The 144,179-nt window shown below is 33.2% G+C and overlaps 1 protein-coding gene across 1 annotated transcript; it reads right to left on the bottom strand.

The window, feature by feature from the left end:
* Positions 1-68,399: 68,399 nt before the first annotated feature.
* Positions 68,400-135,897, bottom strand: LOC145247274 (uncharacterized). Its single transcript, XM_080108879.1, has 2 exons — positions 134,896-135,897; positions 68,400-71,188 (listed from the first exon to the last, which is right to left on the bottom strand). The coding sequence occupies exons 1-2, from the start codon at positions 135,757-135,759 to the stop codon at positions 71,111-71,113; spliced, it is 942 nt and encodes a 313-aa protein (XP_079965005.1). The 5' UTR covers positions 135,760-135,897; the 3' UTR covers positions 68,400-71,110.
* Positions 135,898-144,179: the final 8,282 nt, after the last annotated feature.

Below are 144,179 nucleotides of genomic sequence, written 5' to 3'. Positions count from 1 at the left end.
TTTCATCCCTAATTTTTCTCCTAAAATTCATGAGATTTTTAAAGCCATATCACTGCGTCAGTTATAGACTGCCGTACTGATATACGCGCATAAGAGATAATTTGCAGGGGTACTATGTAGTCAGTAAAACAGCAAGATTTTTGTTCACATTACACTTGAACTTCTGCACGTTAATACAGCTGGGTAAGCAGAAACCCAGAAAGGAATTTTAATGTCTAGTAGTTCCGGGGAATAAACTATTAGAGTAAAAGGCTTTCCTACATCTAGGAATTTCTAATGTGTAGGGGTAGGACTTTGCTGCTTGTCGGGTTTGTCGGGGGTATTTACGTCGAGGGGGTACAAGTGCTTCTAGTTTGTTGGAGCACCATTAAAATACTTGTAAAACAGGCAGAGGAGTGCAACATTTTGTCAATGGGACAGAGGTTAAGATAAGATGACAGTTCAGGATGTATCAGGTTGGCGACTCTCCTTTGAATCCTGTCCAGGAGTGAGATGCTAGTAAAGATGCACCAGCCCAAATGTGACAACAACGCTCCATGCATAGGCGAATGGTGGCCTTGTAGAAGTACATGATACTTTCAGGTGTAAGTAACTTTCTAGCACGGTAGGGAGAGCTCGCCTCCTTAGAAGCAGCGTTGGTAAATGATTGGTTTGGTGATAATGATTCAGAAATAACGATTAAGTGCTAAAAGTTAGTTCCACCATAAAATGGTATCTGATTCTGATGAAAAACGGGAATCCATCTAACAATAACTTAAGCAAACAAAGGTCTACTCCAACGGCACTCCCAAATTAAAAATCAGTGGTGGGCTTAACTCTCCAATCAAATTCAGATGTCATTCGATCGTAAAGACTTTATAAGTGCATGTAGCATTTGCTTAACACGCCTTTGGTTCTCAAATACTTTCAGTATCTCCTCTAGTTTCAAATGATGGAGCAACTCTTATAAAGAATCCCAACAAGATTCTCTTTTGTTGGACTGAACATTACTCTGATCTATTTGACAACCCCTCGGATGTCATTGGAAATGTCATCAATAGATTTTTCCCAAACAGAAGCTTATCCATGAAATGTCTGAGTGTTCATTTGAGAACGAAATAAGAGATGCAATCAAGGAAGTAAATATTGGAAAGGCCTCAACGTTTGATGGTATTCCAGTTAAAGTTCTCTTACAAGGGACATATAAACATTTTCATGAAATTCTTTATCTTATTACTGATTTCTGGAAGGGTGTTCCGTCTATTAGGACTGTGTTGATGCAATTCTTATATCATTGTAAAAAGGAAAGAGGTCTAATATCGACTGTGGGAGTTATCATGGGATAAGTTTGTTGGAAGCAGTTGGCAAAGTATTTTTCAAATTTCTATTCAATAGATTGTTAATGTATATTTGTCCATCTATCATTCGAGAAAATCAAAGTGACTTTCGCCCAGGAAGAGGAACCATGAACATAATCTTCTCTGTCCGGTAATTGCAGGAAAAATGTACTGAACACCGTGTTCCGCTTTATCAGGTTTTTTGTTACTCTAATTAAGACATTTGATACGGTGAAAAGAAATGCCTTATGGAAAATTCTAGGAAGGTTGGGATGACTACCTCAGTTACTACGGCTACTCATGGAACTCTACACTCTCCTAAAACGGCTACTCAGCTAACTCTATACTCGCGTAAACTTCAATGAATGTATATCAGAACTCATCTCAGTTGACAATGGTACAAAGCAGGCTGATATACTAGCACCTACTCTTCCCTGTATATATTTTGCAACTAAGCTTTCCTATGCCTTTAAATATACCCATGTTTTCATGGTTGCTTATTTGCATTCGAGACCAACAGGTAAGGTCTTTAATTTAAATTTAAATAAAGTTTTCCGTGCGAAAGTCCGTGCATATTCCGTGTTCTTAACTGTTAAATCGTTTAACGGAATCAGTCTCTTTCAGAATTGCAAACACATAGAACAATGCGTATTACAGCGTTGTTTTCATAGATTTCGGTTTGAAATAGCAAACTAGCAAGCAAAAATGACACATTAAAAAAGTCTAAGTTCTTGTTTGTTTTGACAGGCTGTCATTATGTTTGACTTTTAAAAAACAAATTATAAAATATATGGTTTTAATTTTTGACGTTATGATAAATAACATAAGTCGATTATGTGGTCACACATGCGCCTGAAGTTTTTAAAATTTTCCCTTTACCGAGGAAGAGCATTTCCAAAATCCAAGCAGATCTGCGAGGAAAAAAAGTTTCTTTCCTAGAACATCCTATCTGTAAAACAAGGTACGACGAGTGTGTTTGTGAACTGACTGACACATTGCCGTCTTCAAGTATAATATTAATAAATATTGTTTGAGCTGCCCCCTTGGAAAAACAATTCCTCTTAAGTGATCTTTTCTCTATTGAAACTATTTTTCGATCGTCTCAGTAGAGGCGATCATTGTCCAAATGACAGTTTTCCAAAGTAGATCTTATTAGTGAAAACAGTAACCTCACAAGTGCCTATGACCAGAAGAAAGAAAATAAAAGAAGGAAAAGCAACTGATGGAAGAACTTGGATAATTAATTCGTTTTAAACATTCTTCTGTCGATCCTACAAATTGTTTTCTGTCCTAATGTAATGAGAGCCATCGTCAAATTGCTGATCTCTTTAAGACTTATGCTCGTGTGGTTTTCTAACTTCGATAAAGATAACCTATCTAATATTAAAAATGAAAAAGCGATAATCACTATTTGTCGCTTAAAAATACATGACTATTGATCATATTCATTGATTGTGAAGAACAAAGACCATGGAGTTTGATGTGCTTACAAAGGGCATTTTTGCCGTTATTCATAGCATGCATTTTTTTCTGATATTTCACGTGTTTTCCATACACCTCCACACCAAGCGCTTTCATATTTCTTTTCCGAGTGAATGGGGCAAATTTGACGTGCAAATTTAAAGAAACGATAATGTTCATGCGACTGAATCTAATATGAAAACATTATTACATTTAAAAACATTCAGAAGAGAAAACATCGTCAAATGAATGGAATAAAGATGGTCCATTCTTTACGGATTACAGAAATAAATAGCCATCAAAGCAACGCTAGATTTAACATCCTGGGGTTGCAAGCCGGGAGAAAGAAAAATCGTTGGAGCGAGTAATATGAGAGCTGTATTTATTAGGGTTTCGTTTCTTCTTCAAACACTGATGGTCTACGGAGTCAGAGGCTCGTGTACAGTTATTCCCAAGGGCGGTGGACATCACTATTTGAGCTGTTCAGTCTTCTGAGGAGGGAATATAGCAAAGAAAACAGGAAAGAGAAGTAAGAAAGACTATGCTAAAATTAAAACTTTTTTTTTCGACTCATAAGTTCACTATAAAAATTGCACGCCCCTTACAGATTCGTTGTCGTCTCGGTCGACTTAACAGAAATACATGCACCGGTTGTGTCACGTACTCCATATTGTTATCCTGGTTTAAAGATGAGTACAGATTATATATATATATATATATATATATATATATATATATATATATATATATATATATATATATATATATATATATAACCAAAACCTCTGGTTTTAATGAAGGAATACTAAAACTTACTACTATATTTTCAAATGATCTGAAATAACAGCAAGAAAAGACTTGATTACAAATATTTCTCATATGTTATATCTCCCCTCTTTTGCAAATAGAGTATGATTATGATTATCTTCGGTAGCAAATAATCTTTCTCCACTGTGAAATGTACTTTATGTATGAAAACCAAAGAAAGGAGATATAAAATATTAGAAATATTTGGAATTAAGTGTCCCCGTTGCTGTTTTTTTGGATCATTTGAAACCACAGCAACAAGTTTTATCCCCTCCTCCATGAAGGTCAGAAGTTTTGTCGAAATATTAGATTTTTTGTAATGCATATGCAAAACTGGGCAAACAAATGACTATGATTAAAATATTAATAAAGGTACAGTATATTCACATCCACAGAAATCGTTTCGAGGGTGCTGAAAACGACAGTTAACATTCCAGGGTACAAGTACTTTCCAAGATATAAAGAAATTATAGTTTTAAAAACTGGGGGATTACTTTTATGCATTAAGTTTACATAAAATGAACACCCATATTATAGCTATCTTTTGTTTTTTTTTTGGGGGGGTCTGTTTTTTTGTTGTTTTTTTTGTTGTTGTTTTTGCAGTGGATAGTTTTTATTGGGTAATTGTGGTATGGAAACCAATACAAACCCTACCTTTAAAAACTTGTTTTCAATAGGTTTCGGGTGTGCTGAAAACGAATATCACATTTAAATTTTCCGTAAAGAAGTATTTTTCGCGTATTAAGTAATATAGTTATTTATGTTAAAAGTGGTGGGCATTGTTGTACACGCAAGCTCACATATTTTTGCTTAAAAATAAGGCTACCATATACATCATCCCTAAAATATATATATTTATTTAAAAAATCCGGGTAACTTTGTAAAGAAATTTTGAGTAATCTTTGAGATTTTTAATTGAGAATTTTTTTTTAATAATTCCTGTGAATTGTAATTAATGAATTTTTGGGTAACCTTCACGAACTGAAAAAATCTGAGTGACATTTCAAAATATTGATTGGGAATATTCTGAAGTTATCATTGTAACTTGTAAGAATATTCTGAAGGTATCTATATAAAAGCAAATAAAAATTCTGAAGTTATCGATGTAAAAGCAAAAAAAAGACCTTCCATAGTGTATGAAAAAAACTGTTTTTTTTATGATTTGGAATAATTGTGAGGAAAGGACTGTTAATTTTGAACTTTCTTGGAACTTTGGACTTTGAACTTTTTGATTTTTTTTTTTTTTTACTTTTTGAACTTTTGTGTAACTAAAAAGAGAAATAGTTCGCGTGACGAGTTGGGGTGGAGAACCTTCATCTGTAGGGTGGTTATCAGACATTTTATATGCTATATTTCCTTGCAGGTGAACCAACAACGGAAAGAGAAACAGTCAATGAAAATCAGCTGGTACCAATGGCAGTGAGAGAGCGGTGGAATTATATGGCTTCCCTCCAATTCACAAACCGGATATCCCTAAGCGCCTCATAATATCTAGCATCGATACTGCACCACACAAAATTGCACGGGTCATGTCTAACATTTTGACTCCACTACTGGGCCTTATCAGCATCTCCCTACTAAAGAACCCCGGGGAATTACCCAACAAAATATAAAAAACACATTAATATACAAAACAAAACTATACACAGATTAGATATAACATAATTATATACTATTATCCCCCATTAAAAAAATGTTTAAATTTACTCAAAAATATACCTAAAAAAAATCAAACATTAACTTACTTTCATCCCGACACATCGTTTCCGAAAACGATCGTACAAATTATTGACCTTTTTGTATTCCTTCTTATGAAACAGATTTTTATTTTTTAATTTTTAATTTGAATTTGAATTTTTAAATTATCAATCATATTACTAAATATTAAAGTAGCTCTAGGATATTTGCCTATCAAGCTTATTATATATCTGCATTACAACGAGCACTGCTCTTTTCTTGTATTTTAATTAAATTAGTAATTTTACTATCATATTAAAATGCATTCTGCTCTTTAGACTAATGTTATAACCCCTTTATATATATATATATATAGAGAGAGAGAGAGATAGATAGATAGATGGATAGATAGATATAAATCCTCAACAGAAGAGGACCATATAAAAACGAGAAACAACCACAGAATTCGCGCATAAGCCTGACGAATCCTTGAGTGGATGAAACGCCGAATATTCAGTGTAGCTTAATCGACATATATATTTTTTAAATTATATATATATATATATATATATATATACATACATACTTTTACAATACGGAAATATTCGTATGAAAATATATTAAAATTAAAAAACTATAGATAGATAGATTCCTCTGAATTTTTTTTAATATTAAACCTAATTTTACTTCAGTGCACCTGTGTGTTTGTGTGATTATCTTCACTCGATTTCATATCTATAATATAAAAAATTCTTATTTGATGAATGTTTTATTGTCTTCTTTGTAATGAGGAGGTGCAGGAAACTAAATATTATGGTATCCGTTCCATGCACAGTAAGGAAGTGATACCGATTAATTAATACCACATTACTCTATAAGCATGCAGGCTTTCGTTAAGAGACGCACTTTTTTATATCAAAATTATTCGACGGAAATGACGTCAGACAAATTATAAGTCACGGATGTCCAACACTGTATATAATGCAACTTTTTTAAAGCAAATATAAAAGAGAATTGTTATTCAAACAATCTTTATTTGAAACTTTATAAAAAAATTATAACCTTCATAATAAAAATGTTTCTAAATTGTTTTTCCTAATCAAACATCAGGTGTTGGCAATTTTTTCACATCAAACATAAAAATAGAACTGTTATAAAAATTGTTCATATATTTATTTACTGTTTTTTTTTTCAATAATATTTTTATGAACTGTTATTTTTAAATAAAACAAAGATACAGTACATAAATATATAAAACAAACAGATCCTAAATATTTCTTAACAAAGTCTCGTTAGAAAAAAAACAGGTCATAAATATTTTCATAACAATTATATTTTTATGTTTCTGTAAAAATAATAGCTAACGCCCTTGATGTTTGATTAAAAACCATCTCATAAACATATATTTATTATGAAGGTTGTAATTTTATTATAAATGTCCAAATTAAACTGTTTAAATTAAACTTCCTTAAATTCTTACTTAATTTTCACCTAAAAATTTTCCTTTTAAAAGACAACCTCTTTATGTTTTCGGGTATGCCGAGACGAATATCGCATTTAAATTATTCGCAAGTAAGTAGATTTTTGGATAGTAAGCAATGTAATTCCTCATGTAAAAGTGGTGGCCATTGTTTTACGCGCAAGCGCGCGCCAAAAATCCGCGAAAGGCTTTGTAAACAAAGAGGTGGCTCTCTTAATGAAAGCCGGTAATACATAAAGCACTTGTCATAAGTCAACGGCTATTACTTTTTGTCTGTTTTTACTAGACTAAAAATGTTTATTATTTGAAATTTTTTCGAAGTATTAATAAATATTTGCAAATAATTTTAATGTCTTAAACTGACAATTACAGAATCTAATGCGATAAAAAGATTTAAAATACTTTAAATCTAAAGAAAAGTAAGTGCTATTGCCTTTGGTAACAGCTACTTATTTTATGATTATTGTTATGTTCTATTTATAAAAAAAAATTCATTGTTATCATGTATTGACAGTTAAGTAATTTCTTTTTTACAGCTAAGTTTCAACAACTGGGTAAGTTTATCTGTGTTTTACATACATACGAGAAATTTTTACGTCTTCAAACTGTCAATTACAGAATATATAAAAGATTTTTAATCGTAAACATATTTGTTTTTCTTTTGTTTGAAAACGATTCAAACTTGCACTATTAAATACAAATAAAATAATCATAAATAAAATTTGGACACGAAAACCATACACTTTTTTTTAAGTTCTAAATTTCTATTAATAGTTTTAATCACGCACAACTTTAGTAAACAAAATATTTTTTTAAATATGTAAATTGATCAAGTAGTGTTTTTATTTGTTTTGTTTTTCAGTTTGAAAACGATTTCAACTTGCAGTTGAAATAATAATAATAAAGTTTTTGGACGCTAAAAATGTACATGTTATTTATTATTATCGGTTATATATCGTGTTGTTTATATTAGAATTCTCTAAAAAATTCATATATAGAAATGTAAGAAAAAATAGTCTACGGAAAAGAACGATTTTTTAAATGTCGGTGTACAAAAAAACAAAATACATTCACAGTATTGTTTTTATATATTTATGGACTCGTATTGATAAGCAGAATCGTATTGGTAAGCAGAACCGTGTGTGTGTGTGTGTGTGTGTGTGTGTGTGTGTGTGTGTGTGTGTGTGTGTGTGTGTGTGTGTGTGTTGTCCCCTTTATAATTCATCCCTCATTTTAAGTATCATAATATTACGCTCATTAACATATATCTCTTCTAAGTGGTGGTGTAGTCCCAGACACCCTTGCTAAAAAAAATGACCAACTTAGCATAAACCACATATCTTATGTAAAACATTCTCATTGCTACAACATCTATACGCATATCGTTTAAAAACCCTCATTGAACTTACCCTATACTCTCATCGAGAGTTTAAACATACATACTGTCCGCATATACTAAACTCACTATGATAGACATGCACATATAGTGCGTGTTATATAATAATTCTTTCAGTTCTAAATAACAAGTTTCCTCAGTTAGTCATTTATTACTTTCAAACTATCCATTACATCATTTGATCTTACTGCGACTAGAAAATCTGTAACATTATGTTATTGCTGCACATTTAGTCACAGACTGATCAGATGTTTACCTTAAAAACTTATAAGAACACCATTCGTAACAGAAAATAGTGTTTTTGTAAGGTTTAAGGTAAACATCTGAAGAGTACGTGACTAAATATGCAGCAAAACCATATTTTTGTAGATTGTTAGCCGCAATACGAAACTGTATTGTAATGGATACCTTTTGTAAAGTAATAAATAACCTACTGAGAAAACTTGCTATTTAGAATTTGGAGAATTATTATACTACACTATATTTTTTTCTGGAACCCAATAGGCATTCATTGAGCTGGGATTTTTTTTTTAATTTTAAAATTTATATAAATAAAAGATGTTTTATAATTACAAATATCTTAATGTATGAGAAACGTTTCCATTACGATTGTTATATAAAAACCGAGTACGTTTCAAGTAAATGATTAACCTATATATATATATATATATATATATATATATATATATATATATATATATATATATATAGCATGTTTCTTTGTATTATGTAGTCTAGTCAATGTGCCTAATTTTTTCCTGCTTTTCAGCCTTCGTGCATCAATCACAAATTATAAAGCGTGGGAGTTTGTTTAATTGAACCGAGTAACTTTAACACGACGTATATTCCAGGTGAATGATTTAAATCAATCCTGTAAGTCTTAAAATGATTTTATAAGGTGATATTTTGTTATGGACCAATCCCCCAGAGCGGACGATTACAACGGTCATCGAGTCCGTGTACGTATTAATAAAGTGGTTCCCGTAACACATACAAGCCTGTTTCTAAGCCTTCAGAAATCAAGTGTGCCGCTAATTTATAATGGTTATTACTCAGGTGCAGTGAGACAAGCCTTAAGAGACGCATCTGGACGTAGATTATTGAGAAGCGACTAAAAATAGTGAATAATAATTCACAATTTATCATCAATTCCTAATTCTTAACTGTCTTCGTAAATAATCTAATTATACCAAATTTAATTACAAATTAGTATTACAAAATTGTCCCAATGGCTACATTAAGCTTTATCCTTGAGTGTGCTCCGGGCCTAGATATGTGATAACCCCTTTTGTAAAAAAACACTGAGAGAGACAAACCTATAAATATACTGGCGCATTAAGAAGAGAGATGAAGCTATAAAAAGACAGTTTTTTTTCTTTTTAGTATATCTTTTTTAGTCCGCAATAAGCAACGATATGGGACTGGGCATATCGAGTACAGAAGGTTATGCGTTTACATTGTTATTAAAGACGTATTGTTTCTAATTTCTGAATAGTTAATTGAATTTCATAACTAGATCAAACAAAGAAATCTTTCTAACGCCTTTTTACACACACATACGTACGTAAACACACACACACACACACACACACACATATATATATATATATATATATATATATATATATATATATATATATATATATATATATATATATATATACACGATGGTATTTATAAAAGACATTATTTTTAAACTAAAAAAAAAAATTATTGTCTTTTTCTCTCTTACTATCCTTCTCTGTCCTGCTCTAACCAAGTCTATCGACCTGCTCCATAAATCCCAAAACCTCAACATGACAAATCTAAAAAAGAAAAAACGAATGAACCTAGAACCCCATCTTCCAACGTAGACCCCTACTACCAGATCTCCTCCTCCAACATCAGGGGACTGCGTTCCAACCTACCAGAGGTTGAAACACAATTACAGGAGACGAAACTGGACATATTCTTTCTAAGTGAAACTGGAATAGGACCAACCACTTCCCTAGACGAATTCATAATTAAAGGATACTCTAACTTAACATCTAAATCTGACTCCCAAGATCGCCATGGGCATCGAATATGAGCCTACATCAAAGATGGCTTTCCATGTGGTAAGGATATCTCTAGAGAAGACCCTAATTTACTTTATATGTGCTTCCGGGTTTTTTTTATTTTTTTTTTTTATTACATTTTCACCCCAAACAAGGCACATTGCCACTTTGGTGTAGGGGGCTACTATCAGGGGAAACATCTACTGGGGTACTATGTAGGGATTAGGGCAGCGAGATGTTGGTTCACGTTGCACTTGAACTTATGCATGTCAGTACAGTTGGGGAAGCAGTGACCCGGAATGGAATTCCAAAGTCTAGCAGTTCTGGGGAAGAAACTACTGGAGTAGAAGGATCTTTTACATCTAGGGATCTCTACAGTGTGGGGGTGGGATTTTGCAGCTTGTCGGGTCTGTCGAGGGTGTTCACGTCGTGGGGGCACAAGTGCTTGCAGTTCTTCAGAGCATTCACCATTATAGTACTTGTAGAACAGGCAGAGGGATGCAACGTTTCGACGATGGGACAGAGGCTGAAGTTTTGATGCCGGTTTAGGGCCTATCAGATTTGCGACTCTCTTTTGAACCCTGTCAAGGAGCGAGAGACTAGTAGCCGATGCACCGGCCCAAATATGACAGCAATACTCCATACATGGGCGAATAGTGGCTTTATAAAGGTACAGGATACTTTCGGGTGTTAAAAGTTTTCTAGCACGGTAGAGAGAGCCCACCTTCCTTGCAGCGGCCCTGGCAATGCCCTCGATGTAACTGTTCCAACTCATGTTTCCAGTGAACATTAGGCCAAGGAGCTTGAGAGACGTACTCTCAGATAAAGAGTCGTTGGCCATTGCTATAGGTGGTAGAGAAGGTTTCTTGTAATTATTGAATGAAACCAGTTTTGTCTTGGTGGCATTGAACGTTACCATCCATTTTTGTCCCCATTCCACTACTGATTGGAGGTCATCCTCTAGTGTTTCTGCCATTACTTTAGATATATGTTCGCTTGTTTTCCTGTCGTGCCTGCTATAGAGTGTGGTGTCATCAGCATATATCCCCATCTCAGAGGCAATCTTGTCGGGGAGGTCATTTATGAATATCAGGAACAGCAGAGGTCCCAGGATAGATCCTTGGGGCACTCCTGCATTTATCATATTACTAGCTTACACCACTGCATTAATATTTGCCCTCTATCGCCCCCAGAAAAGTGGGGTTACTATCTTTAAGATCATATCTGAGAAAATTGACCACATCCTGTCTGCTCATCCTTCGTCTAACATTCATATTTGCGGTGACTTCAATGTCCATAATGTGGAATGGCTGAGCCACTCAAATAAAACCGATGACGAGGGGAGGTTCTGTCATGATTTTGCCACTGCCAATGATCTCACTCACATTGTTCACGAACCCAACCTTGTGTCCGATACTACCGGTCAGTATGCAAGCTTTCTAGACCTTTTTCTCTCAACTTCCCCTGAGTTATGCTCATGTTCCGTTCTATCTCCTCTGGAATCCTCCGACCACTCCGCTGTAGCAGTTAAGATAAAAATGAAATGTAATAAGTCTTCAAACATACCTCTCCACCATACTGTATATCGATACTCTATGGCTGACTGGGATAGCTTCTGTTCATTAATATCTGATCTACCTCTGCATTCCATGTTTAAAAATTAAAAACATTAGGAATAGACGGATTCATACCATCAAAAAATTCCAACAAAAACCTAACAGCCAGACATGGTTCTCCCCAGAATGTGCTGCTGCCATCGCGCACAGAAATCGCTTTTTCCATAGCTACCAACGTAATAGATGTACTGAGACTAAAGCTGATTTCAGGAATGCCAGCAACCACTGTAAAAGAGTAATAAAAAATGCAAGATAGCTGTATGCTCAGTCCGTTAAATCTAAAGTAGCTGAGCAGCGGCTTGGTTCCCACCAGTTTTGGCAAATAGCAAACAGGATCCTTAACAGAAGTGTGCGTTCTATCCCAACCATCATCAATGGACCTTGAGTCATCTCGTCAGCATCCGACAAGGCCAGACTATTTGCTAAGAACTTTGTTAATTCTATTCTATGCGACAAAGGTCATCAACTCCCCGTATTTCCCCCTATAACAAATAACACGCTATGCAACATACAAATATCTGTGCGTGAGGTCGCCAAGCTAATCAAGAACATTGATTCCAGTAAAGCAACTGACCCTGACGGCATTCCAGTTATAGTGCTGAAAAGATCCCACAGAACTTGCCCCCATACTTACAAAACTGCTTAAGCGCTGCCTTAAGGAGAAGTGCTTTCCGACTCCCTGGAAGACCTCATCAGTTTGCCCTGCATTTAAGAATTCAGGTGATAAGTCATATCCCTCTCAGTACAGACCAATAAGTCTCCTGAGTGTCATGAGTAAGTTGTTGGAATTCATATTAAATAAAGAAGTAGTAAACTGCCTCAACAGAAACAACCTTCTTAGGACATGCGATATGGTTTCCGCTCTGCAAGATCTACCGTAGATGTGCTAGCGGTGATATCTCATAGGATTAGTGAATCTCTTGACAAAGGCTTCCTTTCCAGGGCAATTGCTCTTGACATATCGAAGACCTTCGATAAGGTATGGCATAAGGGCCTACTTCACAAGATTTCTAGCTACGGTATAACTGAAAATGTTTTCTCAATTATAAAATCATTTCTCTCTGATAGGCTCATAAGAGTAGTGGTAGATGGACAAAAATCAGAAGTCAACAGTATTAATGCTGGAGTCCCTCAGGGGTCAATCCTGGGCCCAACTCTCTTCTTGGTCTACATCAATGATCTCGCAAATACTTAAATCATTCGTTGACATCTATGCTGATGACACGACCATCTACGGCAACACATCAAAGGCTGTAAATGACAAAGTTCTCTCTAATTCTCTCTCCTCTGATCTTGAGCGCGTTGTACAGTGGGGGAAGAGGTGGCTCGTCACTTTTAATGCACCCAAAACCAACCTTCTATCTTTACATCATCAACGCTCTGATCCCAATCTGGCATCAATTGAAATGGATGGCTCTCGTCTTGGGGAGGCTCCATGTTTTAACAAACTTCTGGGTTTGACCTTTACTCCTGATCTGAAATGGAACACGTACATCAGGTCTGTTGCCAAGGATGCTGGGAAAATGGTGGGATCCTTCTACCGCTCCAGAAGATATCTCACTACTGATGCAATTCTCTATTTGTATAAAAGACAAGTACGTCCAAGGATGGAGTACTGCTGCCACATCTGGGCAGGAGCTGCTAAAAACAGCCTATCCTGCCTTGACAGCGTACAAAATAGACTTCGTGGTTTAGTGGGGATTACCTTTTCCCTTCACTGCAACCTCTTTCCCACAGAAGAGACGTTACGAGCCTGTCTTTGTTTTATCGTTATTTCCATGGCCGGTGCTTGTCTGTGCTCCAATCTCTCGTCCCCCCTCGGCAATCTTTCACGAGAAACACCCGTCTGGCTGAAACTACTGTCAATAATTTTCCCCACTCTTTATCTGTGCCTAAATCCAAACGTAGATTCCATGAGCAAAGCTTCCTTCTTAGAACTGCGTGCCAGTGGAACTCTCTGTCGCTTTTTTTTACACAGTGATCACCATTTATCAAGGCCCGGAAGCCACTCAGGGATAAGGGTTATTGCAAGTACATTACGTTAGTGTGGAGATTCGATGAAGTGTTTACTTAAAGGGGCGGTTCATTAGGAATTTGTTAACGTTGGACTTGAAGACATCCAAGTTATAGTCCGATGGGAAGCAGGCAGACGGAACAGAGTTCCACAGGCGTGCAGTTCTAAGAAAGAAGCTTTGTTCATGAAATCCGCGTTTTGATTTAGGCACAGATATAGAGTGGGGGAAATTTTTCACTGTGGATTCAGCTAGACGGGTGTTTTTCGTGAAAGATTGGCGAGGGGGGACCAGAGATTGGAGTTCAGACGAGCACCTGCCTTGGAAATAACGATAAAACAAGGATGGGCTCGCAACGTCTCTTCTGTGGGAGAGAGGTTGCAGGGTAGAGAAAAGGGAATTCCCCACTAAGCCACGAAGTCTAAAGATCAAACACAGAAGCTTGTCAAAACACGGGGCCTCACCCAGACGAGAGCCATCCATCACAATTGACTGAGGATCAGAGCGTTGATGATGTAAGGATAGGAGTTTAGTTTTGGTGCATTAAAGATAACCAGCCACATCTTCCCCAACTGAACCACGCGCTCGAGATCAGAGGAGAGAGAATCAGAGAACTTTGTCATTTACAACCATTGATGTGTTGCCGTAGATGGTCGTGTCATCAGCATAGATGTCAACGAATGATTTAAGTATGTGTTAAGGGAGGTCATTGATGTAGATCAGAAAGAGAGTTGGGCCCAGGATTGACCCCTGAGGCACTCCAGCATTTATATTGCAGGCCTCCGATTTTTGTCCATCTACCACTACTCTTATGAACCTATCGGAGAGAAATGATTTAATGATTGAGAAACAATTTCCAGTTATACCGTAGCTAGAAATCTTGTGAAGTAGGCCCTTATGCCATACCTTGTCGAAGGCCTTTGATATGTCAAGAGCAATTGCCCTAGAAAAGAAGCCTTTGTCAAGAGATTCACTAATCCTGTGGGATGTAACCGTCAGCACATGTGCGGTAGATCTTGCAGAGCGGAAACCATATTGTGTGTCACTAAGAAGGTTATTCCTGCTGAGGTGGTTGACTATTTCTCTATTTAATATGGATTCCAGCAACTTACTCATAACACACAGGATACTTATTGGTCTGTACTGAGAAGGAGATGACTTATCACCTGAATTCTTAAATACAGGGTAAACTGATGAGGTCTTCCAGGGAGTCGGAAAGAGCGCTTCTCCTTAAGGCAGCGCTTAAATAGTTTCGTAAGTATGGGAGCGAGTTCTGGTTGAAGCTTTTTAACACTATAATTGGGATGCCATCAGGGCCGGTTGCTTTACTGGAATCTAGGTTCTTTATTAGCTTGGCGACCTCATGCACGGATATTTGTATGTTACCTAGCTTGTTCTGTGTTATAGGAGGAAATATGGGGAGTTGATGGCCTTCGTCGCATAGGGTAGAATTAGCTGCAAAGTTCTTTGCAAATAGTTTGGCCTTGTCTGACGCTTACGAGATGGCCTCTGGTCCATTGATAATGGTTGGGATAGAACGCACACTTCTGTTCAGGATCCTATTTGTTATTTGCCAAAACTGGTGGGATCGAAGCCGTTGATCAGCTACCTTGGATTTAACAGACTGGGCATATAGCTCTCTTGCATTTTTTATTACTCTTTTACAGTGGTTGCTGGCAGACCTGAAAGCAGCTTTAATCTCAGTGCATCTATTACGTTGGTAGCTATGGAAAAAGTGACTTCTGTGCGCGATAGCAGCAGCACATTCTCGGGAGAACCATGGCTGGCTGTTAGGTTTTTGTTGGAATTTTTTTAGATGGTATGAATTGGTCTATGCCTACAATTAACCATTCGGTCAAATCTGATACTATAGAGGATAATTCCTTTTTAAACATGGAGTGCAGAGGTAAATCAGATATGAATGTACGGAAGCTATCCCAGCAAGCCATAGAGTATCGGTATACAGTACGGTGGAGGGGTACGTCTGGTGGCTTCTTACATTTCGTTTTTATCTTAACTGATACGACGGAGTGGTCGGAGGATCCTAGAAGAGAATGACCGGAACATGAACATAGCTCAGGGGAAGTTGAGAGAAAATGGTCTAGGAGGCTTGCATATTGACCGGGTGTATCGGGCACACGGGTGGGTTCGCGAACAATCTGAGTGAGGTCATAAGCAATGGCAAAATCATGACAAAACCTCCCCTCATCATCTGTCTTATTTGAATGGGTCAGCCATTCCACGTTATGGACGTTGAAGTCACCACAGATGTGGATGTTAGCCGAGGGATGTGAAGACAGTATGTGGTCTATTTTCTCAGATATGCTCTTAAAGATAGTAACTCCGCTGTTGTGGGGCCTATAGAGGGAAAATATAAATGCAGTGGTGTTAGCAAGTGCAACCCTGAAGCACATATAGGGTTAATTAGGATCTTCTCTAGAGATATCCCTGCCACACGGGAAGCCATCCTTAATGTAGGCACATATTTCGATTCCCATGGCGATCTTGGGTATCAGATTTAGCTGTTAAATTAGAGTATCCATTAATTAGGAACTCATTTAGGGAAGTGGCCGGCCCTATTCCAGTTTCACTTAGAAATAATATGTCCAGTTTCGTCTCCTGTAATTGAGCTTCAACCTCTGGAAAGTTGGAACGTAGACCCCTGATGTTGGAGAAGGAGACCTGGTAGTAGGGGTCTACGTTGGAAGATGGGGTTCTAGGTTTAATCGAGTTTTTATTCTGGAGATATTTTATGTTGAGGTTTTGGGATTTGTGGAATAGGTCGGCATACTTGGTTAGAGCAGTACAGAGAGGGAAAGTAAGAGAGAAAAAGTCAGGAAAAATATTTTTTTAGCACACGAAAAGGTAAAGCCGTAACAATTACCCACTAGTATGGCATCGAGAGGCCCCACCAGAGACTACTGCATGGTCCAGATCCACTCACCAAATGGCAATACAGCAGTCCCAGTACTTTGCGCCTGCTGAAAGGACAGCCTCCTTAGTGGTTAATCCAAGGTTCGGGTCCCTGACTATCAAGCGGATAACGTCAGCCCAGACAAAACGTTTACCTCCAGCACCCTTACTAGTGACATGGCCACAAGGACAGACAGAGACAGAAAAATTTCCGACATCACAGACTACTGGTCACCAAGTACTACCGACCTTTAAGCAGCTTTTTCTTCACCCTTTGTCAGAAAAATCACTTATTGAATGAGGACTGAATGACAAAATAGGATAAGCGAGAGTTACTGGAGCTGCCGATAACACATCCACTGTATTATGTACTCTCCATATATATATATATATATATATATATATATATATATATATATATATATATATATATAAACTTGAGTCCCTTCAATATATATATAGGGCATAGTTGGAAATCCCCTGTCTAATCATTATCATCTCATTGATTATGCCATTGTACGTCGTTCTGATAGTCAAGATATAAATCTTACATGTTCTTACAGCATCGGGGAATGTTGGTCAGACCATAAATTGATCTGCTCCACAGGCAGGATGAAAACCAAGCGCCCTGTTCGAAACCAACGTAGTTCTTCCATCAAGAGAATTGATGTAGACAAGTTGAAAGTTAAGGAGATAATGTACTCATTTCAAAAGGCTACTGATGAAAAGCTGCCCTCCGTTGTATGTGGGAATGATATTGAGGCATCTTGGAGACAGTTTAAAACTGCAGTGTATGACTCTGCTAAAGAGTCATTAGGATATGTTCGAAGGAAAAACCAAGATTGGTTTGATGAAAATGATCCAACTATCGCCCCACTGCTCAATAACATGCATCAAACCCATCAAGTATGGATTACTGACAAAAATTCTTCAGTGAAACACAAGGCTTTCAGAATGGCCAAAAGGTTGGCACAATCTCGGCTCCGGAAAATGAAACAAAACTGGTTGGAGCAGAAAGTTGAGGCCTTACAAGATGCGGCGGATAGGTGTGATTTTAAATCATTCTACCAAAACCTCAAGGGGGTGTTTGGCCCCATTTTAAGGGGGCATCTCCAATATTTTCGTCGAATGGCATTATCCTCACTGATAAGAAAGAAATTACTAAGCGCTGGGCTGAACACTTTTCAAATGTTTTAAACAGAGAACCGACAGTGGAACGAGGAGTGATTGATGATATTCCTAAGAGGCCAAACATCGAGGCGCTTGCTGATACTCCATCCATGTCGGAGATTGAATGGGCCGTAAAGCGACTTTCAAATGGTAAGGCTCCAGGTGATGACGGCATACCTGCAGAAGTATACAAATGTGTAAACCAACTATTAATCAGGAAACTAAGTGCCCTGTTTTCATTAATATGGGAACTTGGTACCGTGCCACAACAGTTCAAAGACGCGTCAATTATTCACCTGTTTAAGCACAAAGGAAATAAGTGTGAGTGTGATAACCATAGAGGAATTTCTCTTTTTTCTGTTGCTGGTAAGATTCTAGCACGTGTAATCCTAAACAAACTCTGGTTCAATCTGTAAAACTGTGCTCCCAGAAACCCAGTGTGGTTTTAGGGCAGGAAGAGGTACTGTGGACATGGTCTTCAGCCTTCGGCAACTACAGGAGAAAGCGAGAGAGCAGAATAAGGACTTGTTTGTCACATTTGTTGACCTCACAAAGGCATTTGATACCGTCTCTAGGGATGCCCTGTGGACTGTTTTGAGGAGGCTTGGTATTCCGGACAAGATGATGAATGTGATTGTCTCCTTTCCCTGCGGAATGGTGGCGACAGTACGATCTGGCTGTGAACAAAGTGAACCATTTGAAGTGTCAAATGGAACTAAGAAAGGATGTGTCCTTGCTCCGATCCTATTTGCTCTTTTCTTTTCGGTGATGCTTGAGACAGCTATCACGAACACTTAAGGAGGCATAGGTGTTGAGTATCGATCAAGTGGAGGATTATTTAACCAGCAACGGTTCAAGACCAAAACCAAGACTTCTGTGCAGACTGTTCTTGACCTCCTTTATGCTGATGACTGTGCTCTTGTCACCCATAGTCTTGATGACGTGCAGAACATCCTCAATAGCTTTTCTGGTGCATGTAAGGCTTTCGGTCTTACAATTAGCATAAAAAAGACTGAAATTATTCACCAGCCAAACCCAAACGCTACGTCCTCTTCACAACCAGTGGTATATGTTGGTAGTGAAGCTTTGAAAACAGTATCTTCTTTTACATACTTGGCTCTGTTGTGTCTGATGATGCTAAATTTGAAAAGGACATCCAATGTAGAATTAATAAAGCTAGTGAGTCATTTGGTAGGTTGCGACACAGACTCTGGAACAGCCACGATGTGTCTCTAAAAGTAAGGTCTACAAATCTGTTGTTCTGCCTACTCTTCTGTATGGTGCCGAAACATGGACCTTGTACCGCAAGCATATAAGTCAGCTTGCCTCTTTCCATATGAGATGCCTGCGTTTTATTTGCAATGTTGGATGGCAGGATTGTGTTCCGAATAGTGAATTACTGGAGAGATGTGAAATCAATGGTATTGAATCATTTTTGATCAGGATACAAATGCAGTGGTCGGGTTATCTTGTAAGAATGGATGACTCAAGAGTTCCTGAGCAACTTTTTTATGGGCAACTGAAAAATTCTTGCCGTCCAATAGGGCGTCCCCTGCTTCGTTACAAAGATAAACTAAAAGACAACCTGAAAAGTTGTGGAATTTCTCTGAGTTCCTGGGAGACTGCAGCAGGGGATCGCAGAGAATGGAGGAAGATGTGTTTCCTGAGGACCAAAGAATTTGAACATAACCGCCTTTGTCATAGGGATGCCCTTCGTGCAAATATGAAGGCAAACCACAAGAAAAATCCACCTAAAAGTGAATATGTATGCCATTGTGGTTTCAGAGCACGCATCAAAGCAGGGTTATCTGTTCACTTGAGAAGGCATCTTTGACCGACGAGCATATGAAAGTTCACCATCTATGCATGTGGTGTCACAGAGCTTAGTAGCTGCTGAAGATTGCATATTGAAACCTCATTTATCGTCTTCGATGAGAGAATCCACCTCATATATATATATATATATATGTATATATATATATATATATATATATATATATATATATATATATATATCATTCAAACAGTGTGTCAATATATGGTTAAGTTGCAGTTTTAGTCATTTAAAATTGCTGTAAAGCTTCACCGATCACTCATTTTATGACTAAATTTCAAACAATTATTACAGTTTATAGATCACCTTCTCAGCTATATTGTTCAGTAAAACAAAAGTTATGATGAATTTTCTGGTGTTCAAAATCGTAAAAATATGTAAGGAGGTCAGCGACGCTATATATGACTGCTTTCAATAGCAACCACGTCGCTTCAGAGACTACTGTTACTGCCAATTCACCGCTTTCGCGAAAAGATAAGTGACAAGTGAAACAGAAAGAATGAAAGGGAGATAATTGGTGAATTTTATTGAAAGCAGCCGAGTGCCGTACATTGTTATTATATATGTGTATGTTATGTTTATGGGAGCAAAAAAATTAGACTGAAATTAAACAATGAACAAGTGAATTTACTGGAAGCTTGAAAAAATCATGGATTACAATAGAAAATGCGAGCATGAAAAGTAATATGGTTAAACTTAAACATGGAAGATTGAAGGGCTAGCTGTTAAAACTGGAAAAGGAAAGAACAAGATACTCTAGAAAAAAAAAATTTAATAAAATTATAACTTAAAATATTGCAGTATTACTTTTTTAAAATTCAATTTATAACATTATATAATCAAATCTTAATGCTGCAATATTTTAAGTTATAAGTTTATTATATTTTTTACTAGAATATCCTGTATTTTACTTTTCCATTTTAACATAGTGTCCTTTACTTTTCCATGTTAAAACTTAACGATATTACTTTACATGTTCTGTCAATTTTCAGTCTACAGACTCGAAATTTGATATACAGGGTACTGAGATTTGGGAAAATATTTGTAATCCGTTTTCAGCCAGAAATTTGACTGTTGAGGGGTTAAAGTTAAACGATTTGACCTTTGAAAACTCTACCAAACTACTCTGCCAATTTTCGGTATACACACTTGAAATTTTAGATATAGGCTCCTTGGACATGCATTTAATTTAATAACTTAATGTGAGCCTAAAACAATAAATGTTAATGGTCATAATAGAGGTCAAAATTAAAAATATTTGACCTCGCGGTCTCTACCAAATTACTCAGACAATTTCTGGTCTAAACATTTGAAATTTTACATACAGGATATTCAGAGATAGAGCAAGCTTTTTAATCCGTTTGGGTCGAAAAACTGACCTACCAATATATAAATGTATGTATGTTTGCATGTTTGCATGTTTGCCTAAAACTTTTGACAGAGGCGACGGATTTTCACAAGATTAGTATCGTTTTGAGGATCGACTTTTCAGAGGAAAAATACCGAAGAATTGGCTAAAAACATTAATTTATTCACCCTCAACTGGGTACTTTTCAACAGGGAAGGGTCGCTTTTTTCGCTGATATTTTCGAAAGTCATCCCTTCTTTTCGATTGTCTAACCTTAATTTAAATCTACGTCACTTCCGGTTTGGCGGTAGTCGTAACAGCAAAGACGTTAGGTTTTCCCCGTTTTTTTCTTCTTCGCGGTACGGGTTCGAGCCTGCCTTCCTACTACCACTTTTTTTTTAGCTCAACACACACCTCCAAACACCCGGGCGACGCAGGGCACCCATGCTAGTATATATATATATATATATATATATATATATATATATATATATATATATATATATATATATATATATATGTATAATTTTTGAAATCTAATCTTTATAATATATAAAATCGATAGAAAATTGACTCTGTAATAATATATACGAATTCTTGATGAATTAAAATATCATATGTAAGCGTATTTTACGACTGGAATACTTAGATAAATATTTTGCAGTTTTGACAAAAGCACTACAATAATATCAAGGCGTCTCCACTTACGCCTTACATCCACAGAATACCAACATCAATATATCACACATGAAAGAGTCCGCTGTGGAATTTCCACAGGTATATTATTATTATTATTATTATTATTATTATTATTATTATTATTATTATTATTATTATTATTGGCTGACATGGAGCTTTCACACAAGTCAACAAACGATCTGATTGGAGACATGTGGTGTTCTTTGGAAGCTGAGTGAAAACAAGTCTCCCCAGACATCCAGCTCTCTCTCTCTTTCTCCTTCGATAGCATTTGCAAATAAATTTGCATCATCGCAACAGCCTCTTTCCATTGATTTCTCGCTGGCAGTGGCCATTGGCTTATACTGGAATTTGAGTGGTACTAAGCCTCCCCAAGAACGCAGTTCTCTTCTCACTTGTCCAGCGGATGTCTAGTCAGTGCTCCCTCCTCGGTATTTCCATCCTCCTTGACCGTGCTCGGCTCTTTGGTATAACATTTCTAGTGGGGAGGACGGTGGTGTAACAATGGAGGGGATGCATGACGTGGGTGTAGAACATGTAGATCTACAGCTTCAGCGTTCTTCATTCCCTGTAACACTTATTCGTTATATTGTCTTGTGTTATTATTCGCATTCATGTTTGCACGTACTTTATAACCTTTCACGTGCATTGGAGTTGCACATACGTTATCACATTACACCTACATTTACGTTTGTACAGACCTTATCAATTTTCAGATTTGTGTTTGTACATTTGTATATTTCTTTGAAAAAGGATATATATTAATTCACTGTTCGTATTTTCTCCTTACATTTTTGTGACTAGTTTTATTAGCCCACCGACTTACTCGAATGACCTCAGAATTAACCCTCGTCCATTCGCCGTTCATTCCAAAAATTCTCAATAACTACTCATAATTTTTTTCTGAATATTTACCTGAAGTTGAAACTACACAACGGAGGAAATGTAACATTATCGGATCGTTTAAAAACAATCTCGTTACGATTCAGGCCAAAAGGGATCCAAATGGCCAAAAATAGCATTTTCCGCGACATAGAATCTTTTCCGACCTTGAAATTTTGTTGAAAATTACGCAAAAGCAAGATCACGTTGATATACATCTGGAAACGTAATATTTGACTCTGATACAATTCTGGTTGTGTCACCAGGTAGGTCAGAAAGGATCAAAATGGCAAAAAAAAGCACTGTTCGGGCATAGAATCTTTTCCGACCATAAGAATTTGCTGAAAATCACCCAAAAGCAACATCACATCGAAATACATCTGAATCTAGGAAAATTCTGGGGCTGAACACCAGGGTGTTTTTGCAATGAAAACACACTTTTAGGGGTTAATTTTTATTTTTCTCCTAAAATTCATACGTGTGCCTAAATAAGGTTTGTAAGTGGTAATTAATTAAGAAAATTAAAGCCTCGTTTGTTATTAACCGGTGTGATTTGTCTGTTTTAGCCTGTTTTACATCAGGCCAGTGGTTTAAATGGTCAAAATAGGTAACAGTTCTACGACTGATTTTGGCTAACAGTACAAGGGAAGTAACTCTTGTTGACTCAATTTTACAAATATTGATTATATATTCGTAGATTGAACTTTAATATATACGATAGGTTTACAATATAAGATTACAAACTAGTAAGCATACAACTCATTTTAAGTGCCATCTACACATGAAGATCCGATCTTTATCTAACTATACCCCCGTAGGGGGGGGGGGGCAAATAAATAAGAACATGTCAAATCGAATTCGTTTTATAGCCCGAATAAACTATGTATTTATTCCAATTCATGTTTATTACTTCTGAATATTAGGCTGAGGAGTTTAACTAATAAACCTTCAGCTACTGTTCATAGGCTGTCATGGAGATTTCGTCAGTGATAAGAACCTTCAAATGTTTTTAATTTGTACGTAGATTATTTAGAGTCTTATCAAAAAGGGTCTTTCTTGATCTGCCATAAAAAATAGAAAGATGAAAAGCCGTGTGAGGTGTGGTGCCGTTTCTTTTTCTGGCTGCAGTACTAGTGGTAGCTGCAACAAGGAGAGCTGGATGTTCCATATCCTTAGAAGAAAGAATTCGCTTAAGTTAATCAGCTATAAGGTTAAACACATGCCTCTTTCCAGTCCCACCACAAAACATGACAAATGCATCAGACGCGGGATAATATAGTTTTTGGCTTGTTTTACTATTGCATACAATTCTATTTGTGTATAGTTTCTACATTGCGCATAATTGTATAGAATTCGGAGCTTGATTTAATTATTACGTTTAAATTTGTTTGCTATGTTCAATGCACAAGTCTTTTGGATAGATTATGTGTAGTGTATAAAAAGTAAATATGGAATGCAGACACTTAATAAAAATAAGAGTAATTCACGTTAGCTTACTTTAGCTTGTATATTTACAAATGTCTTCATATTAATAATTTGCTGAGCTAGATTAGTTTATTATAATTTTGTTGTGTCTGCACAAATAATTAACAAGAACACGAAAGTAAAGGTATACTATAATATATTAGGAAGAAAGGTTATATACATATTTACATGTCTTCAGATATACTTCAGTTGGAGATATTCCGGCAGGTGGCGTGTTGTATATCTTACTGGAAGCAGCATAAGCGTCTTGCCTATTTGACGGTCGTTGCCAGACTCCCCCGGTATTGGTGATTGATACTTTTATATATCTCACTCCACCGTCTATGTTAATTAGTGGGCGTCTCTACAACAAATTTGAAGCAAGATACGTAAGATTCTTTGCCGATAATATTGTATAACAATAACAAAAACAAACATTTGCTAATCATGCCCAATGTTTGATTCACTAGACTGAATTATATTGATGCCCAACTTTTAAACGACACGAGGGTACGTACACAACACACGCACACACACATACATATACACACACATACATATATATATATATGTGTGTGTGTGTGTGTGTGTGTGTGTGTGTGTGTGTGTGTGTGTGTGTGTGTGTGTGTGTGTGTGTGTGTATGAAGCTAGTAAATGATACAAAGCTAACTTATGAAGATAGAAAAAAAACTCAGCACTTTGGAGTAATATCTACAAATTTTACATGGATTTTTGTCTGGTTTTGTAATACCAGATACGCTGTTCTGTCTGAAAGATACAACATTATCTTTCTGGTGCTCAATGTTTTATCTCGATATAAATATCAACTCTGACAAAAAGGAGACTTTATCAGCTCTTGGAACTGTTCTGTCGATCTTCCTATTTCAGAATTTTTACAATGATTTTACTCTCAACTCACATTAACTTTCAGGAATTTACCAGGGTTTTACAAGGACTCATTTTTCAATTCTTTTAACATTTGGATATTTAAACAGTGACCAGAATTCCATTCTAATGATTTTAATTGAACTTTTATGAAATGTTTAAAATTTAAAGGGGTTTACTGATGAATGGATAATCGATGTAATGATGGACATGAATATTGAATATAAGAGGGTTGCAAAAAAACAATTAAATGAACAAAGTTATATTAATTATAGGTGGTTTGTGACAAGCATCTCTTTATATTTGATTGGAGACAATCCTGTTTAAGTTTCCAGAGAAGCATTCAGTGATATCTTCCACGTGTGTGAATTTTTGGGGAAATTTTATGATTCATATTTATTGTCAGTTGTTTTGGAGACAGCCATATGCTATCATGAAGGAAAGCAGTCTCGTAATAACGTGTGCCATATGTGTGGATTTCTTGGAACATTTATAACCAGTATTTGTAGATATTTTACCTGGATATTTGCATGAAAAGCACTTCCATATTAACGTTTCCTATGAGATAATGTAGTTCTTGAAAAAATGTCGCAAGCATTTGTTGACGTTTGACTTGAAATGCACAACATGTCTATGGAACTTCTGCATGGCGCTAGATACATGGAATGAGAAAGGAAAGTCATTTTCAGTTGTGATAGAAGAAGAACCAGTGACTGATGCTAAAATCCAGCTCGATTGCCGGAACAAGTTTTTGGACAGGGCTTTATTCTAAGGATTTTACACTTCTAGGAAAGTATTACCGTGGGACTGCTTCACTGCTGATTATAAACAATATCGTCTTCAAATACAATATTGCCTTACAAATTATTGTCTTAAACCGACTTGAATAATCAAACGCATTGATTAAGCTAAGGACTTTCATAATGTCTTTTATATTTGGGCTGATAATAATTCCATGTGTCCACATTCTTGAGGGAGTATTGACCTTGATAAGTTGTGAACCAATAATAAAAGGAATGTTTGTTAACAACCGGAGAACACTAGAATTTAATCGGCAATCTTAAAAGAGCATTTCCAGTCAGGTTAACAATTTTAAAATTGATGTTGATTAAAGTAATGTCTGTTTGCAGAAATGCAGCAATTTATATGTTTTCTTGAGATAAGAAGCTACACACGTGAACTGAACCAAGTCTTTTTCTTTTTTATAGGCATGTTATAAACTTGAAAAAATGCGTCGAGATATTTTCATAGATTCGGTTTGAAACATAAGATCGTTGGCATTATATAGATCCGAAAACAGAACGCATGGTATTTACTTAAGATATCGTTGTACTTAATGCATTTCTCATAAAATATCTTGCAAAATCAACATCCACATTTTATAACCCTCAATAAATGTATAGCAAATAATGTACTCTTTCTTACCATGCGTGGCATTGATAATATGTGTGCGCATGCGCATGTGAATAACTACGCAGATACAATTCGTCGCTGTTTTAGTGAATCGCCAACCAATGCGTGCCTACCATAAAGAACTATCCTACTTGAAATCTTCATAGAGACCTAAATTTTAGAAGATAATAATTATGACTTCCTCAAACGTTTTTATTTTTACAGAGCGTCATGACGTCAACGACCTCGGTTAAGATGCCAACATAAATTATAAAACATTTCCTTGGTATTTTTTCTCAAGTCCTCAAACTTCAAACTTCGATGACGGTTGTTTGGGCATTTCTGATAGCTGAGATAGCGATGAATAGGGTTAAGAAGGTTGGGAAAGTGGTGGGGAGGTTTATGGTAGAGAGATAAGTTCATTCGATTTGGACTAAAATATAAGATACGAACGCGAGGAGTAAAGTCGTTAAGGAAAGTGGCTGACGAGATATAGGCAAATAAAGCAGGTCTTTTTGGGGCAATCATCGTGAAAGGTTAGGTATATTTGCACTAGTTTAATGATTAAGAGTCCTCGGGGGTTGCTCTTCAACAATGAAAAAAAAATGGGAAAAAAACAAACAAGCTACGAAAACAAAAAAAAAAATGTAATAAGAAGGTAATGCAAAAACTAAAAGAAGTTATGCAGCTTTAGTTAGAATAAAATGTGAAAAAAAGGAAAGGTGACGACGATGCCTAGCAGGTGCGCGTCTGACAGGCACACCTGCCAACAACTTTCCCTATCCCTGGCTAGGCTGCCTCTACCACGAACCCTTTCGATCGCGCCTGCATTACCTAGTTACCTACCTACCAACTTACGTACCTACTCACCCACCCACCTACCTACCTACCTACCTACAAAACAACTTCTTTAATAACTAAATGATTTTCTTTACTTACTTCTGTAACCGCTGGGATTTGCTACTGAAGCAACTAAAATATTCCACTCGCTTAGCCACGCGCGGAGGATCATGCCAACTTATTCAATTGGCGTGGCCTAAGAACACACACACACACACACACACACATATATATATATATATATTATATACATATCTAGAAAGAGAGATATATAAAAGGATATATATATATGTAGTTAGATAGATAGATAGATAGATAGATATAAATATACCTATATATATATGCATAAATATAAACATATATATGAGCAAATATTTATATAAGCAAAATTGAGCCTGGTCAGTACTAAAATGGGTAACCATTTGAGAATTCCAGATGCTTCCTGTGCTCTCTGCCTATCTCAGCATTGTTTCAAGTCAGTCTTGGACATAAACAGTGCTGATTTAGGAGAGGTGGGGTAGAGATTCCGCAATCCCTTCCTCACAATTACACGTGCAGCAATCCTTACAGGGATCCCTATTGTCTCTTGAGACTGAACAAAGGCATCGACATATATATATATATATATATATATATATATATATATATATATATATATATGACTTCGACGGTAATTCTTGGCCTGAAGACGTAATCCCCCAACGTGGGTGATTACAGAAACATGTATGCACATATGTTGCCATTAATGTTTGTATAAATCAAATTAATATACCTGCTCTGTTCACTCATTGAGCACTATTTTGGTAGACACATATTGTTCCATTGGATGTACTTCTAGGAAACTAAACTCTACTGGCTATATATATATATATATGTGTGTGTGTGTGTGTGTGTGTGTGTGTGTGCGCGCGCGTGTGTGTGTGTGTTTAGTCATCTACATAAAGTACTGTTTCACTATACCACAGTTGATTAGAGCGGCTAGACCAGCACGTTTCCCTAGCCAAGGGTTGAACTTATAACCATCGAGTTGATAGTCGGCAATTTTAACCTCCGGCACATGTGATCGGTGGTCCTAAACAACTATCTCAAATGCCTATTTCAAATTCCCATTTAAATAGACACTAGCTCACTGCTTTTATAGTGCTTGAGCTGCTCGTTTGTTTCCGAACAGCGAGCCTCACACTATAACCAGATAAGCAGCAGGTGAGATACATTTACGACAGTGCTCTACCTATATATATATATATATATACTATTTCATGTAGCATATATATTTTAAAGAGAGATAAGTTATGATAGATTTTGAGTATTTACTTCAGCAGTGATCATTATCTGAGTAAATCTATGTAATGATTTCTGAAAATATATTGATTACAATTAAGCTACACATGGGACCCTGGGTAAAATTTATCTACCAAACAGATTTGCACCATCTTCTGTCCCCTTTACAGACAAAAAAAACGACGTATAACAATACTAAACCTTTTATCTATAACCCTTATTCTAATTTTTTTTATTTAGAATGCATTGCATTATTTATATTCTAAAATATGTCTAAAATCCAAGGTTATATAAAAACAAAGAGTTGTAAGTAGAAAATTAAATTCAATGAATCTCGTTTCAGCCTAATGACTAAAAGTTAGACTTCATCCACATCTGAAATATATAAAGTTCAAATAGCCGGGCGTGCTCATATCATTTCCTCGATTAAGCATAAAGAAAATGAAGTTAATCGAATATTTATTAATTGATTTCATTTAAAATTTTACAAATATGTGCGGAATCATTCATGTTTAAAAAAAAGACTTGACTGAATTGTTAAATGTGGGTATGGACTGCTTCATACCTTCCAAAAAATTCCAGCAAAATCCCAACAGCCAGCCGTGTTAAACCCCAGAATGCATTGCTGCCATTGCGCACAGCAATCACTATTTCCATTGATTTCAACGTAACTTATGTTGTGAAACAACAGCCAGCTTTATGACTGCCAGCAACCATTATAAAAGTGTCATAAAAAATTCAAGAGATTCGTATGCTTAGTACGTCAAATTTAAAGTAGCAGAACAGCGGTTTTACTCCCACCGGTGTTGGCGAATAATAAAAAGGGACCTAAACAGAAGGGTGTCCTCTATCCCTACCATCATCAATGGACTTTAGGTTATCTTGTCAGCATCTGACAAACCAAAATATTTTACCAATAACTTTACAAAAAATTCTACCCTTTGCGATCAGGTCGCCTACCCCATATTCCTTACTGTGGAAACGTACAAAGCGACATACGAATTTTTGTACGTGGCATTGCCAAACTTATCAAAAAGCTTGATTCTAGTAAAGCAACTGGCCTCCAAGGCATTCCAGGCATAGTGCTCAAAAAGCTTCAAACGGAACTAGCTACCATATTTCCAAAGCTGTTTAAACGTTGCATTAAAGGGACATGCTTTCCAACACATTAGAAAACTTCTAATCGATTATCTGCCGTTCATTACAGACCAATCAGTCTCCTGTGTGTCATCAGTAAGTTGCTGGAAACTGTGATAAACAGAGAAGTGGTCAATCACCGCGGCAAAAATAACCTGCTCCGTGACATGCAGTATGGTTTCCGTTCTGCTAGATCTACAACTGATGTACTAACTGTTATATCACACAGGATTAGTTTATCGCTCGACAGATGTTTTGTCTCTAGAGCAATAGCTCTTGACATATCAAAGGCTTTTGATAGAGTATCTCATAAAGGTCTACTTCACAAGATCGCCAGCTATGTCCTCTCAGTTATAAAATCTTTTCTCTCTGATAGGCTTATAAGAGTAGTCGTTGATGGGCAGAAATCAGAAACTCACGGTATTAACTTTGGTGTTCCAAAGATTTTATCAATATCACATGGAACAAATGACTCGATTTGTCTAAGGAAAACATTTTCTCAGCATCACAAATGACTGGATTTGTCCAATGAAAACATTTTCCCAACATTAAATGGCACAAATGACTCAATTGTCCAATGAAAATATTTTTTCAACATCACATGGCACAAATGAAACGATTTGTTGACTGGTTGAAAATCCGAATGTATCTTTTTTTATAAAGGTTTGCAGCAGACTATGTATTATAGTATCAGTGAAATGTGTTATGGAATTCATGATACGAATAGCGAGGCTAACGCGGTGCTGGGTTAAACGCAACGTCGTTGTTCCAAAGAGTGCACAGGTGTTAACAAAGGTTATCGATCACATAGATCAATCCCAGGTCTTCAGTTAACAGAGCGTCTATTAGTGTTGCAAGATAGGTCAGTGAATGTATTTTAGGTGCGGGCGGTAAACGGGAGTTACAGCCACAACACATATACCCTGATATAAAATAGAAACGCATATGAGGATTTTAGAAAGTTGGATAAAGAGTTGAGTCTGGGCAGTTCCTCAAAACAGTTAGAAGGCTGTTAGTGAGATTAAAAAAAACTGGTCATTAAGGAATTATGAAGAAGAGAAAGAAAAAAGATATCAGAAATGGGTTGCGTGCGAAAAACTTTTTCGGGGCATGTGACAACTCCATGAATAAAGACTGTCTACACAAGTAAGAAACGCGTTGTGTGTGTTATTTTTTTAGCATGCATTTTGGTTCCACGTCAAAGAGATGAGATGAAGACAAAGAGAACAGAAAGAGAAAGAAAGACTGGACTTTCATGATATGCATGTATGTTACACACATCCACACATGCCACAGAATAGCATACGTAAGGAGACAGATGGTCACGGCCATGTCACAATTATACAGACACCATAGACACGAGAATATATACACGTCATCATCATCCATTTTTCCCGCACAGACAGATACATAATAAATGCACCGTAGGGAATTAAGAGGAATGAGTATGTAGTACAATATTTAGCACAAATTTAACTTTATTCAACTGTCATTTAGATATAAGGACTAATGCTAAATCAACACACTATAACTTGTGTTCAATTAAACGCGCTAAAAATCTAGTATATATATATATATATATATATATATATATATATACATATATATATATGTGTGTATATATACACTGTATGGCTATATATATATATATATAATATATGTATTTATATATATATATATATATATATATATATATATATATATATATATAGCCATGTACGTAGACACCGTTGCTATGTATTACAGCTCTTGTAAAGCTAGGCTAGCAATATTTATTCAGTTGATAATTTCAGCTCTAAATATTACATTAACAGAAGAACGCTGATGAATGACATAACAAGTGTCTATTTATAAAGGCACTGAACTTCGTTTGATCTATATATCTATAAAGGTGAAATTGTTACTTGTTTTTTAGGTGGCTAATCTGAGCATCACAGTCTAAAGAGTGCAGCAACTAACATTTCAGATAGATAATGATGCTTTAAAAAACTTACATTGAGGATTGAAATTACTTCCAATTTATCGTTTACATCTGTATACTGTATATGCGTGTGTGTCTTTGTGTGTAAATTTAAGCCATGTCATTCGTTTTCACCCAAGAAAAATTATAAAAATTAAATTCACAAAAAGAACGGACGAATAAATAAGGGCAAAAATAAAGGCCAGGTCTGGACAAAAGCACAGTAATTACTCATGCACTACTTGTTAGGAAACTTTTCACACTGACTGTGGAATGCTACAACACCGTAGGATAAAGCACCTAATCATCTCAACTATGAGGGATTGCGTACTGATGATGAATCACTTGCAATCACTGCCTTAGTTTGCTTCCAACAATTTGTTCTAGTTCTATTGTTATTATAGAGACCATTTGTTATGGAAAAACTATTTCAGGCTTTAAAAATCTATTATATATCATGTCATCTCAGCAGTGTTCATCAAACCTCACGTAACTTTTTGAAAAAATCAAGAAACAAATCGTTCTTAATATTGGATCTAGTTTGGGCTTCAGATTAACATTTTCTGATACCATGTTCATGTTAATAGCAATGTATTCTTTGCCTGCGTTATTCGTCTTAGCCAAAGAAAAAATGCTTTTATTTTCAAAGCTATTTTAGTTCTATAAGCTTATATATGTCTATATTGTTGGGTGCCCAGCCGGAGTCATTTTATAACTGTATTTTATATACTAGATAATGAATCTGCTATAGCTACAACCTTGTTTCTCTACGGTGTTATTCATTACCAGTACTAAATAAATATACGAATAAAAAAGTCGAATGATAAGTTAAATGTTTACCTTTAACATTTCGGTTTAGGACTGGGTAGTGACGTTTGTGAGATAGGGATAGGGTTGGCGGATCGTTTACGGGCGCGTGTTAGTCAGTTATTGTTTTGTCGCTGTGTCCGATGCTTTCAAAACTCTGAGAAGCCACCAACTCGCAAACAATGACAAAAAGCAGGTCATAAAATTTCGGCCGTCTTGACTCTCGTGACTAGGCTTCATTTTCCACCAATCAAATCCGAGTTGCAAAAACTCAGACGCCATTTATATTTACGATCAGTTTTTCTTTCTGGTTCCTTCTTTTTTCTACTTGAATCATTGTTGGATTTTTGTTTTGTTTTTTTGTAGAATACGTTTTCCTCTTTTCTTATTACTTCTTAACTTCTACTTCTTTCACTATCAATATTACTCTTTCTGCTTCTTTTATAACTAAAGCTAAAATAATATTACTAATTCAAGATATAATTAGTCTTGATTTACAATGGTTCAAATATTGATAAACTATTTCACTTAATTTATTTTAGTTCTTCAGGGCATTTTATTTTTTTATTTTTTATTTATTTATTTTTTTTATTATTTATTTATTTTTCATTTTTTAAGACTCTTACTTGGTACAAGGAACGACAAACACGAAATTTATTAAGGTGTTCCGAGATATTTTTGGCAAATCCCAAACACATATATTAAAGTAACGAATTTGTAACACTAAACAAATTACTGGGACATTTATTGAATCAATTATGTGTTTTAATTTTTTTTTTTTTTTTTTTTTTTTTTGCATACGAACTGTTTCCTTCAGAAATTGAACGTCTGAAATGAATGAAACTATTACTTACCCGAAAATATGTTTTTTTTTCTAAATTTCGTTTCAGAAAACTTCAGTAAATTTCTTTATTGTCTTCCATTGCCGCAAATAGATGTTTTTAAAAATGAAAACAAAAAATAATTAAATAAAAATGTACTGAAAACCTTAAATGCAGAAGTTTCCAATTAATATTTTTTTTAATTCAATATTCCAGAGAATAAATATTTTAATATTATTTTTGCGTAATTAAAATATATTGAGAATAAGGAACAAGCATTATTTACCTCTCCATTTAGATTTGAAACAAGGTCAAATGCGGTTTGGTAGAAATGCTTTTGTGAAACAAACAAGATTCGAAACCGAGGACACTTGGGCCTTCAATTCGTACCATTAACTACAGCCACCATCACTCCCCTAGCACAAGCGCGTATTAACTCAGATGCTACTTCATATTCTTATTATTATTATTAGTCTCCTTCTTTCTTTGTTTTCTTCTTTTTCGTCTGCTTCTTCCCATTCTCCTTCTTCTTTCTTTATATTTCCTTTTTATATTCTATTCGGATTCTTCTTCTATTTCTTCTTCTTTTTTTCTTCTCCCTCTTTTTTTCTTTTTATTTATTTCTTTTGTTTTTCTTCTTATATTTTTCTTTTTCTTTATATTTAATCTGTTTTCTTTTTTCCCCTTCTTTTTCTTTTTTATCTTCTTATTTATTTCATTTAAACATTTCTTCTTTTCTCTTTTTTATAATTGTCTGGATTTTTTTTTTCACATATTCGCGCCATCACTATACGAAGTCAGGACAAAATTACAAGTGTTTACTTTTATTACCGATTGATCTCATCAACAGAAAAAAAATTAAGTAATTTTCTTCTGGTAATTTCTCGATAATCATTAAAACGAGGCGTCTTTTGTTTCAATTACGGATTCTTTCTTTGCTTATCGGTCAGTCTGCGAATATGTGTTTTTACTCGGAGGTGCTGGACAGTAACGCGGGTTTTCAATGACTCATGGCCAACAAAGAAACTCGACAATAACTGATTTTTCCCTGCTCTGCAGCACCTTTTAAATGAAGGAGTCTGGTTAAATTGCAGTTTCCCATCCAACCAATCCTTGCTCATTACGCCATACTCTGATTCGCCTTGATTGGCTTCTTGGTTATGTCACTAGGTTATTTTTTCCGTCAATAACAAACATTTCCATCAACTATTTGTTACATTCCAGCCAACCTCTCAGTCAATACCATTAAGGTCACTTCTAGACTAAACATGGCTAGATACTCAAAACAACCATTCACAAATCATATTGTTAAAGGTCTCCAAATTGTTTTTCTTTCTTTTCATATATTTCATATCAGCGTTCAAGACGTTTCCTCTAGGGCTGCCTGTCGATATTCGTGATCGTCACATAAATCAAAAAAGCTCTCCTTAGCCCCAACTGAGAAAAATTTCAACCATCGCTATGATGGTTGAAATTTGGTTGGGTCACAATATCACGTTAGAAACAATTAAACGCAGTGAACTTTCATCTTGCTGTTCGTTAAATTTAACACGCATTCATTTTCATGATGTTATCTACCTACGGAAATTCTTCCTTAACCCAAGTTCGTTGATTTCCCTAAAAGGATAAAGAAGAAACAATGTTTAAAGAAATGGAACGTTTAATAGGTTAATTCGCCATTGATCGTCTGTTTTAAATCACTGATCCAAAAATTGGGACGCATTCTGCCATATGGATCGTTTGGTTCTCTTATTCCTTAATATATCATCGATGTTAAGACATTTTCTATTCATAGCTTTCTCCTCCAATGCTCCTTCCAGGTGCCTCAATAAGTTATCAATAAAACTATTTAGTTCACTTTTCCCTTGTTAACCAGAAGATGTTTTTATCTTTACGTGTGACTGCGTGTTTCCTTAACTTTAGCTTGTGTGCATGCGCTTTTAAAATATTTTTGAAAAATAAAAACTATTTCATTCGCTTGATTTTTTTACACTGCTTATTCTTTTTTCTAAGTCTACAGAAAACAAAGTGTTTCAAAACACAAAGTGTCTCAAAAAACAATGTGTCTCCTCAAAGAATTTTCCTTCGTTTGTTTTCTATCAACCAATTGTCGCTGTGTATCTTCGGATGTCCTTTCTATAGTATAATTCGTTTGTTTTTTCTTTTTTCTTTTTCTTCTATTGTTAAAAATTTCCGGTCACGGTAATCAAATAAAAGTATGTAATATATAGTTTCCTCTTAAGGAGAGTATAAAGTCTTACAAGCCACATTAAAATTAAGATATATAAACTTTTATAACATACCTTGCCGGCTATTTCGTCCCGTAAGCCTTCTTTATCATGATGTTGACCAACTGAGCAAACATGTCTTGGAAATAAGATAGAACCGTTTAAGGCAAGGAAAGTTTTATTTGTACAAAAATGTCTGAAAACTTATTGAAGGAACCTCTTATGACCAAGGACATAATTACGAACTGAATACATGGACTAATATCCCAATGCAATCAAAATACATGCATTGTCAGGGTCATCAAAGGGATATATGCAGGATCATTTTACATAAGTTTCATTATTTTCAAATATGAATTACTTTGTTGGTGATGATCTAAAATTGATGTTATTTTAATAGGCATTAAAAAAAACCTTCTCAAGCAAGAATTGCTATTATAAATAACACCCTGCCCAGGATCCCATCTTTCAAACTCCTCGACCTAACATTAACAGACAAAAGGAATTGGGTAAAAGACACTTGTATCCCCTCGACATACATACCTCAATTAATCTGAAAAGCTGCAAAATCCGACCACTTCAATGGTGAGGTTTCTAAATACTGAATCCTTTCTATTCAGTTTAAAAGTCGCTCCATTTCCTGGTTACCTGACACTACTAACCTGCAGAAGTTTAAATGTAATATAAACAAACATCTCATTGATAAACTCTTTACGCCCCCTTGTTATGAATAAAACTATTTCGTTCACTATCCCCTTGTTAACCAGAATATTATTTTTACGAATTAGGCACAATTCTCAAATAGCAGTCTCCTATGTCCAAATTGACAACATGCCTTGTTTTGAGTGAAAAACAGTTTAAAAAGCCTTCTACTATTACAGTACTTTTAGAAAAAATGCGTAAGTTATAACGGAGTTTTATTGTTTACGTTTCCATATTAAAATATTCTGTAAAATGTGTATCTCATTTGTTATGGTTCTTCTAACAGTAGTGAAATCTATTTCTTGGCCTTTCTAAAGATTTAGTGTCCATATTGTTCGTAAAACGACTTTTTTATCATTGGTTATGGCTTTCTTAAAATTAGCTATTGGAGATATCTTTGACATTTTCATTCTTAATGTTGCGTCACGGTTGCTTTTTGGTCCAACGAGAAATTTTAATATAACCTTGACTTTTTCCTCCTTTGTTAGTAAGCCGTATATGATAAAAAAAAAGATAATTGGCGTTTTGTCTAGAAGCAATGTGTAGTATATGTTCTGATATCAAACTTGACTTTTTCTATCCTCGATCACTTGTCTGGAGCGATTTGCATTTAAAAAAAAATGCAAATGTGTGTATGGATTTTTTATATTTGCATTTGTATTTTATATTAATCATGTAACGAAATTAACTGATGGTAATAATATAGAAATAAATATTTGATATAAAATATATATGAATGTAAAGGTCTCACGATGTTAAAATAGCGCTTAGTCCACTTATAAATTGCAGTTGTATTCAAATAGTCAGAAATTATTATTGTAAAGGGAAATAACTTAAAAATGCACAGAAAGAGTTACTTCCCTTGAAGATTTTTTATTTTCTAATAGAATTAATTTGAAAATGATTTGTTTTATTTTATAGGGATAGTGGCTGTCGATTTGGCTTATTATCTACGGACAATGAATCTACTTTGGTATGATATCTTTGCAATTTACGTTCTATGAATCTACTTTGTAATGAGGTACACAGTACAATATGGCCTAATTAGAGCATAAATATTACAGTGGTTCACTAGGTGTATCAGAATTTTTGTAGGAATTTTTGACACCCCTAATATGAAACTGCGAATAAAATATTAAAAAAAAACTCTTTTAAAAGTGGGTTGTGTATTTTCTTTATGGATTATACTTCCAAAATAAACTATTAAAGTTGTTTTAAAAGTAATAGAAATTTTTTTTTTTTCAAAAAAGCAGTAATGAATTGTACGAACTCAATATTTTTCGATTTTTAAACTTTAAAAAAATCTATCAACATTTTTCTATCGATTCTATTTTTATGATATTCTCAGGGTCAATATGAAATTTTATGCTCTTTCCAATAAACCGGATATAATATTTTAGACAAACATTTTTTTTTAATTCACGCCCCCCCCCCATTTTCAAGTGTCTATTAAAAAGTAAATAATTAATTTACTCACCAAAGTTTTATATATCACAAATTGAAGAGAAAGGGTCAATAAATAATATATTCAAATTTAAAACAAAAAAAGTAGTGTTTTTTTAGAAATTTACCTGTAAAGTTCGAAGTTTAAAACCTTTTTTTTAAAACCACGTTGTTTGTTTTTTCTTTTTTTTTTTTTTAATGAAACCTTGGTCCTTGCTCCTTTAATTGAAAAAATAATTAGGGCGTGAATGACATTTTTCGAGTAGTTATAAGCTTGGAAAGACAGGGGGTCGAATAATTCACGCCTCCCATTTTGTAATGTTTATTAAAAAGTAAAGAATTAATTTACTCACCAAAGTGTTATATATCAAAACTTGAAGATAAAAGATTAATAAATGTATTCAAATTTAAAACAAAAAAAGTAGTGTCTTTTAGAAATTTACCTGTAAAGTCCGAAGTTTTAAACCTTCTTTAAAAAAAAACACGTTGTTTTTTTTTGTTTTTTTTTTGTGTGTGTGTGTGTGTGTGTTTTTAATGAAACCCTGGTCCCTGCTCCTTTAATTGAAAAGGAAATTAGGGCTTGAATTACATTTTTCGAGGAGTTATAAGCTTTGAAAGACGGGGTGGAATTATTCAATATTTTTCACGAAATTTCTGACACACCTAGTACTTCACAGGTGGAAATACCTGGGAAGATAGTATGAAAACGGAACCGATACCTCCCCCCCCCCAAAAAAAAGAAAAAGAATATTATATATGAAATGAAAATAGGATAGATAATACTCTATAAAATGGGAGGAGGTTATTCCTGGCATCATGATAACAGAACACGTGTGTGTGTGTGTGTGTGTGTGTGTGTGTGTGTGTGTGTGTGTGTGTGTGTGTGTGTGTGTGTGTGTGTGTGTGTGTGTGTGTGCGTGCGTGCGTGCGTGTGTGTGTGTGTGTGTATGTGTGTGTGTGTGTGTGTGTGTGTGTGTGTGTGTGTGTGTGTGTGTGTGTGTGTGTGAACTATCGAATGCAGAATATATGATAAAATATATTAAATTAACAGTTTATATTAATTTTCTAATAGAAATCTGAAATCAATCTGTAATTGCCAGTCTGGTCTCAATAACCGTTTCAGCATTAATCATTATCTATGCAGATTGGTAACCAGCCCTTGAGTTGTATGGTTTCTATGATCGATAAATAATTTAGGAGTAATAAATTATAAATATTTCATAGAAAATATAAATGCTGACAGGTAACAACAAAAAATAAATTAATTAAAAGAATTCATTAATTTGATATTTATTCGAAAAAAAATCTAACTTTTAGTAATTCACGAATAAGTTAAATTATTCCTGGAATTACGTTTCGAAATTTTTTAGACGAGGTTCTGTTAATCATATTATTTGAATCCACCGGACTACTATTCTCGTCTTTATTGTTATTTTCACAACGTTTCAGTCGATGTAATCTCAGGCCTTCTTCATGTGTATCTAGCCGAACTCTGAAATGTTTCGGTCGTACTCGCGAATTTGGACAGAATTTCAAACGGAAACCGTGAAGTGAATAAATGTTTCCGTTCGAAATTCCGTCTACATTCTCGAGTTCGGCAGAAAGATTCCGAAGTTCAACAAGATATAGCTGAAAAAGGTCGGACGTTAAATCGACCAAAACTTCGTGAAAATGACACTCAAGTTAAGAACAGTAGTCAGAAGAATTCAAATAATACAAACATTCTAGGAATATGAACTTTTTTTTATGTCATATTTTATATAGTTCGACTATGAGAATAAAATCCAAGCCTCTTTTTGGTGGTGGGGGGGTAGATTTTCGCCACATGTATGACCTTGTGTCTAACGCTTCCCTCATTGAGGGTTCGCGTAAATAGAAACACTCAAAATCAGAACAATTGTCCAAATAAATAATCTACGGAAATATTAAAAATAAATATGTATGTACAAAGGTTCTTTAAATTAAGAAGTTAAAAATTTTATAACGCAATGAAAAATAGACGAAAGAGGGACAAACGAACTGAATTGTATTTAATTTTATATGAAACTTAGAAGAGGGTTTATTAAATGCATACCATAGATTGTATCTTAATTTCAAGATTTCGGAACAAAATGTGAAAAATTAGGAAATCGCGTCAATGGGGAATAACTCAATAAAATTATTGTAAGAGTTGTTTCCCTTGGATTGCTAGAAATGTGACATATGCTTGAATGATTGGTTGCATTGTATACTTTTCTTTTTGTTTGTTTGTTTTAGTAATGAATTAACTCTTAATAACGCGCATAGTTCGCTCGTGGATATTGCTTAATAAGTTTCTTTAAGGTGTACGATGAAAATGATAATTTAAATCATCATTTTAAATTTAAATTTTAATTTAGCCAGATTTTTTTAGTTATTAACAGGGCGACGCAACATCAATATGTAGTATCTGTTCTGATACTGCATTTCAATCTTTTGTTCCCAGTTAGTGGAGGAGTATTTTTATATTTTTGTTCCTTTCTTCACATTAAAAACCGGTCTTGGTGTCTGACAAGTAAATAGGAACATTTACATTGGACTAAAAACGGTCAAGTTGTAGTTTTTTAATCAGGCTTACGGTGTTATGTTCGACGTTCGCGTAATTATAGGAAATTACTGACAGTTGTAGAAAGACGAGTTAATATATTTAATATTTTACAGGAGAAACCATAGACTTGAACTAGACATGTATATATGGGCGTAAGGAGTCGCAAACGCGCATATTAATTATTTAGACGCAAAACGACATGATATACGCGTTTTCCTTTTATCATATGATAATGATTCGGCGAAGAGTCGAAAGTGCTACTGCTCTTTTTTGACACATGAAAAATTATTAGAAAAATTAAATATAAAAAAAGTATAACGATGCTGAATAATTGTTATGTTTAACAATGTTTAATCATCTCTCTCTCTCTCTCTCTCTCTCTCTCCCTCTCTCTCTCTCTCTTCATATATATATATATATGTGTGTGTGTGTGTGTGTACGGAAATATGTTTCTTAAATTATATTTCACCTTTTATATATATCAATCCAGTAATTTTTGAAGCTCGATGTAATTGAAGAGCATATAACAAATAAATTACAAAAGTCTATATTCCAAATTTTAAGATGCTGACCATCTTATTGTTTATTCTTTTAAGTAAGTCGATTAGCACAATTTTGTACAGCGCCAGTTCTACAGCGCAAAATCATACATTTAATTAAATAATTCATTTAATTTAAAAATTGATAAGTGCTTTGTAAATTTAAGGCGAATTAAATTCATTGGTTAATATAATAATTAAATGAATGACTTTTCGCTACGAAACAGATGCTATTCAGAATTGTTCATGTCAACTTACTTAAAGGAATACAAGGTAAGATGGTCCACATCTTGAAATTTGGAATATAGACTTTTGTCATATATATATATATATACTTCAGAATAATCTTATCCAACAATCAGCTGGTATGGAAACCTGTGCTTATAAGATTTACAAATATTACTGGCAGTAATATTCTATAAGTATTATCCCATCTTAATAAGGATTACTCGATATACAGGCTAGAGCAAATAAATATATTTGCATATATATATATATATATATATATATATATATATATATATATATATATACAGTGATGATCATATTTATTGGCACGGTAAAATAAAAGTTAAATTTTGTCTAATAAATTCTAAAAAAGGGATTAAATTAAAGAAAATAACAAAGTATATTATGTATTTTTAACTGGCCTTTCCGATGCAGCAATCGGATTTTAGAAAAAATAAATAACAAAGGAACAACAATTGCAAAAAACCCTTGTTCAAAATTATTGGCACGGCTTTGTTTTTCTTTTAGTATCAGTATAATATCAATCAATTTCCGGTTTACGTGCTTTCTTAACCTTTTTATAGCCATATTATGCTTGTTTAACGCTAATTCAGTGAATAATTTTTTTCAGATAATTTTTAGATAGCGATTTATTTAAACTATTATAAGTGACTAAATTATAATTTTCAATCGCCATGGTTAAAACTAAGGAACACAGCGAAGACGTCAGGAAGCTTGTTGTAGCATGCCATACCAATGGGGAGGGATATGATAAGATTTCAAAGAAGCTAAACCTTCACAAATCCACTGTTAGAGCCATAATAAACAAGTTCAAATCGCAAGGCCACGTTATGAGTTTAGAGGGTAGAGGGAGAAAAAGGATTCTTTCCCCAAGAGATGAACGGAAAATTGTTCGACAAGTAAAACAAAACCCAAGGATCTCTGTTGGGGAGATTGTTGATGAACAGAGCACCTCTGGAGTGAATGTATCTCGACATACAGTTGGTAGAGTTTTGAAGAGAGCTGGTTTAAAAGCATGTCGTCCGAGAAAGACTCCCTTATTGAAGCCTATGCACCTGAAAGCAAGGCTAGCCTTTGCAAAACGTAATATTGATAAAGATGTTGCATTCTGGAAACGTGTTCTATGGACTGACGAAACGAAAATAGAGTTATTTGGCCATAATAAAGTGTCTTATATTTAGAGAAAATCTGGCGAAGCTTTCCTGCCTAAGAACACCATACCCACAGTGAAGCACGGTGGAGGCAGTTTGATGTTTTGGGGATCCTTTGCTGCCTCTGGACCAGGGCGACTTGTTAAGGTCACAGGTAGCATAAAAAAGGAAGATTATGTTAAAATATTGGATGAAAACCTGAAAGACTCTGCTAAAGAGCTCTCACTTGGTCGTCGTTGGTGGTTCATGCAAGATAATGACCCAAAGCATTCGGCTAAACTGACTAAGAAATGGCTTGAGGACAATCATATTAATGTTTTGGAGTGTCCATCACAAAGCCCAGACCTTAATCCAATTGAAAATTTATGGAGAACATTAAAATTGAGGGTAATGCAAAGGAAGCCTAAGAATCTTATTCAATGTGAGGATTATTGTCAGGAAGAGTGGGCTAAAATTACTACTGAAGAGTGCAACAACTTGGTTGTAAACTATGAAAAGCGACTGAGGAAGGTAATCAAGGCCAAAGGCTATACAATTGATTATTAAATAAATCGTGCCAATAATTTTGAACAAGGGTTTTTTGCAATTATGTTTGTTGTTCCTTTGTTATTTATTTTTTCTAAAATCCGATTGCTGCATCGGAAAGGCCAGTTAAAAATACATAATATACTTTGTTATTTTCTTTAATTTAATCCCTTTTTTAGAATTTATTAGACAAAATTTAACTTTTATTTTACCGTGCCAATAAATATGATCATCACTGTATATATATATATATATATATATATATATATATATATATATATATATATATATATATATATATATATATATATATATATATATATATATATATATACTGTATTAATTTATGATTTATGGTGGCTTAAATTTGCCGAACCTACACCAACGTTTATAAATGCATCCCGTAAGAATTTCGTCTTTTATGGTTAATAGAATGGATTTAGTGTCATTATATTTTAGAATATTAAGGGCTTCATATCTACAAAGGGCATAGAATTAATTCTCTGGCATATATGTTTTATAAGATCCTATTATTTCCCACTTTAAATTGAAGGGAATAGTTCTATCATTAAGTCGCAAAATATGTTTAGATAAAGAAGTCTGATTTTTCAAGGAGAGATTTTTGAAGGAGTGCTTATGCGCGGAGATCCCGTGTTTAATATGCCCAAATGTGGACCCGAAGTAAATTGCATTTTTTTATATATTTGTTTTCAGCTATATTACGAGTGATATTGGTATGTACTAGGTTTAGTTGTATTTGATTGGTAGATTGGTTAATGGGGGCGCTGTCATTGATTAACTGTGTGATGGAGTTAGTCTGTGAGAAGGGATTTATATGGTTACTATTAACATAATTTATATTTGAAGGTTGTGACACTATGCAGCTAAAATTCACATTTTTTTTACTTTACAGGTTCCTTGTAAAGGACATTTATTTTTTATTCTACAGTTACAGCCTGTTATAGTTTCCATATTTGCATTTTGTATCTTACTAATTTTTTTTATTGTTGGAACTAATTATTTTTTGATTATTTTTGGATGTAGGCATAGTTGAGTAAGACACTTTGATAGTGTTCTTATTAAAGATTTTATTGTATCTATGAGGGGCTTTAAAGTTTTTTCTAATATTTTAAAGAATTCCCTGGCTAAGTTTGCCTCAAGATTTTTAGAATATGGAGGGTTAAACCATAGAACCTCCCTATGTCTGTTTTATACGCTTACAGATTTTGCTTTGTGGTTTCTTTGTGTTAGTGGCTAATGCTTGTGGTTTAATTTGGTTTTGTATTGTAACTAGATTATTTTTTGCCATTTGTATGTGGGATGGCATGACCAGATTGTAGGTTATTATGTTTTTAGTAGATGTATTGCAATCATTGTAGTTTTCTATGCAGTTTGTGTTTTTACTATTTTTATTTAGGTATTTAATTTATGATTTGTATCCTGAGTTTTTAAGGGCCTCATTGTAATATTTTGTGTTTTTGTTAAATATAGATTTGTTAGAAGATAGTTTAGAAATTCCTGAAGAAACATTGGGGACTATTGATTTCAATATTGACTTAGAGTGGTTTGATTCATTATGGACATATAGTACAGATTGGTTTGGTTTATGATAGGGTCAAAAGTAGAGTTTACAAGATTTAAAGTTACGTCTAAAAAATTAACTATTTTTTTTATTAGGGTCGATTTTTATAGTAAGTCGATAGTTTTACAGAATTTATGTAAGGATTTAATTGGTTTTTGTAATGTTTATTTGTGGAGTTTGTTACGATAAGTGCATCATTTCTGTATAGCCCCCCCCCCAATCTAATTTTAATTGTTCGTGAAGTATATTATGAATTTCACCTAAGAGGAAAAGGCCAACCAGATCAGTGATCTGAGCTGAGTCGGTCGAACCCTTTAAAACGTTAAAATGGTCAGGGCTATTATTTCTGGTCCAATATTTGTTGTCAAAGGTTATTAAAGATTTTCTCGCTAATAGTATTAGATTAATTTCGTCTGGAGTTAAGACTCTATTCAATACACATGTATCAGGGATCAAACTGTTCCACTTTAATCCAAGAATGTGTGTAAGGCAGTCATCGAACTGTTCAACGTGTACCTCGTACAAAGTCCATGTTTCAGAGGCATAAAGTAGGGATGTCAATACACATGTCTGATTTACTGATATATATATATATATAAATATATATATATATATATATATATATATATATATATATACAGACAAACACACAGTCACACAGACATACCAACACATGATCAAACCAAAAGAAAAAAGATATATGAGATTATAGAAGAAAATAAAGAAAGAAGGAAAGAAAGGACAGATAGAAATACAAAAAAAAAACTGGAACGAAAGAAAAATACTAAAAAAACATTATGAGTTAGAAAAATAAAAGAAAACCCGTAAACTGTGTAAAAGAAAACATAAAAGAAAACGAGTATTTTTTTTAAATCTATAAATACGGTGCCTGTTGGGCGTACCCATCTTCCATCGATTTGGTCATGCCAGATATGGGGATCGACACTTCAGTAGAGTTCAATAAGTGAAGACCCAGGGGAAAGAGGGAAAAAGCAAATACATTGGTATGCCCAAACCGATAAAACCTATAATGTATTGTTTTTTACATAGAATATTTTATATTAGCTCTTATAAAGTTGAATAGTGATCAATGAATATTTCACACTCCCATATTTTAATTGTCATCGCAATCGATAACATTGCCCATTTTTCAATGAAATTTGACCGCCTGCTTTAGTTGGGGACACATGGTGGTTCAGTGGAAGGAAGCTTCACATGCTTCCCTGCAGTGACTTAATCCACAATAGATTGTAGTGTAAATTGCATTGTTGAGAACCTGTTGTTGGTTTTATAAAATTAGTTTTATATATAATGGCTTAAATTAAAGTCTAAAATGCAAAAATCTAGTATCATAGTTCAATTGTGTTTTAAACAGAAACATTCATTTCGAATGCGCCCCTGTCATATCAAAGAACCTGCTGTTGATTTTATATGTCGAGCCTTTTAGCATGTGTACTAATACAACTTCTCAAATGCATATTGTGTGTTAGGCTGTATAAAGTGTTAACTTCGGTCAAAATCGTCTGTTTTTCTTTCATCATATTATTTCGATTATCGATTGTCTATCCTTATCGAACATTCTCCGATACAAAAATCATCTAAGAAAACTGCTAAGCACATAAAGTAACTTCGTGTAAATTTCGTACAAATTGGACCAGCCGTTTACGAGTTTATAGATAACGAACTCACTCACACAGACAAAACTCCTTTATATAATAGTAGAGATATCCGTGTGTGTGTGAGTGTGTGTGTGTGTGTGTGTGTGTGTGTGTGTGTGTGTATACGTGCGTGTGTATATCTGTCTATTGGTGTGTGTGTGTGTTCTGGTTATATACATATGACTGAGGAGCAAATGGCCGTGTGCTAATCGATTGTGTTAAAGCTGAAACCATCTGCCTGCTTCCTGGCAATGCGGCAGAATCTTTTCTTAATCGTTTCATTTGTCTTCTGCGGTCGGGAGACGACGAACAGAAATTCCAGTGGTAAACGGGTTAGGGAAGGAGGTAAAGATTTCTCTGAAGACGATGATAATCGAGTCTGGCAGCTATTTGGAAATGTTATTTTTCAGAATACAAAAACAGGAATAAACGAAAAGGAGGGGGCAGGGTGAAAGAATAAAAAATCGATTCGAATACAACAGCAAAAAAAAAATAACAACAACAATTACAACAACAACAACAACATAATAATAATAATAATAATAATAATAATAATAATAATAATAATAATAATAATAATAATAAATATTGGCAGGAAACTAGAAGTAATATGGAACATGAGAAAAGTCAATTTAATAGCAATACTTTTAGAAAAACTGATTAGGAGAAAGTTAAATCAAGAGGTAGGCTGAGAATATACAGCGGATGCTAATGATGAAAACAGCCGAAATCTTAAGAAAATTGTCAAATACTGAAACTAACCAACACAAGCTAAAAATATACTAACTAACCGCCTGAAAACTGCAACAGAATTTAAAAAAAAAAAAAAGATGAAAAACATTCTCATGAAACCAACGGAACTGAAACTCCAAAAAAAGCTTATAAACCGCCAACCTATAAAAGACACCAGCCTTGGCTCTTGCCATAAAAAAAGCAATCGTGAAAGGTTAAATGAGGTTATAAGGACCGATAAAGGAAAACAGTACCAAGACCCCTACTGGATTAGTGTGAAGAGTACTGAGACCTTGGATAGGCTTATTACCACATAAATTCCAGTGAAAACCAATGATCGGTGCCAGAGATAAAGAAATCGTAAGTAACTGTCGCGATAATTCCAAGTCATTTGTAAATATTATCGAGAAAAGTTGGAGAGTTCTAGAAATCTTTGGAGACTTATTGTCACTCAGACTCTAGGGAGCACCGCCGATTATTATCACTAAGTAATCTAGATGCAAAAACTGGGTGAAAACTCTACAAAGCACAATAATAATAATAATAATAATAATAATAATAATAATAATAATAATAATAATAATAATAATAACAATAATAATAATAATAATAATAATGATAATAATAATAATGATAATAATAATAATAATGGTGATAATAATAATAATAATAATAATAATAATAATAATAATAATAATGATAATAATAATAATGATAATAATAATAATAATAATAATAATAATAATAATAATAATAATAATAATAAATGTGGAAATCAATTTATTCAAACATAAACTGTCGACCGATCACTCAAACAGAATAACATGGCATAAACACAACTATATTTTTTCATGCCATAATTTGAAAAATCTATTCGAAAATGTACTGGAGTGAATGGTAAATACAACGAGAATATTCAGCCAAGACAGTGAAATAGACTTTAGAATGGAAAAGTGTGCTGTATAAAAGATGAATAGGGAAACACTAGATACATGAGACGACAGGGAACTACCCAGTAAAGGATAGGAGAACGCTTGGTGCACATGTAACTTACAAATATTTGAAAATTCTGGCAATATGCACCATACTATCCACAGAAACGAAATAAAAGATCGGAAAATAATAGAACAACAAACTCTTAGAATGAAAACTACAAAGTTGAAATCTAATTAAAGGTATAAACACCTGGGCAGTATAACTAATAATACACCCTCGGCCATTTATTGGCTGAACCATAAAAGACGTTAGACATCTTAATTAGAAAATGAGAAAACTACTAATATGAACAATGCATTACACGCGAAAAATGATATTTATCGACTGTACGTGAAAAAGAAACGAATGTGAAAGAAGAGTGAGAAGTATAGAAAATTGTATAGAAGAGAAAAAATACATAACTTGAAAAACACCTGGAAATGATAGATAAGAAAAGCATGGCTAAAAAAGGATAAATAACAGAGAACTAGAATCTCTGGTAACAGCTGAACAGAACAAAACCATTGAAAGTAACTTCATTTAAGCTAAAATAAACCACACAAATGGAAATAATAAATGTCGACACTGAGGACAAGGAGACGAAACGGTAAACCACATAATAAGTGAATGCAGTAAACTAGCCCTAAAAGATTTCAAGGACAAACACGGTTGTCTAGGGAAAGCAGTAGATTTGGAACTCTGCAAACGATGGCAATACTGAAAAATGAAAACATCAAAATTCCTGGGAATTCATTGGAGGTATAAACAGATAAACCAGTTTAAGTAAGGAGGTCCGACGTAATAATAATAAACAAGAAGGAAAGAAACTACAAAATCCTAGACTTTTCTGCACTAGCAGACCATGGGTTGAAGATCAAAGAGACAAGAAAAACGAAACAAATTTTCGGAACTTGCTGGACAACTGAAAGTGAAATGAGACATGAGGAAAATAAATATAATATAAATAATGGTACAAGAAATGGGAAGAGCCCGAAAGAACTTGGAAAAATAAACATGTAAAAATCGGAATCAAGGGGAAGATTGAAGCTAAATCACTAATGCTGAAAACCGAATTCAAAAACTTATTCATATTAGCTAAAATGCTAACCAGCTTTATGAAAACTGCAACAGAAGAAAAACAAAACAAAAAATAGCGGAAAACGGCATGGAATAAAGAATATATAAATTGCAAAATTGTAAATTCAAAACGCCGCTCCCTCAAAAAGCATCATAATGTCGGCATAAACTAACGCTACACCAAATATTTGTTTTGGGGCAAAGTGAATGAAAAGACCAAGACGAAAAAGCACTTTGCAGACTTCCACTGGATAATTGCAAAGAGTACTGGGACTTTGAGAAAGTGTGTTACTACCCTAATTCTCGTGAAGTGCAATAGTTGTTGCCAGCGATAATTAAACGGCGAAGGGCTGTTGTGGTAAGGCATTTGAAAGTGTTGTCGAAAGAAATTGAGAATATTAGAAATCTGGAAAGTTCTATTTTCAATCATATTCCAGCTTACACATTTTGTTGTCTGTTAATAATCTCTTATAATGAGATGTGTAAGAAATATTAGTGAGTATAAATAAGAGGAACGATACTAGATCATCTCACCACGTGACTGGTGGATGTTTTTCTGACAGATTTTTTTTTCTGGCTTTTCGAAAAGTCAATTTAGGTATTTCACATATAAATATGAATTAATTTTACACTTTTCCGTCATCGACGCAATTTACGAATATTTGCAGTTCAAGCAACTTCGGGTATCCCTGCTAGTATCGCTGGGTGCATATAGATGTAATGTATTTAATTATTTTTATAAAACGATCATTAGATATGTTTTCATATATATTCTCGGCAACGTTCTGAGTGCTTTCGGTTCAAATGTATCCCAGGTAAATTAAATGGCATATACAAAATAGGTGATAGATTTGTAGTAATGATAATTGACTCAGTAGTAAACCTTCAGGGTCAAGTCTTTGAGGGCATTGTTTTTAATCTCGCTAGATTCGGACATGCTATAAAACTGCGAAATACGTTGTCGTGAATAATTATACACATGCATATACGTACATGTAATTTTATAAGGAGATATAATATTTTATGTGTCCATTTTCAGTTTGCACTATAGCATTAATATGAGTACAGCTGGATAGTAAGTCAGGAACATATATATGGCAACAATACTCACTACTGATGCAATTCTCTATCTATATAAAAGCCAAGTACGGCCAAGGATGGAATACTGTTGCCATATCTGGGCAGGAGCTGCTAAAAACAGCCTATCATGCCTTGACAGAGTACAAAATAGACTTCGTGGTTTAGTGGGGGATGCCCTTTTCTCTACCCTGCAACCCCTCTCCCACAGAAGAGACGTTGCAAGCCTATCCTTGTTTTATCGTTATTTTCATGGTAGGTGCTCGTCTGAACTCCAATCCCTGGTCCCCCCTCGCCAATCTTTCACGAAAAACACCCGTCTAGCTGAATCCACTGTGAAAAATTTCCCCCACTCTATATCTGTGCCTAAATCAAAACGCGGATTTCATGAACAAAGCTTCTTTCTTAGAACTGCACGCCTGTGGAACTCTGTTCCGTCTGCCTGCTTCCCTCCGGACTACAACTTGGATGTCTTCAAGTCTAATGTTAACAAATTCCTAATGAACCGCCCCCTTAAGTAAACACTTCATCAAATCTCCTCACTAACGTAATGTACTTGCAATAACCCTTATCCCTGAGTGGCTTCCGGGCCTTGATAAGTGGTGATCTCTGTGTAAAAAAAACAAAAAAAAACAAAGTTACATAGAGCCTTCTATATTTTACCTCAATACACAATCATCAGGCTAAAATGCACTTATATATATATATATATATATATATATATATATATATATATATATATATATTCTCTTTGAATGTCTTGTATTTTTTCTTGGGACCTAATAGGCTGACCTTGCTGATTTTTATAAACCATTGGATATGATAAGACGCAATTAACCACATATCCGTTCGATGAACAGTTAAATATTAATAGTGATAAATATGAATTAATTTCTCAAAAAAGACATTTACTCTAGAATGTCTCTCGGCAACAACTTGGCCGATCTCGCTGATGTTTTGTATTGGCATTCACGATATACTGCAACAGACTAAGTATTATTGTATCTATTCGATGCAAAGTTAGAGATTAATATGGATTAGTATTAAATGATAAAATGAACGCTGCTTTAACCATATTAAGACATCAATTTGGCAGAAAGCACGCATTCTAAACCTGTTTTTAATGAGCTAAAAAGTCTTATGCATCCAAATAGATGGCGTCTCAATGGGATCGCCTCTAGATCCCACATTCGCAAGAACACTACATGATCCACCGAACAACACAAAAAGATTTATAATATATTATACTAAATTTAAAACCTCAAATTAATAATCAAAAACTAATTAATACTGACACCACAATAAACCAAACTAATGTAGTCTATGAGTTTATTTGTCCTGCCGAAGAATGTTTCCGAACCCATTCTAAAAACTCATACAACGCATATATAGACCACACCACAACAACACTCTCCCGACGACCAACCTACCATTTAGCTAACAATAGCGTCATAAAACAACACCTAACATTCCATGATAAAACCTACAGTCGTTCGACATGTGAAATATGTTAACTAACAATACTAAAATTCGATACCTTAACAATTGCACACGAAGACTAAAATTACTAGAAGCCATACTAATTAAAAAAAACTAAAGCCCTTTATGACCCATATCTCATTTAATATCGCGACAAAACTATCTGCATTCAATAACTAACAATAAAATAACTAAATAAAATATTAAATAAGCAAATCGAAATTAAAAATAAAAATAATTCGCCCCTTTCCATCCTGCACCCACCTTTATAACCAATAAATTATAAAAAATTGAAAAAAAAACTAATTATAAATACACCAAGCCTCAATAAAGAAAAAGAAAACGACAACAACAACAATCGCTCCTGACGACGATCGGATGCACCGATAGAAAGCGCTTGAGGAGAATATGACCGAACAAAAATTTGGGGGCGCCATAATATACAACATACGAATCAATAAAATATCGAACAAAATCGGAAAAAAACTCTGTCGTGTTCAATCAGACGTGCTTGCATAACTTTGAATCAATAAAAATGTTGTTCTGAAAATTTATAAATATTTTGAAGTGTTTTTTTTTTATTTTATGTTATAGTTTATTGATTGATTTCTTCGATTCATATTCATATTTTGATTAATATTTGGTTATAATAATTGTCTACGTTTTGCCATTTCGTGAAAACGATTTAATTGTTTTTCGTTTTCTGTTCATGTTTTACTTTGCAGCGCAAAAAATGTGTTGCAGCTGAAAATATTTGTTTTTAATTAATTTGTTGTTTTATTGCTTTTTTAGTATTTTTGCTTGCTTCCTTTTTTCTTCGGCGGGGAATTGGCGAATTGCACGCGAAAAGTCCATCAGTCTTTGTTGGACAAATCGTCGCCTTTCGGGTTTCCGGCGTTCGAGACACTTACTGCGATAATGCTTCTATTCTACTTCTGTCTCTCTATCTCTTTCTCTATGTCCTTCGTTCTCCGATCTCTTCTCCCACTCTCTCTTTTGTTTACCTCTTCATTCTCCTTCACACAGTCTCTCACTTTTACTCGCCTTTCTCTCTTTCTCTCTCTTCTTCTCTGTTTTTTGCTTCTCATCATCTCGTCATCCTTGCACACTCTATTTATCCCTCTCTCGTTAACCTCTCTACCTCTCTCTTTTTGTTTTTCTTTATCCTCACATCCCCCCTCATAGTGTTTTAACTCCCTCTAAGCGTACCTCTCTCTCCCTCTCTTTTGATCAGGCTATCGCTATTTTATCTGCTCATCTCTCTTAGCACCCTCTCTCACTATTTCTATCGCAATTTCTTGTGAGTATGTCGTCTTTTCTTTGTTGATGTCTTAGCAATTGCTCTTATTTTATACATGCAAATACACACACATTACTTCAGGGATCCAAATGCAGGCTATATTTAGACTTAATTTACTGGAGCAAAACCTACTTCAATATCGTTTATACTTGCAATATTTAGATTTATCTATCTATATATCTATAAAATAAACAATGTGTGTGTGAGAACACTTCGTAATTTATATACTCAACGAATGTTTGTTCTAAAAACTTAAAATTTGTTATATAGGGTATTCAGACATATGGAACACGTGTTCATCTGTTGTCATCTGGAAAAAGGGCTGAAAAGGGGTAAAAATTGAAAAATTTGTACGCGCGGGACATTGGATTTTTATGTTTGCTATTCCGTTTTTTTGTTTGTTTGTTTGTTTTGTTTTGTTTTGTCTTTTTAGCTAACTTTTTAAAGGAATTTAATCTGACATTTAATACTGATAATATGATGTTTCTGTTTATAATAAATAAGAAATTTGCAATAATTTAAATATAATATTTATGCGTATTTTACCAGCGGCTAACGCTGGATGGCCGTATATACGAATCAAACATCAAATACAAAGTAGAAAAGACAAATGTAGAACAGGATTAATGCGGATGTTTTGCAAACGAATATCGATTCTTCTTTATCATATAGACATATACAGTATTTTGCGAATGTCATACACCTCTGTTATGCTTTTTTATAAACAATTCTATCGTGATCGGCATTCGAATTCATACTTTACTTATAATTAAACTTCAAATAATTGCATTTTTCCTTTTATTATATCATTTTGGATAAACAATTATAATTCTTAAGATATAATTATCGTTTCCTGAATGCATACGTTAAAAGGTCTGGGATTACTATGTTTATTCTGAAGTTTTTCTATTCACATGTATTACTAGCAAGAACACCTGCCGTTTTCCGGGATTGAATGTGGATCAACGAATGTTCTACACTCCCAATAATATTATTATAATCGAAATCGGTGTAATCGCTCAGTTTAAATCAAATTTATTGATTTCCTACTGCAGTCAGTGAACCGATCGCGATGCACTGGGAGGAAGGTTCATGTGCCTCCGCGTAGTGACTTAATCCAAAATGCATTGTAGTTTACATTGCACTGTAGAGTACCTAGTGCTTATTTTATAAAATTATTTTGTGGAAGACTGAGGTCGTCTATCCGCGTTGTTATCGACTAAACCACCGTTCCATCCCATCGCGAGCCGATGTTAAAGCACTGGATAGGCGGAAGAATCATTAGAGGTTTTCTGACTATGTTCACACAACTAAATACTTAGGAAGCTTCAAAAATAGTGCGTGAAAGAAAGAGGGACCTTAACGGGAGATAAACCTCTATGTGAGGACTATGAAACTAGCGCTGAAAGATAATCTTTGCTTGTTTAATGTTTTGTCATTTCCGATTAAACCAGAATGAGCACTAACATAAGCATTCTCAGGACAGTTCTCTGAACCTTACTACTATTCTGACTCTTGACAAATTGTAAGCGGATGTTTCGTTTATGACACCCACACTAGAAGATTGTCGAGCATGGCTAATGGGCTTCTTCTATTCGATTTGTTTCTTTTTTCAACAGAGCTCCTATTCCTATATTAATGCCTTCATCATGATTGAGGAACTCCAGCTATACGCTGTATGGTAACTATCCAGAATATCAGAGGGAGGCTAACAGGTACTATACTTTTCCCAGGGAAGATCTAGAACTGTGAAAAGTAAGAGCGTTCATCTCCCTAAGTTATTATACACATTTATCTGGCTATGTACAGTGTCTAATATTCCTGAATAGTCACCCATCTTTACTGGTCAAGCTAAACGACGCTTAACTTCAGTGATATAACGTGAACCGGTATTTTGACGTGATTATATAGTATATAATCTTTGCTACTTCACTACATGATACAGTAGCAAAAAGTAACTACTCGCTGGAAAACGTCAAAGGAAACGTTACGAAAGCCAAAAGTGCAAAACACCAAGTCAAATTGCAGATAGTTTGTTCTTCTCGGGATCAATTACATAATGCACATGTGGCTATTCGACAAATTGCAGGAAGGCCCGCAGTTTTAAAGTGTGGTGTTCTTGAAGTGTGTTTGCCACGTAATACCGACACACGTTATTTAAATTAAATTCAGACTCAATTCAGATTGCTATCTTAAGTTTCTGTAAACTGTACACAACCGCTGATTTAAAAGAATAACGCATGGGAGCCATACGGGAAATAGAAGGATTCAGCACGGTGCAACGCATTCGGGGGAAAAAAAACGTCAAGGCGCATTTGTGATAATCTCCAAGACTTGACTCCCACCATATAATAATCCTACATATGGCTTCATACTTTCCTGGTTGAAAACCCTGTGCACTTTTATATGTAAGGCGCAATTGAGCAAAAAATAAAAAAATTGCTTCGAGCAACACCAAAGCCAATTTGATTGCTTGAATGAAACAGGTGTTGAGGCGTTTCTAATGGACATAGAGAAAGCTCCAAGTTCTGACCTGACAAGTCCATGGTGTAGTCTCAGGATCACTTCTCCGACGAAACTGTATTATTTTTGGATGTACTAAAATAAACAGGGCTGTAATATTACACTGATTTGAACTGTAGATACATTAAAAGTTTCAAATTAAACACGCCTCAAAAGAGTGTTCATGATTTACCAAATAAAGAATAAGTTTGGGAAAGTAGAAAGAGAAGAGTAGCTTTACTTTCGGCAGCCTCTTATCTTTTGTTCCTACATTTTGTTCTATAGTCTTCACAGTCTGTGTTCCTGACAAATGAATGACTTTTGCCGTAAATGAAAATTAGTTGAGATATATTTTGCTTGAATTGCATAATTTTTTTCGACATCATATTGGGGAGAAGATACCATATAATATATCAAAATGCTCGAGAGAAAAAGTTGATAGAATATGATGCATTAGTAATGATTGAGGCTAAAGGATGTTTCTGAGAATAACAAAATAAAAAATAGAGATACAAAAAAGAAAGAGCGAAGGAAAAAATCAAAACGGAAGAAAGAAAAAAAGGAAGATGAAAAGAAGAAATAAAGCAGGAAAAGAAGGAAAGACAGAAAAAGGGAACGTGGAAAGAAGGGAAGAAAGAATAAAAGAAAAGAAAACAGAAAAAGGAAAACCGGGAGAAATGAAGTAGGGCAGAAGAAAAGAATGTAGAAAAAAGAAAGAGAGAGAGAGACACACACAGAAAGAAAAAAAGAAAGAAATGATGAAACAAATAAATAAGAAAAGAAAGAAAAATGGGGAGAAATCAAAAAGAGAGAAAGTAGAAGAAAAACGAATAAGTAAAGAAAGATAGAAAAAATGAAAGAAATAAAGAAATAAAAAATAAGGAAACGAAGTGAGAAAGAAAATTAGACAAGACAGGACGAAACAAAGGAAAGGATAAAGGAAAGAAAATAGAATAAGAAAAGAAGAAAAATGATAAGAAGAAAATAGATAGAAATTACAAATAAGGAAAAACGAAAGAAAGAAAGAAAGAAAGAAAGAAGGAGGAATGAAAAAAGGAAAAATATGGAAAAGAATAAATCGCACAACTGGACGAAATTGATCGAAAAAAGGGCACTGTAAACTGAATAAAAACAAAATGATGGAAATATATTTTTCTTTGAATAATAATTCCATTTTATAAATTTGCTGATTTGTTAATAATAGGAAGTTGGTTTGTCTTTGATTGGAACCAATTAAAGTAATGAATATTAAGAGGCAGTTTATTCTGAGTCGGAGAGAGGGGTGATTAGAGGCGTTCTAAATGACAGCGGCGGCGAATTTCCTGCCATTTGTAACCAGTTCTTCCGAAATTGTCAAAACCTCTTCACCCTTCTCACTCCTATGCACATCCGCCCGGGGGTCTGTTGTAATGATCAATATATCATCGTCAGCCCCTTTCAGTCTCTTTCCCTTTTTTCTCCCTCTTTCTCTCGTTCTCGTTGGCAAGCCCCCCCTTCTCTCTCTCTCTCTCTCTCTCTCTCTCTCTCTCTCTCTCTCTCTCTCTCTCTCTCTCTCTTCATCTCTCACTTCATCCACGTGTTTCTCGCTCGAGCTTTTTTTCTAGACGCCGGACTATTCTGCCTGCAGTTTTTTTTATTTGTTGGGTAAAAACAGCGGGATTTGGCAGCGAGAGTTGCATCAGTTAAGGAGAGGACAAATGGGGTTGTGAGGTCGAGGGAAGGGGATTGCGATAATCCTGTGCCCAACCCAACACACTGAAATACAAACACGCACACACACATTAGCACACATGAACACACATTAACGCACACACACACACACACACACACACACACACACACACACACACACACACACACAAATGTATTGCCCAGGTGTGCGATGACAAGTTTGCGCATAGACTATCGGAGGAAGGGGAATCAAGAAAGAGGGACATGAGAGGATGGGAACAAAGAGAGAAAGAGACAACTAGAAAGGAAAAGTGACAGAGAGTAGAAATATCCTGTATGTGTAAAAAATGGATACAATAAAAATTTAAAAAAAAACAAAAAAACATCAAGAATTATAGGAGCAACGTCGGTGGAAGGAGATAAACAACTCTTTTGAGCCGGAAACAGAAGTGTGGTCTATGGTTGGGATAGGAATAAAGATAATCGGCTTTTACTTTGTGATGTATTATATGAGACACACAAGCACAGATACACATGAATTTGAATGCCTACTAGACATCATCCTTGAGTGGTTTCGATCTTGATGTTCATTCTTCTCCCACGACTGTGTGGAGCAAGTTCAGACAGTGTGATTTGAAATGCCAGATTCCTAGGAAAAAACTTTTCTGGCATACAAAAATGTCTAGGCGATCCTATCGATATTTTCCAAAGATTGGGAAGGTAAAGGCTGTAAGAATTGACATCCTAGAACTGTACGGGATGATGAGGAAGTCAACAAAGAACGTGTCTCCTTAAGAATGGTGTTTATTCTGGTGGATTCGATCTCTTTATATAAACGATTATCGAGAGTACCTTACATATTATTTGAAAACTTAAATACATCCCTGCAAATAGCTATAAGCTGGCCCATACGGGGGAATAATGTCCCTTATGCTAGTGATGTTATTTCAAAAACCAAAAAAACAACGCAGTTTGATAATCAACAAAAAAGATGTCCTGGAATCCGCCAAGATCTAGAAAAGATCGCAAGAAAAACAAACTATAACATAGTTATGGGGTCAATTGGGAAGAGAAAAAGTTATGTTCTTCATTGTTTTACTAACGCAACATTTGCGAGAATGATGAGAAACTTGATTGAACATCAGGATATATATATATATATATATATATATATATATATATATATATATATACATGACTACTTCATTTAATCATATAAATTAATATGCGAAAGTATTATTTTATGCGTATTTACTTAAACAGTGCTCAATATATAGGTAGAGCTATGTAGTAAGTTATAAAAATATATATGGCAATTACGCTGCACAGAATATGCCGCGTTTCATTGACGCTAGGATTCGTCAGGCTTTTGTGAAGAGTTGTGCTTGTCTCGCGTTTTTATATACGCACGTGGCGTGGATAAAACGCGGAATATTCTGTGTAGCTTAATTGCAATATATATTTTTATAACTTACTATTATATATATATATATATATATATATATATATATATATATATATATATATATAACGTTTATTCCTCATATTTCATTTTATTATATATATATATATATATATATATATATATATATATAATAAAATATGAGGAATAGACGTTATATATAGCTTTATTATGTCATTAGAACAATGAGGAAAATTTAAGGGGAAGTTTAAGAAAACACCTTTTTAGGCCATGGAATTTCGAAACTAAATGCTTTTTATTATTAGATAAGAATTATACAAAATACAAATATAGAAAACACTGGCTTTATACCACTTAGAAATTATAGGATTATGGAGGAATATAATAAAAAAGTAAATAGTAATTAAAAGTAGGTACAACATATAAAGATACATGGGAAGGGTAATATATAGTTAAGTAATATTTTAAACAATATAAGCAACTATGAAATAATTGGAATCATTAAAGAATCTTTCTGTTAAACTGAGGAGTCTAAAGGTAATTTCGAACGGATCCCTTTATTAATCCACGAGGTACTCTGCTTTCGTTCCGTCATCCATGACCGAGTAGAAGACTTAAGAGATTCGCAATTATATTCTTAGATTAAACCTTTAGCGTCCAGAAGAGTGTTAATTAGAACATTATTTTCCCGGTATGTAATCCGTTACACCTGATACTACGAATACAATTGCGAATTAATTCAGTTTTCTACCGAGTCATGACAGTCAAAAAAAAAGCATATTACCTCCGTATATTAAATTAAGGATTCTGTTCGAAATTCTGTGCAGATTCCCGAGTTTCACAGAAAAATTCTCAAGTTCGACAAGATACACCTGAAGAAGGTCAGAGAGTACATTGATTGACACGTTTGAGAATAACACTAACGATATGAACAGTAATAGGAATAATCAAAATAAGTTAAATTATCAATGCTTATCTCAGAAATTAAGAAATTTAATAACAGTTTTAATCATTAATTAGCTTTCGTCATTTTTTTTTCTTTTCTATAAATATAAATTGTATTTCAATAAACAAAAGTGTAAGCTTCATCTGGAAAATTCCGAATTGTATATTTGGTAGTTGCCAGTATGCGTTAATTGCTTGTTGTAGTCTAAATATCCAAATCAGAATCATGTAGCAGTACGGTCGACTAATAATTTCGTCTGTAACAAGCTGGTTAACTCTCTTTTCGTCTACACTTAGTAGATCTGTTGTTTGTTGCAGAAGACTCAAGCATAGCATCGACATTGTAACTGCCTGTATTTCTCTCCGTCGTTGCGAATAACTTTTCTATTGAATATAACATTCAACATATTAAGACCTGAAAATGTATTACGTATTTATTTTAGATAACATTTTTACATTGTCTTCAGAAAATTACTTAAATTCTTTTTGTACTTATATATATATATATATATATATATATATATATATATATATATATATATATATATATATATATATATAACTACTTCATTTACTCACATAAAATTAATATACGAAAGTATAGATTTATGCGTAAACTTTAAGTATTTACTTCAAAAGTGCTCAATACGTAGGTAGAGCTAGTTAGTAATTTATTTTATAAATTACTATATATATATATATATATATATATATATATATATATATATATATATCCTTTCTTTGCTTGCATATTTTTACTACGCTGGAGGGAAAGTTATTTAATTGTGCCAGAACTACAGGCAACGTTGCTTACGCAAGACAAATTGTTTTGGTCCATTAAAATAAATTCAAATACTAACGAATTTTTAAGTTCTATTATATTATTATATTATGTTTGAATTTATTTTTTAAACATGTTTTAATTCATAAATCCATGACATCACGCCTAGCTATAGTTAAGGTAATGTTTTAAGTTTATCTTTATGAGAACGTCTAAATAGGAGAGTTTGTAGAAGCTTAGACTTAAGATCTCAAGTTTCCTGTTTTGGTTTCCGGCCATGACTGGCGCTGTATTATTTCGAATTTATTATTAACTAATATTGCAGTATTTTCCACTTCCAAAAGTAATTAAGATCTCTGAAATTTTTAAATTAGACAAATTCTGTAATGCCTTTATCGTGTTGAAACTGTGACTAGTGAATAAAGAACAACATATCTATTTATACAAATACTTAATGGAATTAATGGTTTAAGAACGCTGACGATATATTTTTTTACTAAAAATTGCTCCCAACTACGCATGTAGCCACTTAGCTTAACAAGCTACACATTTCAAGCTCAAAAGCTATTCACTAATAAATGTTAGGGGGTATATTATGACCTATAACACAACAATTGTTTCTCCTTTTTTTTATTTAAAAAAGTTAGTTTATAAAATGTTAGGACCAAAGTGCAAAATAAGGGAAACAAGAGTTACGAATTCGAAATAATTTGTGAAATCCAAAAATAAATATGATAAATACTCATATACTTAAGCTGGAATCGAACCTGGTCATTTCATGGATTGTTTGCAGACATGATAAAGTCACCAAGTTGCTTTCATTTTCTGAAGATTACTGTTTGTCGTTGTGTTAAATCAACGATATCGACGAGGAGAGTCGAATGCAGGTGATTTTGACGCCTTGGCTTCATCCGCACGTCGTCGTCGTCGTCCTCGCTGCAGCTGGGCGGATGGAATTGGATGAATGTTTAATGAAGAGATGTTGACATAAACAATAACAATTAAAACCTACCCTCACCTATGTCCCCTCGTCTTTTTCTTCTTGTGTGTTGGGAGTGGAGTTGTACCATCATAGCATCCCCTGTTCCCATCGTTGTTCATTTTTCTACCAGTTGTTAGAATTTACATGCAATGAAGTTGTACTAGTCCCTATATTTCGAGCAATGCGTCCTCATTCTCTCTCTTTCTCTCTCTCTCTCTCCATATCTATCTATCTATCTATCTCATCCTTTCTTTTACGTCGTTCTTTGTTTCGTTTTTTATCATGTTTCTTTTTCATCTATCCTATTTTATTTCTTTCTTTCCTTCTTTATTCCCGTATATATATATATTTCTATTTTTTCTTTCTTGTTTCTTTACTTTCTTTCTTTCTTTCGCAAGATATTTATTTAATTTTTGCATCCTGATAGTGTAAATCGAAAAGTGTTTATATTATTGTAACTCGACTTTATTCTGTTATTTCTGTTATCCCTTTATTGTCATATTCCATTAGTTTTCTGATTTTCTTAATATAAATCTGGCTATTAGCCAGTTATTAAATTTGGCATGCACCAATGTGACTGTAAATTCACAGAACTGACCAATTCATAAAAAAATGGTCAACCCTCCAGGGAGCTAAAATGTTCTAAATTGGTAAGATTATAATGGTATTCTCATATATGTAAAAGTACTTAATGAGCTATGGTTTATTTCCATTTCACCTCAAGGGGCTATACACAAGGTAAAAAAATGTTGGGATAGAAGAGTTAGCGCACAAAAGAAAGAGCGTTCTAATCTACAAGATGCCTGAGTAGTCCCGTCGATATTCCCTAATAAAAACGAATCAAATAATTTGCAATAAACTAACATTTCCCAATGCTCAAGATGGTAATATGCCCCAAATTAGAGAACCTTAACCAATTAGCAAAACATTAACCCGTTCACAAATGGTTACATGGTATTGCGTTAGAGAGTGTACCTCTAAAGACTCCACAGGACTATAGCTGAGGTTAACAGAATAGAGGTCAAACACAATTACCAGACTTGTTTGAAAGATGACATGCAAATCAATATCTATCAATATATAAAAGTTGTACAGAAATTCCTAATTAGTACGCTGTCCGGTGTTTCCCGGTCGTAAAATACTCTTAAACATAATATTTAATTCATGCAGATTTCGTATTTATTACTATAAAGCAAATTATATAATTTTGTATTGTATTCTTTAAGGATTTCAAAAGTGTTTTAAAAATTGCTTTGGTGCCATCAGTTGGAATTGAAACCAAAATATTCAACGCTTCAGCCTTAATATTTACTGTCAGCAGATAAATAAAAATTTAAAAATAATAAGCGAATTAAAGTTAAAAAATATATGTATGTATTTTCAGAGGTTGGTCAGTATACTTCTGCCAGGTAAACTGTTTGTTGTAAATTTGGACCCCTTTGCAGAAATTTCTGCCGGCTAAAAACAAAATCGAAAGCGTATTACAGGTTCAAATCTTCTATATATCGAATTTCAACTCTGTAAACCAAATATTCAGAGAGGAGTTTGATAGATATTTTGCGCACACACACCGAAAAGATCACTTATATATATATATATATATATATATATATATATATATATATATATATATATATATATATATATATACGTTTTATTTTTTATTACTATTTTTTTTCTGTTCAGTTACATTTTTGTTTCAGCTACACGGCCGTTTGTTGGCCGAAATGTAGCCTCCTCAGACTTTACAGAAAAGTTCGTTTATGGTGGAATTAAAGAATGAATGATGTCAGGGGAGGGTGCGAGAAAAGCGGAAAAAGAACAGAACAGGGGGAAGGTGAGCACACACATGCGCACATACCCACACACATACACATAAGGAAACGCGCATATATATATATATATATATATATATATATATATATATATATATATATATATATATATATATACTAGCATACGGCACGACGTTGCCTAGTCGTAAAATACGCTTAAATATTATATTTTCATTCGTGCAGACTTCTTATTTATTTTTATAAAGCTAATTCTCTCTTTAGTCGACCTATTATATAATAATGATTTCAAAACTTGTAAAAATGACTTGTGTCACCCGTTAGAATCGAAAGCAAAACACATAGCTCTCCAGCCTTATCTCTGAACGTATGACCTAAATCCATACTCTTTACAGGAACTGAAAAAAGTTGTTAACCTATAACTTTTAATTAACGCATTTGCAGAAAAAAAAGTATGTAGCCGACTTACATCAAACAAGGTCAATGTGTTTTTATTTTTCAATTTTGACCTATTAACAAGTATTTTACTATAAGAGTAGACATTCTTAGCCTTCGGGTCAAGATCAAACTGTAATATCCTTTCTTAAGATGCTACACTTCAATGTCTTGTTCTCTGTTAGTGGAGGAGAAATCCATCACTACTGAGAATTTTTATTTTATTTTTGTTCCTTTTTTCCACATTAAAAAACAACCATAGTGTCTAACTATGTCCCATGGGAGGCATTGTAAATATGAACTATTTTCACAGTAAGAACTAAATCGAAAGTGTGCTCCAAGTCCAAATTCCATATATATCAAATGTGAAATCTGTGGACTAAATATTCAGAGAAGTGCTTATTAGAGACTTTTCGTACACACACCGGCAATGTCACTTGCATATATATATATATATATATATCTGTGTGTGTATACATATACAAAGAGAGAGAGAAAGAAAAAGAGAGAGAAAAAAGAGAGAGTATTTCCGTGTGCTAAAACCTTCGCATTTTAAATTCTACGCAATTATGCAGAATGTAGAACCTATGCATAAAGAGAATCCAGCATAATAGTAAATGAAACAAATCATATAATAAGAAGGAATAAGTAACTAATTGAAGCTAGTTTTTCAAAGTAATATGCAAATTTGTTAATGTCTGTGTAGTCGCTCGCATATTTATAACTGAGTATATTAGGAAGTTCATTTCAATAATTTTTAAATAGAAAAACTAGGCTTTTAATATCAATGTCAGAGCGAGAAAAAATTCGACTTTATATATATATATATATATATATATATATATATATATATATATACGTGTGTGTGTATCTATCTATCTATATATATATATATATATATATATATATACATTATATATATATAAATACATGTGTGTGTATCTATCTCTCTCTCTCTCTATATATATATATATACATTTTATATATATATATATATAATCCGAGTTTTCTCGTTAAAACATTACATTTCCCTTTACCAGACTGGTTTTTAATTATTCAGTTAATGAAAATAACTTATGATTTTTATGGGCGAAATATACAAGGAATTATATGATCCAACCAAAATGCTCGGATTTTATTTGCTTATATATTAAATGAAAAATTAATTCACTTATGCCAAGTTACTGTGCGCATCAATGAGACGTGAATCAACCGGCGCACACTCAATAGCATCTTTCGTCGCTTTCACACTTCCGGGTGCTTGTTCGCAACATCGAAGGCGAAGAGAAGATGGATGTGTGGAATTAAATTTTTTCCCACATATGCAATGAAGTCATCCGAAGGTTCTAATGTATGGAATCTACCGAGGGTCAGATGAAAGCATGGTGGCTCAGATGCTATTGGATGAGTGATAAAGGATGAACACCGAGAGCGTCACGACATTTGATTTTGCATTAAAAATCGCTAGTAAACAACAGAGATGAAGGTCGAAAGTAAAATGAGGAATCACATTGTTCAGAGATCTCTGTAAAATAAGCCTTCACTTGAATCAAGACAGATCGGCGGGGGGGGAAGGAGGAGGAAGATATGAAGGAGGAGGAAGAGGAAGTTAGAATTTGAAAAAGTTTATTTAAATTTAAGGATGATATCTTTGTTCAAAACATAAACCCAAGTAACTTACTCGAGTTGATATAAGTTACATATCTCAGACGGTGTTCTGTCTTTTCTAAGAAAATAGTGGTTTAATGATAAAGCGAGAGGAATTTTTTATACGAACGTGAACAGATGTTTCTTTACCAAGTTTTATTTCTCATGTTTCTTTACTATTCTTTAATTATGAACACGGTTTTCACTAAAAATACTCCAATAACGCTCTTATGTGTGTGTGTGTTTTTTAACTCCAAACAGGACACAGCGTCACTTAGTCATGAGAGGCTTCTATTTAAGACCAGATTTGCAGGGATACTATTTATGGAGTTGAGTAGTGAGAAGTATGCTCACATTACACTTGAATTTCTGTATGTCAGTACAGTCAGGCAAGCAAGGGTCCGGGAGAGAATTCCAAAGTGCAGCAGACCGAGGGGAAAAAGCTATTCAAGTAAACTTTACGGAATCTGGGAGCCCTCTGCAGTTTTGGGGTAAGATTGTGCTGCTTGTCGGATTTGTCGGAGGGGGTGGTCGTTGAGGGGGTACTAGTGCTCGGATTTTGTCAGCACGTCATTGAAATACTTGGAAAACAGGCACAACACGTAGCTTGTGGTTTTGAGTGTGATTATATGTTTTCTTTATAGACTAGCAGAAATACTCGATGTTGTTCAGGAGTGAATGGGAGTCATACTATGATCACAATGCCGTTTTAATTTTTAATGCGCCTGTCCTATGTCAGTTTTTATATAGTTAGACAGAAGCTTAAATTAAAATCTCATTGAATCAATGTATTATAAATTTAATTAAAGAATGTAATTAAAATCGGATATGTGTATTCTGTCCTACGTCCCAATTTAAAGTGGGCTATGTAGATATACAACACATAAAGAGTAACATAGATATTAGAAACTATTTCCCTTGTTTTCTACAAAGAATCTTGTAAATATATGTAAAAAAAAAGCTAAATGGCAGTATGGGTTTCTATATAAAATCTGAAAAATATATTTTATGTGTAATTTACAAGGTTAGACAATGGAAGTATTCCCGAATCCCAAAGAATCTCGAGCTGTTTCCATTTTTATTAATTCAAGTCTAAAACGATTTTATATAATGTTTCTTACTTTTTTAGGTGAAGCTTGATAACATGTATTATTTGGATTGGTCGAACTACTGTACTACTCCTGACTATTATTCTCGCAACGATTCAGAAAAAATATATTTATTTTGATGAAATCTATACCATATGTATAAAATTCTATCAGGGAAATACAATAAAAATGGTTCGACATATGTGCCTACTCTTTCAGTATCTAATACATCTTAGGTACTAAAAGTGACAGAACGCCCTCAACATTTTGAAGTTGGCTTCGGTAAAATGGATAACGACTCGGCTTGACGACATGCGTGTGAAAATTCTAACTCAGGCGGTTTCAAAATATAACTGTTACTTATGGATGTTTGCAAACTTTATGTGGTCCTATGCTTTAATTGCTTGCTTTTAGAAAGAATGAGAGAAACCAAAGAGTTAAAATCAGTTTGACGCCGGAATCCGTGCCATATTGATTCATGCAAATTTAGCTTTTGGTTTAGACCTAAACAAATTGTATAAAACAATAAAAAGTAATTCAAATAAAGAAAAGAATTACATTTTATTCGACCGTCTTTATCTTTTTTCAGTCCGAACAATACAATCAGAAAAAACGCAACACGCAGGAAAGATAAAAAAAGAGTAATATATAAAAACGAAATTAACGAAATAAAACATATTTTTATATACAAAGTTACAAGGTATGAAAGATTGTTTGTATAAATTCATTCAGTTAAAGTGTCTTTTCATTTTTCATTTAACGAAATAACTTCTTTCATTTAATCCAGATTAAACTCATCTCGTGATTTTTAATCGTGGTGTCTTTTCCTCCTGATATTCTCATAGAATGGTTTGTATTTGATGAGAAATCGACAACTTCTTATTTGTTTTTTTCTGATCAATATGTTTTTTTAGTTCATACATCTTACCCACACCTCTTTCACTTTCTCGTAAAGTCGGCTCTCTCTGTTGCTTTAAACACTTTCTCACGCTGCTGGCTATTCTCTCTTTTTACAAATCTGCTATCAGTCCATATATTGAGGACTGTTATCATATTAGGGCTGGAGAAGGTCGTTTTTTTATAAAGTGCTAAACCGTATCTGTCATTTGATTGATCCCCCACTTTCTTCTTGTTTGCACCCTCTCTTTTACAGATATGATGATCTCACTCAATCTTTTCTATAAATACTATTATGGTGTATGATTTTCAGAATATTCTGATCTGTTCTCTGCTTCCTTTCTTAAGCTTATCTGACACGTTTGGTCTCCATCAATCCGGTGCTTTTATACAGTTTTGTAATGCACTTCCCTATTTGAGTAGCGCCTGTCTAAGGACTGCAGACTTTTTGAACTGTTGGTTCCTGTTTTCCTGATGCTATCGGCATTAATTAATTTCTTGAGTAATTTCACTAGCCATCTCCTGGCTTTGTGATATCCATCGTTTACTCTTTTTAGCTCGTTACATCAAGTGGCTTTAGACCTTTTTTGGGTCGATTTCTTAAAAAGAAAAAAATACATAAATATGTGTATGTGTTTGTATTCATGTATCAATGTATGAGTTAATACTACCTCTCTGTAAGGAAGTAATAGTGGTTGTCATTCACTTAATGGATAATTTCTTCCCCTTTTCGTGGTCTTTGTCTGTAAAACAACAGATTTCAATATGCTTATTTGTGTGTTTGATTTTATTGGGGAAACTTGCTGTGGATAATTTTTGTTTTGAGGCTGAATTAGTCACAGGACTTGAATTTTCATAATGTTTTCTTTTCCATGGATTCTTTTTTCATGCGAAAATGTGATAGATTTTAGATGCAAATTTAACGTGTATTTTATTTGTCTCTGCTCGTACTATGAATTTATAAATATAGGATCTAAGGATAGTTTATCAAAAAAGTAACTAAGACTTAGATTTATCAATTAAGGATCAAAACTTCTTTCGTGTCAATAGTTTAGCCTTTATTATAAGAATAATTCGTTTATAATGAACGATCAATGTTTAAAAAATATGATTATTCAACAAGCGATATTCGATTTCTCTTAGCAGTTTCTTACTTGCAATAAATATATCTCCGAGACTTTGGTAGAACATCTCGATTCATACCGGAAAACGTCAAGTAGATTAAGATTTGAAAACCACTTTCATTTTTTGTTCTTTTCTTTAGGGCAGTTGATTTAACGTTTCACGGAAGTATTTTATTTTAAACTTTGGCCCCAATCTCACAATAAGCTAACCTTTTGCATGTTTTGTGTCATTTGCCTTTATAATTTTCACGGCTTTCACATTTGAAAGTTGTTCTGTCATTTTCGGAACTAATTGGGGATTCTCTGTCAGAAGACAGAAATACTCCGAGGACCTATTTTCTTTTAAATGTGAAAATGTAAGGGCCATGTGACTAGAATACTTAATTCATTTCAAGAAAATTTAATAAACTATTTCTCCATAGAACCCCTTTCAAATAGTTGAGCCTACTCTTGTCTTGGCAAACCATCAGGATGTCTGATGAATCTGTTATTGTTATCATAAAACACTGTCACCTTATTGTTAGAATGTTCGCAGAGAAAATATTTAATCAGTCGTGCAAACTATATTGCCTCGCCAACAACTCGGTTGTATTCTTTTTTTTTTTTTTTTTTTTACTGGAGCAATTTCGCTTCCGTTAATTTCGGATTTTGTATGATTTATAACTACGGTGTTATTTTATTTTCTAGAATAAATCAGTACAGTATATCGATATTCTATGACTGACTGGGATAGCTTCCGCACATTTATATCAGATCTAGCTCTGCGTTCCATGTTTAAAAAGGATGTGTCCTCTATAGTATCAGACCTTACAGAATGGTTAATTGTAGGTATAGACCGCTTCATACCCTCTAAAAGATTCCAGCAAAACTCTAACAGCAAGCCGTGGTTCTCTCCGGAAAGTGCTGTTGCCATTGTGCATAGAAATCACTTTTTCCATTGCATTCAACGTAATAGATTTACTGAGACTAAAGCCGCTTTCAGAACTGCCAGCAACCACTGTAAAAAAGTAATAAAGTACGCAAGAGAGTTGTATGCTCAGTCTGTCAAGTCCAAAGTAGCTGAGCAGCGGCTTGGTTCCCACCAGTTTTGGCAAATAGCAAACAGAATCCTGAACAGAAGCGTGTGCTCTCATCAATGGACCTGGGGTAATCTCGTCAGCATCAGACAAAACCAAATTCTTTACCAAGAACTTTGCAGCTAATTTTAACCTTTGCGACCAAGGCTGCTAACCTCCAATATTTCCTCCTGTATCAGAAAACATGCTATGTGATATACAAATATCTGTACGTGATGTTGCAAAGCTAATCAAAAACCTTGATTCCAGTAAAGTAACCGGCCCTGACGGTATTCCAATTATAGTACCCAAAAGACTTCAATCTGAACTTGCGCCCATCTTTAAATAACTGTTTAAACGTTGTCTTAAGGAGAATTGTTTCCCGTCACTCTAGAAAATCTCATCAGTATGCCCATATTTAAGAATTCACAGTATAGGCCAATAAGTCTCCTGTGCGTCATGAGTAAGTTGCTGGAATGTGTGTTAAATAGAGAAGTAATCAATCATCTTAGCAAAAATAACCTTCTTAGTGACACGCAATATGGTTTCCGTTCTGCTAGATCTACAGCAGATGTGCTTATAGTTATATCTCATAGGATTAGCGAATCTCTCGACGGAGGCTACCTTTCTAGGGCAATTGCTCTTGACATATCAAAGGCCTTTGATAGAGTATAGCATAAATGTTTACTTCACAAGATTTCCAGCTACGGTATAGCTTGAAATGTCTTCTCAATTATTAAATCATTTCTCTCTGATAGGTTCATAAGAGTAGTGGTTGATGGACAAAAATCAGAAGCTCTTAGTATTGATGCCGGAGTCCCTCAGGGGTCCATCCTGGGGCCAACTCTCTTCCTGATCTATATTAAATCACATCCTTACATCATTCGTAGACATCTATGCTGATGACACTACTATCTATGGTAGCATATCTAAGACCGTAAACGACCAAGTTCTCTCTGATTCTCTCTCTGCTGATCTTGAGCACGTGGTATAATGAGGAAAGAGGTGGCTTGTTACTTTTAATGTATCTAAAACCAAGCTTTTATCTTTACATCATCAACGCTATGATCCCCATTTGGCATCAATTGAAATGAATGGCGCTCGTCTTGGGGAGGCCTCATGTTTTGACAAGCTTCTGAGCTTGACCTTTACTCCTGATCTGAAACGGAACACATACATACATGCAAGTCCGATGGAAAAATGGGATTCTTCTATCGATCCAGCAGATATCTCACTGCTGATGCAATTCTCTATCTATATAAGATCCAGGTACGTCCAAGGCTGGAGTACTGTTCCACATCTGGGCAGGAGCTGCTAGAAAGGACTTATCCCGCCTTAATAGAGTTCAAAATAGACTTCGTAGATTTCCCTTCAACCTCATTCTCACAGAAGAGATGTTGCGAATTTGTTTCTGCTTTATCGTTATTTTCATGGCAGGTACTCGGCTGAGCTCCATTCTATGGTCCCCCCTCGCCAAACTTTCAAAAGAAACACCCGTCTAGCAGAAAACACTATCACTAGTTTCCCCCACTCTTTATCTGTGCCTAAACCTAAGCGTAGATTCAATGAGCAAAGCTTCTTTCTTAGAATTGCACGCCTATGTAATTGTCTTCCGTCCTTCTGCTTTCCAGCTGACTACAATATGATTGTCTTCAAGTCAAATGTAAACAAGTTTTTGATGATCCGTTCCATATAAGTTAACAAATTTACCCAATGTCCATTACTAACGGTTACTATATTGTCCAATTTCTACTGTACACTCTTTAACCCTTATTCTCGAGTGGGATCTTGGCCTTGATAAGATGTGATGCCTATGTAAAAAAAAAAAAGTTTCTCTAAATGGATAACGTTTCTTGAGTTATTTAAGCATTCCATAAGATGCATTATTTTTTCTTCAAAATCAATATCGGGGATTTTAACATGTGTTCGTGTTGAACCTCAGTCTGGTGTTTTTTCCGATCCCACGGCACATAGACGACACAAATAAAAATTAAATAACAACCCAAAACAAAAATCAATCATGACATTTAATTTAATCTGAAAAGGGGAACGAAATCGATGGCGAGATTATTTGTACTGTTTTGGGGGGAGGGAGCAAGGTTTAATGAAGTAACGGTAAGTGGGTGTGTGCTGAAGGTTTCGACGATACATGAGGGTTGAAGTAGAGGGTGCTGCAAATGTACACATGAAGGTAGTGGTGATAATAATGATCTTGCTGATGCTGCGATTGATGAACATTACAAAGTTTCGTTATGACTGGAAGTAGTGAGGGGTGCGGCCGAAGATCGTGATGGCTTCATTTACATACGAATCCTTTCCACAAGAAATCTGAAAAAAAATACATAAAAATCATTTAGATATATTTATCGCGAAATAGGAAAAAGAGAAGAGGGCAAAGAAAAAGGAGAAAATTTTTTATCAAATTTCTATACAAAACTATAACATAATCTGAGCTTTCAAAAATTTAAATTTTCCTCTCAAAGCAAAATTTTTTTCTTTTTTATTTTTATTGGCCAATATTAAAGTGGATGTAGGAAAAACTACCCGTTATTTGTTGGCGCGGTTATTTTAGTGTGAATCAATAGAAATGGATATATATTTTAAACAATATTTTGCAGGACTATGTTAAGAAAATTATAAGAATGTGTACGTTAAGACAAAAAAAACATTTAAGACAAAATACTTTAAACTTTCTAAGCAAGAATAAACCGTGTTTAACTGATTATTTATATAACTTTATGATTGTTGTCAGACGGCGATTGGGAATGTTCACTTTTGTTTCAAGGTAGATTGAAATGTTATCTACTACGCATGTTGAGGGCCAAAGATATACCAGCGGATTTTGTATTATCGGGGTTAGGGTTAGGGTTATCAAATCCATATTAAACAAAATGGTTGTTCATTATTAACTTCTAAACATTTACGGTGAGTCTCGGCACACCTATAATTGCTTGGAACAGATACCACAGTCATAGATATGAAAATCACCTCTTCCTGTGTCCGTGGTACCAGAAAAATCTAGACACCTCGAAGGCGATTATGGCTGATATCATCCGCGCGACACTAATTAATAAATGTGTTCTGGGTCAGCTTCAGTCCTCTCCAAATCCTTTAAAAATTCCTAGCCTAGTCTTGTTTTCCTGCAAGCTGGTACATTGCTTACTAGGTCCCAGTATTTAAAGATTCTGGCGAAAGAATTGACTCGATAAATTATTGGCATATTAGTATGTCTTCACTAAGGTCTTTGAGTCGTTTATCTATTAAGCGCTAGTCCTCCCCCATCTAAGCGTCTTTTTCACAAGAATTATGGAATTAGGCAAGCGCGTTCTACTGCGGATATTTTAACCGCCATATCCGAACATATATACCATGCACTGAAAATGAAAGGCAGCTAGGGATGTAGCCCTTGATATATCCAAAACCTTTGATAAAATTTAGCATGAAAGATTCTTATAAAAAATAAATCAGATGTTTTTTTTTCTGGATGAATACTTAATATAATTATATCCTTCCTGAACAAGGCAAAAATCCACGTTATTATTCACGGCCGTACGTAAGAACAGCATGATATTAATGCGAGTGTGTTTTAGAGCTCGATCCTTGAATCTCTATCTTTTCTGACATCTATAAACGCAAGTAAATAAGTAAATCTATTTTTGCAGGACGTTTCATCAATTATAACAATAAAAATAAATGGAAACAAAATGATTTTTTCAAAGAAAATGATTTTAGTCATTTTCTTTGTCTGCAGTTTCTTTATTATTTTGTTGTTTCTTTCTTTTTTATTTTTATCTATTATTTATTTCATTCATTTTTTATATTTCATTATTTGTTTTTGTTTTTGTAATTTTTGTCTGCTTCAATCCGATCTTCTAATTATGAGTTTATTGCCTAATTCTATCGCCTGATTAATTAAGGATATAAACACGATCATTTATCTTTCGTTTTTCTTTTCTTTTGTTTGCTCTTTGTATGTTTGAGGACCCTCTCTCAGCCATTCTCGTTCTAAATGCCTCTCCCACCTCTCATCACCTATCACTACATCTTAACCTTTTGTTCTGTGATTACCCCCCACTCTCTTTCGTCGCTGGCGCCGCCATCACAAAGATTTAACATTGATTATCGCCCTTCCTTACGTTTTGTTTTGTTTTGTTTTGTTATTTTAAGAGAGCGAGTGACTGTGTTATGAGAGGGAGAAAGATAGAGAGGTAGAATGAAAGAGAGAGAGAGAAAGAAAGAGAGACACGTCATGATGAAAAGAAAGGAAAAGGTAGAGAGATATATGCGGTAAGCTAAGGTGTGTTTACTTGTTTATTGAAGGGAGGAAGGGGGCACCAAAAGGATTACAAGCGGTTACTTTTCTTAGAATCCAGTCGGCCGCGTGGTTGCAAAGACCGGAAGCGTCTTTCCAGCACATTCCAGTCTTTTGAGCTCAGGATCAATCAGAAGGATAAATCGTTCTCAACGTAGTCAATTTTAATGACCTTTTTTAAAAAAATCTCATCAAGCGTACCTCTTTTATAGACATGAATATTCCCCTCAACCGATATATATATAATATATCTAATACTGTTCTCGAGTAAAGTAAATAGGGGTTTTGTTCGGTTGCTTTGTTCTACGGCATATCAAACATTTTTGCGTTATTTAATGCCGAATCTAGTAATTTGGGGAAAAGGATTTATGCTCCAAGTTCTGCATACAATCAATTATTTATTCATGGTGTTTGATTTGGTTATTTCGTAGAAGGTTTTTATTCTCCAAACTCTTTGTATATTCAATCACTAGTTTGTAATGTTTGGTTTACTTGTCTTGTAGTGGATTTTGTTGTTTTTGTTTCCTCTCCTGCAGAACATGCATGAGTTTTGCAATGGGAGAGGGAAAAGCGTTATAGTATTAATGTTTGGTGCATTTTATGTTGGGATGTGGTGAAAGGGAAAAAGGAAAGGGGGGGGCTGTTATTTATTTATTATTTTTTTTGGTTTTGCGGAACATAATAAAGTTTTGCAAAAGGGAATGCAAAAACAAAAAAATCATAAATGTTCAGTACATTTTATCTCAGAAATCAATATCTTAAGACATCCTAATCTCGTAGTACCAGGCAAGTAAAGAGGGACAAGAGGTATACAAGTAGGGGCGTGTGCGTGTGTGTGTGTGTGTGTGTGTGTGTGTGTGTGTGTGTGTGTGTGTGTGTGTGTGTGTGTGTGTGTGTGTGTGTGTGTGTGGCGTGGTCGCATATTTCTCTGTATGTGTCTACAGGCCCAGTGAGAACAGTTGATAGATAAATAGGTCTGGATTGAAAAAAAAAATCAAAAAGCAACGGAAAAAACAATCACACAGCAACGAAAAAAGAGAAAAATAAAGAGAAAGAGAAACGAAAATAGAAAAGAGAGAAAGGGGAGAATGAGAAATAATAGAGAGAGAAAAGGATTGAGAAAAAGTAAAAACAGAACAGAAATGAGAAAAAGGAGAGAGAGTAATGAATTGAGGAAAAGGGAAGAGAGAAATCGTAATAATGAGACGATTGTTTTCAGCACGAATAAAATAAACAACCCCTCCTCTTTTAATGTGTCCCTCCTCTGTCATCTCGCTACCGTCGCTGCTCTTCTTTATGTTTTCATTTTCTTTTTCAGGTGGAAATGTTTAATTACATTTAAAGCCGATACGATTGGCTGGGCATTCGTTATGACAAAATATCAGAAGCCTGTAATAAAAATAAGTTGGGGTGGCCCGACACTTGTGGGGCCAGAGAACAAAATAAAAACTGCTAAGAGGTTAAGTGTCGATAATAAAAAATGATTTAAATAAACAAAAAGAAGAAAGGAAAAAAGGATGCGCCTCGGCCATTGTTCGCGCCGGTTCGGAAGTAATTCAGAAGTAAAAACTTCGGAAAGGTTATACATTGTTGTTAAAAGTGTCAGATTTTTAAATTTGTTTATTTTTTTATTATTATTTGCATGTTTTTGTTTGTTTTTACAAATGAGTCAATACTTATCAAGACCCAAATGCCATTTGAGGGCAAGGTTTCAAGATATTGTGAGTTAGAAGATAAACAATATTATGAAAGGATTGGAAACGATGGATGGAATGGGAAGAATTTCATTATTTTATAGGACGACTCTACAAGCGGTTCTTTGCATTGGACTGAACACGATCATGTTTTACTCAGTTGAGAAGGAGTCCAGTGGTATTGTATTACATAGCTAAGAAATTATTTGTAAGAAACTTTGTCTATGAAAGTTGTGTTTAGCTTTAAGCACACAGAGCAATAAAGTAAAATTATTTGCAATGGTTGTAACTAGACGAGTTTTTGCTGCCAATGGTTTATAGAGGATAAAGGAAAGCATAGATTGAAGCCCAGTCGAGAACCTACCATGAAAATAACAATACAGATAAGAGAGAGACTGTCAATGTATCTCTCATGATAAATAGACTGTTTAGAAACGAAGAGGTCAGTCTTCACTAAATTACGAAGTCCCTTTTTTACTGTCAATGCAAGAAAGATTTCTCCGAGTAGCACCTCCATAGATATTGCAGCAGTATGCCATATCAGGCCTCACTCTTATACAGATAAGGGATTGCATCAGGAGGGAATCACTTTCTAGATCGGTTGAATGATCAAATAATTTCTACGAATTTAGCAATAGACTAGCAGAAGTACTCGTCGTTGACTGGGTTCTGGAAAGTCTTAAAAAGTGGACTCTGGTTTATATAACAGCATAAATAACTGTTAAATTCTTTTAAACTTATCTGTATTTTCTACATACTTTTGTGTTTTTTTCCTTTTTATCTTATAGATGTACAAGCAGACAGACAGACACACAGACGTTGAGCTTTATCACACCGTACTATAGATGTACAGGTAGGCAGACACGCCAACGCACAGATACATACAAACCCGGCATTGCTCGGATCAGCTTTGTTGGGGTAAGGGCTATTGTTCAAACGAACATGAAGGGGCAGTAGTGGGAATCTTTATTGACACAAACATATGAACACTAGAGTTCCCCATTATAAGTTACCCCTATGGGGCTCCTTCTCCGTTGGTGGGAATTAGCGATGTCATCCGTAACCTATCCATCCCATGATAGGTTATCATAGCAAGTTCGCTAGCTCTACGTGAAACGGTGGAAGCGTGCATAGGGTTCCCCCTTATAAATGACACCCCTTTGGGGTCGACTTTATCATACTCATTTCAGATCCTTGATACCTCTTCTATCATTTTATTAGCCAGTTTAGTATAATACTAAAACATATAGAAGTTTATTCGTGTATAGACAAACACACAGAGGTTGAAATTTATTATATAGATTTTATGTCTCTTTCATTTCAGACGTGGGGTGAAAGTCAGTCCTTGGAGCTTTTTTTTTATTACATTTTCATCCCTAACAAGGCACATTGCCACTTTTATGTAGGATGCTACTATTAGGGACACAGGCTACAGGGGTACTAGGTGGGGAGTTGGGCGGCAAGATGTCGGTTCACGTTACACTTGAACTTCTGCATGTCAGTACAGTTGGGGAAGCAGGAACCTGGCAGGAGTTCCAAAGTCTAGCGGTTCTGGGGAAGAAACTACTGGAGTAGAAGGCTCTCTTACATCTAGGGATCTCATCAAAAGAAGAGTCTTCCTTAATGAGAAAACAGGCATTTTAACTATAGTAAAGCGAGGATCTGATTTACTCGTCTTTGCCTAAGATTGGCTATTCAATGTAGAGAATCTAGCAACCTCAAATTACTTAGACAGTAATCCCGAAACGCCCACGTGAATATGGATACCTCAAGAGAAGAGAGGTCTATGTAGTTTAAATATGATGCTTTAATGATTAGTAAAGTAGGAAAATCTCCAGTCGAGACTTTACTATTAAGTATGAACCTACATAAAAAAAAGGTTGGACAAAACTTTAATTCCCCTGTTTTGAGACATTCATACCAAGAACTCGTCTATTACCAAAACTGCAAAGAACTTTCCTTTCTTGTTTCTGTCATCAAATGTAATTTCCAAAGTGTTTCTTTCTATGAAATTTCCAGATGAAGATAATATTACCATGCGATTTTTTCCTGTGCAATCTAACATTTTTCAAGGTCACCGTGAAACCTATATTGTATGTACATATATTTTTTGCAAACGTAAAATACTTTCATGGGGGTTGGGGGTGATTTATAGATTTTAGTTTCAAATGTAGTTTGAAACAATAAATATTTATCATTGTATCATTAACACCAACGACCGAAAATTAAGTTTTAAATAAAGATAAACTAAATGAACTATTAAAAGAATCGGTATTGCATCGGTAACTAGATGCAAATATTTCTCGTATTTGATACAGGAGACGTCAGAAGCAGGTGGGGAATAAAAGCGCCCAGATTGAATTTTTAATCACATCACATGCTATACACTTTCTTATATTCTTTAACGAACTATATTTTAGAAATAAGCTTCAATCACGAAATAATAGAGAGTTACTTTCCAAGCACCTGTTATATACTAGAACTACATGTGATCCGTTGTTTTTTGCACTTAACAATTATTTTATAGATAATATAAATAAAAATTAACCAAATATATGCGCTGAGAAGTCGATATTTCGTCTAAATTTTTTTTCTGGATTTTTTTTTTTCATTAAACATCCTCCACATATACACACAGCGTCTATTTATGAACTACATCCAACAGGAGGATTATTAAATAAATGAATCTATATAGAATTACAACAAAATTTAACAGAAAATCATGCGTGAAGTGCTCGATTTTGACTAAAAATATATGGACTTCTTTCATTCAGTAGCCTCTAATATTCAAGTATTTATGCATGGGCCAGATTAGAAAGAAAAAATAATCGAAGACATCTCAATAGAAAAAACGTAGATGAAGACGTGCATGGAAACATCGATATTTTGCCTAAATGTTTCGGACAATTATCAACTATTGGCTTATATTCATGTATAAGAAAATTTAAAGCATAACTATTATTAGACGAAGACAAATGTATGCAAGAAAACTAAATTAAGACGAATATGTATATGGAGAGGTCCATATTACGTCTGAATAATTGCGAAGGTTTATTTGATATAACTACCGGCTGCTATGAATAAATTTAGAAGGTAAAAGAGGATTGAAATAATACTACCATATGAAACAAAAACATATTTAACATTATGCAACGTTGAGTCTGGTCACTATTAGATCGATGATCATTTAAGAATACCAGGTTCTATATGTAGGAGTAGCTTGGTTTCTCCACAAAATAACGGCAAAAAGTTAACATGGTCATCTTCTCTGGCCGGATATGCATGCGATAGAAATCACTTATGAATTTAACATTGCAATGGCAATGCGCCTTCATAGGAAGCCGGTTCAACTCGCCTAAAGTGACTGGCGTATCTTTTATATAGATCAAAAGTAAAACAAAAAAAACATGCCATGAGATATCTATATTTCGCCTTAAAATGTATGCAAATTTCCTCACGAGGAAAATATATTCACAACATAATGGAATTATTCATCTAGTAAGACATAGGCAGAAGGATCACACACATGCAGCTGTGGATGAGCATTTAATTTCCAAACAATGCATTGTTTTTATTATTTTATTTTTCTCTAAACGTTTATTTGTTGGATGAGTTGTTTTGTTATTGTAATCTATAATCTCATTCCCGCCCCTTTCTTACACGGATGTGCGATCCTTGTCTAAAACACAAAGATGACAATTAAAATAAAATGATAACCCATAAGTAAAAGAGTGTGAGTAAAACAAAGCTATGACACCTGTGTCGAATCGGTAGGTTTGCATCATGCTGCACGACTGCCGATCGGCGTTGTTCACGTGTCCGCAGGTCAGCCAATGGAAGTAATAATTTGAAACTATTGTACTCAAGTTAACGTCTCGTTAATTGTCATTAAATGGTGATCTTCGATCATCTCTTACAAATCAACCGTGTGTTTTTGTTCCTCGACTGCTTTACGGTCCGTTACGAATTTTCATAACGATTTAGATTTATTTTTATTGTTTCATTTTTTTTTTCATTAATATTCACTACTCATTTGTAGTCATAAACGCCCGTGTTTAGTCGACTTTCAAACGATAACTGATTTTTTTTTCAAATAGATAATGTAGTATTAAAGTTAAAAACCGAGAAATTGAATATATATATATATATATATATATATATATATATATATATACAACACAAAAATCAAAACAAACGCATTAAATTTTAATTTTATATAGACATGTATACGTTTAATGTTATGAAATTCTCTTCAATCTTTTAATTTTAAAATAAATATTTCTTTAAACTCTTTTTCACACAAAAATTAAATATTCGTCCGATGTTGTGAGGTGATCGACATCATTTTGTTCTTCGTGCTTCGAGAATTAATTCAATGATAACAGAGATGATAAATCTTACAGTCAGTCAACCACCTTGAGAGGAGACTAATCGGTAAAATATTAAATTTATCAATTTAATGCTTTATTGTCAATTTATCAACTATTAAATATGCAACAAGATTAGCTTCAAATGTTTACACGTTTATTTTAGAGGCCTTTTAAACTTTTTAATACGTCTAGGTATTTGGTAAAAAAATCGCTTCGCAAAAAAAAAGACAGTAGCATAATTGGCCTTTCTGGTTTTGGGTATTGGGAGCTGAAGAGGAAAAGAAGTCTATTGATGTCATCAGGAGCTAGATCTGTAATCCATTCTTTATCCGAATAATTATGTTTGACTCTTAGTTAACAACGTGGATGTCAGTAACTAAGTAATAATATTGCGAACTTTTATTGTGTGCATTCATAGCAAGGACCGTGATTGACGTTTCGTTGTGTTCATCTGAAATGGTTTCTTGATTTCGACACTAACCATGCTGTCGATCATACCTTATCAGTCACTGCTATAACAAAAAAAAGACTGTTCTTTCAAAACAGAATCACAACTCAAATTTAAAAAATGGAAATTGACCAAGCCACAAAATATAAAAGAAAAGGCAAATCAGAAAAGATCAGCACTCTAAAATTGATACTTTTAATACTTTGAGTTTTCTTTTGTTCTTGATAGTATATGAAATCAAACTAAAACTATGTTTTTTCTTCTCCAAATCTAATCGTACTCGATAGTAACATAAGGAAACGGTGGATTAAATTATCTTTTTGACATTTAATTTTCTTTTGAAAAGTAAATTGAACCGAAATTAGATATAATCAGCCATCAGGATACGCACCAACAATAAAACATTATAATTCATTTGTGTTTTATAATTCATGTACAATTTTAGAACCACAAGTTTGGTAGATTAGTAACATTTTGACATCAGTGATTGCGCGTAATTGCCGCACACTTAAGTAGAAAACATTTGCCGACCGATAGCATTAAGTTTTGTCTTAATATTGATAGCAGAAGAAATCATGAGCTAAAAATCATAAGACTACTTTTCTAAATCTAATCGTACTTTTAAGAAAATAAAAGCAGAAATTGTAAAAATGACATCGACCTTATATTTGTCTTTATAAAGAAAAATGAGTGGATGAATTTGACAGGAGAGTAGAAAGAAAAAACGCTGGGTTTACTTATAGTAGTTTGGTAACTCTTGCTTCCTTTCTTTTGTACTGTAGTTCTAACATTTTATAAGCGGTGTTTTTGATAAAGGGCTGTTTTTATACTTTTTTATGTCGGTAAATAGATGAAACCACAATACTGAAGAATTCAATAATTTTCAAATGAATATTTAATTATCAATGTTGTATATCGAATAAGGATTATATGGAATAGCATGGGGCCAGATTTTATTATTTTTTGTATATTTTTTTTTGGGGGGGTATCATTTCTATTCAAAAACCTCTATTCTATTGTGAGAGATTTTCCGATTGTTGTTTTATATATTCACCTTTGCTCCTCACGATTCCCTAGCAATGGTGTTTTCCCTAATTATATATTAAGGAGATAAAAAATCTGCGAAATGTAATACACATATTCTTTCCCATTGATGCTCCCGAATTGCATCAATGTTGTCGTTATTTTGTCATTTAATGATTACATTCCACGGGTGATTCTTTCCGACGAAAGAGAAAATTTTCGGTGTCTGGTTTGGAATCTATTAATATAACATATATCGTTAGCTGATTTTTTTTTTCTTTTAAGTAGTACAGTTTTAGCTTCGTACATGAAGTGGCTTCATGCAATTTCTAAAGTGATTTCTACAAAAAAGAATATGATGAAATATATTTGACTCACTCGAATGGAAATTTTAATCTCAAATAAGTTTATCTTGTCAGATTTAAAAAAAAATCAAACCCAAACCTCGAGCCCCTAGTTGCATCGCTTCAGCGTTTTATCCCCACGCTTGCTTTACAAGTACTTTACGAAATATGCTCAGGAGAAGTTACTGCACTGTATTCCCTATCGTAAATACCTCAATCTATCTGACAAGCAACAAAATTCCACCTCTTCTCCGTAGAAGTCCTTAACTATTGAAATATTTTGACTCTTATAGCTTGTTTCCGTTGGATCGCTTGTTTTGGGATTTCCTCTTGCTTCCTAGACCGTGTCAATATGCAGGAATTTAAATGTTATCTGAACAAACTCTTGCTATCCAGTTCCCTGCTTAAGTTGTCCGCATACTGACCTCTATTAAAGTAGCTATTTATATTCAGTTGCAATACTCCTTGTTTGGTAGGATACAATATACAAAAATTAAAGGGAATACCTTGACATAGCGATATTTGATTCAAACTAAGCTATTTTTGTTTTTTAGGTTTCAACTATTTATTGGTGCGAATATATTCATTTTTTAATTTATTTTTCTTAAAATAGTTATTACAGTTAAAAACAACTGTTAAAATGGACTTATTTTCCTTTTCTCAACGAAACAAATATAAAAAAGTCATCGTGTGCAATTATACTGAATTATATCTCTTTGTAGCACCCGAAAAATATATATTAATTAAGTTATGCCAGGGGCTGCTTTTTCATAACAAATATTGAGGCAAAAACGCATAAATCTATAAGAAATAGTCGTACTTTTTTTTCTAAACCATTGTTTGATAGGTTAATAACAGTATAGATATTTGTGAAAACTTACTAAAAATGTGATTTCTATTTAAATAAATTTTGTATTGTACAGCTGTGAACTTTTTCCGCAAGTGTTCTCAAACCTTTTTGCCTTGTTGATCTTTTTGTAAGGGACATATCAAGCACTTCGAGATAGGAGTCCGCGCGATTGAAGAAACTGTCGGCGTGTTTACATGCGGCTGCGTGCTTTATAATAATGAAAATAGTTATAATTTTGGAAAAATTGTTTGATATTTTAATAATAAGTGCACATATACAGGTGGTCGCTAGAAAAGCGGGAAATTTGTAAAACAACGATTTATTTTTACAAAGTTTTTCAAAGACAAATGTTATATCATACTCAGAGATACTCAAAATGTCGTCCGTGCACTTCACTGCAACGTCTTAACCTAGAAATCCAAGCTTGACAACAAAAGAACCAATCAAAAAATAGGAATCATTTTATTCATGATCTAAGCTAACGTTCAAATTTCCTGCTTTTCTAACGACCATCCTGTAATATGTGTTACAGGTGAAGATTTCCTTCCAACTAAAAAAACAGATTAGTACTATTTATTCATTTATATATTGCAGACTATTATGCTCATCTTTTAGTTTCACGACGTTTCGACCAACTATTCCTATGGTCTTCGTCAGGTTGTTACCGCGACGGGATATGAACTCCGAATCTGATAAGTGCATCCTCAGTAATTACTACCTTTCATAGTTTTTGTCGTCTCACCTAGTTTTGCCCAACTAAGCCTCTGGCCGGCTTTGGATGGGATTGAAATCGCTAACTTCAGATAATGCTCACCTGGAACCGTAGAGATTCAACATTTCTATCTAATGCGCCTCGGGCCCTGAAGGGCGATCAAGGATTTTTTGGTCTTATAAACCCACATTTATTTATTATCTTATCTTTCATTGTTGGGTCCATACCGAATGGTATATATTATTTAATTAATTGGACTGCTTATTGAGGTGAGTATTATTTATTCCTTTGTTTATTGTGGACTATTATCCTCATGTTTTAGTCATTGTTTCACGACATTTCGGCCAACTATTCTTCTGGCCTTCGACAGGGGATTACCGCGACTGGATAGAAACTCCGAATCTGTTAACTACATCTTCAGCAATTACTGCCTTCCATAGTTGTTGTTGTCTCAGCACTTTTGGCCAACTAAGCCCCTGGCCGGCTTTAGGGTAGGATTAAGTGGCCGAAACGTCGTGAAACAACAACGAAAATATGAGGATAATAGTCCGCAATAAATAAATGAATAAAAATATTTTTGATATACTTACGTACCATGCAACAATAAGTATGCTCACCAAAAGACAGAACCTATTGAGCAGAATATATATCTATAAGAGTGAAATTGTCTGTGTATATATATATATATGTATATAAAGTTTTGAATAGTACATGGGGCCCGAACAAAGCCGGACTGAACAACTAGTATATAGTAATTGTCTGTATTTTTGAGATGAGGTGTTTTCATTTATTGAGATTGTCGGACTGACTTCCTCATCTTGGTTGTTATAGTCACAACGTTTCGGCCGTTTTGCCCCCGTCCTTCATCGGGTGTTTTGTATATAGAGGAATGTAACATCAAAACACCGCTCACCTGTGAAAGCGGTCATCAACCTCAGCAGCCGGCAACTGAGTCACTCAGAGAAAGCAGTACTAAATAAAGGTCTCAACTTCGCAACAACAACCAAACGCGTTCCATTCTTAGATATTATAACACACATGGAAGATATAGCCTTGAGAATCCCATCAACGCAAGGTGATGAAATAAGATGGAAAGTGAGACAAGTACTCGAGAAAGCAAAGCCTCCTAAAGCAAACATCTCTCGGGAAGATAGGCTGGCTATAGAACCCTACAGAGTGACAGCAGTATAATAATTCTACCAGCAGACAAAGGCAATTCTACTGTGATGATGGACATGTCGGTGTATTCTGAAAAAATGGCAGGCCTAATCGCAGATGGTAGCTACGGTAAAATAAAGAAGGACCCAACTTTGAAAACCGAAAGAAAGCTGCTACAAATCCTTACCAAAAACAAGGAACACATGGCTCCGATGAGATATAGACAGCTGGTCCAGCATTACAGTAAGCTACCACATATGTACGGTCTCCCCAAGATACACAAAGACGGTATTCCACTCAGACCCATAGTGAGCTGCCGACGCTCAGCATGCCACCCACTGAGCAGGTACCTTGTGAATATAATAAACCCATTAGCCGGCAAGTCAGCAACACATGTAAAGAATTCTGCTCACTTCAGGGAACTAATCAAGGGAGCACCCATCAGTACAAACCAAATGGTAAGCCTAGATATGGTTAGCCTGTTCACTAAAGTCCCAACTAGTGAGGCACTAGCAGTAATTTAAGACAAACTAGATGCGGACCTCTCCATAGAAGAGCGCACATGTGTACCATTGCCAAACTTAATGGAAATGCTGACATTCTGCATAGCAACAACGTACTTCAGAATGGGTATTGACCTATATCGACAAGAGGAGGGGCTAGCTATGGGCTCGCCCTTATCACCAGTGATGGCAAACATATACATGGAATACTTCAAAGACATGGCCTTAGGTTCAGCTCCCTTAAAGCCAACCATGTGGCTACGATACGTTGATGACACCTTGATACTCTGGCCCCATCAGGAAGACATCCAGGCTCTCCTAGACTATGTGAACTCAATAAGACCATTGATACAGTTCACAATGAATAAAGAAAAAGATAACCAACTGGCCTTCCTTGATAAACTCATATCACGCATGGAGCATGGGTTTAAGACATCCGTATATCGCAAGCCTACCTTCACCGGACAATACCTTAACTTCAACTCCCATCACCCATACAGTATCAAACATGGAATCGCACGCTGCTTACAACATCGAGCAGAGACAATAAGTAGCGACACCATTACATACCACCAAAAAATGGTCAGGTTGAAGAATACCCTCCGTCGTAACAACTACCCCGATAGCATACTATCCACCAGACGTGTTAATAGTATAAGAGAGGAGAATGAAACCCAAAAACCTCCAACGGTCTGCCTACCATACATACGAGGCATCTCTGAAAAGATTCAGAGAATATGTGCCCCTACAACATCAGGACGGTATTCAAGAGCGAGTCAACACTCAGACGACACCTGGTACGAGTGAAGCCCGGCATGGAAGAGAACATGACCAAGAACTGCATATACTCCATCCCACGCAGTTGCAGAAAGTTTACAAGGGTGAAACATGCCGCCCCTCCAAGTAAGGGTGGAAGAATACCGAAAAGTGATAACTAAAGGGGAGACGGAAAAATCGGGTATAGCCAACCATGTCTGGATGGAGAGGGGGACCATCGCCCCCTATGGGATGAAGTAAAACTAATAAACAGACAGACCCACTGGAAAGTGAGAAAACTTAAAGAAACAGCTCACATGCTCGGACATAACAACCTACTGAGCAAACCAAGCGTAGAGCTGAATGCAATTTGGATACCTCTAATAGAGAGAGAAAACCTTGAATAACAACATAGGTTTAACATTAACAAAAAACACTAAGAATTGACCTAGTGACATATGGCCGAGTGGTCCTAAACGTTGTATCAAAGTTTACAGTTACCCAAAGATGCTGAGTTTAATCCTGAAGGCAGTGAAAAGTAAAATTCAAAACAGAGAATCAGCAACTATGTCCCAGAGCCTAGCTGTAGTCCGAACACGGTACCCCTGTAATAATAATAAAGGGTTGGGTTCGAGTCTCCCCAGTTCGATACAAAGCACCTGACGAAGGCTGGAGGGCAAAACGGCCGAAACGTTGTGACTATAACAACCAAGATGAGGAAGTCAGTCCGACAATATCAATAAACTAGTATATATATAAAGTTTATTTTTCTACCAAAATTCAACCCACTATCTGGTTACACACACACTTATTACAATTCAAAGATGGTAGCGTTTCCATGGATTAGCAATCATTTTAATTTAATTTCAGAATTTTCTACATTAATTAAGGCTCACCTGACCCTTTTAAAACAAACATATTTAGAGGGAATCGGAGAAAATTATAATCACTCAGAGATATAAATACTAGCCTTCCATCAATCACGGGGCTTTTTCATTGGATAGCTGAGACCGTCATTTAGGCACCGCCAAAAATGGCCGCAAAATCAAGTTGTTGTTGTTTTTTAAAACGAAATTACATTTATTAAAATCCATTATTTCTGAGTAACGTTTTTTTTCCAGAAAGATAAAACCCTGAATTTTATCATATAGAAAACAGAATAATGTAAAACTTTTTCTACTATTTTTAATTCAATTTTAAATGTTAAATTTTCCCAAAAAGTTAACAATTGACATTTTTTGTCTTGCACAAAAAACGTACTTAAATATTAAAAAAAAAGGGTTTTTGAAATAATTAATTTATTTATTTATTGTCTAACTAAGATTTAGGATGATTTTCTAAGAGAATATGCAAAAATATTATAATATAAGTACCTGAATTTCAAATAATTCCACTTATTCATATAGGTAACCAGATATTTCGCGTTGACGTAGAGTTCAGATCGACTCTGTTTACGTTTTCGTTTGATAAAAAGCAAACTATGGAAGACCAAACAGGCCAAAAAAAACTTATTTTTCAGTGACGAAAATTTCAATGTATTATTAAGCTGAGGCTGGCCAGTACCAGATGGGTGACCATTTGTATGCGTTTGGTTTTTAATGTGTATGTGTGTGGGGGCCAGGCTCCCCAAAATGGGGGGGGGGCAATTTAAAGCAGAATAAAAAAAAATTATTTCAGCGCGTTTGGTCCACCGTAGTCGAAAGGCGGCAAACGTTTTCAAACGGGATCGAAAAAAATGATGCTATTTTTAACACAAAGGGCACAATATTTATCGAATTTTTTTTTTGTATCGATTATTCAAAGCATGCCCTGTTTAATAATGGTCATGCATTATTCGGCTCGCTAAAAAAAAATTGTTAATTTATTTATCAAAAAATTTAAAATAGCTTTTTTCGTATGAATATTAAAAAAATTTTTTTGTTGTTTTGCTTAACTTAAATTAATTATTTTACTTAACATATTCACCGAATTTCACACTTCAAAACTCAAAAGCGGGATAATTAAACACAATCGAAGTTCTGATATTCAGACGTCAAAATAAGGTATGCAAACAAGTTTTTTTTGTTTTTTTTTTTGGAATCTATAATTCTGTCCCTTACAACAACACAATATGTTGATTTCAGTTTCAGATGATTATTTTAAGCATATTTGTTCCCACTTCAAAACAAGGGGGGTTTTGTAAGCAAAAAAAAATATATATATATATAAATATCGTTTATGAAAAATAAGTACACTGTTATAAAGTTCATTCTTCTCCTAATAATCGCTGAAAATTTCGTATTGATCGGATAATTACCTGATTTTTGGTAGATTTTTAAAAAGACGGTCCGTCAAAAAGTACTGACCTGCCCCCCCCTAGTTTTGGCGGTGCCTACCGTCATTGTTTCATATTTTTATTCGATGATATATTTCAGCAAATGCAAAAAATTTCAGTAAACAAATAAATACCGTCCTCTAAATTAGCAACTTATTTTATGTTCTTTTGATTGGATGAGTATATTACCGAACATTTAAAAACACGCACAACATATTCCTCGAATCACTAAAACGCCGTCTAATTTCGAAAGCATAAAACACTAGTGTGTGTAAGTATTAAAATAATTATATATATGTATATATACGTATATGAATATATATATGCATATATATATGTATATACGTATATACGTACATATATATATATATATATATATATATATATATATATATATATATATATAGCTTAATGCGTAAGATGAAAAGAGAGAGTTACTACCAATCTATATCTCCTATCCTTTTAAATAAAGCGCTCATCTTAGCAAAAAATAACTTAGACCTTTCCGACTCAGAAATTAGACTAATCCTACTAGCAAGAAAAATTTTAATACAATTTGATAATAAATTGTGGACGAGAAAAGACACCCCTTATCACTTCGAAATAGTGATGGGCGCGGCAGACTCTACACAAGTAACAGATCTGGTAGGAATCTTCCTATTAAATGAGCTTAAACACAGATTCAGTAATAGCGACCTACAAGGAGGCCTGTACAGGGACGACGCCCTATTAGTAACTGGGGCTAGACCCAGGATGTACAATAGGACCATAATCAAACCAAGATAATTTTTTTTAAGTTTCGGCCTTAGTATAACATTAGAGTAAGAAAAAAGCACCCCAGACTTCTTAAACGTAACCTTAAACCTAAAGGAAGGAACATACTGCCCCTACCCTAAACCAAATTTGTCGCTACACTGTGACCACACATTCTCCAATCACGCTAGATCCGTCATTAAGGCAATCCCTACCTCAGTGTCCAATAGAATTTCTAATCTCTCTGCAAACCATAAAATATTAAATGAAAGCTCTACCTTTTATAATAACGCACTAGCAAACTCAGGATACAAAGACACAATAAAGTACGATAAGAATAATGCTAAGAAACTATCTAGCCCCTAAGGCATAGTAACCCACAACATGACTAAACGCAAATCTAAGCAAAATAATAAGGCAAGATCGAATCATGAGTATCATACGCTAGATACTCCTAACAATGAAAAGCTTGTAAAAGATGAGCAGACACACCCAAAAAACCGGATCAGAAGATAGTCCAATATCTGGTTCAACCCCCCCCCCATATAATAATAACGCCCAAACTAATATCCCAAAAGAATTATTTAAATTAGCAGATGACTCTTTCAAACATCCTCACATATACACCACGATCCTAAATAAAAACTCTATTAAATTATCCTTCTCAACTATGCCTAATGTAGCACAAACTATTATAAGCACTAATAATAAGAAAATAGAATCAGCACAGAAAATAATTAATGGCAACTCTAGTCTAGCCCAACTAAACTGCAATTGTAACGACCCAAATTGCTGCCCACTGAATAAGGAATGTGTACACTCAGGCGTCATATATTCATGTACAGTAACAGAACTCCCGCCTAATACGACAACTAATAACCTGACAGCCCAAACCCATAGTACCAGTTACACTAGATTAGATCCGCATAATCCAACAAGTAATAGTACACAAACTGAACAACTGACCACACAGCAGATAGGTATACCATACATCGAAACTCAGGCTACCCCCAGATAAATGAAGAATCTACACCGCACACAAGCCGTATAATACATACCTACATAGGATTATCTTCCTTCCCGATAAAGGCCAGAATTGCGAACCATTTACAATCAGTCTCAAAGGAGAACCCTAAAACAAAAACTTCCCTATCTAACCTAGTAAGAAATTTAAAACAAAACAAAATAGACTTTGCATTAAAATGGAAAATACTAAGAAAATCCAAATCATAAAGCCCAGGCTCTAAATATTGCCTACTATGTAACGCAGAGGCCACCGAGATTATAACGGCACCTAATAAATTAAGCATCCTCAATTCAAAACCGGGGATAATTTGCAGTTGTAGGCACAAGAGAAAGTTCAAGTACGTAAATACAAATAACCCCACTGAAAATGCACCACCGGACAGGAACTAGCATATTGCGCTTCTTCGCTGTCCAAAAAAAAAAAACGTAATAATATCCTTCACTGACCGTTTCCCCTTGTAAAGAGCTATCGGAAAACACCCCAAACCAAATCTTTTTTTTTTCCCCTAAGCACTCGCTATCTGAAAAAATCGCCATAAAAACTTCAACTTTTTAATATAAAATATTAGCACTCCCTCTGAATATATAACCATTACATAACATTAAATAATTAACCGACCTATAATCGCCCACATCTTGGCAAGGCCTAATTAACAATATGACTACTTTAATCATAAGCCCCCAGATGACTTCGCATAACAAGCCCCATCCCAGTAATACCGTACACCTAATACTACCTATTAAATTGCAAACAAACCACCAATTGGCACACGATGCAACCAGAATATAACCTAACCAATCTAAAACATAAGCCTAATGAAAAAATATCTTAGAAAGCCCCCTCCCATAGCCAAAGACCTAACACCTAAATTTAGAACCATCTAACCACCACCCGTAACTCCCACTGACAAGCACCCCCCCCCAAAAAAAAAATCAGAAATAATTAAAAAATCAGCGCATTTGCACTCCACTATTAGATTAACACTAACCCCTTCATCCCATTAGCATTTACATTAAAACATTTAAATGTACCGAAAATATAACCTAAGATAAGCTTCCCCGGTTCAGTCCAACCCATCGCTGTCACCCGTACAGACACATCCTCATCCTTCCTTTACCCCTTACGACTATCAGATAAGTGCGATCCCAACAACCACACACGCAAACACGTGTACCGTCTCTAAATTCCTTCCACATTCCTTTCTAGTCCTCACTTCCTACTAATACTCTCACTAGTTTGAACGCAGCTGAACCAAACCAGTTTCGAGAAAAATCCATCACAAGCGTCTCTAGTAAACAAATACCATTTTTTGCCATCCAAAATAGGAGGAAAAAGAATTCACCAAACCAGCGCATCTATGCAAGACCATCCTAATCTGTAATTTTTAGGGAGAAATATGGAATTTTAACGGACAGATGTAAACCCTGCTTCTTGCAACATCTCTTGGATATTAGTACTACTACAAAAAGTAGAGACGGCGAATGCAGAGACCTGTCTCCCATGTTTATAAACGTGAAAGTGTGTATTCCATTTTCGGGGCTTGCTTTTTCATAAAAAAAACATAAATTTGATGGCCTTTATACTCGGATTTCAAGAAATTAAATTTTTTAATGTGGACTCCTGAAGCTATCTTTCCCAGTAAAGGACTTCTTTAATATAACTCCAAGGTTTTTATTCTCCGAACTCTTACGTCTTCCCCGCTAATTCAACATCTACTTTCAAAATACCCTCATCTTTTATCTTTTATTTTTATGTGTGTGTATGTGTGGGTTTCTTTGTGTATTTGTGTTTGTATATATGGATATATATATATGTGTGTGTGTGGGTGTATGTGTATATATTTTTGTGTGTATATATATATATATATATATACTTTTATTTCACTTTATTTTATTTTTTCACGGGACCACTCACCCCACACCCCTATTTCCTGTTATTCTGACTCCCCAATTGTCTGTATCCCTTGCTCTTACACATTCCCTAGTAATTATTATTAATATTATTATTATTATAAATAGTAGTAGTAGTGGTGGTGTTGGTAGAGGTAGTGATAGTAGTATTGTTATCACTATTATCACTATTATTAGTATTATTGTTTTGTTTTTACTGCCTATATTATTATTATTATTATTATTATCATCATCATTATAATTGCTGTTATTATTATTATCCCCGTTATTATCCCCGTCATTGCTACCATAACCGTTACCATTATCTTTAATGTCATTGTTATTAACATTAACATTGACTTTACTTTTATCACAGCTATTGGTAATATTAGTTTAATTGTTTTTATTATTATTACTATTATTATAATTATCTTTATTATCATTCTTATTATTATAATTACCCTTGGTATTATTATTACTTTTACAAGTAGTAAATGTCTCCTTACTCTTCCACCTAGCCACGTATATGTATCCTTAAACCTTTATCATCAAGTTAAACGCACCCATAGACACTGTCATCCTATCCTCCGACCGCCTCTTATAATCACACTCCCTACATCATAGCAGAAGAAACTTAAAAATATTGCCGCATATTACCTACTCAATATTACAACCTTGCATTTAACCCCCCTCCCCCCCCCAAAAAAAAAAAATTATAGGCGATTTTATTGCCGTTATTTGCCGTTTAGATTGCACCTGTCAAAAATACAACTCCATATATAATAGACACTCCACAAACCGTGAAAATAAATTACCACGCAGCCACAATATACCCTAATTTAACCCTAAAACATATACCCCTTAAACTCAACACTATGTAAAAGACATATACAATTTTATATATCATACTATATATAACAAGCTTCTCCTTCGTTTATTTAGAATCAATAAAGCTTCCCTCAACATTCTACATTTCCTCTTAATCTTTTTCGCCCCTAACGAACCCTACGCTAGACGCCGCATCCCCTTCTTTCTACCTAGCACCTTCTTTACTCTTCTGATGAGAAGCATTAGGCTTCGAAATGCCCTGACATAAAGAGTCCCTTCTATCCCCCAAATGTTGCCTGTATTCCATTATTCAATAAATGATCCATTCTATATCTACTAATATATAGTTTTGTGACTTCATTTCATACTCTTGTTGTCCTATTATATATATATATATATATATATATATATATATATATATATATAGAGAGAGAGAGAGAGAGAGAGAGAGAGAGAGAGATAACCCTTATCCCTGAGTGGCTTCCGGGCCTTGATAAGTGGTGATCACTGTGTAATATATATATATATATGTATATACATATATATATATAATATATATATATATATATATATATATATATATATTCCTTATTTATAAATTAACACTTTTTCAGATTTCCAAACAAGAAATATAAAAAAATAGTTTTCATCATTATTACATGGAGTTTAAAAAATTTAGGCATTTCTCCCCAAAGAAAATTGATATGAAGTATTGTTTCCCTATCTAGATAGAAGTTGCTCGTCGTGCTCTATATGACAAAGTTAAAAACCGGCTTTGTAAACTTATATGTGATGCTTTTTTTTTCCTTCCCTGCCACCTCTTTCCGACAGAAGAGACATTTCGAGCCTGTCTCTCTTCTAACTTTATTTTCATGACAAGTGCTCGACTGAACTTTAATCTATAGTTCTCCCTTGCCAAACGTTCACCAAAATCACTCGACTAGCTACAACTACTATCTACGATTTTCCCCACTCTTTAACTGTGCCTTAGTCTAAACGGAAATTCCATAAACAAAGCTTCTTTCCCAGAACTGCTCGTCTGTGGAATACTGTTCTGCTGGCCTGCTTCTCGGTTGAATACAGCATGGTAGCCTTCAAATCCAATGTAAACAAGTTCTTGTTGAGCCGTTTCCATAAATAATAAAATTCTACCCAATTTATACTATTAACGATTACTACACAACTATCCTACATTCATTAACTCTCATCCTCAATTAACATTAGGGCCTTGATAAGTTATAACTCCCAAGTAAAAGAAAAACATTCTGGCAAAGAATGTAATAATGTATTAAGTCAGAACCTAGGTTTCCAGAATGATGTCAAGGCAAGCCTCAACAGTTATGAGTTCGTACGACATGAGGAAGCTGATAAAAAAAAAACGATTGATCGCCGAAATATGAATTTGGGTACATTTTGAAAGAGTCTATTTCGATATAATAATTGATGTAAGCATTGCCTGTCAAGAAGCCGTTCCGATTTTTAGTCGATTAATGATGAGGAAACCCTTAAAGTCTTTCTTTTTTACCTTCCGCAACAAAAAAGGTAGTATCAATTAAAAATATGCGATGAAGCATTTCTTCATTGTTTCCCTCCCTGAGTCGTCGAGGTTTCTAAACAAAATATCTGATTTTCTTTTTATTAACTAACCCTCGCAAATGTTCAGTGAAGCGTGTCATCCACCTGCAGGCATTTTCCGATTACAACGACGACGATGACGATGGGTGGGGGCAAGAAGGAGACAATGGATGGTTGGTTTAAATTGCTTTGATGAAGAGAACAATTATTACTTTCAGAAAAAAGGAAAATAGTTTTAGATTAAAACGGAACAAAGAAAAAGAAAAATACCTTATTAAATCGATTACTGTGGACCACTTGTAATATTCCTCTTACGAGGACCGGAGGTGGAGCGACTGAGATTTTTTTCCTCAATTTTATTTCTACTACGTCGAGTTCATGCACATACTGTAGAGATTAATTTAGGGAAAATGATGTAGATAAAAAATGTCGCAGTAAAAATGGCATAGGTAGAAATAGTGAAGTAGATAAATTGGAATATGGCACATGAGATAGATTATCCTAAAAATAACATAATGCTCTTGGATACAGTCCATAAAATGGAAAACATTTAGAAGATTGTCAAATTTAAAAGAAAATTGTATCTACATAAAAAATGTCAAACGATAGAACATCAAACTTATCTCTATCGCTTATTTATTTTTTCTAAGCATGCTCTGTTTTTTATATTATATATTTCTAAAGCCAATCATATTTATGCAGCCAGTAATATTTATAAAACCAGCAATAATAATGACGGAGTGTTGTTTGACTGGGGCCCAATTTTTTTGTCTTACTCAGTTGTTTTGTTTGTTATTAAGGGGCCACGACCCAGGCGTTACCTACTCCATAAATAATGGGGTTGGATTATAGATAAGTGCCTGATTTGCCCCTTTTGAGGGGTCTGTTTGAGATTATTTTTGTATTTTTATAGTACACGAACGGGGTAGTTTTATTCCACCCCCTACTAGAAACTGACTAACTAACCTTGTTGCAAGTGGAAAATAAGTTTAACTTCCAATCAGGAAAGTCACCGGCAAATCGTAATTCTAAGGGTTACAAAATGTGTGTATCTTTTATATTTTTCTATAAAGAATCGCCAAGCTTTATTTCGCGTGTTCACTAAATTATTTCCATCGAATGATCGTTTCTATGAAAGATGATTTATTTTGCTGCCACTCGTAATGGGTTTCCGAGAGTGTCACCTGCGCAACCGCACTACAAAACAACAAAATACACCTGCGATTTTATATGAAATGACTTGATGAATCTTACTTCAACATCTCTGGTTGTTATGGCGACAATTCGATAACATAAATATTAATATCTTGAATATGTTTTTGCGAACTCGTTTCATGAAAAATGCAAAGCATTTGAATAATAGTTGTGTAAATAATTCTAGCAAAATCAAAGATTCGACACGATATAAACGTTAATATTTTTTTCTTATTATTTGTATACATCCTAATATTTTTACTTGTCTTTTCGCAGAATTTGTTACCTAGTTTCACTTGACTTGCGCGATTATTGTTTATATTGGTTTATCTTTGTTAGTCGTCGTGTTGTTTGCAATTATTTATTTTCTCTTTATTCAATCAGGCTTTCCTTGAATCTCTTTTCCACTTTGTTTTTGTTCTTATTCTTTCTACTTATTTCGCAATTACCATTTTTTTTCCATTCTTTTACATGTGTTTCAATCATTTATTTTTATCACTATTTTTTTCTTTTTCATCTATCTATCTATCTATCTATCTATCTATATATATATATATATATATATATATATATATATATATATATATATATATATATATATATATATATATAATTTCCCAAAACTTCTAGCTATAATTGAGGGGAGATTAAAACGTTTTGTTGTGATTTCAAATGATCTGATATAAACAGCAATGGGAGTTAAATCCAAAGATTTATCATATGTAATACCTTCTTTTTTTTCTCTGTTTTGGAACCAGGGTACCATTATGAATATCTCTATAAAATAATGTTTATACACTGTGAAATTTACTTCATGTATGAAATCCAAAGAGAGGAGATATAACATATAAGAAATATTTGGAATAAAATCTTGCTCAGATCATTTGAAATCATAGCAGCAAGTTTTAGTGTCTCCTCCATCAAGGCTAGAGGTTTTGAGGAAATATCAGATATTGTCAAATTCATATCAAAACTTAGAAAACAAATTACTACGATTGAAACATTGGTAAAGGTGCAGTACCTTTCCACCTCTAAAGAATCCTTTAAAATTAAAACTATATGTTTGCGAGGGTGGTGAAAACAAATATAATGTTTAAAATTCCAGGATATAAGTAGTTTACAAGATATGGAGAAATTATAGTATCAAAAAGTGAAGGATCACTTTCTATATTGATTTAACGTCAAATGATCACCAACTTTAAAGCCAACTTCCATTTTTTCAGGGGTGATGTGTATTTAGTAATTGTGACCTGGTTGACCAACACAAAACCTACCTTAAAAAAAGTGTTTTTAGACGTTTTCTGGTGCGCTGAAAACGAATATCGCATCTAAATTTACGCAAATAATATTTTTCCGGGTATTAAGCAATATAATTATTTATGTTATAAGCGGTGGCCATTGTGGTAAACGCAAGCGCGCATATTTTCGCTTAATACCGGAAAAAATACGTATTTGCGAAAATGTAAATGCGATATTCGTTTTCGCGCACATGAAAACACGTTTTTTAGGTACAGTTTGTGTTGGTCTTCCATATCACAATACACACGACCCCTAAATGAATAACGGACCCGGCTCAAATCGTCACCATAAAGTGGGTGCTCATTTTACGTTAAATTGATATAGAAAAGTGATCCCCCACTTTTTAAGAACTATTTCTTCATATCTTGGAAACTACACGGTTCCTGAAATTTTAAACATTATTTTCGTTTTAACCATCCTTGAAAACTTGAAATGGTGGTTATTGTAAGGGATATTTTTGGGCAGTAAGATACAGCACCTTTACCGAAACTTTATGGCTGTAAAGTGCTCAAAATAGGCTCTGTATGGTGGATGATTCTCTTAATGTGTGACCTTAAGGGCAAATGTCACATAACCCACAACACAAATCAGGTCATTACCTTTCCAGCAAGCCTAATCAATTAATGCATTCTAATCAATGGTTACTGAGATTTAGAACTTTTAAAATTACCCCAAAAGATGGTATATATATATATATATATATATATATATATATATATATATATATATATATATATATATATATATATATATATATATCATCTTTTTGGGTAATTTTAAAAGTATATATATATATATATATATATATATATATATATATCCAACAGAGGAGACAATCGAAGCAGCAAAACGGAAGCTGTCTGCCAGGACACTATATATACAAATGTAAAAAAGATAACGGAAGCAGCAAATATACAAATGTAGGGAAGACAACCTAAGTAGCAAAATCGACGCTGCTTGCCAGTACACTATATACAAATGAAGAAAAATTTGCTAGCTTTTTGAAGATTATTATACTATTCAATAGGGAAATTTTATGACATTTGGTAAAAAATGAAGTTATATTTTCAAACTAATAAAATATGCCCAAATTTACCTTCATTTGTATATATAGTGTCCTGACAGGCTAGCGTCAGTTTTTTCTGCTTTGGGATGAATTTTGCGTAGTTTTTTTCTTTGCTTGGTTGCACCCCCTGTGGCCTTACCAGGCCACTAATATATGTAACTTTTAATCAAAATCTACTTATTAAATTCCGGTAGTGTTCATAATTAAACCCAATGATTATCAGTATTAATAACCGAGCATATATATTATAATTCCGCAATAACCAAGACAACAATATATTATACCAGGTTCATCATAAGATTATTTCTTCAGTCTTTATTTACCATTTGAAGAAGCTTAAACATTATTTCGTAAAAAAAGATATTCTAAAATGGCTAATCATCAGATACAAAATACAACTATAATATATATATATATATATATATACATATATATATATATAACTACTTCATTTACTCACATAAATTTAATATACGAAAGTATAGATTTATGCGTAAACTTTAAGTATTTACTTCAAAATGCTCAATACGTAGGTAGAGCTAGTTAGTAATTTATAAAATATATATGCGTTTCATCCACTGTAGGATTCGTCAGGCCTATGCGCATAAGCCTGACGAATCCTACAGTGAGTGAAACGCAGAATATTCAGTGTAGCTTAGTCGCCATATATATTTTATAAATTACTATATATATATATATATATATATATATATATATATATATATATATATATTTACTTCAAGTATATTGTTTATGTGAACTAAAAACCAATATTTTTAAAACGTGAGCAATACGTGTGTAGAACATATAAATAAATTAAAGACTCCATATGTTTATATATATATATTTATGTGTGTGTGTGTGTGCGTGACTATAACAGAGGCACATTTTTCGGTCCCAATAAAAATTTATAACAGTAAAACTAGTAAAATAAAATTAATTTATTGCATTTTTTGCAGTATTCTCAAGAAGAAAGATTCTTAAAAACCATCATATTTTTCTTTTTACTCGTCGCAAAAACGGTGCATTTTCAACAAGTATCCCCAAAAGATGAAAACGGGAAAATTAGGATCGCATGTTATTTCTACATATTTTGACGTAAACAATTAAAACAGAAATCAAACAGAGGATCAATTTCGTTAATTTTTTACAGACTTATTTTAAAAAGAGTGAACTACATACAAACGAAAAAAATAATATACAAAAAAGAATTGTTATACTTTACTGCTACCCCACCCCATGCGTTCTTATCAGAATTTTTTGGTGGGGGGATTTACATCTTAGTTTTTTTTTTACGTATTAAAATATACTGGAATGATGACATAAAATATATTTAATTTGGGGTCACAAACGCTGCCGATTCATACGTTTTTTTATCGATTTTTCGAAAAAAAGAAGTTGGAAAATATATTAAACTTAAGTTTTACCAAATTCTAAAAGATTATTTATTATTTACATTTGACAGTTTGTATTGTTTTTAATTTCAAACGATTTCCGAATATATATTTTTTTTTTTTTTTAATAATTGAATTTTTCAAGGTTCGTGAAAAAATGTGGAAAATTGCCTTTATAAACTCATTATAAATATACAAACAATCTTACTGTTAATAATTAAAAAAAAACATTTATCAATATGTTTTGGAATAGTGAATAATTAAAAAAATATATTTAGAAATCGAGCTAGGATATTTTTCTTACTGAAGGCCAATAACGCAGTAATCTGTTCGCACGTATCTGATAAAAATCGTAGTGTTACTCGTTGCTTTTGTCAGAACGAAAATATAATTTCTAAACCAAGTAACTGAAACAATTATGATTTAAGAGTTAATAAAATTTCTTTATGCACAGCATGTTTTACAATCTGTTAATATTAAATTAAAATGTAACTTTTAACCATAAAAAAAGTTTGTATAGCAAATAAGATTTTAAATAGCTTAGTTATAATGTTTAAAAATTGATATTTCCTAGAATTTAAATATTTTTCGGGCTACAAATTACAATATTCGAAATTAATATTAGAGGAAATCTCTCAGTTATAACGTTGCATATCAAACCGCTAGTAATTGATTTAAATTTTTGTCTGTTAAAATGTGATATTTTCTGGATATTCTCTCTGTATATGTCTTTTCATAATATTTGAAACCAAATGTAAGGCATTTACTGTTATATCCCACGTAAATAATGATTGAACAAAAACTTAAAAAAGATATAATATACATTTGTACTAATTTTAAAACCTGTTTTTCGTATATATACGATACCATGTTAATTTATCATTTTTAAAAGTTTTGGTTGCTTTGTGACGTCCAAATTTACTTGTTTTACCAAATTATTGTTTATTTTATTTTATTTTTTTATTAGTTTTTTATTTTTATTTTTTATTAGTTTTTTTAAGATAAAATTGAATTATTGAAGTATTACTTAGTTATTAATTTATGAAGTAAACCAATTTGTTAAAAAAATTATATTTAATTTTGCTTAACTCTATTTATAAATGCATTCAAAGTACATAACTTAACTCCCAAAAGTTCGAATAGTTTAATAAAGTAATACTTGTTAAGATTGTTAAAAGCAAAACATTGTTTCTATTCGACAGTTTAAATGTTTCCAAATCCCGTTCAATTTTAAAAGGACGCGAAATGACTAATTTTATTTTTCGTTTGATTTTTTTATCGCCAATTATGACCGGTTTACTAAGAAACCGAAATGCATTTTAGTGGATTTGGTTTCATAATTAATATATTTTGTGAATGGGATTTTAATGGAGACGTGTGATTAATGATATTGTAGTTTGGTTTTGCAAATATTGGATTAATAATAATCTTTAATAATATCCTAGCGGGACTTGTGGAAATTTCTACAGGGGAGTCATTCATATGTAATAAATTGATGTTTGCATTCTGCAGATGTTTAGCATAGATAGAGAAGCTCTGCTCTTATTGCAGCTCTTTTGTTAAAACTTCAAAAGATTTTATCTAAGCTAGCAGGGACAGCCGGTGTAACCTGGTCGTAAATACGCTTAAATATGATAGTTTAATTCTTACAGATTTTGTATATATTATTATAATGCAAAATGAATGTCGATGCTCAAAATGTATAAATATTTTGACCCTCCCTTTACTTGAAAATCCACCAAAAATCAGGAAACTCATCAATTCTAGTGAAATTTTCAGTATTTATCAAACAATAATTGTGGGATATAGTGAATCTAATATTCTGATTTCAGTCTTAGTGGAAATGCATTATTTTGAAACCACAAATAACTTTACTAAAGTTAGGGTTTTCAGTATCTAAAAAAATGTATGTTTTTTTTACGTTTTTTATGAAAAGAAAGCGTCGCAAATTATAACAATTAAAAATAATTATTTTATTTTTCAGGAACATTTCGAAAAATCTCCTAAAGTCCGTATTAACAAAATCAATATAACTCGAAGAAAAAAATAATTTCTCGAACTACCGATAATATCATTGAATTAAGCATCACACAGAAAAAATTAATTGCAAAAAGTATTTCTTATATTTTTTTACGGTTACATTTTTTATATTGTTGTAGACCCGTGCTAGGGGTTACAAATGAAAGAAACCACAATTAGTGTAAAGTATATAAAATATAATATGTATTTATCATAAAGAATAGAGGAGCCATTAAAGTGGTATGAGAGGAACGTGTTCGTAGCATGCGGTTTAACATGGTAACATGTCTCGATTCAGTCTCTGAAACCAGTGGTATTCATTGGACTAGTTGATTCCACTTAGTTCTGAAATAAGGATGATTAGTACCCCACAACAACCCCCTCCCGAGATTTTCATTCCCCTGGGATGATCGTATAGCTCTTTTTCCTGAGGTTGATCTATTTCGGTCGGTCATTTTCCTTTTCCTGGAGGACCGGCGTTGTCTGGCTGCTTGTGGTGTTACAAAATCGAAGGCGTCATATATCTGGTGCATTACTTCTTCTTGTTCAGCAGGAGGTTGTCATCAGTTATACGTTGTCAAATTTGGTTTAAATGTTTCTTGTGCGTAAATCTTGGACCTTCAATAATGTAGGCCATCCGCCCGATTCTATTCAGGACCTTTCTTCTATTCTTTTTGTGTATCTGGAAAAATACCTTTTCACCAGGTAAACACCTCTTTTTAGGAATTATAGTATTTGGCGGTTTCACCTGTTTTGGTAAAAGTTTCTTGAAGACCGGCCTTATTTTCCTCGAAAACATTAACTCTGTCCGCGATATCTTTGCTGGAACGCTTTCATTTGGTATAACTCGGTAAATTTGTAAAAACTGTAGTGACTTTTCTGAGGGTGTTCCTTTAACCTTCTTTAGGGCTCTTTTCAACGTGTCTACAAACTTCTCTACCTGACCGTTCCATCGGGGATGATAGGTTGGTGTCGTTATGTGGTTAACCCGGAAATCCTCGCAGAAGCTTTTAAAATCTGCTGAAGTGAATTGTGTGCCATTGTATGACACTAGAAAATCAACCACACCAAACCTAGCGAACAATTCGTGAAGAGCACTGGTTGTAAAATCGAAGTACCTCATGCCAGTTTAAAAACCTATTAAATAATTAATCTCAACCATTATCAAATAATAGTTTTCATCCAGTGGGTCTGCGTAATCTACGTGTATTCTTTGCCATGAGTGGTCCGCTTTAGGCCACGGGTTAAATTGTATTGGGGCACTTTTGCAGCCAATACGCATCCCTTACACGACTTTACCGTGCCTTCTATACCAGTGTCCATACTCTTCCAGTAAACGTAGGACCTCACGAGACTCTTCATTTGCGTAGCCTCAGGGTGCCCGTATGAAATTCCTTTAGAATTTTCTCTTGTAGTGTAGCTGGAATTACTACTCTTTCTCAGTACAACAGTACCTCTTTGCACATAGAATATGTTTCCGCCGCCGATTCATCCGATAACATTTTTTTTGTTTCATTTCTTTGATGAATCTTTCTTCTCCAGACTCCCTTATTATATCTTCCAAAGTGACTGGTAGTTCCTTGATCGTATTACATTGTGTATAGTCCTTTTCACTTTGTACTAACGTCATTACTGTGTCTTCTAGCGGTTTTCTTGATTTCAGGATTAATCGCGACAGTCCGTCTGCATAACTTAACTTCGCAGATGTAAGAAATTTCATACTAAAATCGTAATTCAGTAGAATGGTCCCCCATCTTTGAAGTCTGTTGGCTGTCTAAGGTGGCAGACCTTTTTTTAGAGCCAACAATGGTTATAAGCGGCTTATGATCAGTTTGCAATTTAAACTTACGACTGTGTAAAAATAGGTAGAATTTTGTAACAACGAATATGATCCCCAGTACTTCCTTTTCTATTTGGGAGTAATTCTTCTCGGCAGGAAGTAAAGATCTTGACGCATAGGTGATCGGCTTAGTGGGCACAATAGGCAACTTGTGTAGAATCCCATAAGAACTTGCGTCAGTATCGACAATAATCTCTTGTTTCGGATTGAAATGAGTCAGGAATAAATCTGACGTTAATACATCTTTTTAATTTCTTAAACGCTGCCTGGCACTCAGGCGTCCAGCCCCATTTTTGTCCTTTTTTAATAGTACATTCAATGGCCCACGCAATTCATGCATGTTCTTCATGAACGTGTGATAATAGTTCGCGAGCCCTAAAAAAAAACTCTGCAATGTAGTTACATTATAAGGTCCTGGCATGTCTTTTATAGCTGTGGACATCTCTGGATCGGGTTTCCTCCCGTCCTTATCTATGATATGACAGATATTTAATTCGTTCCAAAAGAAATCATATTTTGCTTCCTTCAATGTAAAGCTGTATTCTTTTATTCTGTCAAACACTTGAAATACATAATCTCTATGTTGTTCAACATTTTGACTACGCATAAGAATATCGTCCAGATAACCTATTGCGAAATACAAACTGCTTAGCAAATTATCAATTATCCGTTGGAAAATTACATGTGCTACTTTTATACCAAATACTAATCTATTGAATTTATAAACTCAGTTGTGCGTTGAGATCCAGAAAAGTTTCGAGTTATCTACCTCTACAGGTATTTTTAGGTACGCCTCGCTTAAGTCTATTTTGAAAAATTATTTTCCGCCATTTAACTTAGCGAATATTTCGTCTGGGTTTGGTAGTGGGTAGTGATGGTCCTTGAGCAACGCATTCAATCCGGTCGAAAAGTCTGCGCATGCCCTAATCTCTTTAGATTTTTTCTTCACGTATACGGTCGGGGTTCTCCGCACTCACTATAGTTAATAGGGGTAAAAATCCCAGTGTTAAGTAGTCTTTCCAATTCTTTTTCAATTTTTCCCTCGAAGCGAAGGGTACACTCCTTGGCTTTTTGAATATTGGTTTTGCTTCGTCCAGCAATTCGAATCTCGTTTTTATTTTTGTGTAGCATCCAAGCTTTTCTGAGAAAACACTTGGGAAAGAGTTTTTTGACATTCTCTTTGAGTTTGTCGGCTTCTGCCGTTAGGTTTTCGACTTTGTGACAAAAATTACTCATTGGCGAGTCCTCTAATTCAAATTCCTGAATCGAATCGGTTCCGAATAAGTTCGTTGCGTTTTAGCTTTTCTGTCGTTCTTTTTAGTTACACATTAATAACTAGCTCTACCTCAAAATTTATTTTTTCACCAGTTACCGATCTTGTGACTTTATTCGCCTTTGTTATCGTGGGCTTTCCTATTCTGTTCCATCTGTGAAAATTTATAATTGATTAATCCGACCCTTAGTCGAACTGCAATGTTACTTCTTTATTTCTGATTCTCACGGTAACATACTTCCTTATGTTCTCTGTTGGTGAAGGGTCCATTTTTCAGTTCTTACATAGCCTTTTTTTGGCACATTTGCTACAAGGGGCCCTAGAATTTTGTCTATCCTGATAATTTTGTGAAGGGTCCTTTTTACCTCTTGGTTGATAATTGCTGGCGGGCGGGTGTCCTTTATTTTTGAAGCGTATTTTTTTAATGTGTGCGATACATGCTTCCTCTATGTTTCGGGAATCTTGCTTTATTGCCACGAACCGCTAACAGTCTTCAGCCAGTCTCTAAAGCGTCAAATCAGGTTCTAATTCCAATTAATTTAGAGCACGACGTCTTATATCGACGTCTTTTGTGGCTATCAAACCTTGTGTAAATATTAAGCAATTGAAATTGTCCGCCGTTAATGACGACAATTTGAAATCGTCACAGTGCTTATTAACTATAGACGCAAATGTCGTATAGTCCTGGCTCTCCTCACGTGTAAGATTCATGCATTTCCATCTTTTATGAAAAAGGCTTCTTTTTGGACAGTATAACTTCATTAATAGTTTGACTTCCTCGTAAAACGACAATTCGTTGGCTTTTCTTGCTAAAATATAGTCCACGAATTTATTATGTTCGGATGTACCTAACTTCCGTAGCAATAATCGAACCTTCTTTTCATCAGTCCATGCACTGATATCAATTATAAAAAGGTCTTCAAATATTCTAGAATATGTCTCAAACGTTAGGTCTTCCTCAGGAGCATAATGAAATGTATCAATAGTTGACAAGATCGCATTTTGGAAAAAAGCCGTGCTGGTTTCTTCTCCGTTGTTCCTATTCACTAAAACTTGCGTTATCAAATTCATTTTTTTATCTGACTAGTTTTGTTGCTCTAAATGTATTTTTTTCAATTCCAATATTTGTTCATTCATTTCTTTTCTCTTGTCTGTTTTTCTTCAAATAATTTCATTAAATCTAGCTGCTTTTCTAATATTTGTTCGTTAATTTATTTCTTTTCCTCGTTTTCTTCAGGATATTTTATTAAATTTAACTGTTTGTCTTCGTTTTGTTTCGGTGTTGACAATTGTTTCTCTTCTTTTGTTTCTGTATTGCCAATTGCTATTCTCTGAACCCTTTTTCAAGTTCTAATTGTTGACTTTGTTGGAATTTCACCATTTCAAAAATTTGGTTTGCAAACTCGTCCATTTTGATTTTTTTTGACGGTATGGAATTATTTAATGACAAAATGAAAATTTTCAGAAACAACACAATTCGTTGATTTACTCTTCCTATTGTACCAACTCTATAGAAAAAAACTTTACGAAATTCATACCTGGTTATTTAATGAATATTTTTTCATATAATTATTTCCTTTTATGGCAATTTTTCTGAGAAAATAATTCGGCGTTTGCATTCATACAGATAGCAGTAGATTTCGTTTGTCATTTTTCAGTTTTCGTAACGTGTAGATACTGGTTAAATTCCGTGTTTATCCTACACAGTTTTTTTTTCCTCTTTTGTCTTTAAAAAGAAAAAGTTACTCATCTGTGAAAGAGGGTTTATAGCATTTATTTAATATTGGCTTTTCTTTTTGATCTCTGTGCGAAAAAGAATTCATTTTCTCGTTAGCACTTTATTTGTCGTGCTTAGAGAAATCGTTATTTTCTTCTTCGAATTGCAATCCCGTTGACCAGTAAAAAGTTTATTTTAATCGGATTAAATCCGACGTCTTTTTAATACGTGTAAATACTCGCTTTAGCCAATGAACTAAAATATATCGTTTACTTTTGCAGGAGGTTTTTTTTTCTTTTTCCAACGTTAATGTCTTTTAACAATAAGACATATTAGCAAGATATGCTTTTTAGAACGATAAAGTGTTTTTTGTCGTTTGTGTACTCACTGAAAACTTGGTCTCGTTAATTCAATAATAATAATTCCTCAGGCAATTCGTCTTATGAGCTCTGTTTCAGCTCATAGTTTACGTTTTAGTAGCTTTTTTAACAGCAAGATAAGGCTTTTTCACGACGTCTTTGTAAAAAACTTTTTTTCGGCAAGAATTGTTGTCCTTTTCTCGAAGTGTTCTTTATACGGTATTTGTGAATTTTTACACTCGAATGTTGTTTTTCCCCAACGTAGACAAGTAGTTTTCCCGTTCTTCACCGAACTTTTGAAAAATAAACTTTGAAAGTTCAAATTTCCCCCGAATGTAGGAAAAAATGATTTCGAATATCTGCGTGTGTTCTTTTTTTCCTGGATCCTTTTGGTCGTCGTTTTGGAATGAATTCGTTGCCCGAATATTCGTCATTCAGTTGTTGTTAGCAATTATTGTAGATTGATCCGGGAATTTATTGAATCGTCCTAGTCAGCCAGTTGTTGTAGACCCATACTAGGGGTTACAAATGAAAGAAACCACAAGTAGTGTAAAGTGTATAAAATATAATATGTATCTATCATAAATAATACAGGAACTACTTAAGTGGTACGAGAGGAACGTGTTCGTAGCATGCGGTTAAACATGGTATGAATGGTTCTATTTAGTCTCTGAAGGAATGGTTGATTCCACTTACTTCTGGAATAGGGGTGATTAGTGCCCTACAACATATATGTAAGATTCTAATATTTTCAATGCACGCCTAACGTATAATTATCAATGTAAGATAATTTTCATGAGAATATACGATCTTGGAAAGTAAAGTAAAAAGAAATTGAAAAACAGGAACATACAAAAATAATTAAATTAAAAAGTGGTAAAAATTATGCGAATGTTCCATGTCGGTAAGTACAGATGCACAATCCTGAAAAGAAAACAGTTTTGCCTACTCGCCTATTCCCTCCACCTACCCGGCGCCACTTTCAGATACGCCTGTTTGTGTCAGTGAACTTTAAGTTTCATGTAAACATTCCGATAAATAAAAAAGTAAGTTTGTATTTTTATTAAAGTGTGTAATTTTTCAATAATTATAAATTTTCTTTCCACTTTGGACTCTGTATAAATATTGATAAATAATGGTGTTAACTTTTTTCCAGTGAATTGTTAGCATAATTAATGAATTTAATTAACATTTATGCAGTTTCTCTTTCAAGTTTAAGTTCTATTAAGAATTGGTTTAACTTTTTTAATGAATAAATTGTCATTGTAACTTAGTGAATTTAATTGATCTTTCAACACTAGTAATAAATTATGTTTTTATGCGCATCCATACTTCTTTGAATTTTGGCGCCATGATTTTTTAACACGATAAACAAGCTTCGTCGCTACCACTGCCATATTTTTGGATAATAATGATCTTTTTTAGAACAGTTAGGCACATTTATTGTATTAATTCATTATCTTAAGACGTTAACTTAATATTTCACTTGAAAATTCTTCCTGAAACCTTATATTTCTCTTGCAAGAAAAATGTAGACACGATCTTTGTCATAATGAATTTTAATGTGAAATGTACGGTTTTTCTGATTTGAAATAAAAATATGTATTTTTTTTTATTTCACACGCTATTTTTTCTTTGCGAGATTAACTTTAAGCTATAATCATACAAAGATAATCAAAAAGTAACTTAAATTTAAAAAAATATTATGATTAGCCGGTGTTCAAAACCATGTTATCTACCCAGTTAGCCATTCATTTTGCACGTACCTACATGGCATAACAATTAAACGACTCCGATGTAAGCATGTCACAGAAAATAAATAAATAACACACGCTATTGTATTAATATATAGATTCTTGGTAAAATTATTTATAAAAAAAATTACTTCAGTGCCATCTGCTATAATCGAAACCGAAACCAAAACTTATGAAGAATTCTTGGTAAAATTATTTATTACAAGAAATGGAAGTCCATAACAATCAAACGACTCGGATGTAAGCGTGACACAGAAAATAAATAAATAAAACACATGCTATCGTATTAACATATAGATAAGTCACGTAGAGGCGAAAGCACGCACATACATATAAAAATTTGTAATGCGGTGTTATTATTCATATAAGAATGAAGTCAAATACAATTGTTTTGATTTGTATTCCGCAAACGAATAATGGCTAAGTGATTAATGACTCGAAGAGAAAATGTTGTGCCAAGTTCGAATCCAGTTCGTTTCACAGAAAGTTTCATCAAACCTGCGCTTTGACCTCCTAGAATATTGGACAAAAAATAACTATTTGAAATATTTCATTGGTATGTATAGGCTACATTCTTTTTTATATGAACATTAATTTAATATATATATATATATATATATATATATATATATATATATATATATACTATCTATTTATATAATCTTAGTCATGTGCATATATTTTTATATATTTTATGTGCATGAATTATTCCTAAACTCTTTGTTAACTTAATTACTAATGATAATTAGTACAATTACAACAGGTACTTGTCGTTCTCCTGTTTCTATCTTCTGATATAGTCTAATGAAGCCAATTAGTGACATAGATACTCGGCAGATAGAGGGTAACGTAAAGATTCAGGACTACTCCCATTGTCTATCCAAGAAAACTTTAACATGTATATGATTTTAACGAGTTTAAACCCCGCATAGCTCATTTAGGTTTTGAAGGTACTTAGAGGGACCACTTCCATTATCCTTTTCAGAAATGGTTATGCATATGATTCAAAATTTTATAAAAATTTCGTAAAGTATATAATATTGACGGCAAAAATCAACGAGAATCTAATGAGAATTATACACTTTTAAATAGTAGATATGCATGTATTTCTATTGAAAATTATCTGATAGTATATATGCGTGTAATTATTGATTAGTGTTCTTTCTAAAATTACAATTTAAATAGTAATGTATTTGAAATTGTTAATTAAAACGTAAAATATAATGAAGAAGTTTAAGTTTTAATTTATTTTTTTAAATAATAACTCGTGAAAAATCGACCGAAGTGCAATTTTCTGTTGCCTTGAATCGAATATATTTATACGAGTTCAATTTCCACATTTCCCAAAATGCCTGATCGATTTTATTGCGAAATCGATTTGTAAATACATATATTCATTAACTGAATTATCTTCAGAGTTTGTGTCTGTGTAGAATTGTAATGTTTTAAATCAACATATTTCAGGGGAAAATATAATTGCGTACTTAAGCGCGAAGTCAAAATTAGTGATCCAGACAAAAAATAATGTGCTCAATGTATTTTTACTAAAAATCTGCCACGATTATATTCCGATATTCTATGTTTAAAAATGGCGCATTATTATTGTTTAGTCAAACTGATCGCCCCTGGATCTGGTGAACTTTTCGACATTAAAACGTAGGATAAAATTGTTAAAAATCAATAAATTCAATAAATTTCATTTTTACTTCTAATTATATTTCTACTGGACAATACTTCGAATTTTGGGGATTTATTTAAATTTCGACATTTCACGTAAATGCGTGATGTTTTTACCTGAAAAAGGTTGGTTTAAAACATCATTATTCTACACAAACAGTTTCGAGTTATTTAAAAATTTTCTCTAAAATATAAAATCTTAAATGCAAATGAATCAAATTTTCGTATGAAATTTATATCGATGTATGAAATTTATATCGAGGTTTAATGTAACACTAAAGTGTTCTAGCTTCGTTACACAAAGAAAGATATATTTATTTATCATTGCCTTTACAGAATAAAAAGAAAAATGTGTCCCTCCAAAGAAAACAAAACTACATTTTTTTTTTTTTTTTTTTTATTGAGAAAGCAAATTCGGATAAATTAATTATATAGTAAAGCTGACATCCATTCAAAGTAGCTGCCTTCAGCCTCAATCACCGCATCGATACAGGTCTAGAACTGGGAGCATATCTTTTCCACAAGCGCCGGCGGAAGCTCGATGAATACTCGGCGAATACTCGGCAATAACTCGGCGGATAGTGGCGATCAGGTTGGCTTTGATGTTGTGGGAGGTCGTGTTGGTGATGCTCACGACGTATAACCGAATCCAGCGGGTTCAGATTGGGGAAGAGGTATAACATTAAACACTCCTTCTGAAGCCAAGCCTGGGTCTCCTTGGACATGTGGGCCGGCGGCGAGTCCTGCTGCCACACCCAAGGTCTGCCATCGGTCACCTGATTGCATCAGGAGATCACCACACTCGTTAGCACATCCAGGTACACTTTCGTGTTAACTTTCAAGCCGACTTCGAAGATGTGAGGTGGCATGATGTGCCCCCACTTGAAACCGCACCAAATATCATAACCATGGCCGGATACTTCGTTGAGCTGTGCCTTCAAGCATTAAACTGTCCGGATTCGCAGTTTTAGGGTGCTGACAATGGTCGTGTTGTCATAACTAGGATTGGTAGAAAGTATGAGTTGTACGGCGGCGCATTTTCAATCTCGCTCGTTGAACATTGTGGCGTGATAGAAGGCTCCTATCACTTTTGGCACAATTGTGTAACTAGTAGATGGTTTGCAATAAAAAAAGAAATCTGTTTTTTATCAAACGGAAATAGAAACGCCGGCTTTCCTATGTCGACAATTTTATCATTTCACCTTGTATATATTAAGCCAAGCAAGAAATTACGTTCTTTTCGTCAGTTTAAACGCTTTGAAAGTACTATGCATTTTCGAACTGTCAGGAAACTATAATCAAGTTAACCATTGAAATATTTTGCTAATAGTTGAAAAAAGAAAATTTAATTATTTGTAAAACATCGAAAGAAATTCGAGTACTTATTCGTAATTCGGGCGAAAATGGAAAAGTGAAACATTAAGTTTCAATTAAAACCAATGGTATCTACTTTATTGTCATTTCAAAATGAATAGCATAGACAGAAAATTAAAAACGATAAAGTAGAAAATTAATTATTAATAAAAATAGATTTAAAAACTGATGTGCTTGATTAACCTTTAATACTATACTTTAAAGTTAGCTAGCACGCTTTAAAAATGTGAAAACAGTAAAATGTATCATGAATATTCCATAGCACAAGTGTATTAAAAAAAATTGTCGAAAATTGTCGCTTTTGGGGTGAAAAAAAATGACGTTTTTAGCCAATTTTTTGATATTTTTCGAGCGAAGGATAGGGCTTCGATATGATCTCGAGTTTGTGAATTTTCGTCGTGTTTTTCGAAAGTTTTTAGCAGGCACATAAACATACACACACACATACATACATACATACATACATTTTCGCTTATATATATAGATTAATGAAGAAGATCTTCCATTTTTATCCCGTTTTTATGACAAATTTGCCTTTAAAAAATACAAAAATATCATAGAAATTACAACTCGGAAGTATTTGCACGTATTCAATTTTAACGTCCGATCGATTTCGAAATTTCAAAGCAACCACACTTCATTTATATATATATATATATATATATATATATATATATATATATATATATATATATATAGCTGTTATTTGTTTTTGTCTTTTGCGATACGTTTTGAATGAATTCAATTATTTACGAAAGCGCATTTTTAGATAAATGAGAGTTGGGAATAATTTTCCCTTTAACCAACTTGGTATCCCCACATGAGGGGACATACATATTGTTTTTTTTTTAAATATAATTATCCACTGACACGAGTTTCGTCGTCTACGACTCATCACAGTGGCTGAATCTAGCCATATATATATATATATATATATATATACATATATATATATATGTATATATATATATATGGCTGATATATATGGATGATATATATATATGTATATATATATGGCTGAATATAGCCACACACATATATATATATACATATGTATATACAGACACAGACACAGATACACACACACACACACACGCACACACACACACATATATATATATATATATATATATATATATATATATATATATATAGCCTGCTTGAACCATTCCTTTTAATTATTAATTTTTAAACATTCCTACAAAAATATTTAATGTAAGATAAATAAATAAAAAATCATATCAAATTAAAAAAATGCAAATGAATTAAAATTTAATACACAGAATCTGTTTACAAGATGGCGTAGGGGAATAAGTGTTGTAAAATACATGCGTTACTTTATTTACATACATTTTTTTTTATTTCGGCTTTACAATATTAATGCAAGTAGAAATATTCTTTCTTTTCGAGAGTTTTAAAACTTTATAAGTATAAATTGATTTCGATAGTATTCCGAAATTGTAATAATGTCTGTCATTTTGTTTTTCTTTACAAAATGAATTAAATACATTGTGACCATTAAGTATTCGAAAAAAAAAACATTTGGAAGTATTTACACTATCAAATATAATATCATTGAAACTGACTTTCGCAGATTCATTAATCAATGTAAATCTTTTGATAATATCTATATTACTAAACTAATTACACAACCTCTCGCATGCCTGTGTATGTACGTACCTTTTTCGGGCATAATTATATACACGCTGTTATTATTTTATTTGATATTGAAATGAAAATACAATCGGATAAAATAAATCGAGTTTGCAAAGAATGCAATTATGAATGAATAATTAAATTATGAAATGAAATACACCTTGAGGTTTATAATTTAGCCAATCCAGTCAGTTAATATTTTATAAATAATTATAAAGTAGAATGAATTTCTCCGTGATCTTCGACATTTTAAAGGAATCTCAAATCATGTTACATTATCGAATAGAAAGTCATTTATGGCTTTAACATTCTGAGCCAAAATTCTTTTATTAAATAATTGAAAGTTATATAAACTATTTACACCCGTTTACAAAATAAGATTAAAATGTTACTTTTAGTTTTAAAACAATTCTCTTTAATTAATTATTTTAATGAAAAAGATACTGTAACAATAAAATTTATATTTGAAATTCTTACATTTTTTAATATTAATTTGGTAAAAATAAAAAAAGGCATGGGTTATGAACATAAAAAACCCCGCCGAAATTAAACATTAATGTTTTTGTAAATGTAATTAGTTGATCATTGGAAAACTTTAAATACGTCTCTAAACACAAAAGAAAAAACATTCATACAGTTAACATACCTTTACAACACACTCATTTGTTCACAGAACTATGATCACACGAAGAAATAACTCGTGCTAAACTTATTCAAGTAGTAGTAATTGCGGAGCAAGATAACTTATGCTCTACTCATTCGATGTGTAAAAATTGTGCGTAGAGACAACTAATGATTTGCTTTTTTTTGAGTCCAATGCAGGCTTTACTTATTCGATTAAAAAATAATATACATATATATATATATAGTAGAAATGGTAATTAATAAAAACTGAAGAAAGTGCTTAATACTGTTGTAGAGCAAATATGCGTTTTATTTTTTATTGCCGTATCTTTCTGTTAAGTTACATTATTGTTTCAGCTACCCGGCCGCTTTTTGGCCGTCTGTAGCTTCCTAAGACTTTTACAGAAAAAGTCTGAGGAAGCTACAGACGGTCAAAAAAACGTACATATATGTATATATATGCATGTATATATAATATGTATATATATAATATATATATATGTACATATATATAACGTATATAGTATATATATATATATATGTAATATATATACATGTGTTTGTATATATATACATATATATATAATATATGATATGTATATACAAAATAACTAAATTACAACAGCCTATATTCCAAATTTCAAGATGTTGTCCATCTTACATTTTATTCCTTTAAGTATGTTGACATGCACAATTTTGACAGCATCTGTTTCGTTGCGCAAAATCGTTCATTTAATTTAAATTTCAATTTTAGTGATTTTACTTCTAAATTCAAGCATGGCGTAATAACACAAAATATTAAAGGTGATTGCAACTTTCCCCCAATATTCGGATTTTGTAATCATGCCTATATGCATTTACAGGGTGGGTCATAAATCGCGCACCAAAGGATTTGAAACAATTATGATAGTAATAAACGTTATTTATTAAAACCAAACAATAAATTGAAAAACACGTTGTACATGCTGATACAATCATAAAGGAAGATGTATCTTATACCCAAAGAAAAGAAAATATATTTTGCTCCGAAGATTTTACAGTTTCACATCACTTAATTCTTTGGTGCGTGACTTATGGTCCACCCTATATTTTAATTTAATGAAGTGATAGGTAGTTTTCCTTCCGATGAGTTAAAGGTAAAATATAATCATTTATTGATATAATAATTAAATCGATTATTTAGCGCTAAGAGACAGGTATTGTAAAGAATTATGCATGTCAACATACTTAAAGAAATAAATTGTAAGATGGACAACAGCTTAAAATTTGGAATATAGGTTTTTGTCATTTATTTGTTTTATGCCCTGTAATTACATTGAGCTTTATAAATTAAAAAATTGATATAAAAGGTTAAATATAATTGATACAAAATTATATATATATGTGTGTGTGTGTGTGTGTGTGTGATAACAAGAAAAAAATGATGAAAATAGAAATTAAATAAATTATAATATTAAAACACGAAATTTAAATCAAGAAAGATGTCTTGTAATTTCATGTTTTACTTTTTGATGCATGAATATTGAATTTAAATTTTATCATCAATTTATTTGTTTTCAATTGCTAAATCTAGTATTCCGGGCGTTCTATTGTCTTGATAGGTTGTTATATAAAGTTAATATTAATCTTTGTAATTGTAATTTTATGCATTATTAAAAACATTTTTTCAACTGTTTTGATTATCTTCGACTGTGAAATTCTAATCAAGCTTAATTACGCCTACTTATTTTATGTTAAAATGTTATATATTACTTGGAAATACAAGTTAAAATAAAGTTTATGACAAAAAGTAATGTTATTCTGGATGGGAGTAGGTAAAATAATGTAAGAACATATTTCATGGGTCAAAATGGTTATTTGATTCACAAAGGAATAAAGCAATAATTGTTATACGCCGAATTAGTTTAATGTAATAATAAAAAAATATTCGCCTGAGTTGATTGATAAAATATAATTCTCTTTTTAATGTTTTGTTATTGGCAAAACCTCGCAACCACCCACTTAGAACGATGAATTTATAAATAATAAATACGTCTATGACTACTCGTGAAATTATCTCATCAGATTATCGCAAGTGCTGGTGTGCACACACGTGCGTGTTTAAATAGGAATGAAAACAGAGTATTTTGTGAATTTAGAAAAATAAAAATCGATTACATAATAATTATCTTAGATAATCTAAAATATATATATGCAATAAATAAATGTAAGTGTAATTTTCACAATGTCTCGGGTCGATCTAACCTCCGATTTTCTTCAGTTGTATCTTGTCGAAGTCCTTGAACATTGGTCAGAGTAGTTGGAAGAAATCAATTTTAAAAGTTACATTCTTCTGAAGGTCAAATGTTCAATCTTTAGTGTGAGCGATTAAAACTGCGAATCACTTAGAACCTCTATTCAGTCATCGCTGACGGAATGAGAGGAAGCTGCCCTCGTAAATTAAATAAAGGGTTCCATTCGAAATTCCGTGCAGATTCCCGAGTTTGAGAGTAAGATTCCCGAGTTTGACAAGATACACCTGAAGAAGGTCAAAGGTTACATCGACCGAAATGCTGTGAAAATGACATTCAAAATCAGAACTGTAGTCCAAAATTTCTAAATTATGCGAATAATCAATTCTTTAAAATTCGTAAATAAATGTAAGTTTCACTATACTATTCCCAAAAATTAATTTTACAAACATCGATCTGTATTCAAGTGCCCTTTAATTTCTCATTTTATTTATAAAAATCTTAGAATTTCAATTAAACTATTAAAATAGTAATTATAAGCACTTGGATTTTATTATTCATTTATAACAAAAGTGTTAAAAGCATCGACGATCTTTATGTACTTTAAATTCTAATCTTCGACAGATATTTATGAAAAAGCTACTTAAAAATATATATACATCCGAATTGAATTATCTTTCTAATTATTAATTTTAAAGCATCATTCCTAAAGCAAATTAAATTGTTTAGATTATTTTTTGTTGATAAGATCCATTATGGGAAAGATTATTGTAAAAGCCTTGGTTTCGGAGAGTGAAAACGTGTGTGTGTGTGTGTGTGTGTGTGTGTGTGTGTGTGTGTGTGTGTGTGTGTGTGTGTGTGTGTGTGCGTGCCATTTTCTTATTATTGTAGAAAAGAGTTTTTCAAATAATATTTTGTTTATAAATAAAAAATAAAATCCAAGTTCTTTATAATTACTTTTTTAATAGTTTTACATTTTTATAAATGGAAAATTTCCTAACAAAATGTAAATATATTACAAATTCACATTTTTTATATAGTCTAACAAATAAAACTCCATAGTAATGAAGTATTGAGTGAAGAATTACAGCAAATAAATTGTAGAAGCGACCGAAACTATAATTTTCCGATTTCAGATTTAACGGTATTGACACAATGAGAATTTTCTATTTAACCGATTCTATTTGAAAATAGAATTTACTAAAATTTACTTTAATTCATGCACGTGACTTTTTATTTCTTATCAATTTTTTAATACATTTAACAATAAAATTACATCAAACACTTTATGCGATTGAAATTTCAACGCGTGATCAATTTTAATGCCAAACCGATCTATTAATCTAAAAAAAAGATCACTCTAAAACATGTAATCTATATAAACTAAAATGTTATCAAATTCATCGCAGGAAGGTTTATTATAAAATTCATAGGGTTTCCTCATGTACAAGCACAAAAATGATAGATTTCATTTTTCCCTTTAAACATTAATTTAATATCGAACTTGTTTTCTATTAGCCCATTTAAAACCTTTAAAGTGTCATAGAATTTTAATAAGTCATCCACTTAAATTTTATCTTACCAATTACTGACCCTAACAACAGTAAAAGATAACCTATTAAGCAGACCTCGTATAGAAGTTAATAAAATATCAGAACCACTAATGATTAATAATAGATTTTGATATATAATTTTAATAATTACCGTATTCCTTGTTATTAAACTGTTAAATAGTAACTAATTTTATCAAAGTGAAAATAATTTAAGGTAAAGAACCACTCAAACATTCAATCGTTTATAACAGAATTTTAAAAAAGCTGCAAAATGACATATTGTTGGACACATTTATTTTTCTCTAAATTCCGTTCAAGTTTCTGAATTTTGTTTTTGAATTTTTGTTTATGAATTTTCTAGATGAGGATTAATGTGTTCTTCGGATTATTCTGACTACTTTTCCTATTTTTAATGTATTTTCACAACGTTTCACTCAATGTAACTCTCGACTATTCAACTTACAGATGTTTCTGTAAAAGTTAGTAATATTTCTGTCGACCTCGGATATATTTCTGTCAAACTCGCGAATCTATCTGTCTAACTCGGAATCTTCATGGCCAACTTTGGAAATATGCACGGAATTTCGAACGCAATCTTGTATTTAACCCACGGATTTATAATCTCATTTTGTTAGCAATGACCGGGTAGAAGTCTAAGTAATTCCTATTTGTATTCCCAGCATCGTCCGCACTGGCGATTGAATCTCCAAAAACATTTCGCTTAAAACTGAATTTTACGTATTACTTTATTGCGAACCATATACTTTAAAATTTTGGAACCTTAAATCTATTCTAGTTTTTAGATGTACAGTTTTACTACTTGTCATTATGGATTACGAATTATTGGCTTCAGGACATTTGCTTAGAGATGAGGTAGAAAAATGTAAGTATATAGCAGTAAAAAATTATAAAGACGCAGTTATATAAATGGGGAAAAATAAAGGCAGTAGTGAAAAATCTAAAGGTATAAAGTAAAGAGAAACAAGATACATACAATAAGTGAGTGAGATAAATAGGAAAAAAGTCCAAACTTTATAGGATTTTCAAATAAAGTTCGTGAAATAGCATTCAATGAGTTAAAGAAGAGAAAAATGTGTAATGCGCCGATGGTAAGAATATAAGATAAAAGCCCAGAGTTAAACTATCTTTTGAAGAAGTATGGACGTTGGCAATTTACCCATTAAATTTGTATATGCACCTACCTCCAAATATCAGAATTTATAAGCCAGTTTTTTTGCAAATGTATATTTCTTGCATTTCTCTTATTTTAATGAGTCGCATTTAGCTCTGAAATTCCATCGCTTTAAGAGGTTCTTTTTATTTTATTTTTCCTTATTAATTCTCATCTTTTATTTCTTATATGAATTTCTACTCCTAAGCATGTAGAATTTTTACTATCTGATAGGCTGGTTTTTTGTTTAAATTTAGAAATTTCATTTATTACGCATATATAGTTACCTTATCTATTACTAAATTATTTGGATTTCGCTGGATATTTTTAACCATTCATACTGGACTTTGCTTAGTATTCCCTGTCATTTAATCTATAAACTTACACTTTTCTTTCAATTTTCTTTCCCGAATGTTTTCAACAATTGAGCTAAAAAGAAAAATAGATACTTATTTACACTTACTTTTGCTAATTTTTTTTCCTCTGAGGAGAAGTGCTTTTCTTTGAAACTCCATGAAATAAACAATCTCTCACATTTATTTCGTATTCATTGTTTTGAATAAGATATTGTAAATTTTAGTGTACAATTTCTTGACCTTTTCTATTTATATTAGTCTATGTCATCGATACTGAGCCTTTTAAATCTGGATAAGGTTGTTGTTCTATAAATGTGCACTTTTATATTTATATTGCTGCACTTTCGAATTTAAGATTTTTTTTTAAATTTTCTTGCAAATTTTGACCCATTACTATATATATATATATATATATATATATATATATATATATATATATATATATATATATATATACACTAGCAGAAGTAACCGTCATTGACTGGGTTCAAAAACAGCCTATAGAAAATGGACTGTGATTGATGAAAGTATGATAGGTTGTAAAGAGATAGGTTTTGATACTCCAAAATTTTACCCTAAACAAAATATGGTGAGAGTAAAGATAATTTTCGCGAAAATATATATATTTTTTTTATATCAACTTTGTTTCCATTCGTAGCCAAGAGTGACCAACAAAATGATGTTTCCTTATAAAGAGAACTTTTATATATATAATAATATAAATATATAAGAAATAAATGTTACCATAGTCAAGAAAAGTTACTTTTATGGTAGAAAAGTTCATTGATTTGTATTTTTAAGTAGTTTGTAAAAAAAAAAAAAAATTATTTACGAACCGGGTAAAAAAAAAATCCAAATGGTAGCGACTTTGAAATGGAGAGTCCCGTTTTCAATTTGAAGGAGGGGCACCTGAGCACTCTGTGTTAACAATTTTAGAGAGTTCCGTCAACGTAAGAAATATTTATAAACATGTTTTCCGTTATTTTGTGTTTGAAGAATATTCGATTATGCCATGTGTAGTTTATATAAACATTCATTTAAGTTGTTATCGCCTCAAATTTTGTTTTAATTTCGGTTCGCTAAAATTATTTCAAGTAAAGAGCATTAAAAACTATTTCAAAACAAAAGAAAACATGAATTGAACTTTTATTGACTATGGTAACATTTATTTCTTGTATATTTATTTTTTCGGGTAGTCGTTTGTTGGCCTTTCTGCTAACCACTCTTATTAAATAATATCGACGAAATATCGAAAAACAAAGAAACAAAAACAGTTTTGAAAAATAATGAAGCTTTACTTACTTTATAAAATAATCCGAAACAGTTAAACGGGATATTAAAAAGTAAACACGTAATTACTTGAGTTTTTTAAAACAAAGAATCGTATAAATATGAATAAGAAGAAAATGGCTCCCTTTTCAAGTAGAACAGCTTCGTTTCAGTTTTACAGTATTGAACGGTGTAGTATTGCGCCGTCGGATTCAGGGTTGTGCTATTGTAATGTAAAGAATACGTAAAAGGGTTGTAATCAACTGAATTCCTTCTAGTACACTGACGAAAAAAACTAAAACAGATATATAAATAAAAATAAAAAGGTTATGCAAATGTTTTTAAAAAGACACATAATCACGTGAGCAGGATTTTTTCCTTCTTTTGACAGGATAACAAGTAACGTCCTTATTTTTTATTATTTATCTATCTATTTATTTTCGGAATAGTGCCACGTGCAAGTGGAGTAGGAAAAAACAGAGTAATGCAAAAATTTTTGTCGAGAATTGTCTAAAGTTCCGACTTTTTTTTTTTTTTGCTTTCACTTTAATAAGAATGTGAATTTATGAGGTGAATTAATGAGATGAATTTATTCGACACAATATGATTCAACTCAAAAAAATAAATAAAAGCTAATGTAAATTAAGATTAAATTTAAGGTGTTATTGTGGACCCTCACCCCTTTTTAAAAAAAAACCTTGTTAAACTTTGTGACATATTTACATTCTTTGGAGGTCAGGCGCGAACGAACATCCCATAATTTAATTATACCATATTTCTTAAAACTGAAAGATAATTATCAAAGTATACTTACGCAAATAGATATGAAAAGTCTTTGTTAAAGTGTGTGTCATATTTTCATGGAGTACAGGCGCGAACGCAGACCCCACAATTTTATTATACCATCCCTATTTAAGTTGAAACACACTTATCTAAGTATTCTAACGTACATCTATATCAAAAACACTTGTAAACGTTTTTTTTTTTCATTTTTTTTCATACTTTGCGGGCCAGGCGCGAACGCAGACCCCACAATTTTTATGAACTACCGTTCTGCCAGATCAAAAATACCCATTCCTGATCCTCGATACATCTTCTATCATTATATGTAATAAGTTTTTTTTAAATAGTCAACCATATAGGAGCCTATTCGTGACCAAACACACACACTACACACACACACACACACGTTCAGTTTTGTATTATATATATATATATATATATATATATATATATATATATATATATATATATATATATATATATGCTATTTTCACCCCAAACAAGGCTCAGTGCCATTTTGATGTAGGGGCTACTCTCATAGAAATAATTTGCAGGTATACTATGTAGGTAATTGAGCAGCAAAGTGTCTATTCACATTATACTTGAACTTACATGTCAGTACAGTTGGGAAAGCAGGAACCCGGAAGGGTTTCCCAAGGTCTAGTAGTTCTGGGGAAGAAGCTATTAGAGTAGTAGGCTTTCTTACATCTAGAGATCTCTACTCTGTATGGGTGGGATATATATATATATGGGGGTCTCGGTTTAATATATATTCATATTTCAAAAATATTTACTTACTTTCTTATTGTTAATATATTGTGAAATTTTATGTTTTTTGTACAGGACATTTTTCACACGTATATATATATATATATATATATATATATATATATATATATATATATATATATATATATACATACATATGTATATGATTACTATATTTAATCATATGAATACGAAAGTATAAATTTATGCGTAAACTTTAAGTATTTACTTCAACAGTGCTCAATACGTAGGTAGAGCTAGGTAGTATGCATAAGCCTGATAAATCCTAGCGTGGATGAAACGCGGAATATTCTGTGTAGCTTAATTGCCATATATATTTTATAAATTCATATATATATATATATATATATATGCGTGTCTGTGTGTGTGTGTGTGTGTGTGTGTGTGTGTGTGTGTGTGTGTGTGTGTGTGTGTGTGTGTGGGTGTGTGTGGGTGTATTGCTCCAACCCGGAATCCATGTTAATTCACATATAATAACCATATACCAGCTTTGAGAAAACAAAACAGGTAGGGTATGTACAAATAACACTGTTTAATTACCATCCTACATAAATGAACTGAAAAAAAAAGATTTTACCACGGAATGGACAATTCTGGCTAAAATAAATAAATACTTAAAAAGATGCAATTTTTGTATAACTTAATCTTTCGAGATACTGTCGTATAAATGTTACATTATAAATAAGTGTAATGAGATAATTAGTGACTACTTATATAAAAGAATATGTAAATAACATAACAGTGAAAAAAATTAATACATTTAAGAAGTATATAAATAGAGAGAGGACCTACGTTGTCCGAGATTGAATTAGGATCAACAAATGTTTCACCCTCTCATACTTTTGTCATAGAAATTGGTGAAATCGCCCATTTTTAATCAAATTGATTGATTGCCTGCTCTAGTAAGGGATCCTTACAATGGACCAGGAGGAAGTGTCACATCTCTCCCCACAGTGACTTAGTTCAAAATACTTTGTAGTCTACATTGCATTGTAGATAATCTTCTGTCGATTATATAAAAGCATCTTTAAATAATGGCATCACTTAAAGTTTAAATGCAAAAATAAAATAGCATGACTCAATTATGCTCCAAACAGGAACACTCACTTCGAACGCTCCCGTCTTATCAAAAAAACAATTGCTTGAATTAAAGTTAAACTCACAAAAGTCAAGTATCATATTTAATAATGCTCTAATAAGAAACCTTCATTTCGAACGCACACTTATCTTAAAAAAGAATCTAAAGTTTATTTTATAAGCATGTGTGGTAATAAAACTTCTCAAATGCGCTTCAGACGTAAGGATGTATGAAAGTGTTAACTTGGGTTAAATCGGACTTCCTTGTTAATCGTATTTTTTACGAGTATCAATTTTCGATACTTAGCAGACGCATTCCGATACAACACCTCCGCTCAAACACTCCCACACACATAAAGTACCTTTGTGTGAAATTTTAAGAAAATCGGCTCAGCCATTTCCCGAATTCATAGATAAAGTTGCTTTTATATATATATATATATATATATATATATATATATATATATATATATATATATATATATATATATATAAGTGAACATTTCTTTAACTTTTATTTTCGAATGACCTCTGAGTCTTGATAAGTGGTAACCCATTAATAAAAACAGAATGCATACGTTTATTATATAATAAATAATATTATAATGTGTTTATTATATTCTCAAATAGTTCTAGAAAATTCATAATTATTTTCAAGAGATTTAAAAAAAATATGTTTAAAATATTGTAAAATTGTAATTTTTCTTAGCCTTCCCAATTAAAAATTTTATTCGATGTTTAAATTGTATGTGTTATAATAATTTATCAATCCTTTGTAGACTAGAGACAATGAGAGAAAGAAAGAGCCGGCGACAAAGATGATATAAACAGGAATTTGTTATTTTAACGTTGACATGTAACTGACCATTCAAACGTATTTTTTCAGATTTAAATCACCTAACGCGAGAAAACAAAAAGGCGATAAATACTGAGGTTTTTTCATTTATTCAAGAGGTTTTTCAAGTTCCGATGATTAAATAAATTTTCTTAAAAACGTTTTAAATAATTTGTGAACGAATATTCCTACAGTAAATTGCGAAGACGACCCTTAATTTTGTTTATTTTGGTATATCTGCTTTTTCCATTTTTCTCTGAGTTTATTCCTAATTAGCACAATTGTTGCCCGGTCGTAAAATACGATCGTAAAAATGTATATGTTTTAATTCATGCAGCTTTCGATTTATTATTACAGAGAAAAGTCGCTATTGATTATTATATTATGCAAAATATATTATTGAGTTCAAATATTTTTAAAATATGAGACTTTGGTACCGTCAGCTAGAATCGAAACCAAAACATTTACCTTTTCAGCGGGATGCACGACGACATCATGTATGGATATCAAAAAGGTAGAAATTAACCCAGTTTATTGCATAAATGTATATTTCTTCATGCATAGAAGAGCAATTTAAGTTGACCTACGCCTACCAAGTTCGAATTTCAAAATTTTGACTCATTAGCAGCTGTTTATACTGGCGAAAAACCAAATCGAATTTGTTCTACATATCCGAATCTCCGATATATCAAGTTTTAAGGCTGTAGATCAAGAATTGACAGAGTATAGACCGTCTCACACACACACGATCAAGGTCACTTTATATATATATATATATATATATATATATATATATATATATATATATAGAGAGAGAGAGAGAGAGAGAGAGAGGGGGAGAGAGAGATTTAATACACATATTTTTTATATTCATAGTTCGTCTATTTGTGTTTTTCCTTTAATTAAAAATGTTTTTTTGTGTAACATTATAGATTTCTCCAAATTAATCGAAACCAAAAAATTTTGCTTACGATTTACTTTTTACTTTGACGTTAATGCCTGACCTATGAATATATGTTTACTACAAGACTAAAAGTTAATACATAAACCAATAGCTATTACGTTACGCATGCATATTTTTAATTGTAAACGAATTCTAAACATGATTAGGTGCATGCAATAACCAACAACTCCTATCATCAAAGATAAAGACGATAAAATACAATGGCGAAAAAGACTTAAAACCCTTTAAAATATTTCAAACACAACACACACACATATATATGTATAATCTGTGTGTGAGTATGTATGTGTGTACATGCATCTTTTCGCGTTCAATTATTTGACTACTCTTTAGTGAGTGTTAATTATATAGATATTTTCCGTCAAAGTTTACACTAAATAAAATACAAACCACAACTTTAATCTCCATCACAAAATATCTTCCCATCTTTTGATTTTCTTCTATTTTATATTATGTGTAAAACTGTTTTGTTATTGTTGTTAAATAACTTCGAATACTGAACTTTTCACAAACCTCCTATTTTCTTTTTAAGTTTATAACCTCTTGCTGTTAAAACTATTAAAACGTTCGATTTAATTAAAATAATATTTTACTATAAAATAGATAAAATTCAATGTTAATTTTAAGAAATCTCCATTTATTTGTGCAAAATTGCGAAAATTTTGCACAAAATCGGTGACTTCCTTTTGTGTGTAAATTAAATTATGTGTAGATTTGACGGTGTATCAAAAGCTCAAATTATGAATCATGGGAATAACGGCATTTGATACTGTTTTGTTAGATTTTACTATGCACAAAAATGTCATATTTTTAAAAAAATATTATTTTAAAATAGTCATGTATTTATTTGATAGTCATGCATTTATTGGATCACTAGCTAACCTTTTCTTATTCAATAAACATGTGAATTCAAATAGCTAACGTATTATTAAGTTTTACCTTATAGCAAACATTTAAATCATTTATCCGTCACGCATATATATACATATACATATATATATATATATATATATATATATATATATATATATATATATATATATATATATATGTATATACATATATGTATGTATGTATGTATGTATGTGTGTATGTATGTATGTATGTATGTATGTATGTATGTATTACATGTTTAAAAACCATTAAAAATTACTGTGAAAAATCATATTTCTACGATATGTTTAAAGGGGAGTTTATTTCGTATTTTAAACATAACTAAAGTCATTTTTATACTATATGAAAATATGTTTTTAATTTGTAAAACTGTTACCAAGAATTATACGTACAAAACTTATCATTTGGAACCATCGAATTTAATTAATTCGATTCTTTTAAACTTAATAATTTTATGAATTTCTTTTCTTTGCAGTTCAACTGATTTTATTATATTATTGCGTAAAAAACCGTTATTTTTTACAAAACATAATAATACTGAATTTATTTCTATTTTCTATTTATGAATTCAATATAAGTAAAAAAGAACATGTTTTTTATACATAAAAAATAAATATTTACAATCTTTTTAACTCCTCAGTTTTATTATATGTTGCAAATTTTCTCAATTCTGATATATATTCTTCGGAATTCGTTAAATGAGTAGGGGGGCGTACCATAACTATCTCTTCTCAATTATTTTACGAAAAACTGCAAATTCAATTAATTCTTAAGTAAATAAGTATGCATAATTTTTTTGAAATCTGACTATTGTTTGACCTTTGCTAGGTTTATTAAACACAGGTATGTCTTCGCCTTCAGAATGACGAATAAATTGAATCGTTTTTATAAAGCCTCAATAATTTAAACATGATTTTTGCCTCAGATTTTCAATTTTTTTCCTACGTTTTAAACATATATGGAATATCATTAGTTTATTTTAGGTTTCTGCCTTCAAATGGTATAAAAACTATTATATTAACATATATTAACGTTGTGCAGTGTTATATAAATTAGACCTAATTCTGTGACAGGTCTAGAGGTAGCTACTGATCTGAAATTGATTTTTATTTTCCAGTAAAATTATCTTTAAGACGCTTAATGACGAATGTTTTTTTGTCAGAATCCAATCATAATAGTTGTGTATTGCTTTCGGCCTGAAATATAACGCAAATATGTCATAAAAAGAGTGGTAAAGCAAAAGAAAATTTTTACTAAAATCCACAGTGTATTTTCTTAGTAACAAAATCTATGTCGTTAAGACTGATTGGATTTAACGAATTAGTGGAAAAATTATATTAATACAGCATTTTTTGTTTCCTGTATTTTTTGTTAAAATATCCGGAATTATGTGTAAAGATTGGTGTATTTTACGCAAAAGAAAAATAGCCAATTTTACCACTAACTGAAGATTTCTCGTAAACTCAACACTTACTAGAACATTGATTAAGGTAGATTGTTTTGTAAAGAAGGAAAATAAAATAAATAATAAAAATAATAGGAGATATTGTTTAATACAAATGTTTATTTAAAGGCTGTACAAATCTACAGTGGTTTGTTGCTGTCAGTCTGAGGTATAACGTAAAAAGTTGACACAAATTGTAAATTAAGAAATTGTTTCTTACTCATAATCCAAGTGCATTTCATTTTAAAAGTTACGGTGGATTTTGTTTAATAATAAAGATATTTTTCAATAGTCGTAGATAGTCTATATTTAAAAAGAAGACAATAAAGAAAGTCTCCGTCACCAGGGTAGACGTGTAGATGTCTGTTTTTCTTTCTAATCGCAAATTGAATTTTATCCTCCGAGAACAGAAAATTAGTTACCATGGTAAAATCTGAGAAAAAACTTAAGAAACCAAATATACTCGACGTGCATATGTTTAGGTGCAACAGAATATTACTAAAATGCAAAGTTCTATTTGATATAAAAGATAAGAAAATGAATGGTAAGCAACAGCACATAGAAATATGGAGCTACCATGATCCATTTGTACCAATTTGTATGTCTCTGTTCGTTAATTTTAATCTTATATTTTAGAATAGGATTGTATATATAATGTAGGCGTTGTGTTAATAAATACAAACGCAGATACAAAAATACAAACTTAAATAACTAAAATACTTGGAGGCACTCTGGAGAGAGGTTATGCTGTTACAGAAAGTGCATGAGAAGAAAAAATCGGAAAGAAATAAAAAGAAAACTGTATGCGATGAGTGACGAATAATAGATGTGGCCGATAATGAATAATTAGGTAAGTCTGTAATTTAGCGAAATTTGGAATGTATAATATAATTTGGAAATAGCCAATCAAACTATCGCAATGACAGAGAGGAGTAATCTGTAAATATATAGTAAAGTATAGCAGGAAAGAGTCAAGAGTAAGTCAGTAAAACTGAGATAATGACGACGGTATGAAAAGAAATATCACATAAAGTATCCCGGTGTAAGATAGTTACGGTTGTAGTGATGGGAGTAGATTTTGTGTCGGAGTGAAAATTAATTCAACTTCTTGTATGTATGATTTCTGTGCTACCAGTTTTCAAGAATTCTGGCGAAAGAACTGAACCATTAACTTCTCGCCCCATTAGTCTCCTCTCGCTTTTCGCAAAAATATTTGAGCCAAAATTAATCAAACTCTAGGTCATCATCTTACAGCTGCTTAACTTCTGACCGACCATCAATATAGATTTAGGAAAGCCCATTCCACAGCAGATATCCTAAATGTAATCTCTGAACGTGTATACCATTCACTGGACAAAGCAGGGGAGAGTAGAACGGTAGCCTTTGATATATCTAAGGCTTTTTGACAGGGTATGTCACGATGGTCTTCTAAGGAAAATCATATCATATGGTATCACTAGAAGAATACATAACGTAATTAAATCCTTCTTAAATAAGAGTAGAATCCACGTTATCTTCGACGGTCGTACCTCTAAACAATATGATATAAATGCGGGAGTACCTCAGGGGTCTATCCTTGGTCATTTACGATTTCTAAAATTCATAAATTACCTCCCTGATAAAATTGTCTCTGAGATGTGTATATTTGCTGATGACAGCGCGTTTTATAAAAGAGACGAGAGAAAAATAAATTAACACATTTATTTAAGAAAATGGCAGGAACACTGGATAAAGACCTCCACTCTTTAGTGGAATGGGAACAAAAATGAGTGGTCACATTCAATGCTGCGAGGACTAAACTTGTTTCCTTCAATAATTACAAGTAACCTTCTCTACCACTAATAGCAATGGTAAAAAAAAATTATCTGAAAGAACTTCCTTTAAACTACTTGGCCTAACGTTTTTTTGGTCTTTTTTTTACATTTTCACCCCAAACAAGGCGCATTGCCACTTTTGTGTAGGGGGCTACTATCAGGGGCAACAACTACTGGGGTACTATGTAGGGATTTGGGCGGCAAGATATCGGTTTACGTTACACTTGAACTTCTGCACGTCAGTACTGTTGGGGAAGCAGGGACCTGGAATGGAATTCCAGAGTCTAGCGGGGAACCTGAGTTGGAAGAGATACATTGAGAGCATTACCAAAGCTACTGCAGAGAAGGTGCTGGTGTTCGTTCTCTCTCTCTCTCTCTCTCTCTCTCTCTCTCTCTCTCTCTCTCTCCCGTGCTAGAAAGCTACTTAGGTCTGAAATTATCCTGTACCGCTATAAGGCCACGATTCTGCCATGTATGGAATACTGTTGTCGCATGTATGCTGGTGCATGCGCCACTAGTCTCTCACTCATGGACAGGGTTCAAAAGAGAGTCGCTAACCTGATAGGTCCTGAACTATCATTTAAGCTTCAGCCTTTGTCTCATCGATGAAATGTTGCATCCTTCTGCCTATTTTAATGATGTATGCTCTGACGAACTAAAAGCACTTGTACTCCTCGACGTAAATACCCCCGACAAACCCGCCAAGTAGCTAAATCCAACCTCTACAGTAGAGATCCCTAGGTGTAAGAAAGCCGTCTACTCCAATAGTTTCTTCCCCAGAACTGCTAGACTTTTGAACTCCCTTCCGGGCTCCTGCTTTCCCAACTGTACTGACATGCAGAAGTTCAAGTATAATGTGAATTATTTACAAATAATTTAAAACCTGCTTTACGAACTACATTTTTAACCAATCAAAACTCCGACTCCGTTTACAGGGTGGTACGATAAAAATGTCGCCTTATAAAAAGCGACATAATTCCATTTCAATATGATGAAAACTAGATTTTTTGGTTGCAGACCATCTACTAGTTGACCAATTGTGTATAAATCTCAAGAGCGATGTGTCTGAAAGCGACACAATGTTCAACCAGCGAGATCAGAGATGCGTCGCTGTACAACTCATACTCTCTACCGATCCAAATTATGTCAACAGGCCAGCACTTTAAAAATGCAAATCCGGACGGTTCAATGCTTGCGGGCACAGTTCAACGAGGTTTCCAGATACGATTATGGTATACCGCCTCACACCTTCGAAGTCGGCTTGCAATCAACGCCGAAATATGCCTGGATTTGCTGAAGAGTGTGGTGGTCCCCTAGTGCAATCAGATCGCAGCTGGCAGATCCTGGGTGTGGCAACAGGACTCAGCGCCGGCCCATAAATCAAAAGAGACCTAGATTCGGCTTCAGAAGGAATGTTTGTCTTTGTACCTTTATTTCACTGCCCACCTCCCTGATCTAAACCCGCTGGACTACGTCGCTTGGTTAAACGTCGAAAACATCTCCAACATGCTTCCAGTTCCGGACCCGTATCGAGGCGGTGATTGAGGCTGAAGGCCACTACATTATATAGATGGCAGCTCTACTACATAATCAAGTTATTTGAATTAATTTTTTCAATAAAAGTTTTAAAATAAAGCTGTAGTGTTGTTTTTAGGGCAACAATCTAATCGTTCCACCCTGTACAAGTCATATTATCAAAGTTATAGAATTACTGTAAACTTTATAATATATTCATTCAATCTTGGATAAAAAGAATATGAATTTATTTGTCGTTATATATACATACATATATATGCATACATATATATATACATATATTATTTTTAAAATATAATTATCCACTGACACGTGTTTCGTCGTCTACGACTCATCAGAGTGGTTATATATATATATATATATATATATATATATATATATATATATATTAAAATAAATATTTTAAGTATTTTAAATATATTTTAATATATACATGAATAATGTATGCACTTCCATCTAGTGACGCATATATTAGCGATTAAAATTCGGGCCGTTTTCTTGCCCTCAGACCCAAAATTTTTCTAGGAAAAATCGAGAAATACGATGCCATATATTTATCTTAGACTTACATTGTGGCTTGCAACGAATTTGGAGATTTTTCTCCACTTAACAATGAAAAAGTCAACGGTATTTTATTTTGTTTCCTTAGACAATTGAAAATGATAATAATTTTTATATGAAGAATTTAATTACTGACGTAATTGTATGATTTTCTATGCATATCTTCGACATATCGAAAATCATATATATATATATATATATGTGTGTGTGTGTGTGTGTGTGTGTGTGTGTGTGTGTGTGTGTGTGTGTATGTGTGTGTGTGTGTGTAAAGAGAGAGAGAGCGAGAGAGAGAGAGAGAGGATAATAGCGAATGCGAACAGTGACGAAAAATTATTTCCTTGTTTGTTTCAAAATTATTGATAATAGGAAATTCTCAGACATTTCTTCCTCACTCCCCGTTTTTATTTGATTTTTCCTTTTTCATTTTATCTCCACTTTCCATTCATCTTATCCTCGCCAAGGCGCGACAAAAAAGAATAGTTTTATTAATGCATAAACATTAATAATTTGAGAATAAATGGAGTATGATAACGTGATCGAATATTGGTACAACGTGAAATGCTACATTTTATTTGAACGCCTTGGAAATGTGTATCACTTTTAGCGATATTAGTTGCATATGCTCTAAATATTTTGTTAACGGTAACACGACGAACTTTAAAGACACAAAAGCAGTCGTGCGAACAAGAAAGTTTAATCATATTTACTTTTCAACAATATAGTTTATCAAAGTTAAAATTAAGTGTTCTTTGTTTTTTTTTGGGGGGGTTGTTTATTTTTACGGGAGTTTCAGCAGTTATACAAAATGGATACCATTAATATTGTCGAATAATTATAGTTCGAAAATTAGCAAAAAATAGTTCTATTTGCTTTATCTTTTATATTTTATGAGCTACTGGCTTAAAAATTAATATTTAATAGAAGTTATACGCGTTTCACATTTCGTAAATATCTATAGCCGTTTTGGTTTAGTAAGTTGAGAACAGAGACAAAGATGGTCAATTCTATCAGATCTAATGTTTACGGAAATTACGCATATAGCTTCTATTAAATATTAAACATTTCTTTTGAAGGCGGAAACATCATAAATTAGTTGGTAAAAGAAATTAGATTGTTTCTGACTAATTTCTAACATCATTCCCTTTAAACTATTTTTTGTTGGTAATTATAATGATATCCAAAATACTTATTTACTGCAATAAGACTAAAGTATTTGGACGAATTGTTATATTTTTACCCATTTGGAAAATAAGGTACATCAAATGAAGCAATTGAAAATTGAAGTTCTTTTGGATTCGATTTGACGAAATTTCTTTGGTTTTTGTTCTCTTCTCAGTTGTTTTTATTGTACGGCATATCAAGCCTTTTCTTTGATAAACATTTGTATTCATCAAAGACTTATTTTTCAAATATTTTTTATGGTTTATGTTTCCTCTATAATTTTTTTCATGCGATCATTTTTACATATTAATTCTTATTTAGATATTTATAGGGAAACGGTACGATCCATTGACACACCAGTTCACGTCATATTACAAGAGTCAAGTGATGTTGATCCTGGTCAATACCAAATAAGTGAAAATGTGGTAACATCAGGACAAGTAGAATTATTCTCCTAACAGAACAGTTTTGCATCAGTTTCATGTTTTCTTGCGAGGATGGAAATCATACATAATTATACTAAACATTATGTTTACAATTTTGATCAAAATCAATTATATAATATGGTAATAATTAGTATTTACGTGAGAACCTCGCTGGCTTTTAGAAAATCTGATCGTGTCTTGTGTCTTATCTCCCATAGAGGAAGTACATAAATACGCTTTTTTTATTAATGTTTTCTGAAGGAGGCGACATATTTACGCACAAAAAGAGTATTGTTAATGACGTAAATGTCGAACGGCTTTTCAGATGCTACCATTTTATAAAGGCGTAGAAGACGAATCTACAGGAAGTAAGTGTTCTATAATTTTTATAGATTTTTTTTATTATGGCGATTAGTGACGGTACAAATTACCAGCCATTAGACTGAAATCTTGAGAAGCTCTACATCATTCCAGCAATTATAGAAACAACTGGACTCATGAAGAAGAATTTCAAAAAATACCTCACAAATATTCCCGGTGAACCAAGAGCAAGAGAAATTTAAACAATAGCACTTAAAGGAACGGTTAGAATCTTTAGAGACCTCTGGGTTTGAATATATGAGATGCCCTGGGAATGTTTGGCATTCTGTAATATGCCCTATTTTCAGTTGGAACAAAATTATGAGAAAAAAAAAGATCATTTATTTTATTAGTTTTACTGACGAAACTCCAGTTATCAAGGTCCTTGTACAGCTGAATTTTATGGGCTAAATAGATTGTCAGTTGGAGGATGATCGCCACCACACGTGGATTAGAATAGTGATCACAAGATCATTTAAAGAAATCAATTATCAAGAGGAAGGCTCATCAAACACTTGTTTACATTAGACATAAAGACAAACATGTTGTAGAAACAGCCTCGTGGTAGTTGTTCCAGCAATGATATGTTCTGTTACAGAAATGTTTTTGCAGAGGTTCCGTTTTTTCTTGGTACAAAAAGAAACAAACAGGAAATAGTTTTTGTGATGGCTGTAATAAGACGAGTTCCTATTGTGAATGGTTTACAGATAAATGGGCAAGGATTATAGCTCGGGCGCACACATGCACTTTATATAATGGTGCATTAGATAGAGACTAGCAACAACTCTTCCGTGTGAAAGAGATTGTAGGAACGAGAAGAGATTAATTCCGCACTAGATTGCGAAGTCGATTTCTATTCTTTGGAAATACCAACGAGTGCTCTAAGCGATTATATTTTTAAGTCTGAAGAAACAATGATCAAATAGCAAAGAAAACAAAAGCAGTAAGACTTGCTGTCTCTGTTTTTTTATGGCAAATCAACGCTTTTTAGAAGTTACTTGCTACGGAAGTATATTAACTATTGTAAATTTGTAAATGCGTGTTATTTGCATGATGGCTGTTGGAATGAGAATAATAAGAAGGACAAGAACAAAAAAAAAATAAAATCAAGAAGTAGACGTAGAAAAAATTGAAGAAAAAAAATGGTAGAATGAATAGAAATCAACTTTGAAGAACGAAAACTAGAGGAGAGCATATAAATGAGATACACAGAAAGAAGAAGAAACAGAAGAAAAAAATCGGAAAGCGAATAAATACAGGTAGAAATATAAAAAACCGGCATTTTTAACAAGAACAAAGAAACGAATGGGTGAATAAAAACAGATATACAACAAATTTATGTTAATCAAAGCAAAATGAGTTACTCTTCTATCGATAGGAATAGCTTTTTTGAGAGACTTAAAAAAGAGTGTCTTCTCTGTACTGTTATGATTAAAAGTAAATAAGGATCTTAAGCATTGCATGCTGACCGTTGATAATCGTTTGAAAATTACAAAAGCTACTGGTAGAAACACTTTCAAAAATCGTCATAAATCGACTGAAAATGTAATATTTTCATTAATTGTCGAATTTTTAACCAGTGAATCTTTATGACCGCCATTTGCTTTTCGTTCTAAACGATGAGAAAAGATACTCTTTATTTTGAACAAAAAATTGCTTTAAGCATGATGACATAGAAATAAACCAATCCATGTAGGTATACAAGTAATGAACCTTTCCTTTGATGACATTTTTTGTTAACTTTTTTTTTGTTGTTGTTGTCATCTCTTTTTTATTCTGTTGATTCTTGTTGAAAATGTCCAGAGAAATTGTAAAAGAAATCGAAAACAAAGACATGGTAGAAATAAAAATATAAAACATTAAAATTAAAGATAATACTGATAGAAACACACTCAATATATACAACCAATCATGCGAAAAATTAATGTTTTATTATTTTCTTGATTTACGATGTTTAGACGATAATCGGGTCAATATGAGTTTAACAAGACAGCTTATGTTTTATTACTCAACAGCCTGAACACTACATTATATATTTAAAATGAATTAAACCATAGAGTAAAATTTATCCAAGTAGAAGAGAAACATCCTGTCTTTTGTAACATGTATTTGTTTATATATATTTTTGCAGCCCTATTTTACTTTGTTCAATTTTGTTAAAAATGCTAAGAATGAAAAACGAAGAAATAGTTAAAGAAATAGAAGAATTCTAGGAAACAGAAACAATAAAATTCAAAAGGCATATAAAGAAGTAGAAAACGATGACGAAGCAGAGGAGGAAATAGAAGTAAAAAAAAAATACACAATCGACGAATAGGAGAAATAAATTGCATTTTTAACAAAAAACAACACTGAAAAAAAAACAGCACTGAAAACAAAAAAAGAATAAATATAAAACAAATAAATGTTACTAAACTTAAAATAAGTTACCCTTCTACCTGTCTGAATAAAGTTATGTGAGTTTTAACATATTTTGAACCTATTCTTTGGTGAGGATGGTCAAAAACAGTGTCATCTAACTTCGGTTTGAACCAAAAAAACAAATTCCAACCATTCTCATGCATTGTTTGCTATTGTTTTCGTTGTAACTTAAGAGAGAAAACATTCTTTTTATTTTGAAACAATAAACGCTTTAAAATATGGTAAAACACAAAAGTCTTACCTGGACAAATAAAAGAATAACTTATCCTGGGTTTGGTAACGTTTATGTGTTTATATTTGATTTAGTTTTTGATACCTTTCTTGTTTTGTGGGTTTTATTAAAAATACTCGAAGAAATTACAAAAGATATAGAAGATAAGGAAATGAAAAATAACATGTAACACAAAGACAAAAATCAGAAATAGAATATGAAAAGTAGAGAACGAAATAGAAGAAACAAAGTTAGAGAAAGAAAACGTCAAGAATGACGTAGCAGATTTAAAGCCACAAGAAGAAAGCGAAACACAAAATAATATTGCATTCTTTTTACTTTGCCCTCAAAAGAGCAAATAAGGAAAGATTTACTGACCGTTGTGTCTGGAAGCCAACAAGGTAAGCAGTTTGAATTATTCTGAGATGGAGAAGTCAATTCGGGTATATCAGCCGGATTATGATTGACCGTAGACCCCCGAGCCAAATGATGATGGTGATGATGATGATGGTGTTGGTATTTGCCGCACCTTTGGTCTTGTACGAGAGTTGCGTCATAGTCATGAATCATGGCCTGCATGTTGCGAATGTAGTCGATGGCGATGCGCAGGGTCTTCACCTTTGAAAGCCGCTTGTGGCGCGGCTCATACGGAACGTGACGTCGTAGGCGCATAAACGCGTTGTTCACGGCTTGTACGCGTCGGCGTTCCCGCGCATTTCGACGTGCCACTAAATGCGGCGGCTTTTCGCTGTGCGGTACGTGCCGGTAACTAGATTTCGAAGCCGATGATCGACGTAGACTCCGGCCGCTAGAACCCATTGTCGTACCGTTTGACCCCGACGATGAGGACGATGAATTTGGAGAAATTTGACTTCCGTTGTTCATCACGGCGCTCACTGTTCCTGACATCGATTTCGTTATCATTAGGGAAGAAGATTTTTGTCTTCCTTGGAGTCCGTTACTATTATTATTATTATTATTATTATTATTATAATTATTATTATTATTATTATTATTATTATTATTATTATTATTGCGAATGATATTCCTATTGATTGCTGAAATTGTGAGCCCCAGATGTTGTGACTGTTGATGTGATAGTTGTTGATGTGATATATGTTGTTGTTGTTGTTGTTGTTGGCTAATTAAGTGATGATGGTGCACTTGCTGTTGTTGTTGATGTTGTTGCTGTGACCCCGTATGGTGTTGCGGGCCTCCAGGGAAGCTGGTGTTATTCATCATAATGCCGTTGTGGTCGCATCGCCTTCTCCTATGTATCTCTTTCTCCCTCTCTATCTTCCTTTCTGTCTCTCTCTTTCTCCCTCTCCCTCTCTTTGTATTTTTATCTCCTCCTCCAACCACCTCCACCTCCGACTTGTAACTGGTCGACGGCGGTGTTGAGACTGAGCTGCCTTGATGATGTCTCTTGGTTATGATGGCTTCCTAGGCCAGCCGCACCCACAATATGGAGAAGCCGACACTCCTCCCCCGATCAGCCGTTGTCTGTAGCATTACTGACGGCGACCTCGCCACCAACCCCCGACGTCTGCCATGGCTTCCGCACCGATCGGCATCGGTGCGTGGTGGGCGTTGTCTCTTTCCACGTGTCAACTCGCTCACTACCTCCTGCTTCCCAAATTTAACTTATCTTCCTTTCTCGTTTAAACGGCAGTGGCAGTATGAGGCTAACTCACCCTCCGTCTTTGAATCTCTAGATTCAAAACTTCTTTTTTTCTTCTTTAATCTTTTCACAAAAGGAGAATATTTGTATGGTTGGTGAGAAATTAGTTACATTTAAATGGATTCGCTTATTGCTCTAAAACATCCTATTTTAACTTAAATCCTTGTTTAACAAGAGAAAAAAATGAGTGCAAAATACTATAAAGCATTTTAAATAGAAAGTTATAGTAAGTTTAATCGTCGACGCGAAACGAGAACAAAACGATGTTCGGAAAAGAATATGCTCGATATATTAATAAACCAGAATGTAGATCTTCAACTTTTACAATGCTTTGTATATTTTTAGAAAAATAAAATAATTCTGCTTTTCTTCTTTACCTTTTACTTACGGATTATTGCAAACTATCAAGCTTGACACCCAGTAAAAAGAAATACTCCTTTTTACAAAAATCGGTCACCCTTTTTTTCAAATAAATATTTCTTATTTTTACAAAAATGGTATCCCCTTTTTCAATTACACATACATGAAAATGCTATCATTTTTACACAAAACCTTACCCGTTTTTACCAAAAATGTATTACCGATTTTTACACAAAAAATGTTAACTTTTTTCTTAAATAATGTTAGCCCTATTTACAAAAGAAAAAGAGTGAAACCTATAATTATATATTTCTTTAATTTATTTATACATCAGAGATGTTAGCCATTTTTTATAGCAATTATTTAAGTCAAACAAAGATGGCTACCTTGCTCAACGTCGGTATTTACCTAACTTTAAGGGTTATAACTTATTTTAAATATTCCATTTTAACACAAATAAGTCACAAAGTGTAGGTAGAACAGTTTCTTTTATTAATTTAAAATTCTATTTCCTTAAACAATTTATATCGCTACAAGTAATTATTACGTCTTAAAAGAAAGAAGAAATAAGATGTTTGGGAACAAATAAATCCTGATGAAACTGTGAATAATTTTGACCAATATTATCCACCCCCTGCGAAAAAAAAATCAAAGCGAAAGGTCACTCGTATAAATGTGTTGATATTCGCTTCTACAGTTCGTGCTTAAAACTCGGTACTCACAAAAGAGACCACGGGAAGGTTTCCAACTGAACGCGGATAAATATCAACTTCAACAGAAATGCAACTCGACGCGCCAATTTCATAGTTTGCGCCGGTAAACACTGCACCGCGCCCTACCTTTAATAGATCAAACAAAAATTGATCGCCACCTAATATTTGGTTGATACAGATCATAGTTATCGACACAGACCCGTTTTTTATTGTTGCATATGTTGCATCCAGCCGACAGCTCCTAGCGATACTGACGGAATTTTACAAAGAGCATTCGATATATTCTAACGATCATCAATCTTACTGACTAGAATAAATGCCGCATATTGTGACTGATTTTCTTATGGAAATCTCTCCAGACAAAGCATGAAGCCACTTGATTTATACAAGTAAAAATTAAATATGGTTAAAATTGGCAGCGAGAAATGTTAGATGAATAGATTCCTACACAGAAAGCAGCAATCCTTTACCCTTTGTCAGAAACATCGCTCATGGTATACGAGGATTAAATGATAAAATAAGAGAAGCGCATGTTATGGGACAGTCGAAAGTAAACCCGCTAGCCACGTCCTAGTTTCCTGGATCTAAAATATATATAAAAGATTTAGACAATATCAGAGACAAAAACGCATCATCAACAACGTGACTTCGTCAGAACGCTCGAATTATTCAGTGAATGTGACGTCACGCCATTCAACTTCTTCCATTTGGATTTAGAATGAACATAGATGGGTATATCCGCCTTCAGAGCAAGGTAGTGAAATCGCTAATCGACAGTGGTAGCGGTAGGTAGGATGTACATATGATCATTACGTCTATATATTTACATCTAAAAATACAAATATTTAACTATAATTCTGATTTCGTTAACCAACGTCCCATGAAAAGAGATGAGGTTCATTTTACAATAACTTTCCCTCAATCCCGGCTCCAAACCAGGAGCTTCAAAGATCAAGGATTTTCCTAAGAATATTGGTGGTACGTACAATAGAAAGGTCTGATATCCGGCGAAAACATCGGGGATTCTTAGTTTTTTCAAATGTCATTCTAGACGACTTGATAATGAAAATAATGATGATGATAATAATGATATATATTAATGTAACTGTTCTATTAACAATCCTGACGATATGCAGTTGAATAGTAAGAACATCAACGCGAGACAGATTTAACCCTCTCTATATGTAAGACGATGTAAATGCAATTTAATTTTATATTATCATCATAATTTTTATACCATTTAAAAGAAGAAGCCTTAAATAAACTAGTAACATTTTTTACAGAGTACGAAAATAATGAAAATGCGAGACCAAAGTCGTGTTTACATTATTGGCGCCTAAAACAGCGTTCTGGCGTAATGATTAGTTTGAAGACATAAACACACTCGGGTGTAAAAATCTAGCAAATGAACTAATATTCAGATTTTCATTAAATTTTCGATTAGTATTTAATTTAATATAAACTTATATTTTAAAAACAGCTATTGTTAAATATTTGAAGGGGATTTTGTTATGTGTTTAACCACGACCACCGAGAGTAAGAAGAAGGCATGTTAACTGAAAAATGTCTGCAGGCAATGTAGGTAAGATTTGCCAGTCTGTCAGTACTATATGAGGGTCATTTGAAAAAGAGCAATAAAACATTTTTAAAAAGAAAAAGGAACACAGTTCGATTAATACTGAAACTGAACTTTATCCAATATAAAATATAAACATTATATATGTAAAATTAAGTAATTTTAAAGCAATATACAATTTAATACTGATAAAACTGAATTATGAATTTAGGGAACAAACAATTAAAGAAACATTAAACAAATATTTTTAGGCCTTCGGAACAAGATCAGTGTAGTATCTGTTTTGATGCTACACTTTACCTTTTCTGTCTTCGATCGGTGGGGGAGAAATCTTTCATGACTGAGATTATTTTTGTTCCTATCCAGAGTGCCCCTTATTGGGAAGTTGGATTTTCTCCACAAGATTATATGTTGAAATATTTAAAAAAAAAAAATATTACTTTAAATATAGAAATTATATTTAAAGTTTTGGTTTTCTGTTCTTCTATGTCCATTTTTCCCCCATGTTTTTCATCAAAATCTGTATTAGTTGTCTCACAAACCATCATCAGTGATTGCTCACTGGCAGTAACCTGTGGTGTTCCCTGGAGACCAAGTGACAAGTCTCCCCAGATTTCCAGTGTTCTCCACCTTTAAACCACTTGTGCAGATGATTGCATGTTATCGCAACATCCGTTGTCACTGATTTCTCGTTGGTATCGGCCATTAGTGCTTCCTGGGGTTTGAGTGACAAAATGCCTTCCCAAGGTACCAGATTTGAACTGCACACTTCCAATGGAGATTTAGTCAGTACTCTCTCACCTCGGTCTTTCCATCCTCCCTGACCCTTCACAACTAGTTGGTGTGGTGTGGTGTGGCGCCAGTCGATGTCATCTACACCAGGTTTTTTTTATTATTATTACTATTATTATTATGATAATAATAAGGGCGCTTGTGTAGTGTAAGCACGTGCATTTTAAATATTATTTTCAAGTTAAATTAAATTTTAGGTTTGTATTACTGTACACACAGATTCGAAAAAGTTGTCAAGAAACAAATATATCACAAATTAATGTTATCAAAGGCAAGATAAGTTACTCTTCTACCTATCTGGGAAGGTTTTTAGTACTTTTACTCACTTTAAAACGTGTAATCGCTTCGAAAATCATACAATGTTTATCAATATATTTTAAAAAGAAAAATGTCGGAATGTTTATAACTTATCTTGCATTTGATAACATTTATTTGTTATATATTTGTTTTTTGACAACTTTTTCGAATCTATGTGTACAGTAAAACAAATTCGTTATGCAAATTATTTACAGTTAAAAATGTTATAAAAAAACAAAAAATTGAAGTTTTAAATATATTTCAAAGAAATGTATTACGGCCCGTGCTAAAATATTGATAATTCACCAATCGTAAATAAAACAACAAAAACAAATAAAACACTGCCGTGAAAAATGCTTACTTTAAAATATTTGAAAATACTCAGGGAAAAGTTGTATTTATTATTAAAAGAATGGATATTATTAAATTATATAAAAATTGTTGTTTGTTTTGCAGTAAAAAAAATAAATAAATAAAATGAAATATTCGACTTTCTCCAATAAGAATAAAAGTTCAAACACGAATTCACTTACGATATTTTGATTAAAATTATCCCAAATGTGCAATTATAATAATTATTTTCCGAATTGTTCTTTTCTTTAGAACATACATGGACAATCGGTAACACATATTGGTAGCCATATTTTTTATGCCTGTTAGCATGACCACGTGGTTGAATACCGGAAACTGTCTATACCTACAACTTAATTAGGAAGTGACGTTACGCTGTCATATGCATCTTCCTTCTTGTTTGGTAGCCACGGTTTAACCCCCACATATTTCATGTTACAAGAACTAAACAAAATAAAGTTAGGTAAATTAAAATTGCAATCATTTATAAAGCTGAAGAGTTTAAATAATTACAAAATCGTTGTAGTATATATATATATATATATATATATATATATATATATATATATATATATATATATATATACAACCCCATTATTTATTTCGATTATCTTGAAGTTGTAAATTAAACATTTACATAAAATCAATATTATGTTTAACAAAATCAACGTGTTTTCACAATAATATATATTATAATTAGTTAAATTACAATATAAAAACAGAATTCTACAAAAGTAATTTTTAATATATATAAATTGAAAAAAAAATGCCAATATAAAGGTTTAACATGGATTATTAGTAAGGTTTTTTGATTGAAAAAGAAAATATTTTCATGTAATGTACAAATGACCATTGGCTATTATAATTAGCAAATTCAACTACAACTTTAAATTATTTTAATTGTTTAAAGATGTTTTTTTCTAGGGATATCAACATCATTTTAGCGTCTATTTTAAAAATGTACGAAGCGCTTTAATTAATAAAATTACCATAATTGATGGGAAAAAAACGCCACTGTCCTGACTTAATTAAATCATATATATATATATATATATATATATATATATATATATATATATATATATATATACAGTGATGACCATATTTATTGGCACGGTAAAATAAAAGTAAAATTTTGTCTAATAAATTCTAAAAAAGGGATTAAATTAAAGAAAATAACAAAGTATATTATGTATTTTTAACTGGCCTTTCCGATGCAGCAATCGGATTTTAGAAAAAATAAATAACAAAGGAACAACAAACATAATTGCAAAAAACCCTTGTTCAAAATTATTGGCACGGCTATGTTTTTCTTTTAGTATCAGTATAATATCAATCAATTTCCGGTTTACGTGCTTTCTGAACTTTTTTATAGCCATATTATGCTTGTTTAACGCTAATTCAGTGAATAATTTTTTTCAGATAATTTTTAGATAGCGATTTATTTAAACTATTATAAGTGACTAAATTATAATTTTCAATCGCCATGGTTAAAACTAAGGAACACAGCGAAGACGTCAGGAAGCTTGTTGTAGCATGCCATACCAATGGGGAGGGCTATGATAAGATTTCAAAGAAGCTAAACCTTCCCAAATCCACTGTTAGAGCCATAATAAACAAGTTCAAATCGCAAGGCCACGTTATGAGTTTAGAGGGTAGAGGGAGAAAAAGGATTCTTTCCCCAAGAGATGAACGGAAAATTGTTCGACAAGTAAAACAAAACCCAAGGATCTCTGTTGGGGAGATTGTTGATGAACAGAGCACCTCTGGAGTGAATGTATCTCGACATACAGTTGGTAGAGTTTTGAAGAGAGCTGGTTTAAAAGCATGTCGTCCGAGAAAGACTCCCTTATTGAAGCCTATGCACCTGAAAGCAAGGCTAGCCTTTGCAAAACGTCATATTGATAAAGATGTTGCATTCTGGAAACGTGTTCTATGGACTGACGAAACGAAAATAGAGTTATTTGGCCATAATAAAGTGTCTTATATTTAGAGAAAATCTGGCGAAGCTTTCCTGCCTAAGAACACCATACCCACAGTGAAGCACGGTGGAGGCAGTTTGATGTTTTGGGGATCCTTTGCTGCCTCTGGACCAGGGCGACTTGTTAAGGTCACAGGTAGCATAAAAAAGGAAGATTATGTTAAAATATTGGATGAAAACCTGAAAGACTCTGCTAAAGAGCTCTCACTTGGTCGTCGTTGGTGGTTCATGCAAGATAATGACCCAAAGCATTCGGCTAAACTGACTAAGAAATGGCTTGAGGACAATCATATTAATGTTTTGGAGTGGCCATCACAAAGCCCAGACCTTAATCCAATTGAAAATTTATGGAGAACATTAAAATTGAGGGTAATGCAAAGGAAGCCTAAGAATCTTATTCAATTGGAGGATTATTGTCAGGAAGAGTGGGCTAAAATTACCACTGAAGAGTGCAACAACTTGGTTGTAAACTATGAAAAGCGACTGAGGAAGGTAATCAAGGCCAAAGGCTATACAATTGATTATTAAATAAATCGTGCCAATAATTTTGAACAAGGGTTTTTTGCAATTATGTTTGTTGTTCCTTTGTTATTTATTTTTTCTAAAATCCGATTGCTGCATCGGAAAGGCCAGTTAAAAATACATAATATACTTTGTTATTTTCTTTAATTTAATCCCTTTTTTAGAATTTATTAGACAAAATTTAACTTTTATTTTACCGTGCCAATAAATATGATCATCACTGTATATATATATATATATATATATATATATATATATATATATATATATATATATATATATATATATATATATATATATATATTAAAAGCAAATGTATTTTAAAAAGAATAGATATGTCGCTCCCCACTTGGGTGTATTAAATTGATCACAGGGAAAATTATTCCCAACGCGCATTTAGGTAAAAATGCACTTTCGTATAAATAATTGAATTCATTCAAAGGATATCTCAAACAAAAACAAGTAATATATATATATATATATATATATATATATATATATATATATAAATATATAAGAAAATTAAACACACAAGCACACATATATATATTTATATAGCTTTGTATATGCAAACATTATTATAAATATGGCTATATATTATTGAATACTATTATATATCACAGTAGAGATTCTTCGTATTTTTATCTTCTGGATACAAACTTGATTTGGATTTGCTTGAAGTAAATGCGTTTTATTTGAAGATTTCACAAGGAGGAAACTCATATTTACATCGATAATTATTTAATATTTATTATTGAGTAAATATTTGCAGCCTCTTTTCAGTCAAGCGTTTTAATGGGAAATAATATAATGCGTCTAATTTAAGTTACAAATGAAATTTCCTTTTTGTCACGCATTGTTAAGACGGCTGAATATAGCGGTCCGCCTACTTGACATGAATAGGATCTTTTATTGTTTTTTTTTATTTTCTTAGAGTTGGAAGCGACCGCATTAGTTCGGAGTTTGAGTTAACGCTGACCATTTCTCGGGATAAGAATCGTGCGACCTGTTGAAAGTTATCTCTACACTGATCATTCCCCATGGATTAAAGGCATATGCATTATAAAAAAATAATTTATATATATATATATATATATATATATATATATATATATATATATATTTATTTATATATATATATATATATGTAATAAAAAATAAATATCATCTATATATATATATGTATGCATATATATATATATATATATATGTAATAAAAAATAAATATCATCTATATATATGTATGCATATATATATATATATATGTATATATATATATATATATATATATATATATATATATATATATATATATATATATATATATATTAGTGTTGAGACGATTAATCGGAATAGGGAATTAAGAAAATCAGAACTTTTTAAGATATT

The sequence above is a fragment of the Euprymna scolopes genome, chromosome 25, assembly GCF_053919585.1.
Source record: "Euprymna scolopes isolate OS-2025 chromosome 25, ASM5391958v1, whole genome shotgun sequence".
Classification (NCBI taxonomy): domain Eukaryota; kingdom Metazoa; phylum Mollusca; class Cephalopoda; order Sepiida; family Sepiolidae; genus Euprymna; species Euprymna scolopes.
The sequence above is the reverse complement of the archived record's forward strand: the minus strand, read 5'-3'. Positions and strand labels throughout refer to the sequence as shown.

What these genes read in the sequence shown, in the direction of transcription:
- LOC145247274 (XM_080108879.1), bottom strand. Translation starts at nt 135,759, where the DNA reads ATGATGAATAACACCAGCTTCCCTGGAGGCCCGCAACACCATACGGGG. An exon ending in GTTGGCTTCCAGACACAACG is followed by an intron (nt 71,189 to 134,895) that starts GTCAGTAAATCT and finishes ATTTTTTTTCAG; the next exon opens with ATTTCTTGTGGAAAGGATTC.